The 135,308-nt window shown below is 41.5% G+C and overlaps 1 protein-coding gene and 1 pseudogene across 2 annotated transcripts; one reads left to right on the top strand and one right to left on the bottom strand.

The window, feature by feature from the left end:
- Positions 1-32,652: 32,652 nt before the first annotated feature.
- Positions 32,653-123,776, top strand: ILRUN (inflammation and lipid regulator with UBA-like and NBR1-like domains). 2 transcript variants are annotated; one of them, XM_087817345.1, is made up of 5 exons: positions 32,653-32,873; positions 68,632-68,786; positions 75,335-75,532; positions 103,726-103,829; positions 120,606-123,776. In XM_087817345.1, exons 1-5 carry the CDS (start codon positions 32,716-32,718, stop codon positions 120,639-120,641), a joined length of 651 nt encoding a protein of 216 aa, XP_087673471.1. In that variant the 5' UTR covers positions 32,653-32,715; the 3' UTR covers positions 120,642-123,776. The 2 variants fall into 2 exon arrangements, with proteins under 2 accessions (XP_087673471.1, XP_016079204.1); XM_016223718.2 differs by having other exon boundaries at positions 32,665-32,873; positions 103,726-104,054.
- Positions 123,777-134,169: 10,393 nt separating this feature from the next.
- LOC148093029 (ras-related C3 botulinum toxin substrate 1 pseudogene) lies at positions 134,170-134,709 on the bottom strand (annotated as a pseudogene).
- Positions 134,710-135,308: the final 599 nt, after the last annotated feature.

The raw sequence follows: 135,308 nt of genomic DNA, 5'->3' as shown, positions 1-135,308 counted from the left end.
TGTGAGAGAGACACATCACTTGGCTGCCTCCCACTCTTGTGCCAACCAGGGCTGGGGCTGCAACCAAGCTATGTGCCCTTGTCCACAATCGAACCCAGGACCCTTCAGTCCATGGGTGGACATGCTGACCACCAAGCCAAACTGGCTAGGGCTTAAAACATATTTTATATAAATATAAACAAATAGTTATTCTCATAACTTTTAATGGTTACATAGTAGCCCGTCATATGTCAGGAGTGTCTTTTTTTTTTTTTTCTTTAATATGTCTTTACTGATTTCAGAGAGATGAAGGGAGAGGGGGAGAGAGATAGAAACATGAATGACGAGAGTCATTGATCGACTGCCTCCTGCACACCCCCTGCTGGGGATCGAGCCCACAACCCAGGTATGTGCCCTGACCGGGAATCGAACAGTGATCTTCTGGATCATAGGCTGATGATTAACTGCTGAGCCACGCCGGCTGGCCAAGAGTGTCTTTTTTTAACTAGTAAAGTTCACATAGTAATATGTAAACAAACAATATCAGAAACAGTAAATGGAACTCTTTGGATTGAGAATCCCTTGAGAAATCTACCAAAGCAAGATATATGGTGTCAGAATCTTAGGCTCAGGTCTGTTGCTAGCTCCACGACCATGGGAAAGTCATTCAATGTCTCTCCATCTGGGATTCTCCATGTTAGAAAGGAGGTCAGAAGAAATCACCTATAAGGTTTGCTCCAACTCTGAGTGTCTGAGGATTCACCCGTAACAAGGCCGTTGCTATGCGTCTTTTACTTCTCTAGTGTTTGGCTGACTCACTTGTGATCCAAATGATATTAGGTCAGAGTAAACAGACGCCCTTGGGGAACTGTGTGGCAAGGTGATCCTGTCCTTGGAACAGAATGCGTGTAGGGGTTCTACATAACAGCTTTCCTTAAAATCAGCTGTGGTGTGTGACCCAAAGGGACTTCCCTGGAGAGGAGTTGAGAAATGAAACTTTGCTTTTTATCAGAAGAAAGGTGGTTTAGACAGTTAAGAACTTTTAGGGGGAAAATCACTGTTTTAATATTCTCTCAAAAACTGAGGAGAAAGAACTCCAAATTTAAAAGACACCATAAAAGGCAAATGCATAAAACATTGCAAAGGCCTTTTACAAAGAGCTGAGAAGAGGAAGTGCGGTACTACTATTAGATGTGTTCCATGCAGAAATATCTCCTTGAATCTCTGGGATGACAGTTAAGGGTCTGATATAGAAAGAAATCTAAATTTTGGTTGGTGCTTATTTGTTCACCACATCACTATGGACCAGTCACCTCTCTGAGCCTGTGCCCCCATCTGTAAAATAAGGAAATGATAATATAAGTTTGTCCAGATGATCAGATAAGTGGCTTGAAGCAAATAAAGCCCTTAGCCAGCTAAGTACTCAATTTTTTCCTTTTGCTATTTAAAAAAAAATTCAAGATAAAATTCACATTCCATAAAGTTCATCATTTTAAAGTGTACAATTCAGTGGCTTTTCATATATTCACAATGTTGTACAACCATCACCCCTATCTGATTCCAGAACTTTCCCATCACCCCAAAAAGAAACCCTATGCCCATTCACAATCACTCTTTTTTAAAAATTGATTTTGAGAGAGAGAGGAAGGGAAACAGAGAGAGAGAGAAACATCAATGTGAGAGTGAAAAATCAATTGGCTGCCTCCTGCACGCCCCCTATCAGGGACTGAGCCTGCAACCTGGGCATGTGCCCTGACCTGGAATCAAACTGGTGACCTTTTGGTGCATGGGACCACACCCAACCACCTGAGCCACACCAACCAGGGCACGGCAATCACTCTTTTTTTTCTTTCTTTTAATGCTCATCTGAGGATATTTTTTCCATTGCTTTTCAGGGAGAGTGGAAGGGGAGAGATAGAGAGATAAAAGGAGAGGTAGAGAGATAGAGAAACACTGATGTGAGAGAGACACATCAATTGGTTGCCTCCTACACGTGCCCCAACCGGGGCCAGGGGTCAGGCCTGCAACCGAGGTACGTGCCCTGGACCAGAACTGAACGTGAGACCTTTCGGTCCATGGGCCAACGCTCTAACCACTGAGCCAAACCAGCCAGGGCCACAATAACTCTTTCTTTTTATTTATTTATTATTTTTATTATATTATATTATATTTATTTATTTATTTATTTTAAAATTTATCTTTATTGTTGAGAATATTACAGGTGTCCCATTTTTCCCCCCAATTGACCCCCTCCACTTCGCTCCCACCCCTTTCCCAGGCCTTCACACCGTTATTGACTGTGTCCATGGGTTATGCATATATGCATATAACTTCTTTGGTTAATCTCTTCCCACCCTCCACTCCCCTTTCCCCTTTCCTCTGAAATATGATTGTCTGTTGCCTGCGGCAATGTCTCTGGATCTATTTAGTTTGTCAGATTATTTTGTTCATTAGCTTCTTCTTAAAGAAGACCCTTCAACTTTTCCTGTAGTGCTGGTCTGGTGGTCATGAACTCCTTTAGCTTTTTCTTATCTGTGAAGCTCTTTATCTGACCTTCAGTTCTAAATGATAGCTTTGCTGGGTAGAGCAATCTTGGTTGTAGTTCCATGTTTTTCACCGCTTTGAATATTTCTTGCCACTCCCTTCTGGCCTGCAAACTTTCTTTTGAGAAATCAGCTGACAGTGGTATGGGTGCTCCCTTGTCGGTAACTAACTGCTTTTCTCTTGCTGCTTTTAAGATTCTCTCTTTGTCTTTAAGCTTTGGCATTTTAATTATGATGTGTCTTGCTGTGGGCCTCTTTGGGATCCTGTGCTTCCTGGACTTGTAAGTTGATTTCTTTCCCCAGGCAGGGGAAGTTTTCTGTAATTATTTTTTCAAATAGGTTTTCAATTCCTTGTTCTCTTTCTTCCTCTTCTGGCACCCCAATAATATGAATGTTGGGCCTCTTGAAGTTGTCCCAGAGGCTCCTTATACTATTTTCATATTTCTGGATTCTTTTTTCTTTTTGCTTTTCTGGTTGGGTGTTTTTTGTTTCCTCATGTTCCAAATTGCTGATTTGATTCTCAGCATCCTCTGTTCTACTGTTGATTCCCTGTAAATTATTCTTCATTTCAGTTCCTGTAGCCTTCATTTCAAATTGTTACTTTATTATGTTATCGATTTTCTCAGTTATTTCCCTAATAGGCTGCTTAAACATCCTTATAAACAAAATTCTGAACTCTGTATCTGTTAGCTTGCTTGGATCTATTTCATTTAGTTCCTCTTCTAGAGATTTCTTCTGTTCTTCCCTTTGTGACATGTTTCTTTGCCTCCACATTTTGGCTGCTTGCTGGTATTTGTTTCTATGTATTGGGAAGAGCTGCTACATCTCCTGGAATTTGTAGAGTGGCTTTGTATAGTAGGTGTCCTGTATGGTTCCATGGCTCAGCCTCCTCAGTCACCTAAGCTGGGTCTTCTAGGTGCTCCCCTGTGTGGGCTGTGTGCACTGTCCTGTTGTAGTTGAGCCTTGGTTGCTGTTGGCGTCACTGGGAGGGACTGACCCAGTCAGTTGTGAGGACCTGCTACAACTACAGCCAGAGAGCTGCTGTGCTGGAGACACCCCTATGGAGCAGGATTTACTTCAGTGGAGCTTTGGTGTTCACCAAGTGCACCCCTTGACTGTGTCATGCATGGATGTGGTAGGGTTGTAATCCAGTGTGGTCGATTCTGACCACCAGGTGCACTGTCTCTGGGGCCTCCCAGGAGGTGCAAAGTCAGCCTCTGCCAGTGCCTTGCCCAGGGCCACCCAGCATGAGCTACACAGCAAACGGTAGTTGGCTGCTACTTGTGCTGGGCTTGGCGTTGTCCAGGACAGGCCAAGCTATGAGCCAATGCAGGCTGCCGCTAGTGCCAGGCCTGGGGCCACTTATCAAGCCGTATGGGGCAGCTGCTGCTTGTTTGAGAGATTTTAGGAAAGTCCTAAGCATGAGCCTCGAGAGGCCACTGGCACAGAAAAGCCACTGGAAATGGCCTGGATGAGTCTGCAGGTGGGGGGGGGGGGGCTCTGGGAATCACAGGGCGGGGCCAAGGTGTGAGTCAGGTGCTGGTGACTCAAATATGGTGCCTGCCTCTCGGCTGTGTGGGGGAGGACTCACCACAGGAGCAATGGCCTCTGCCAGCCCTTCTGCCTGGGAGGAAGCCACCCCTCCAGCTCTCACCCAATTTCAGGCAGGTTAGCTCCTCCCCAAGTGTCCCAGGTCCTCTCAGGCTGCTGCCCAGCACTGGGCTCAGAGGGAGCACATCCAAGTGAGTCCGTGCGCTGGCCCTTTAGGGGGAGCTGCTGGGACTCCCGCAGCCTCCACCACCCTCAGCAACAGTCCCCGCTGGTTTCACAGCCGAAGTTGTGGGGACTCCTCTTCCTGGCCCTGAAACCCTGGGCTGGGGGCCTGATGTGGGCTGGGACCCTGCACTCCTCTGGGAAACCCCCACCACCAAGATTCCCTCCCAGGTTTCAACCGTGGCACCGGGTGTGGGCTGGCAGCGAGTCTCTGATCCAGGCCCGATTCAGCCCGGGTCTCCGCCCGTCTTACCAGTCTCGGTGCTTCTTCAGCTCCTTGATTGTAGGGCTTCTGTTCAGCCAGATTTCAGGAGGTTCTGAGTGCTGGTGGTTCTGTATTTTAGTTGTAATTTGATGTGGTTGTGGGAGGCGGCGGGTGCAGCTGTTACCTACGCCACCAGCTTGTTTCTCTCCTCTTTTTTTTTTTTAAATATATCTTTATTGATTTCAGAGAGAGGAAAGGAGAGGGAGAGAGAGAGAGACAGAAGCATCAATGATGAGAGAGTCATTGATCGAGCCCGCAACCCGGGCATGTGCCCTGACAGGGAATCGAACCCCGATCACCTGGATCCTAGGTCAACACTCAACCGCTGAGCCACGCCCGGTTGGGATCTTTTTTTTTTTTTAAATTTATCTTTATTATTGAAAGTATTGCAAATGTCTCCCTTCCCCCCCATTGATCCCCTCCACCTTGTACCTTTCCCCACAGGCCTTCACCCCTCTATTGCTTGTGTCCATGGATTAAGCATATATGCATATAAATTCTTACGTTAATCTCTCCCCACCCACGGCTTCCCTCTGAGATTCTTCAATCTGTTCCATGCTTCTGTGTCACTGGATCTATTTCATTCATCAGTTTATTTCGTTCATTAGATTCCACATCACGTGACACTTGTCTTTCTCTGACTGGCTTATTTTGCTTAGCATAATACTCTCCAGGTTCCACCATGCTGTCTCAAAGGGTAAGGGATCCTTTGTTTTCACAGCTGCATGGTTGTGTAAATGTCTGAGAAGATGCTTGATATGATTTCAATCTCCTTGAACTTGTAGAGACTTGTTTTGTGTCCTAACATGTGGTCTATCTTTGAGAATGTCCCATGTGCACTTGAGGAGAATGCCTACTCTGCAGTTTTGGAGTGGAATGTTCTGTAAATGTCAACTAAATCCATCTAATTTAGTGTGTTATTTAGAGACCCTGTTTCCTTGTTAATTTTTGTCTGGAAGATCTATCCAGTAAAGTCAGTTGGGTGTTCAAGTCCCCTACTATGACTGTACTGCTGTTGATCTATCCTTTAAAGTCCTCCAGAAGTTTTTCTTTTTTTTCTCCAGCTTGTGTGAGTCTTTTGTTCTGAGGTGGGTCTCTTGTAGACAGCATATATTTGGGTCTTGTTTTCTTATCCATTCAGCTACCCCACTTCTTTTGATTGGGATATTTAATCCAATTGCAGCAGTCCCTTTAACATTTCTTGCAATGCTGGTTTGGTGGTGATAAACTCCATTGGCCTTTTTTTTTTTTTTGGTCTGGAAAGGTCTTTATTTCACTATCTATTTTGAATGATAGCCTTGCTGGATAGAGTAGTCTTGGTTTCAGATCCTTGCTTTTCATTACCTTGAATACTTCATGCCATTCCCTTCTGGCCTGTAGAGTTTCTAATGAGAAATCAGCTGACATCCTTATGGGAGCTCCTTTGTAGATAACTGATTGCTTTTCTCTTGCTGCCTTCAAGATCCTCTCTTTGTCTTGCATTTTTGGCATTTTAATTATGATGTGTCTGGGTGCGGGCCTTTTTGGGTTCTTCTTGGTTGGGACTCTCTGTGCCTCCTGAGCTTGTGTGAATTTTTCCTTCACCAGGTTAAGGAAGTTTTCTGCCATTATTTCTTCAAACAGGTTCTCTAACCCTTGCTTACTTTGGACCTCTTCTGGCACTCCTATGATGCGAATATTATTAAGTTTCATGTTGTCCCACAGCTCCCTTAGATTTTCCTCCTGTTTTTTAATTGTTTTTCTTTTTGGATCTCTGATCGAGTGACTTTCTCTCCCCTGTCTTCTCATTCACTGATCCTATCCTCAGCTTCCATTAATCTGCTGCTTAATCCTTTCAGTGTTTTATTTTTTATTTCTTCTGTGTCATTCTTAATTTCTTTCATAGTTTCTACCTTTTTTCATGCTATTGAGCATCCTTACAATCAGTATTCTGAACTCTGTATCTGATAGTTTGCTTATCTCCATTTCATTTCACTCTTTTTCTGGAGACTTCTCTTGTTCTTTCATTTGGGGCTTGTTTTTTTGTCTCCCTATTTTGGCTGCCTGTTTGGGTTTGTTTCTATGTATTAGGTAAATCTGCTAGGACTCTCAGTCTTTTTGGCGAGTCTCTGGTGCTAGCCAGTGTCAGATGCAGTTTGCCACTGGCCCTGAATACCCTAGTTTGGAGCTATTGGCTTGAGGTCTCCTCTGCTGGGGCTAGGTGCAGTCGGATAGGACCAAGATGCACACCAAAATCTGCTTCTCCAAAGCCTGGGTCCACAAGCAGATCAGGAAAAGACTCAAAGCACTCTGAGGTCTGCCTCTGTCTGCAGGCTGATTAATCTGATTCTTTTAGTGAGCCTCAGGCTATAGAAACTCCTCTGGGTAGGGGAGAGGTTTTCCAGCAGGGTGGGGCTATTTCTCCCTCCCTGCCCCAGGCAAAAGCAGTAAATTGTTCGCCTAAGAAAGATGTCCTCTGCAGTATGGGGGAATGACTTGGCACAAGAAGCCAGAGGGGTGCCTTCTGATCTCAATCTCCAGAGCCCACAACTCTAGATTCTCCTCACGCAGCTCTAGTCCACTCAGTCCTCCCTCTGCTGGAGCCCGAGGTGAGTGGCTGCACACAAAACTTTGTGAGTTGGCCTTTTAAGAGGGTGACTGCATTTCGAGCCATCTCTCCCTGGGAGACAAAAACCCTGCTGCTTTCCACAGCCAGATGTTATGTGGGTACCTTCCTCAGTTCTGGTGCCCTTGGCTGGGAAGCCCAGGCTGGGGTTTAGGTCCCAAAGTTCTCAAGCGGGAACCCCCAGAACTGAGCTATCCCTCCAGACCTTCAGCTGCTGCTTGTGGGAGCCCCGCCAGCCCTCTCAAGCCTCCACACTTCCTACCAGTCTCTAGCGGTCTCCACTTTAGGTCCTTTGTTATGAGGGTGCTCCCCAGCTAGTCTTCAGTTGCAGTTGATTGTTCAGGGTGGTTTTTCTGTATTTTAGCTGTAATTCCAGTTTGGTCCCAGGAGAGTGTCAGTGTGGCTTCCACTCAGTCCACCACCATCTTGGAATCTCCCACTATCGCTTTGTATTATCCCTTCCCCCCACCCTTGGCAAGTACTAATCCACTTTATATCTCTATGGATTTGCCTCTCCTGAACTTTTTCTATAAATGGAATCTACAATAGGTGTTCTTTTGTGACTGACTTTCATTAGCATACAACACTCAGTATTATTGTCTTGTTGTTGTTCCTATTCTCTGTGACTCAAATAGCATGAGAACAAAATGACATAATAGAACCGGAATTTCTTTGTAAAGAAGAAATTGCTCTGTAAATGCAAAGATTGATTTGCCCATTGGGAATGGAGAGATGCCCATTGGAAATTCCTAGAGGGAAAATAAAATCACAAAAGTCAGAAACATGACAGGACTGAAAATATCCTCTCTAACCTAGAAACAAATTGCCTGCTCTAGCCAGTTTGGCTCAGTGGTTAGAGCATCAGCCTGAGCAACTGAAGACTCTCGGACTCTGATTCCTAGTCAGGGGCATGTACCTGGGTTGCAGGTTTGAACCGCAGGCCCAGTCCAGGTGAGTGTGGGAGACAGGCAATGTATCTCTCTCAAATTGATGTTTCTCTCTCTCTCTCTTTCTCTCTTTCTCCCACTCCCTCCCTTCCTCCATCCCACTCTCTCTAAAAAAAATAATTATATATATCAATGGGAAAAGTATCCTTGGGTGACGATTAACAATAAAATAATAAAATAAAATAAAATAAATTGCCCATTTGAAAAATGTTCAGCTACCTTTTATCCTAAAGTGTTTTGCTTGCTTAGTTAAGTTCACTGTGAGACTTGCCACTGCTAGTCCAAGTCCTAAGTGTCCCCAAACATGTGAGCCGTGCTGTGCCTGGGTGTAGCATACGGAGGCAGAGCTGTGGAGGCACTTAGGAGGAGGCTATTAGCCGTCTCCCACGTCCACATGTCCATAACAGCCTTTGACCCACCCCCAAAGGGTTGGCAGAGGCCACCACCACCAGATCTGAAGGCAGATACTTCATTTGATTCTCTCCAGCCTTAGTTTTGCTCTTGTGTAATGCAGCGAGAAGCTTGGAATCAATTTTTATTTTTATTTCATTTGTGTGGATTATGACTCACTTGGGAATTGGCCTGTTCAATGGTCGTGCCCAAATGCAGATAGTAATTTAGCAACAATCAAAATTCTCAGGATTATTAGCTCAAACTCTAAATGAAAAACCCTCTTCACTCGTAGAACTAATTATTCTGCTTTGTATTGCCTTCCAGAGAATTTCTTAAAAACTTGAGGCCCTGAAAGAGTCTTCTCCGAGTTTACTGTTCTATCAACCCTCCTTCTCCAGGGCACAGGTAACTTGGCTTTTGCTGTGGTTTACCGCAGTGTGGTGGTGTTGGATGGTCTCTAGGTCTGGGCAGGCCTCTCTGGCTTTTATCACCTGGTCTGGTGGGAAATTGGAGCATTTCCTATCAGAAGCAAAACAAGGTTAGGAAATATTGTTGAACTGCCTTTCACTAACCTGTGTGGTGTTAGAGGATTTTACCTCCCTGCTCCTGCCTCCTTCTTACTTTTTAAAAAATTTGAAATGTTTCAAGAGGTCAGACCTTGAAGCCAGACTGCCTTCAATTCCCAGGGTCACCACGTACCAAATATATGACATTGGGCAGATTTCTAATCTCTGTAGCTCAGTTTTCTCATCTGTAAATGGGGGAAATCATAATAACTTCTTTACAGGGTTGAAATGACTAAATTAGTTAATACAGGTAAGGAATCTAACAGTACCTACGACATAGTATTTTCTTCTTAAATGCATATGTACATATAAAGAATAATATAACTAACACCCAAGTCCTTAAGTACAGACCCTAACATTACACCATGTCCACTTTAGATATTGTTAAATAAGATATTACTGAAATCATTAACACACAGCTGTCCCTATTACACTCCATTCTTTTTCTTTCTTGAGATAACCATTCTCCTGAATCCATTACTTATTATTTTTAAGTTGATATATGGGTCTATAAAAATTATATGCTATTGTTTCACATTAAAAATTTTTTTTTGTATCTTTTTTGATTTCAGAGAGAGGAAGGGAGAGGGAGAGGGAGAGGGAGAGATAGAAACATCAATGATGAGAGTCATTGATCGGCTGCCTCTTGCACACCCTCAATGGGGTGGAGCCCACAATCCGAGAATCTGCCCTGACCTGGAATTGAACCCCGATTGTCTGGATCCTAAGTCGATGCTCAACCGCTGAGCCATGCCGGCCTGGCTTGTTCCACATTTTTAAACTTTATAAAGATAGTATCATATTGTATGAAACCCCTGCTACTACTTTTTTTGTTCAACCTCATAGTTTTGAGATTCACTCATGTTGCTACATGAAGTTCAGTCAATCTAATTGTGTAGGTGTTTTATTTCATGACTGTATCACAATGCATGGATCCATTTTCCTGTTGCTGGACATTCAGATTGCTTCCAATATTTTGCTCTCATAAGCATTATTTCAATGAACATTCTTATGTGTGTCTCCTTGTCACACATGTGAGAATTTTCTAGGGCATGTACCTAGAAATGGACTCCCGCGCTCCAGGGAAGACTTCAGCTTTCCTAGGCATTGTCAAACTGTGGCTGTGCCAAGTTGGTTTCCCAATTTTCACTTTCACAGTAGAGAACGAGCGGTCCTCTGGCTTCACACCCTCAGCACAACTCAGTAAGCCTGGGAGTTTCTTCTTCCATCCAAGGGAAGTCGGTATCTATGGTTATGCTTCTCCAAGGTCGTCTATAAAGTGAAAAAGGGAATATCTTGTAGGATGTTACTGCCAACCGTCCACGTGTTGGGCACCAGGCTACTGCTTGATGCACTTTCTCCCGTTTGGGTCTCCTCCTGGCTGGAGGAGGTAGAACCCAAGATTCAGGGGCGATGGACTTATCCGACGTCACACGGCTGGTAGGTAACAGGGCGAGGCTCTGCACTCAGGCTTGTCAGACGTCAGGGCCCCTGTGGCTGCACTGATACTGAGCTGCGCACACAATCTTTAGAATCAGCATTAAATGAACTTTTGGTTAGCGTGAAGCTTCTGGTAGAATGCCATCTGAGAATGAACAAACGAGAGAGAGATGGCTGGACGCTGATTTTTTCAATGTTAAGTGGTATGTATTATGAATCATAGGATATTTTAATATGAATCATGGAAGGTTTTCATATAAATTGAGGGGGAAAATGTTACCCACAATCCTATGACATTGTCGCTGTTAACCATCTAGTTGTTTCTTAGTGATTGGTTTTTAAAGGAGGGTTTGTAGCCACCTTAAAGCCTGAAGTGATGACAACGCCGTGGATGAGAATTTATCCACAATGAGTCATTTCTAAATGCCAGATGTTTACATTAATGTTGTGTAAATGCAATTCGAATACCATAAAATTCACCCTTTCAAAGAGTACAAGCCTATCTCTTCACTTTTTATTTTTTTATTTTTTTTAATCCTCACTGGAGGATGTTTTTCCCATTGCTTTTTAGAGAAAATGGGAGGGAGAGAGAGAGAAACATCAATGTGAGGCACATCAATTGGTTGCCTCCTGCACACACTGTGACCGGGGCTGGGGATCGGGCCTGCAACTGAAGTATGTGCCCTTGGCAGGAATCGAACCCGGAACCCTTCAGTCCACGGGCCAGTGCTGTAACCACTGAGCCAAACTAGCTAGGGCTGAGTCTGTCTCTTTAGATGAGGAACTATGAAGTGAAATATTCTGTCGTCTACATGAAAGTTACAGCGGCTCAGTGTCAGCTTCAAGTCTGGTGCAGTGTTAATATGGGAGAGAGTGGGGGTGCGGAGCACAGGAAAACAAGACTGGCAGTTAGCTGATAATACCGAGCCAGGTGGTGTATACATGGAAATTCATTTCATTATTCTCTTTACCTTTTTATATGTTTTTAAATTTCTATAATAAAAAGTAAAGTAGTTTTTTTAAAAAAGATCTAGCATTATGCTTTAATGACTGATCTTTGCATATTTAGGTTTTGAATGAATTTGGGTCTGTGATGTGACAATCAAGACAATAATACAGCCTGGCTGGCGTTGCCCAGTGGTTGCGCATTGACCTATGAACCAGGAGGTCACGGTTCGATTCCCAGTCAGGGTACATGCCTGGGTTTTCAGGCTCCATCCCTGGGTAGGGGGCCTGAGTGCAGGAGACAGCTGGTCAATGATTCTCATCATTGATGTTTCTGTCTCTCTCTCCCTCTCCCTTCCTCTCAATAAAAACATATTTAAAAAAACACAATAATACACTAACTTTATACACTAACTCTATAAAATATCTTATAATTTACAAAACATTGCCGCATTTTACCTAAAACAACCCCCTGAGATGGACAGGGCAGATATTCCCATCCCTATTTCAGAGAAAAGAAAAGTGAGGTTCGAGGCAGTAGATCTGGGACTTTAACCCAATCTTGTGACACGACATTCAGTGGCCTGCCCCCTTTAATGTGAAATGAATACAGCCTTATTGCTTTTTCCTGATTGTAAAAGTAATATATCTTACTTCAAAATAATTTAGCCCTGGTCAGTTTGACTGCCCTGACCTGTATGGCTCAGTGGTTAGACTGAAGGGTCCCGGGTTCGATTCCGGTCAAGAGCACGTATCTCGGTTGCAGGCTCCATCTCCGGCCCTAACTGGGGCGTGTGCGGGAGGCAACCAATCAATGTGTCTCTTTCACATCAACCTTTTTTTTCTCTCTCTCTCCCTTCCACTCTCCCTGAAAAAAAAAAAATTTAGAAAAGTTACAAAGAAGAAAAATGTGTATTTCCTGTAACCCTACCCACCCAGGGATAATTACTGTTAACATTTTGTACTTTATCTTTCCAAATCTTTTGTTTTTATTTATTTTTAAAATTAACTATGATAAAATGTTTCATAATCTTCTTTTTCTCTTTAACAATGATGTATTGTAAACATGTTTCCATGCCAATAAATATCAGTCGGCATGTATTGCATGGTGCTATCACAGCTTATTTAATCCGTTGTTAAACATTTAGATGGTTTCTCTTTTTTCACTACTATGAACAATGGCAATATAAACATTCTTGTAAATACTTCTTCACTCACTCAGTAAAGTATTTCATTAAGCCTGGCCCATGTGGCTCAGCGGTTGAGCCTCGACCTAGGATCCAGGGGATCATGGCTTGATTCCTGGTCTGGGCACATGCCAGGGCTGTGGGCTCAATCACCAGCAAGGGGGGTGTGCAGGAAGCAGCCGATTATGGCTGAAATTAATAAAAATACATTTAAAAAAACAAAGTATTTTATTAAGATAAATGACTAGGAGTGGAAAATCTGGGTCAAGGCATTTAGAAGAATTTTGATACATATTGCTACCAGTCTCAGAAAGATTGTCTGGATTTACATTCCCAACCTTCCAGTTTTTTTGTTTCTTCCCCATTTCGTAGTTGCTTGTCCTGATACAGATACAATTCAAATATACCAGTGGAAATACAGAGTTTAATTTGTTCACCTATAATCAACTTGATCCATTAAACAAACCATCAATTAAACAATTTACTGTGTTTGTTTGAAGTGTGATCTTCAAGCTTTAGTGCATATAAAAATAACCTGGAGATTCCTGGGCTTCATCCTAGACAAGCTGATTTAGATTCTAGGGCCCTGCGACCCAGGAATGGGCATTTTGACAAGGGCCCCCTTTTCCCACCCCAATGGTTCTGATGTAGGGAATTACATTCAGAGAAACACTGGCTCAAGAATACACACGGTTGGTTGAGAGTCTGCTGATTATGGACCTTATTACCTCTTGGTCAGCCATGTGAGGTCTGGTAAGAATCGAATATTCACTCATTCTTGTTAAAGAACACCGATTCAACTGAGTAAATTTAAAGATCTATCTGGCTTTATTGAGCAGCTCATGAATCCCACCCAGTAAATAGAAAGGTGCTCAGAGGAGCTGTACAAAATGGCAGGTTTTTATAGGCAGAAAGAAGGTGAGACAAAGAAGATAAGAGTGGATCATTCCCTGGCCAGTTTGGCTCAGTGGTTAGAGCCTTGGCCTAAGGACTAAAGGGCCTCGGGTTTGATTCCAGTCAAGGGCACATGCCTCGGATGCAGGCTTGACCCCGCCAATGGATATGTCTCTCTAGCATCAATGTCCCTCTCTCTCTCTCCCCCTTCCACTCTCTCTGAAAAGCAATGAAAAAAATATCCTCAGCTGAGGATTAAAAATAATAAAAATAAAAATAAAAACTTATTTAAAAAAAAAGTGGATCATTTCAGACAGGGTTACCTTCCCCTTAGGAGAAGACAAGGGGTCTTATCAGGCAGATTACCTCACTAGTGCTGAGCAAGAAATTCCAGAGGATTTGTTTAAAATTCCACTAGTGGGAGAGGCTGCAACTGTAATCAGGCTTGGTATTAAGTGTATTAAGTGGTGGTGGGCTTTAGCAAAAGTGACTCCACTTGGGCCTGTTGTTTCTTTCTTTTTTTAATATGTTTTTTTATTGATTTCAAAGAGAGGAAGGGAAAGGGAGAGAGAAATAGAAACATCAAAGATGAGAGTCATTGATCGGCTGCCCCCTGCATGCCCGCTACTGGGCATTGAGCCCACAACCCGGGCATGTGCCCTGACTGGGAACTGAGTCATGAGCTCCTGGTTCATAGGTCGATGCTCAGCCACTGAGCATCACCAGCCGGGCCTTTTTTTTTTAATTGATTTTTAGAGGGAGAGAGAGAGATAAACATCGATTTGTTGTTCCACTTTTTTATGCATTCATTGTTCGATTCTTGTATGTGCCCTGACCTGGGCTCAAACCTACAACCTTAGAGCATCAAAATGATGCTGTAACCAACTGAGCTGCCTGGCCAGGGTGAGTTGTTTCTTTTTAACACTTTCTCTTGTCTTGGCCTCATTTATATCGTTATCTTTGTCTCTCTGTCTCTCTGTCTCTCTCTCTCTGTCTCTCTCGCACGCACACACACACGAACACCATACTTTTGAGGAGAAAACAAACATTTTGCTTTTGAAGATGCCTTTATTGCAGCTGCTATGATCAGTTACAGGTAAATATTTGATTTATAGAGATTCTTCTTCAGGGTTTTCAGGTTTGCCTGTATGATCTCTTTACCAAGCAAACACCTCTGACATTCCTAGCCAACCGAGCACCTAAAAGTCACTTAATTTCCCCTTTTCTGTAGAAAGCTAGATAGTTTTTAAAGTGGTCTCAGAGGTTCTATGGTGGGAGGAGATAGACTGAAGGACAAATTCTACAGGGCCTCTGAGGAAATGGGGCCTTAAGCTATTATCACCCCTTACCACGGTCCTTTGAAATGCAAACTAGCTTTGCAGACATTCACCTTTCCAGGAATTGCTCCCCATCGCCCAGCTTCCAGAAACAGCTTTTATTTTTCTCCTTGGATTTCTTTTTTTTTTTTTAATCCTGACCTGAGGATATTTTTTCCATTGCTTTTTCAGAGAGAGCAGAAGGGGGAGAGAGAGAGAAACATAGATGTGAGAGAGACGCATCCATTGGTTGCCCCCTGCACGAGCCCCTACTGGGGCCAGGGATCGAGCCTGCAACCCTGCTATGTGCGCGTGGCCAGAATCAAACCCAGGACCCTTCAGTTCCGCAGGCTGATGCTCCAACCACTGAGCCAAACCAGTTAGGGCTTCAATATCTATTTTTAATGCAAAGACTTTTTTCTCATGGACCCCTTCAGCTTTTACATGTGTGGTGGCCTGGCGAGGGCTTCAGGCGTGGCCTTCACAGGTAGATCTGCCTTGAGACATGTGTGCCGAGAGGAGGGCTGTATCCCTGAGGCCTTGCTCCTACCCAAATGCCTGCCTGGGGCCCACTGGTGTGGGCGCCACTACCTAGGGCCCAGCCAGCTGTGCCTGGGCACCCATTTTGGGCCTGTTGTTTCTTTTTTTTAAATTGATTTTTACATTGATCCTAGGACTGACCTCAGGATCAAGTCCCTGAAGACAACTTATTTACCTGATAAGTAAATCCCTGCTGGTGGGGAAGGACCAGGCAAGTGCTTTCAGTACTTTTCTTTTAAACAGAAAATATAGCCCTTCACTCACCTATAGACATTTGTTATTTATGCCCAATGTTTCTCTCCACCGCATGCCGCACACTGCCATGGAAACACCACCAAAGGGTCAGTTTAAAAAAAAAATCTTTACTGAGATATAATTTACATACAGTAACATGGACTCATTTAAAGTATACATTTAAAAAAAATATATATATATATATATATATATGTTTATTGAGTTCAGAGAGAGGAAGGGAGAGGGAGAGAGAGAGAGAGAGAAACATCAATGATGAGAGCCATTGATCGGCTGCCTCCTGCATGCCCCCTGACTGGGGATCGAACCCGCAACCCGGGCATGTGCCCTGACCGGGAATTGAACGCCGATGGCCTGGATCCCAGGTCGATGCTGAACCGCTGAGCCACGCCCAGCTGGGCTAAAGTATACAATTTGATGAGTTTTGAAAAGTATATACACCCATCCAACATTAACATAATTAAAATATAGAACAATTCCATCAACCCAACCCAAAAGGTCCCTTTATGCACTTTCCCAGTCAGTCCCTCACCATCCCCCCAGGTGTCCTGCAACCCTGGGTTTTACTGGTCACTTTCCAGCGTTATACCTTAGATTTGCCTATTGAATTTTGTATACGTGGAATATGCAGTTTGTATTCCTTTTTGCTTGGCTTCTATTGCTCATTATAATATTATCCAGAGTCATCCACGTTGTTGTGTTTTGTATATATTGATATTTCATTCCTTTTGATTGTTGAGTAGTATTTCATTGTATAGATATATCACAATTTGTTTATCTATTTACCTGTTGACAAATATTTAGGTTGCTTAGATTATTTGAGTACTACAAAGAAAGCTACTATAAACATTTATGTACAAGTATTTGTATGGACATGTGCCTTCATGTATTTTGGGTATATACATAAGAGTGGGCTTGTTTGTTTGTTTGTTTCAATTTATCTTTATTGTTGAGAGTATTATAGGTGTCCCATTTTTTCCCCTCAATTGACCCCCTCCACCCCGCTCCCACCCCCACCCCAGGCCTTCACACCGTTATTGACGGTGTCCACGGGTTATGCATATATGCCTATAACTTCTTTGGTTAATGTCTTCCCACCCTCCTTCCCTCTTCCCTCTGAAATATCGTCTGTTGCCTGCGTCAATGTCTCTAGATCTATTTAGTATATTGCTTAATTTTACTTACAACAAACATGTATGAGTCTTTGCAAAATAATGAAGCCATTAAAAAAATAAGCCCTGGCTGGTTGGAGAGTCGTTCCATACACCAAAAGGTTGCAGGTTGGATTCCCGGTCAGGGAACAAAACTTGGTTGCGGGTTTGATCCCCAGTCAGGGCGCCTATGGGAGTCAACAGATTGATGTTTTTCTCTCACATCTCTCTCTCTCTCTCTCTCTCTCTTTCTCTCTCCCTCCCACTCCCCTCCAAAGTATCAACAAACATACCCTCAGGTGAGGATTTTAGAAAATAATAAAAATTAAAAATAAACAAATACAACCTGTTTTTCCCGAAAATCAGATGATGAGATGAGAGAATAAATATGTTGAAAATCTGTAAGGTGTTATTACATAAATTTAAGATATTAGTATTAATATTAGTATTTGTTACTCCCATCTCCTCTGGCGGGATCCTGGAAATTATCAAAGGAACAAAATAATGGTTCCACAATAGTGTTGGAAGTAATAACAGCTCCGTAGAAACATAATCAGGCTGAACATGGTGGGCAGGTAAGCTCCCTAGAACTGGAAGAAATGTGGAGTAAAGAGATTCTTTCTAAGCCTTGGGCTTAAATCCTGGCTTTCTCAACATCTCTGTCTCTTTGGACATATCATTTAAACTCTCACTCTCCATTTCTTTATCCGCAAAATGGAAATAATAATAATATTGATCTCATTTTGTTATGAGGGTTAAATGACTCAAATTACTTAAAGTGATGGACATTTGGCACAGTGTAGGGGGGTCATGTATTCCTCTTTCCCTCGACTCTTCTTGCCTCTGCCTAGGATTAGACAGCAAGGTGCTTTACACATTGTGACCCCCTGGAGAAAGGGGAATCCTAGTACAAGGAGAGGGGTCGTGGGTTGTTGTTGTTTTTTTAACACAAGGGAGACTTAAGGAGTTGGTGTTTATCTGTAAGATGTTTGGCTCTGGTAGGATAAAAGGGCCAAGAAGAGAAGAAAAAAAGAAAAAGAATGGACTACTTCAGGACGTATCTAGGTCGAGGGACCAAGGGACATGAGATAAAGACAATTGGGTTTTCTTTTGCATTGTCCCACTTACCACAGTAGGAAAAGAGACCCAGGGCATCCGATGCTCTGTTCAGAAGAAAAGATAGTACAATAGGTTGGTGCCTCCTGGTTTTGAATCTCTTGAGTAGGGTAATGGGGTGGAGGCTCTGGAAAAACCCCAAATGCAGGGCTTCCAGTGCCTTCCCGTGGTTCTCTGGGTGGATGCTGAGGGCGCCAGTGCTGCTCGGAGGCCGCTCTTCATCCTGACCCAATCCCTTCCCAGAGAACATGTCCCCTCAAGTACACCTTAGATTTTATTTCCTTTCCCTGGAATCACTTCTGGATAGGTTTCTGGATTCAGAACAGAAAATGGGAGGCAGTAAAGAGGATCGTGGGTCTTGTAGCAGTTAAAAACTTCCAAGTGCATGCAAAAGAATGAAGTGGAACCTTATTTTACACCATACACAAAAATTAACTCAAAACGGATTAAAGACCTAAACATAAAACCCAAACTATAAAACTCCTAAAAGAAAATATAGGGGGAAAACTTCATGCCATTGGACTTGACAATGATTTCTTGGATCTAACACTAGTAAAAGCACAGGAAGCAAAAGAAAAATTAGACAAATGGGACTACATCAAACTTAAAACTTTTGTGTATCAAAGGACATAACACAGTGAAAGGCAACCATGGAATGGGAGAAAATATTTGCAAATAATATATCTGCTAAGGGGTTAATATCTAGAATATATAAGGAACTCCTACAACTCAACAACAAAAAAAATCAAACCACCTTATTAAAAATAGGCAAAGGACTTAAATAGACATTACTCCAAAGATGATTTACATATGACCAACAAGAATAGGAAAAGATGCTCAACATCACTAATCATCACAGAAATGCAAATCAAAACCACAATGAAATAACGCCTCACATCTATTAGAATGGCTACTGTCAAAAAACAAAATACCCAGTGTTAGCAAGGATGTATAGAAATTGGAACCCATGTGCACTGTTGGTTGGATTGTAAAATGGTGCAACCACTATGAAGAACAGTTTGGAGGGTTCTTTAAAAATAGAACTACTACATGATCCAGAAACCCCACTTCTGGGTACATATCCAGAATAACTGAGAGCAGGGTCCTGAAGAGATACTTGTATATTCATGTTCATAGCAGCAGTATTCACAGCGGCCAAGAGGTGGAAGCAACTTGAACGTCCATCAACAGATGAATGGATAAACAAAATGTGGTTCCTACGTACAACGAGATATTATTCAGCCTTAAAAAGGAAGGGCATTTTGACATAAGCAATATCATGGATGAGCCTTGGGGACACTGTGTAAGGCGAAATGAGTCAGTATAAAATGAAAAGACAAATACTGTATGATTGCACTTGTATGAGATATCTAAAGCAGTCAAATTCATAGAAACAGAGAGTAGAATGATGGTTGCCAGGGGCTGGGAGGCAGGGAAAGGGGAGTTGTTTAATGGGTATAGAGTTTCAGTGTTGCAAGATGACACTGTTCTGGAAATAGGTCGCAAAAACATGTGAATATGCTTAACAATACTGAATTGTACACTTAAAAATGGTTAAGATGGTAAATTTTATGTGTTTTCCCTTTTTTTAAAAAAAATATCTTTATTGATTTCAGAGAGAAGAAGGGAGAGGGAGAAAGAGGGATAGAAACATCAGTGATGAGAGAGTCATTGATCAGCTGCCCCCTGCACCCCCCCCCCACTGGGGATGGAGCCCGCAACTAGGACATGGGCCCTGACTGGGAATCGAACCTTGACCTCCTGGATCCTAGGTCGACGCTCAACTGCTGAGTCACGCCTGGCTGGGCTATGTATTTTCTCTTAACTGCAATTTAAACAACAAACAAATGCCAAAATGATTTTGTCATACATAATTTGTCCCCTCACTAGCCTGTTCCTCAAACATTATGGAGAATCACTCAGGGCCTGTAAGGTCTCTTTACCCAAGGTAAGGAGAAACACCCAAGGTAAGGTCTCCTTGAAGACCTCTCTGGGCATCCCAGTTCCCCTTGGCTCTTCTGTTCTCCCAAGTCCTATGGCCTCTTTGTCTACTGCTCGTTTGGCTCTTGACCGTATGTTTTGCACTGTTGACTGCCTTTATATAGTTATTTATAGAAATGTATGTCCTTGTCTCTCCCATTGTCACGTAATACCTTAATATTTAACATTCACAAACACTCATGCCCACTTCATTTAAACTTCCAATCCTGGGAAATAAGCGCAGGATGGAAGTTTTGGCTTGTGGTTAAGCTTACGTATGCAAATATTTATAGCGATAGATGAAATTTCAAATATTTTTTCTTTTATTTAATTTATTCTTTTGCTCCACTTCAGTGATCTTTTTGCAGCATTCCCTATGTAAAGGTGAGGGAACTGAGATCTAGAGAAACTAAGTAATTTGTCCACAGTCACATAGCACAAGGAGTAAGGCTCTCTTTCTAGGCCACTGTCCCTAACTCAGCCTTAATTATAGTAAGCTAGCAGGCATTTGCTTGCTCCACTGAATAGCTCATCTGACAGCTGCTTCCTAGGTTTTGCAGATTACAAGCTTTAAGGCAGTTGACATGGTAAGGAGAATGTAAAGAACTGAAATGAACCCATGTTTGACAAGCCCCCAGGCTACCCAATGTTCTTTTCTTCAAAATGAAATGTGTCTTAATGTTTTATTACGTGATCACTTTATTAAAAATCTGAAAATACTGATAAAAAATGTAAAAATATTCATGATTCCCCACATTCTACCATGGAGTATATCCTTCCAGACGTCTCTTGCACTTATTTGTGCATCTCTCTTATTGGGATCACAGGTAACAGTATTTTGTCATATCTTCTATCATTTAAGAAAACACATATTATAGCCTGGCTGGTGTGGCTTGGTTAGTTGAGAGTCGTCCCGTGCACCAGGAGGTTGCCGGTTCCATTCCTAGTCAGGGCACATGCCAGGGTTGCGGGGTTGATCCCCAGTTGGGGGTGTGATATTTCTCTCTCTCTCACTCTCCCATCTTCTCTCTGAAAGAAATAAAAACATATATATTTTTTAAAAAAGAATATATTGTAAACATCTTTCTGTATTAATAAAGATAATAGAAAAGTTCAGAGATCAAAGAGAATAAAGTTTAGCCCTGGCTAGTGTGTCTCAGTTGGTTGAGTGTCGTACCATGCACCAAAAGATCGCCAGTTCAATTTCGGGTCAGGGCACATGCCCAGGTTGTGGGTTTGGTCCCCAGTCAGAGTACATGTGAGAGGCAACAGATTGATGTTTCTCTCTCACATGGATGCTTCTCTCTCCCTCTCCCTCTCCTTTCTTCTTTCTCTAAAATTAATAAAAACATACTTAAAAAAAAAAAGAAAATAAAGTTGATTGACTTATTTCTTTAAATATAGAAAAGTATAAAAAGAATTAAAATTATTAATAATAATTATTAGTATTTCCAACCTTTTGTTATATAGTTAGGTACATACGGTACACTAATTTTACATCCTACTTTTTTTTTCAATGATCTCTGAATTTTTTATTTGCCTCCTGCCCCTCCAAGGGATGCCCCACTTCTGTTGTCTAGTAATGCCTCAGAACTTTGGTGTTGTTAACCTCAGATACTACTCTGCCATCCACAGTCCTGTGGGTGGTGGTCTTTTGGATGGGTTGTATGGGGTGGCTATTGTCCAGGGCATCACCAAGATTGAAGTCCTCCTCTTCTTTCAGCAGGCGGCGGTAGGTGTCGATCTCAGGCTCCAGCTTGACCTTGATGTTCAGCAGGGCCTTATTCTCCTGGGCTTGGCGCTGCCACTCTGCCCGGGTCTACACCAGCTTTGACTCCAGGTGTAGCAGGATCCTGCTGTGCTATTCCATCTGCATGGTATAGCGCATCTCCACCTCCTTCAGATTTCTCATTAAATCCAGGTTGATCTCCAAGGACTGAACCATACATCTCAGCTCCGTGAGTGTCATCTCGGCAGCTCCTATCTCAGTGGTCTACGAGGTGACCACTGTGGTGCTCTCCTCACTCTGGTGGGACCATTACTTGTCTAGCTCCTCTCGATTCTTCTGAGCCAGCTCATCGTACTGGGCTCGAATGTCCACCATGGTCCTGCTGAGGATTTGGGGACATCCAACTCCATGGTTAACCAAGAGGAAGTATAATTAAGGAAATAATAAAGAGCAGAAATAAATGACATAGAGACTAAAAAACAATGCAATTAATCAATGAAACCAAGCACTGGTTCTTTGAAAAGAGAAATAAGATTGATGAGCCTGTTGCCAGACTTAGCGAGAAACAGAGAGTGCCCAAATAAATAAAATCAGAAATTAAAGAGGCGATATAACAACTGACACCACAGAAATACAAAGAATTGTAAGAAAATACTGTGAACAAACTGGACAACCTGGGCAAAATGGACAAATTCCTGGAAACATACTACCTTCCAAAACTCAATCAGGAAGAATCAGAAAACCTGAATAGGCCAGTAACAACTAATGAAATTGAAGTAGTAATTTAAAAGCTCCCAGCAAAATACCTCAGCTTTTTTCTCCACTCATCTATTGATGGGCACATGGGCTGATTCCAGATCTTTGATATTACAAATAACGCTGTTATGAATATAGGAGTGCATATATTCTTTCTGACTGGTGTTGGGGATTCTTAGGATACATACCCAGAAGTAGAATCCCTGGGTCAAAAGGCAGTTTCATTTTTAATTTTTTGAGGAACCTCCATACTGTTTTCCATAGTGGTTGCAGCAGTCTGCATTCCCAACAAGAGTGCACTAGGGTTCCCTTTTCTCCACACCCTCACCAGCACTTGTTTGATTTATTGATAGTAGCCAGTTTGACAGGTGTGATGTGCTATCTCATTGTCATATTTGTTGTTGTTAATCTTCACACCAAGATATTTTTTCCATTGCTTTTTAGCAAGAGTGTAAGGGAGGGAAAGGAGGGGAGAGGGAGAGAGAGAGAAACACCAATGTGAGAGTGACACATCGATTGGTTGTCTCCTGCACATGCCTGGATTGGGGCCAGGGATCAAGCCTGCAACTGAGGTACATGCCCTTGACCGGTAGTTGAACCTGAGACCCCTCAGTGTGTGGGCTGACGCTCTAACCACGGGCCATGGCCTCATTGTCCTTTTAATTTGCATCTCCCTGATGATTAGTAGTCTTGAGCATTTTTTTCGTATGTCTCTTGGCCATCTGTATGTCCTCTTTGGAGAAGTGTCTATTCAAGTCCTTTGCTCATATTTTAATTGGGTTGTCTTCCTAGTGTTGAATTGTATAAATTCTCTACATATTTTGGAGATTAGCCCCTTATCAGATGAATCATTGGAGAATATGTTCTCCCATATAGTGAGTTACCTTTTCATTTTGTTGATGGTTTCTTTTGCTGTGCAGAAGCTTTTTAGTTTGATGTAGTCCCAGATGTTTATTTTTTTCTGTGCTTCCCTTGCCCTTGGAAATATATTGGCAAAAATATTGCTCTGAGAAATGTCTGAGATTTTACTGCCTATGTTTTTTTCTAGGATTTTTACGGTTTTGCGACTTACATTTAAGTGTTTTACCCACTTTGAGTTTATTCTAGTGTATGGTGTAAGTCGGTGACATATGCTTTCTAAACAAACACTCAAAAGATCATAGTGTATATACTGCTTAACAGCTTGCTTTTTTTCTAAGTCAGTCTTTTATACCTTTTCATGTTAGTTCATATGTACTTATGTCATTTTTTAAGTGGTTGTGTAGTATTCCAGAGCAGTGATTTTCAACCCTTTTCACCTCATGGCACACATAAACTAATTACTGACATTCTGCAGCGCACCAAAATATATATTTTTTTGCCAATCTCACAAAAAATATAATTTTCATTCATTCACAATGGATGGCTATTATTACATTGGTTGTTGTCATTTTTTATCTGATAATTTAAGGGAAAAGAGTTCAGTGCCCCTGACTAGTCTGGTATTGCATGTTTTAAAAATTCTTATGGCAAACCGGTTAAAAATTGCTGTTCTAGGGTATAAAAGTAGTATAATCTAGTCAAAGCCTTATTGATAGCCATTTAAATTGTTTCTAATTTTCCAGCACTGCAAATAAATCTTCAGTGATTTTCTTTCTATATACATCTTTGGGAATCTTTTTTATTTCATCGGTATGATATCTAAAATACAGGGTGGCCCGACCGGGCATGGCTCAGCGGTTGAGTGTCAACCTGGGATCCAGGCTATCAGGGTTTGATTTCCGGTCAGGGCACATGCCCGGTTGTGGGCTTGATCAATGACTCTCTCATCATTGATGTTTCTGTCTCTCTCTCTCTCCCTCTCCTTTCCTCTTTCCGAAATCAATAAAAATGTATATATATATATATAAAATACAGGGTGCACACTAAAAATTTTGATAGACACTGCCAAAATGCCCTTACAAAAAGGTTTTTTACCAATTTGTAATCCTATCACTACTGCATGAAATTGCCACTCATACCATGTAGAACACTGACTACAATCTTTGTCCAACTCATAGATAAAAATACTACACTTTTGTTCCAATTTGAATTTCTTGATTATTCATGGCATTTGAAATATTTTCATACATTTACAGGCCATTTATATTTTTCTTCTGTTAACTGTCCATTCATCTCCATTGCCAATTTTTTCTTTAGATTGTTTTTTTCTGATTGATCCTAATACATTTTTATTTATAAAATGAAGATATTAGTAATGTGTCCTATGTGTTACAAATAGTGTTATCAAAATAGCTTCTTTCTTTGACTTTGCTTATGGTGTTTTTACATTTTGTTTTTTTAAATTTGCAGCAAAAGAGGATTCCAAGATGGTGGGGGATTGAGTGAAAGCTATACTGACACTCTCCCAGGACCAAACTGGAATTACGACTGAAATACAGAAAAACCACCCTGAATAATCAACTGTAACTGAGGACCAACTGGGGAGCACCCTCATAACCAAGGACCTAAAGCAGAGGCCACATAGAGACTGGCAGGAAATGTGGAGGCACCAGAGGGCTGGCTGGGCTCCCACAAGCAGCAGCTAAAGGTCCCAGGGGATATCTAAGTTGTAGGGGGTTCCCACTGAGGACTCTAGGGCCTAAACACCAGGCTGGGCTTCCTAGCCTAGAGCACCAGAACTGAGAAAGGTGCCCACATAACATCTGGCTGTGAAAAACTGCAGGGTTTCTCTCAGCCAGGGGGAAGTGGCTGGAAATGCAGGCATCCTATTAAAGGGCCAACACACAAAATTTTGTGTGCAGCTACTTACCTTGGGCTCTGGCAGAGGGAGGGCAGAGTGGACTGGAGCTATATGAGGAGAATCCAAGGCAGCCATCTGGATTCCTGTGCTGAGTCATTCCCCCATGCTGCAGAGGACATCTTTCTCAGGAAGACATTTACTATCCAATCACCTTTTGCCTAGGAGGGTGGGGGGAAGCAATTGCCCCACCCTGTTGGAAAATCTCTCACTCTACCCTGTGGAGTTTCTATGGCCTGAGACCCATTAAGAGACCGAATAACAATTAGCCTCTGGGTGCTTTAAGTCTTTGCCTGATTTAGAAAAGCAGACCTTGGTGGGCATCTTGGTCCTGTCCAAACACACCCAACCATCAGCAGAGAAAACCACAAGCTGTGGAGTGAGGAAAACTTCAAAGAGGGCCATTCACAAACAGTGTCTGACATTGGCCTGCACCAGATACGATCCAAAAGACTGGGAGTCCTAGCAGATCCACCTAATACATAGAAATAAATCCAAACAGACAGCCAAAATGGGGAGACAAAAAAACAAACCCCAAATGAAAGAACAAAAGAATTCTCCAGAAGAGCGAAATGAAATGGAGATAAGCAAACTATCAGATATAGAGGTCAGAATATTGATCATAAGGATGCTCAGCAGCATGAGAAAAGAAATGGAAATGATAAAGGAAATTAAGAATAACATAGAAAAAATAAAACATTGAAAGGGTTAAGTAGCAGATTAGAGGAAGCTGAGGATTGGATCAGCGAATTAGAAGACAGGGTAGAAAAAAATCACTTAATCAGAGATCCAAAAAGAAAAAAACAATTAAAAAACAGGAGGACAGTCTAAGGGAGCTGTGGCACAACATGAAACATAACAATATTCACATCACAGGAGTGCCAGAAGAGGTCGAAAGTAAGCAAGAGATAATGTTTGAAGAAATAATGGCCGAAAACTTCCCTAACCTCATCAAGGAAAAAGTCACACAAGTTCAGGAGACACAGAGAGTCCCAACCAAGAAGAACCCAAAGAGGCCCACAACCAGACGCATCATAATTAAAATACCAAAAATGCAAGACAAAGAGAGGATCTTGAAGGAAGCACGAGAAAAGCAATCTGTTACCCACAAAGGAGCTCCCATAAGGCTGTCAGCTGAATTCTCATTAGAAACTCTACAGGCCAGAAGGGAATGGCACGAAGTATTCAAGGTAATGAAAAGCAAGGATCTGAAACCAAGACTACTCTATCTAGCAAGGCTATCATTCAAAATAGATAGTGAAATAAAGAGCTTTCCAGACCAAAAAAAGGCTAAAGTTGTTTATCACCACCAAACCAGCATTGTAAGAAATGTTAAAGGAACTGCTGTAATAAGAAGTTGAAATAGAATGAGAAACACAGGCATAAAGAAATAAAATGGCACTAGATAAGTACCTTTCAATAATAACCTTAAATATAAATGTATTAAATGCTCCAATCGAAGGACATAAGGTAGCCGATTGGATAAGAAAACAAGACCCAAAAATACACTGTCTACAAGAGACCCACCTCAGAACAAAAGACTCACAAAGGCTGAAAAAAAAAACACACAAACTTCTGGAGGACTTTAAAGGAGGGATTGACAGCAATACAGTCATAGTAGGGGACTTTAACACCTCACTGACTTTATGGATAGATCTTCCAGACAAAAAATTAACAAGGAAACAGTGACTCTAAATGACACACTAGATCCAATGGATTTAATTGACATTTACAGAACATTGCACCCAAAGCTGCAGAATATACATTCTCTTCACGTGTACATGGGACAGTTTCAAAGATAGACCACAAAACAAGTGGACACAAAACAATTATCTCCAAGTTCAAGAAGACTGAAATCATATGAAGTATCTTCTCACACATTTACACCATGGAATACTATGCAGCTGGAAAAAAAGAAGGATCCCCTACCCTATGAAACAGCATGGTGGGACCCGGAGAGTATAACGCTAAGCAAAGTAAGCCAGTCAGAGAAAGACAAGTATCACATGATCTTACTCATATGTGGAATCTAATGAACAAAATAAATTGGAAGAACAAAATAGATCCAGAAATATAGAAGCATGGAACAGACTGACAAATCTCAGAAGGAGGCAGGTGTGGGTGGGTGGGTGGAGAGAGATTAACCTAAGAACTTATATGCATATATGCATAACCCATGGACACAGACAATAGTGTGATGAAGGCCTGGGAGCACAAATACAGGGTGGAGGGGATCAATGGGGTCGAAAAGGGGACATTTGTAATATTTCCAACAATAAAGATACATTTAAAAAAAACTGCAGCAAAGAATTTTAAATTTTTTAATGTAGGTAAACTATCAGTCTGATTTTGTGATTGGAGAGCTTTTCTCCTTTCTAACACTATTAAAATATTCATTCAGGTTTCTTTCTAGTTACTTACCTTTTTGTCATAGATTTGTTTAAGATTATATTGGTGAGCCCGGCCGGGCGTGGCTCAGCGGTTGAGCGTTGACCTGAGATCCAGGCGATTGGGGTTCGATTCCCGGTCGGGGCACATGCCCGGGGTTGTGGGCTCGATCAATGACTCTCTCATCATTGATGTCTCTCTCTCTCCCTCTCCTTTCCTCTCTCTGAAATCAATAAAGATATATTAAAAAAACAAAAAAAAAAGATTATATTGGTGAAAAGAACAAAGGAAGCATTTTGTCCATCCCTGCCCACTCTTTTTTTTTTTTGGCAACAGTTTCCCTATCGATGAACATTTGGGTTAACCCCAACTTTTCAACTTTCTACTATTATATTTTATGTATTATAATACTTCTATGAAATGCTTATTTATAAACCTAAGATTTGGGGCCCACAGTATATGAATATTTTTAAGGTTTTTCATACTAATTAATCTAAATTATCATCTACTCACCTTTGGAAAAATTTTATCAACTTACATTCCCAGAAGCAGTGGTGTTTGAGAGTACTTGTTTCCCCACAATCTTGCCAAGAAAAGCTATTATAAATCTTTTTAAAGCTTTGCGTAACTGATTAGGCAAATGTGATACTTTGTTGTTGTTTTAATCTATTTCTTTAACTATAAGTGATGTAATTCATATCTTAATCTGTATATTGGCCATTTGTACTTCTTCTTTTGTGAATTGCCTATTTTTGCCCTCATTTTTTTTCCTACAGGCGTTTCCATTATTTTTGAGAACATGATGTCCACCCCCTACCTACAAATCAAATATTCACTTTCTTTTACTTAAAATTTTGTTTTGTTTTATGAGTTGATTCATTGACTTCATCCAGGAGATAATGTATTTTGAATGCCACCTGGAGAATCCCATGGAATCTAAGGGAAGCTGACCAACTAGGACTGAGGATGGCAGAACCTCTCTCGCCCATGCCTTCAGGTCTCACATCTCTGCTTTTCTCTTCTTCATGGCTTTCTTTTTATGGACAGGCAATATCTCCTTTTCAGGGGTGCCCCACAAAGGCAGCCTCTTTTCTATCAATCACTTTCAAGTAAACATCCTAGGCCTATTCCACTCACTCATTGAGTTCCAATTCCAAATTCTTGAGAAAGAGAATCTGATTGGTTGATTTTAGGCCAGGCATCTCCCTCTTGTTCAGTCAATAGGAGCTTAAAGACAGGGTTATGTGGGGGCAGATATTGCCTCTGGGGGCTACTCAGAGGGTTGTTAATGGTTCACAGAGAAAGGAGGTCATCACAGTTTGAATGTACACCCTAAAAGTTTCAGTATAAATTACTATCATCATATAATGTACCTTAACATCTATTTGGGCTCTTCTCTGTGCTCTGAATGAGTTATACTGTTGCATCATCTTAGTACTGGCTTTGGCAATTCTGAATCCTACGGACTTGGAGATCTGGAGGCAATCTAGGCTGTCCTGGTGAGATGAATCACTTTTATTTAATTTATTTTTTAAAAATATATCTTAATTGATTTCAGAGAGAGGAAGGGAGAGGAAGAGAGAGAGAGAGAGAAACATCAGTGATGAGAGAGTCATTGATCAGCTGCCTTCTGCATGCTCCCTGCTGGGGATCAAGCCCGAAACTAGGGCATGTGCCCTGACCAGGAATCGAACCTTGATCTCTTGGATCCTAGGTCGATGCTCAACTGCTGAGCCACGCCCAGCCGGGCGAATTACTTTTCTTTTATACATTCAACTTCTGAATGATAGACTGGTTTAACTCTCTTAAGAAACCCTGAAACTGACCTGGTCTTGGGACCTGGAATTAGTTTAAATTTCTAACACAAGATCACCAGCTTAAGACACTCAGAAAGAAACTGGCTGGTCTTGGGCATAAACCAGGCAGTGACATATCCAAGCATAGCCCCTGACATAGGTCTGAGATGGTTCCTAGAAGTCCTTTTGACATACTGCTGTCCAATTTCCTTCCTTAGAGTGGTGTTCAGCAATTTGCCCCTTGGCCAGTCCTTCTCCAGGCCCTCTTCCTAACAAAACAAAACAAAACAAAACAAAGCCAAAACAAAACAAAACAAAACAAAACAAAACAAAACAAAACAAAACAAAACAAAACAAAACAAAAGCTTTCAGGGTAGAACAGTAGGTGTTAGTATCTCCTCAGACTCAAGTGGAAATTCACATTTCTGGTAGTCTCCTGATTAGGTAACACCTCATTTCCTTCACTTCATACCCCATCCCCATAAGAGAACCATTCCATGGGGATGGAGGTGGTGATAGTTCTTCCTTCTTATCGAATGTGCCAGCCATCCTGGTCATTGTTTCTGCACAGTGGTTAGGGATGGGACAGTTCTTTATTGTGCACGACTGTCCCAAGAACTGCAAATGTTTAGCATCCCTGGTCCTCAGGGAATTAACAGCCACAGTACCATACCAATATCATGAGAACCAAAAATGTTCCCACAAAGTTTGAACTCACTTGAGGAGTAGTTGCACTCCTTTGAGATAACGCATATCATGAACTGTAGTTCTGAGCCATTTGGGTCTCTTATTTGCAAGGATCTCTTCGCATTATGTGGGCTGTTTAGGTGTGAGTTAAGACCCTAATATTTGGTCAAGAGTTTTTAGTTTTTCTTAGGTCAGCATTCTAATGGAGTTCTCAGGTTCCAATAACATTTTCTTTTTCTTTTTTCCAAATATATCTTTATTGATTTCAGAGAGAGGAAAGGAGAGGGAGAGAGACAGAAACATCAATGATGAGATTCATTGATCCCCTGCCTCCTGCACGCCCCCCGACTGGGGATCGAGCCCGCAACCTGGGCATGTGCCCTGACCGGGAATCGAACCCGATCGCCTGGATCCTAGGTCTACCCTCAACTACTGAGCCACGCCTGGCCGGGCAACATTTTCTTCTTTTGGATCCTAAGTCAATCAACCTTTAATTCATGGATGTTCCAAGTTAAAACACTTTCTAGAAATCAAATCAGTTCTTGGGTAAAAATTTCTGATTATTTTGTATGTAAGGCCAAGTTGAACTCAAAGTATAAAGGGAATTGTAGCAGGGCATAGTGGGTGGAGAGCTAGACTGGAAGTTTGGAGACCCCTTACTAGCTGTGGGAGCTTGGGTAAATCAGTACCTTTCTCTTGGTTTCAGTTTCATTTGCAAAATGGGGAGGTTGGACTAGACAGTATCAGTTCCTTACAGCTATAATATTGTGATTTTTAAATGTCCCCATTCCATCATACATAAGACTGGGACAATATGTGTTCACCTCTGAGAGAGACTGAACTTTCCTTAATGTTAGTGAAATATCCCAACATTGTGGTCACCCCAAAATTAGGCCCTGGCAATGATCTAACCTTCCACACAGATCTCAAAGGCCCAAGAACAGTTTCTTATAGAATGTTTATAACTACTGTATGGTATGAGTTTGTAAGTATCATTACTGTATGGCCTGTTTCCGTTAAGATTAGAGGGGAAAAACCACTGTAGAAAGGGCAGTCTTTTTAGGAAAAGAGAAAGGACACATACTTCATACTCTAATAGAGGACCAAAAGTAAAAGAGAGGGCAAGGGAAGAATTCCTGCCTACTTGTATCAGTGTCTAACCACCCAGCAATTCTCTCAGGTTTATTGCCACAGTTACCATTTCTTGAGTGCTTCTTATGGAGCAGGCACAGTACTAAGCTCAGACATTCTTACCTCATTTAATCCTCATATAATCCTACCTGTGCAAGTACTATGTTTACCAATAATTGGTAAAATGAGAATTTGAATCTCAAATGTGTGACCCCCCTGAACCCAGACTTTTAGAGCCACTGTGGTTTACTAACTCCTATTTGGCAGTGGCGCAGGAGGTAGAACCCTTTCCCTTTCCAAAACCTCCTAGCACCCTAGACGCTACCAGTCACCTATTCTAGTTGTCTGCTGTTGAGAACATAGTCCATTAGAAATCTGAAAACTGGGTTCTAGTTTTGCTGCTCTGTATTTTTGGACAAGGCATATAAGCTTTCTGGGTCTCACTTTCCTTATTTATAAAAGAGAGCTACCTGAATGCAGAAGACTATTTTCTACTCACCTTTCCCCCTCTGAAATGTAGCAGACTGGGGCAAATGGTGTTTAAAAACACTTCCTGAATGAAGGAATGTAAGGGGTAGACAAGACGGTCCCTATGCTTCTCATTCTTTGATCTTGACCCGGGGCCTTGACCAGTATTTCAAATTCTCGTGACTTGACCTTTATTTTGAGAGGGTTGGTCTTGACCGATTATGTGTGGTGTTTGTTTGGACCTGTGACTGACGTTTACTTGAAGGCCTCCTTCACTTCCCCAGCCTAGCTACTACCGTTGCATAACAAACAGCACCGGTACACTGTTGTCACTGCCACCGAGGGGGGCCGGGGAACCACGGATTTACAGCAGAATCCCTCTGGAAAGCAGCTCTGTAAACTTATGCAAACAACTCCTCCCAGAGCGAAGGGCAAACCCCTGGCTACGAGGACTGGGTCCCGGGCTGCACTTCGGTACTTGACCTTGCCTTGGTCTCTGCTCTTCACGGGACTTTTTGCTGGAGTTTCCTCACCTCCAAAATGGTGGAGTCGTCCTGGACTAAGATCCGGAAGCTTCTCCCCAAACCACCGGCTTTAACCCCGCCCCTTGAGGAAGGGGGCGGGGCGAGACGGAGGTCAGGCCGGGAGTCGCCCTCCCACCCAACCCCAGCCGCTGGGCGGTGCCTTTCCCCTCTTCCCGCCCGCTCGCTTCACCGCGGTGAGGTCACGCGGGGGACGTCACGGGGTTGTGACGTCACTGAGGGCTGGGCTTCCGGGAGAGGAAGGGGCGGGGCCTAGGAGGGCGACGCTTGCGCAGTGGGCGCGGCGCGGGTGGAGGCGGAGGCGGTGGAGAAGCGAGAGGCAGCGGCGGCGGAGGCGGCGGCTTGGGGGGGGTGGGAGGGGGGGTAGCGCGCGCGAGAGTGGCTGAGTGAGTTTACCCGTATGAGGCGGTGAGAGGCCCGGGGCCTACCTCACAGGAGCGGGGTCGCGGCGCCAGCTAGCAGCGGGCCCCCTCCTGGTCCCCGGGCCCGGCGGCGCGGCGGCGGCTCAGTTGTGAGGAGGCGGGGAAGCGGGTGTCCGGCCCCAGACATGGAGGGCATGGACGTGGACCTGGACCCCGAGCTGATGCAGAAGTTCAGCTGTCTGGGCACCACAGACAAGGACGTGCTCATCTCCGAGTTCCAGCGGCTGCTGGGCTTCCAGCTCAACCCGGCCGGCTGCGCCTTCTTCCTGGACATGACCAACTGGTGAGCCGGCCCCGCCGCGCCAGCGCTGGCAGCGGCCTCGGGGCCCCGAGGGGAAGGGAAGGGACACCCGAGCCCCGCGGCAGGGCGGGCCAGGCCAGCTCTGAGGGGCACCCCCTTCCCGGGGCGGGGAAGGCGTGTGGGGGAGCCCCAGGGGCATGGAATAAATTTGGGGGCTGAGCAGACTCGAGAGGAGGTACACGGAGTGTTGGGGGCCACCGAGGGCAGGAGGGGCAGAAGAGAGATTGGGGGAGGGTCCTTGAGGTTCTGTGGAATATTAGGGGCCGTGGAACGTGGGAAGAGGAGGGAAGACTGGAGCCTCGAGCATAGGGGTAGACTTGGGACCAAGAGGGCTGTGGTGTTGGCTAAGAGTAGAATACACAGGAAATCTGAATTTGGGGAGTGGAAAAAAGCTTCGGGTGTGGAGTTAGGCGCTGAGGAAGACCCGGATGAGGGGCAACTCCGGGAGAATGTTGGATGCTTTGGAGGAACCCGGGCGCGGGAAAGACTTGGGAATTAGGAGCCGAGAAGAACAGGTGTGTGCGTGTGTGTGTCCGTCCGTCCGTCAGTCAGTCCGTCCATGCGAGGACCGATAGGGAAAAAGGAAGAATATTACGAGGGAGGACTAGGGAGGACGGTAAGAAAGACTTTACGAAGAGTTGTGCCATGGAGCGGTGGGATCTACTAGTATATCGGCTAATGGAGGACTGAGAGTGTTAGACCTGGAGCAGTGCCTGGGAAAAACCTTAGGAAAAGTGAAGAAAAGGACTTTATCTCGGGGAAGGGAACTTTCTGAGGAGACTGGGGCCCTCTCTCCAGAATGCTGGAATGGAGAGCTCTGGGCTTATCCGAAAGAAAGCTGGGTTCGTAGATGTTGGGGAAAACAGAGAACTTGACTTAGGCTGGGAACCAAGTGTTTTTAGCTTGGATTCTCCTTGTAGAAGACTGAAATTGGGGCAGAAGACCATGGCATTAGACTAAAGGAGTGTTTCTTGGCTTTTGACGTAGTACTTGCTGTGTTTGATAAGGAAGGCTTCCTCTTGTTCTCTGAGGAGGGATTGTTGAGTTCACTCAGGGTGAGTGAGAAAGTGGAGACCATTAGACTTCCTTTGAAAAGATTTGAGGTAAAGCCACTCATCTTTCTTTGGTCAAAAAGCCAGGGGATGAATGCCCTTTGCTCTCTGTGTTGGGCAGTCCTCTGACATGTGGAATCTTGTTTCTTTTGGCATCACTTGTACAACTAGCCTCCCCTCTATTCAGTGCCCACTGAATGCCTTTTGCACTGCCAGGAAAAAGAGGCTGTAAGCCTAGTCTTTCTTGCATTCCTCATCTAGTCCTATCCCCAAAGATGCTCATTTTACGAATGGGAACCTTGTAGCTGTGACTGCACCAGAGGTGATGTGTGAATTTTTTTTTTCTGTGCAGCATCATTGCTTGGTCCTATTATTTTATCTTTAAAGTTGATTGTTACAGTGAGGGTGGGATTGAATTTCTAGATGTTTAGAAAACTCTGAGGCATTGAATGCAGGATATCTTCTTTAGAATTAAAGAAGCATTTGTCAGCACCACTTGTATCTTTTATGTCCAGGGTGATCTCAGGCAGGGACTATAACCTACAATACTTTTCTAAACTCCAACCTATGGTGTTTAAATAGAGTGACAGGGATTACTGAAAACATTGAGAAGAGGTGTTACACTGGTGAAATCTAGAAATAAAGCTGTCTTGAGGAGGGTTGTTCTCTTGTCTGCCTTCTTTCCCACCCCAGCTCTTTTTCTTCCGTGTTTACACTAGTTTAGCATAGGAAACTTGGCATAGTGTTGCTGCCAGTTTGGTAGCGGAGGATCATTATTTCTTCCCACCCCCTTGTGAGTCCACGATTTAAACCCTGCCCTAATAAGTTTTTAGTTCTTTAGAGTCAGTATTTATGAGTAGAATTATTATGGCTACCAAACCAGTGTAATGAGTTTTATATGCTTGAGGTTTGTGTGTGTTTAACAACTACGATTGTTTTTAGGTGTTGTGAAAGATGAGGCCCAGTGTGGATGAGAAAAAAGTAACTTAAAAATTGTAGTTGCATGATAAAATTTTACTTGAATTTTTTATAAAAGTTATGAAGCTCAAAGACACAGAGTAGCATATATTCTGATTAGATGTTATCTCTGTATAAAACAAGGTATGATACTTTTCTGAACAAAGGAGTGAGCCATTAAAAAATGTATTCTGGTTTTAAAGCATTTAGAAGTCAATAGCGTTTTGGGAATCCAGGCAATTAAGTGATCACTCAGCTTTAAGCCATATTATTTTTTGGTTGTAGAAGTCATGTTTTTTATTTTCTTTGATTATAAAATGAAAACTCATTTGTGAACTGAAAGCAGTAAGACTTGTTATTCTTTTCTAATTAAAACAGTTAGTTCCATAATCCAATATTGTGTTTTGATTCCTGTTAACTTGGCTAAATCTGCCTTGTTAGACTTTATTTTAAACAAATACCCATCATAATTAGTAAAATCTAGTTAAAAAAAGACATGCATGGATGCACATGTGGTCAAAATACTTGTGTTTTTTAAGTAAATCTCTAGAATCTAGGAATGTATTGTTTTTAAGTGTCATTTAAAGTCTAACTTTGGGACCTGTTGAGATGGCCTAATGCATGTTGGCAAAATAGCTCTCAAACTGCTGTGGTTAATCTGTTGAATTTAAGATAATTAACCATACTTTGACTTTATAAGTGCCTGCTTCTGGTTGTAATAAATAACCACTATTCAACTGCCTGATGATGACTGTTAAAAAATATTGTGGTAAATTAAAAATTATTTTAAGCCCTGGCTGGATGGCTCAGTTGGTTGGAGAGTTGTCCCAGGGTTCGATCCCCAGTTGGGGATGTTTCTCCCTCCCTCCCTTCCTGTCTCTAAAAAGTCAGTAGATAAACATATTCTCGGGTGAGTATTAAAATATATATATATTTTAAAATGAAGGCCATGAGTCTTCTAAAATGAGTTGGGAAGACTATGTTTTTGTTTTGCAAAGTAAGAATTTTGTTGTTGTTGGTAACAGCTTTTTAAGAAGCTGTTGAAAAACTGACTTAAATTGAATGTTTTGGTCTTGTAAATTTTCTACCCTGTAAACACGGATTTTTTTTTCTTAGTCTTAGGTTGGGTGTGCATTATGTTAGATATTTTTGTTTATTTAATTTAGAAGCAAGTATCGTTTCAGTTAAGCATTTTTGTAGTGTTTATACTTGAGCTAGCAGCCACACTGCTGGAAATGGGTGGAACTGCTTCTAACAGAAGTAGTCCATTTTCAGTACCCAGTTTATGAGTGCATAAAATGAATAAATGCTATATGAAAAATACTCAATATCTGAAGTCATACTAAAATGACTTGTAGATTAGTATATCTTTCTATGGCTGGGATATCTTTTTTTATTGAATCTATTGGGGTGACATTGATTAATAAAATTATATAGGTTTCAAGTGTACAGTTCTATAATACATCATGTGTATATTGTATTGTGTGTTCACCACCCTAAGTCAGATCTCCTTCCATCACCATTTATCCCCCACCCTCTTCTACCTCCCCTCACTCTGTAGGTGGAATATCTTGCAGAGACACTATTGGGCTGTGAATATAGAACTTGGAATTCTTAAACTGGATGTTGGTTTAACGGATTCTGTAGTTCATGCCAGTTTTTCCTGCAGAATTGCATATAACCCTTCCAAGATAGCTTATTCTTGCATCCTTGAGGGCAGAGATTTGCATGATACCTTATTAGTACTTGATTACTTTTCTAGTTAGAATTATGTCAAAACTAAGTCTCTCCTACTATGATTTAAATTTTTTTTTTTGTCTGCTTATGTCCACTCTAGAGATGGAGAATATCTAATGAACACTACCCTTAAGGGGCCAGAAAGCTTCTATTCAAATCACTAAAACTTTCCAACCATTTATAATTTAAATACATTCAATTTAATGGCTTCTCACCCTTTAATGTAGTCTAATACATTTATATATTTTTTTCAGGGAAAACTAACAGGAGTCAGAGGAGAGTTTACATATGATTTTTAAAAGCTTGTAAAATGTACATAACAAAATATTATTTTAACCAATTTTAAGTGTACAGTTCATTGTTAAGTGAGATTTTAAATTTACTTCTGGCCTTTAAAATCATTTGTGTCTTTTTTATTATTAATTGTTTAATGATTTGAGAGAAAGAGGAAAGAGAGCGAGAAAGAAAAACATTGATTTGTTGTGCCATTCATTGGTTGCTTCTTGTATGTACCCTGACTGGAGATTGAACCCGAAACCTTGGCATATTGGGAATGAGTTACCCGGCCAGGGCTCTGTTATGTTTTTAAAGTGCGTTGTACTTTAGCATTTATGACAAGAGACAAATAAATACAGGTAATACTTCTAGATTTTTAGAGGACATTAACTTAGGAGTTAGTACTGGTTATTTCTCAATATAGGTATAAGTAAAATATCTTTCACTAGCATATAGTCAATATTGACTATTTCTCTCCCTCCTATTCATTAGGCTAGGGCTTTGCAGTTTTGGTGTTGCAACATCTTAGGTTGCCTCCAGGTATCTTCAGGAAGCAGTGTATATTTTTTGGAATACTATATATTGGTGCCCATCATGGATGGAACAGATATTTTCTAGAAAAGTAACTTGGGAAAACATTTTTGTAAAACAGTGTCCTGTTGACTATCTCAGCGTTGTCAGAGGCAATTAAATAAAGTTATAACCACTACACAATGAAGTTAAATCAGAATCTAGATGTGAAAATCTGGTGTACCTCTTATCTGATCTCTCAGTGCCTCCCCTTCCTGGGCATAATCTATTTCTCAGTCACCTGCGTGCTAAATTAGTTTCTGATTCACTCTCTGGTTTACATGGATGAATCTAGGATAAGTCCCTTTATGATAGATAAAACTTGATATTAACACTAGTTTTCTTAAAAAATGTGTGCTAAGCAGTTTTAGGAAGAGAGTAGAGAAGGATTGTATAACATCCAATGATAGAGTGTTCTGCACTCTATTGCATTTTTAAGAAGGTTGGGAGTTCTTGCTTTGGACACTTCTTTTACACTTTCTTTTTGGGTCTTTTTCTAATGGCCCACACAAGTTGGGACTCTGGGTATAATATAAATTAGTTTACGAATAGAACACACAGATTAATTTTAGTTTTAAAGGAACACAGTAAAAAAGTACATTGTTGTCCTACAGGAAGTCTTTTTACTGTCCTATTGCAGTGGGACTTGGATTTCTGGTCATATATCAAGCCACAACCAATCTCCACTATAGCTAGGGCTGGTGAAGGTGGTTTCTTTACCACCTCTCATCTTCCCACGCCTCTCCTGCCCCCCAGGTGTATCTAGTATATAACAACAAAAACTATCAACCAGACAATATTTAAACAAATGTATTTTCGATAGAGCCCTAGCAGATAGTGCAATAGAAAGCAGAACACAGCCTCTATCTTAATTTGTTTTGATAGGAAAAGAACATGCCTGAAATTATCAGAGAAAAGTTTCGGGATAATAAGAAGGAAACATTCATGTTAATACTGAAGTAAATGAGTAAAATATACCCTGGCTGGTGTTGCTCAGTTGGTTGAGCATCGCTGCTTGCACTGAAGGGCTGCTGGTTCGATTCCCAGTCAGGGCACATGCCCAGGTTGCGGGCTCGATCCTGGGTGGGTGGCGGGGAGGGTGTGCGGAGGCAGCTGATTGATGTTTGGCTCTCACATCGATGTTTCTCTTTCTCTCTCCCCTCCCTTCCCCTCTCTTTTAAAAAAGTATTAGAATAGCCCAGCTGGTGTATCGCAGTGGTTGAGCAATGACCTGTGATCCAGGAGATCTCGATTTGATTCCTTATCAGGCCACATGCACAGGTTGTGGGCTGAATCCCCAGTAGGGGGCATGCAAGAGGCAGTTGATCAATGACTCATCTTTGATGTTTCTATTTCTCTCCCTCCCTCCCTCTCTCTGAAATCAATAAAGATATATATATATATACATATATATATTTATTTATTTTTTAAATGTTAGAATAGTTAAGAATGGACCGAATCCATGGAACCAGTGATTCACAAAGATTGAGTGCCTGCTATGGGCAAGTTCCCTTCTTAGAAGTGAAGCTTTGAAATGGTTGGGGGTTTTGAATTGATGGAAAAGCAGTGTGTTATAGGTAGAGGGTATTTCCTGTGTGGAACTAGGAAGGAAGGAAGGAGCCATCTAGAAGACTGGCTTGGCTAGAATGTGGTTAATAGGATCGGTAGTGACAAGGCATGGAGCTTATTTTTATTTTTGGATTGGGATATTATTGATGTTTATTTTTATTTATTTACTTTAAAATTTTATTTTTTTCTTTTTAAAAAAATTTTTTTTAAAAAAATATATCTTTATTGATTTCAGAGAGAGGGCAGCAGAGGGAGAGAGAGATAGAAACACCAGTCATTGGGGATTGAGCCTGCAACCCGGGCATGTGCCCTGACCGGGAATGGAACCTCGATCTCCTGGATCCTAGGTTGATGCTCAACTGCTGAGCCACGCCCGGCGGGGCCTTATTTTTTTCAATTAGAGTTTACATTCAATATTATTTTGTGTTTCAGGTGTACAGCATAGTGGTTAGACAATCATATACTCTTCAAAGTGTCCCCTCACTCTCATATTTCCGTTATCCACCTGGTGCCATACATATTCCATATACTGTTCTATACATCCACATGACCGTGCTGTAATGACCAGCTTGTACCTCTTAATTCCTTCACTTTTTTCATCAGTCACTCCCTAACCTGCCTCTCCTCTGGCAACCGTCAGTCTGTTCTCTATATCTATGAGCTTGTTTCTGTTTTGTTTGTTCATTTATATTGTTCTTTAGATTCCACTTATAAGTGAAACATGGTATTTGTCTTTTTCGGACTTACCTCACTTAGCATATACCCTCTAGGTCCATCCATGTTGTTGCAAATGGCAAAATTTCATTCATTCTTTTTTTTATACTCCTCACCTGAGGATATGAGTTTTTTTTAAATTAATTTTTAGAGGGAGAGAGAGAGAAGCATCGATGTGAGAGAAACGTAGATTGGTTGCTTCCTGTAGGTACCTGATCAGGGATTGAACCGGCAACGTAGGTATGTGCCCTGACTGGGAATTGAACCTACAGCCTTTCAGTGTAGGGGATGAAGCACCAACCAACTGAGCAACCTAGCCAGATCGGTTTCATTCTTTTTTATGGCTGTGTAATATTCCATTATTTACATGTTGCACGGCTTCTTTATCCACTCGGGTATATTGTTGATTTTTTTAAAAATTGAGGTGAAATTGACATTAAAAAATTAAACCATGGTAAAGTGGCATTTTGTGTATTCACGGTGTTGTGTAACTGCCATGTCTGTCTATCCAAAACGTTTTTCATCACCCCAAAAGCAAATCTGGCACTCATTAAGCAGTTGCTACCCTATCAACCACCAATCTGAATGCTTTTTCTATGGGTGTACCTATTCTGGATATTTTATATAAATGGAATAAATGGAACCATACGATATTTGTCCATTTGTGTTTGGCTTCTTTCAAGGTTCATCCATGTTGTATAGCATGTATCAGTACTTCATTCCTTTTTATTGGTGAACACTATTCCAGTGTATGGTTATACCACAATTTGTCCATTCATTTGTTGGTGAACATTTAAGCCTTTTGGCTGTTGTGTATAGTGCTGCTGTGAGCATGTGTGTACATGTATTTCTTTGAGTACCTATTTTCAGTTCTTTTGGATATAAACCTAACAGTTGAGTTGTTGGGTCTTACAGTATAGATTTAACTTTTGAGGAACTACCAAATTTTTCCACAGTGGCTAAATCATTTTACATTCCCCCTAACAGTGAGTGAAGGTCTGTCCCAGTTTTTCCATACCCTTATCAACACTTATTTTCCTTTTTTTAATTACAGCCATTCTAGTGGGTATGAAATGGTACCTTATGGTGAATTTGATTTGCATTTCTCTTATTACCAATGGTATTGATGTCTTTTTGTATGTTTATTGGCCATTTGTATATCTTTTTTTGCAAAATGTCCGTTTAAGTCCTTTGCCTGTTTTTTAATTGGATTGTCTTTTTGTTGTTCAGTTGTAAGATTTTTTTATGTATTTTGGATACTAGATTCTTTTATGCGATTTGCAGATATTTTCTCCCATTTGGTGTCTTTCATTTTCTTGATGATGTCCTTTGATACACAAATGTTTTTAATTTTGATGAGGTCCAATTTATCTAATTTTTGTTGTTGCTTTTACTTTTGGTCTTATATCTAATAATCCATTGCCAATCCAAGGTTATGAAGATTTACCTATGTTTTCTTCTAAGAGTTTAAAGGTTTTTGTTCTTATATTTAGGTGATTGATCCATTTTGACTTAATTTTTGTATATGGTGTGTGGTAGGAGTCCAGTTTCATTTTATGGAGTTTAATTTTGCTCTGGAACTGGCTTCTCATTAACTCTGCATTAAATATATTCTTACTTGTATTAAATGTATATTTTACTCTTTTTGGCTATTACTAAAAATTGGGCCAGAAAAGAGTACAGATTTTCTGATGGGGGAAAAAACTTAGTGATGGTCTATTGGCACCCAAAACTAAATGTGTTTAAAAGGTGAATTTATCCTCTTCCCCATTTCCAACCAGCTTTTCTTGCTGACTTTTACCTGTTCTAATAGGTCCAATGTTCCCCCAAACATTAGGCTTGAACTGAGTTATTTCCAGCGCCCTCTCTTTCCTGGACATCCCAGATCATTTACCAAACCGAGTTCATTTCCACTCTGCAGTGCACCTCCCAACTGTTTCTTTTTTCCATTCCACCTGCCACCACTTTAGTTTGTAGATTGTGTTACCACACAAACAAGGTAACTTAGGAATAGTTTCAAATTGATTTTCTACACCTGGCTTTCTTCCTTCTAGTCCATTTTGTGGACATATCACTACCAGATCAATCTTTCTCAGTCATAGCTTTGATCTGGGTCTTTCTTTTCTCAGAAACCTTTAATAGTATGTATACTAGATAGAGAACAGAGAGTTGTTAGCTTGACATTCAGGGTCCTCCAAAGATTGATTCCAGCTTGTCTGCCTCTACCTTTTTGTCATATCTTTGTGCTGGACTCCTATTTTCCTTTGCCCCATTCAAACTGTCCGCTGTCTCACACATACTTTTACTTTCCCAATTTTAAACTTTTTTCTTCTATTTAGAATGCTGCTCTTTCTTCTCTTTTATGTCTCATGGAATCCTATTGCTTTTTGTAACATCATATATGATATACACTCCTTAAGGGACTTTTCCCTAAGCATCTGATGCAATGGTTTGTATATAGTAGATGCTCAGCAGATATTTGTTGAGGTCATGAATGAAGAGATGGGAGTAAAGGCTTCATTTTAATGGAAATGTTGAGGTCTAGTGCAGTTAAAAGAAACAAAGTCTACAAATTAAGCTCTTTTTCAGGCTTTTTTGTTTGTAGGTTTAATTTGAACATGAGATTTAAATGTTGCTAACAGTTTCTACATGACTTGAAAGGAAATTAAAATTTAAGTAACAATAAGAATATTGTTTCTGGAAGCAGTCTGAGCCCTCTAAAAATTGGCCCCACCTTATATACCTACCTTCCCAGGCATATTTTTTTGTACTGAATATTCTTTGTAATTCAGTTTATGAGAAAATTTATTCAGAAAAATTAGGTTTTCGTTACTTAGATATGATTGGAGAATAATATTTTGTAACCTCTCTAAAGTTTTTTTTGTTTTTTTTTTTAGCATATCTTTATTGATTTCAGAGAGAGGAAGGGAGAGAGAGAGTTGAAACATTGATGATGAGAGAGCCATCATTGATCAGCTGCCTCCTGGCATGCCCCCAACCTGGGCATGTGCTCTGACCGGGAATTGAACTTCGATCTCCTGGATCCTAGGTCAATGTTCAACTGCTGAGCCACACCCAGCCAGGCTAAAGTTCTTTTTGATCTTTGCCCAGTGTGTTTCATTGAGGAAAAACTTTAAAAAGTAATATAAGCACATAATAAGTTCAAATAGTTTAGAAGGTTCTAAACAGGGGTTGCAAACTAAAATGTCTGTATTTGCCAGTTGGGGAACATGAACAATTGAAGTGTATGTGAGCTGAAAGCACTTGCCTTTTACAAAGAGGATGCCTGATTCTTGCCTTAAGTCAAATGTTGCCATGCTGGAATGGGGGCCCAGTGTTCTTAAGACCCCTCCCTCCCCAGAAGAGCCAGAAATTCAGATTTTTATGGGAAATTTCCTGATTTTCAGATTTTGACAACTAATTTAAATATTTTAAAAACACTGTGGGCCAGAATAAAGCACATCTGTAGGTAGGTTGTGGCCCTGGGGCCACTAATTTGCAACCTTTGGACTAAAAGTGAAAAGTAAAAATCCCTCTCCTTTCTAGATATAGCCACTACTATTTCTTCTGTACCTTTTAGAGAATTCCCACGCCTATAGAATTCTACATATACATGTACACACACTTATACACATATACATAGAGAATTTTCTATGCATATGTATAGGTATATATAAAATTACATATATATACACACACACATATATAACACATATATATATATAACTTTTAACAATAATGGCATTACAATTTGAGTAATTGTTTTTCCTATTTAGAGTACTGAATACCATGGTCCTTGTACTTCCTTTGCTTCATGGGGAAGGGAAATTAGTTGTCAAGATACTTGGATGTGCTGATCAAATAGATGTGTTTTTAATTAACAATGCAGAGGTGGACTTTGGTCTCTTCAACTACAGAAGAATTCCTTCACTGTATTATACAACAGGCTGTCATCCAGTAATTACATATAATTATTAAAACCTTGTTTTGCTCTGTTAAGAGCAAAGCGTGTTAAGTAAACCTATCTAGTAATGAGCTCATCTGAATTTACTTATGCGAAATATTGTCAGGTAAGTTGAACTTTTTACAGACCCAAAATGCAACAAGACTGAAATTCACTGAAGAGGTTTAACTCTTATTAAATCACTTTTGCAGATGACACTAATACATTTTTCACTTGTTGGAAGGGTAATTAATTTTGTACCTAGCTTTTCTAATGATTTGCCAAAGTTAATATGTCTTGGGAGGGGGAACAGTTTATTCCAAATATGGAATACAGCCCCACTGAATTTCCTAAAAGACTCATTTTTAAAAATGAACAGTTGTATTTTCTTACACTGTTTGAGCCCTAGGTCTATAAGCTGTTACTGAGGGTTCACACTTGAATTATTATACTTGAGGTCAGTGATTCACAGTCTATTATGGAGCAACAGCCTACTAATGATTAAGTGATACACGATGTCCTTCTAAAGTGCTTTGTCATCAGCATTTATTTTGTAAAGTAAATGTTGCTTTTTAATTTTTTTCAATACTTTGATAACAGGCTTCGAAAGAGTGGAAATAACTGGCTGAGGGGTAGGGTTTGCATGTAACTATAACAGGGAATGACTGCCTTTTAAAATTTTTTCAAATTTAAAAATTATATCTACAATAAGATTTGTCATGATAAAACTGTCATAATAAAATAGTTAAGTTAAAAAGTACCGATAAGCAAAAAGAAAACAAAAATAAACCATACTCACAGGACCGAGAGAGAAACAATTTTAACCTTTTGACCTATATCTTTTTTGTTGTTGATGGTATTTTTTTGGTTAATCTTCACCTGAGTATATTTTTCCATTGATTTTAGATAGAGTGGGAGGGAGAGAAACTGTGTGTGTGTGTGTGTGTGTGTGTGTGTATGTGAGAGAGAGAGAGAGAGAGAGAGAGAGAGAGAGAAAGGGGGGTAGTGAGGGAGGGAGAGAAAGCGCACTCTGGTGGGGGTGGAGCACACGAGGACAACATGACTTCAATGTGGGAGAGAGACATTGATTGGTGCCTCCCTCATATGCCCACACTGGGGCGGGATGCAACCTGCAACCCAGGTACGTGCCCTTCACCTGACCTTTAGTACATGGTCAACACTCCAGTGAACCACAGCGGCTAGGGCTGATCTATATCTTAATACTATTGTGTGTGTGTATTTAAATGCCTGTGCTTACTTTACAAAAGTGGAATATTTACTATATTCCAGTTACTGTTTTGTTTTTTTAAAAATATGTTTTTATTGATTTCAAAAAGGGAGAGGGGGAGAGAGATAGAAGCATCAATGATGATGAGAGAGTCATTGATCAGCTGCCTCCTTCATGCCTCCTACTGGGGATCAAGCCCAAAACCCAGGCATGTGCCCTGATTAGAAATTGAACCATGCGTGACCTTCTAGTTCATAGGTCGATGCTCAACCACTGAGTCATGCTGTCCAGGTACATTTCATATGTAATTTAATGCTCACAATAATTCTAGGAAATAAATACTGTTATCCTCATTTTATAGAAAAAGGAAAAGAGGCTCAACAAGACTAAATAACTTATCTAAAGTTACATGGATAATAAGTGGTAGAAATAGGATTCAAATGTAAGCAGCCTGGAACCAGAGTCTGTGCTCCTGATTGCTGTGTTTTACACTCTGGTTTCTAGGGCCGCTATAACAAATACCAACAGATTGGGTGGCTTGAAACAGAAGTTTATTCTCCTACAGTTCTGGAGGCGAGAAATTTGAGATTAGGCATCAGCAGGGCATGTTTCCTCTGAAGGTCGTAGGGAAGAAACCTTCCTTACTTCCTAGCTTCTATGGCTCCTGGCATTTCTTGGTGTCCCATGGCTTGTAATTTAATAATCCCTTTTTGTTGGTCTAGGTTGGTTTTAGAGTTTTATTAATATAAACTCAGTATTGAACATCATTGTAGCTAAATCTTTGCTTGCATCATTAATTATTTCTTTAGGATTTATTCCTAGAATTAGATTGCTGGGCTAAATATAAACATGACTTTTGATACTTTTAATACTAAATTGCCAAATTGTCTCCTCCATAAAGGTGGACTGATTTGTATTACTGTCACTACTATATGAGTGACTATTTCTTTAATACCTCATCAGTGCATCATATTATAATTAAAAAAATTTCAGTTTCTAGGTAAAAAAATGTGATTTTGTTTTAATTTATATTTTGTTATTCTAATGAGTACTTTTATGTGCTAAATGTCCATTGTATTTTATGAATTAACTGAACATTTCCTTTATCCACTTTTCCATAGGGAGGTTTGCCTTTTTTGGGAAATGGAAATATCTTTTTTTCCCTTTCACTGTAAAAGTAATAATACTGAATATAAAAAACCAGCAGGTTCAGAAATGTCAAAGGAAGGCAATAAAGCCAACATAGCTAATCACTGCTGTCAGTTTGTGTTCATTTATGTATGTATATAGACACTTTTATGCATACTATATATTTTAAGTTAAAAAATAATCATATAATACTTATTGCTTTATAGGCTGCTTTTTACTAAACATATTATAGCTATCTTCCCATGTCTGTTTTTCATGGTTGCTAATAATTCCATTACTTGAGTGTATTCTGTAACTTATTTAAGCAGTCATTTATTGATTTCCCCCCCACTATTTTATATATATATATATATATATATGCTCATTTGCCTAATTATTTTCTTCTCTCAATTTTTTTTTTTTAAATGTGACATATAGCCCATGTTTTTACTTAGGACAGATTCTTAGACGTGGAACTGCCAGGTCGGGTCAAAGGTATGTCTTTTGGAAGGTTCTCGATAAACACTGCCAGGTTGCCTTGAAGGAGGCAGCCAATTAATAATCTTTTTTTTTTTTTAAATATATCTTTATTGATTTCAGAGAGAGAACAGGAGAGGGAGCGAGAGAGACAGAAATATCAGTGATGAGAGAGTCACTGATCGAGCCCGCAACCCGGGCATGTGTCCTGACTGGGAATCGAACCCCGATCGCCTGGATCCTAGGTCGACGCTCAACCGCTGAGCCACGCCCGGCCGGACCCAATTAATAATCTTAACAGTTAGGCACAAAAGCCTGCTTTATGGAAATTATAATTTTTAATTTTTGTTGGATACGTTTATCTGACAGATAAAATGTGTTACTTGTTTTAGTTTGCATTTCCTTGATGACTGGTGAAGTCTTATGTTTTGTGGGTGTGTGTGTTGACTGTTTTTTATAGAAATATTTTTATTTTGTAAAAGAAAACTATAATGAACCCTATGTCCCCATCACCTTGGTCTCACTTTCATTAATATTTTGGCTTTTTTCCCCACCAGAAGAGAACAGTATTTTAACCCAAATTCCAGTTACGTGGTTACTACTTGTTTTGTCTTTTAAAATGTAACAACTTTATTGAGGTATAATTTACATATCATAAAATTCACCTATTTTAAGGTTTTTGTAAATTTATAGATTTGTACAACCATCATCACAATCCAGTTTTAGAACATTTCTATCACACTAGCAAGATCCTTATGCCAGTTTGTGGTCAGTCCCAACACTCACCTCCAACCCCAGACAATCACCATTCTGTTTTCTGTCTCTTTGGATTTGCTTTTTCTGGGCATTTCATATAAATGTAAACACACAGTATGTGGCCTTTATGACTGGGTCCCTTTCCTTAGCATAATATTTTCAAGGTTGATCCATGTTGTAGCATTCTACATACATTTTAAAAATAGTCATTATCATTAAAAAATAATTGTTCAAACAGTACTAGAGATTTTTCCATGAAAAATAAATAAGTCTTTATTCTAGACTCTGTTTCTTACCAGAGGCAGTAACCACTCAGTTTCCTGTGTACCTTTCTGGATGTTAGTCTATGTAGTAGTTTTAATATCTGTAAATTCCTTGTTTTTTTGGCATCTTTGTCATTTTAAAAAATTGATATTTATAAGTTATATTTTGTACATTTTTCCAGTTTCTTGTGTTTTAATTTCTTAAAATGTTATTTGAATATATAATCATAAAAATAATACATGTTTTTTTGTGAAAAGTTTAGATAGTACTTAAATCCCTGTGTTTCCCTCCCTCATTCCATTCTCCTGAAGTGGTCATGATTCTATTCTTTCAGAGAGATTCTGTACCTTTGTAGGCATGTATATGATCAGAGTGGTCAGAGTCCTTGTGTGTGCTAATCAGAAGTTATCACTACACTATTTTCCTCATTCTTCAGGCAGATTTAAATCCCTTCTACAGTTTTTCTGAAAAAGAACTGTCTTCTATATAGATCAGGGGTGGGGAATGTCCGGCTCAGGGGCTGTCATTTGGTCTAGCCCTGCCAAGGCAACTGCAGGTGGAACTTGAAATTCAATAAATCTAGGAGCTTTTTTCATAGCTAATTTTTAAGTTGATAATTTTGTATGGCCCACGAATGATGTTATAAATATCCAAATGATCCTTGGCAGAAAAAAGGTTCCCCACCCCTGATATAGATAGTTAAAAGTCATGAGAGCAGTCTCTGATACATGTCCTTGGGCCTTCAGTGTTAGGCCTTGTGGAGGAGTCACAATGCTTTAAAAACAAACTTTGGTATGTTTTTACGTATGGACTTCAGGTAACGCTACAGATCCATCATTCCTTCAGTTGTCAAGATTTTTCTAACTGGGAGGGCATGATCTGTCTGTGTAGGTGAACCATCTTGTGTATAGAGGTCTTAATCCCATTCCCCATACTTTAAAACACACATACACACACATAAATTCTTTCTGATTGGTGTTTTGGGAGTCTTAGGATATATTCCTAGAAGTGGGATCACTGGGTCAAATGGCAGTTCTGTTTTTAATTTTTTGAGGAAACTCCATACTGTTTTCCACAGAGGCTGCACCAGTCTCCATTCCCACCAGCAGTGTAGTAGGGTTCCCTTTTTGCCACACCCTTGCCAGCATTTGTCATTTGTTGATTTGCTGATGGTAGTCATTCTGGCAGGTGTGAGGTGATACCTCATTGTCGTTTTAATTTGCATCTCCCTGACTTTGAGCATTTTTTCATATGTCTCTTGGCTATCTGTATGTTCTCTTTGGGGAATTGTCTATTTAGGTCCTTTGCCCATTTTTCAATTGGATTGTTTGTCTTTTATCTTGTTGAGTTGTATGAGTTCTTTGTTGTGTATTTTGGAAATTAACCCCTTATCAGATGTATCTTTGGCAAGTATGTTCTCCCATACAGCAGGATCCCTTTTCATTTTGTTGGTTGCTTCTTTTGATGTGTAGAAGGTTTTTAGTTTGATTAGTCCCATTTGTTTATTTTTTTGTTATTTTCCCTTGCCCTAGGGCTTAGGAAATGTGTCTGCAAACGTGTTGCTATGAGAGATGTCTGAGGTTTTGCTGCCTATGGGTTTTTTTAGGAATTTTATGGTTTCACAACCATTTTGTGTATAGAGGTCTTAATCCCATCTCATACTTTAAAACACACATACACACACAAAGGGAATCATACTATACATACTGATCTCAGGTTAGCTTTTCTAACCTCACAATATGGATATGGTGTGGACATCATCTTTTTTTTTTTTTAATGGATGCATGGTATTCCATTCTGCTGACCATATTTATTTAACCACTTCCCTATTGATGTACAGTTTTCAGGTATTTGCTTTTATGAAGCTGTTCTGGTATAAGTGTCTTTGTACACTTCGTGATACAGTCCTAGAAGTGGAATTGCTGGGGGTGGGTATATGAGCAATTTAAATTTTGATTGGTAATATCAAACCCCAAAAGTATTGTACCAATTGTTGTTGTTTTTTATCAGTGTATAAGAATGTTTCTTTTGTTGCACTCTTAACCCTCCCCCTCAAATCAATTTAGTAAAAAAGAAAAAGAAGAACACATTCATTATAAAAAACAAATTATTCCTGGCCGGTGTTGCTCAGTAGTTAGAGCGTTGGCCCACCCACTGGTCTCGGGTTCAATTCCCGGTCAGGAGCACTTACGTGGATTGTGGTTCAGTCCCTGGCCCCGGTGGGGTGCATGCAGTAGGGTGTGTGTGAGAGGTAACCAATAGATGTGTCTCTCTAACATTGATGTTTCTTGCTAGCTCTCTCGCTCACGTGCTCTCCTCCCCTTCCACTCTCTCTAAAGATCATTGGAAAATATCCTCGGATGAGGATTAACAACAACAAAAAAGGACAAATGAAAGAATATATTATAAACGCTAAAAAATATATATTCATATTACTTCGTATTACTTTAATTATAAATGAGGTTGGATTTCTTTCCATATCTTTGTTTGTATTTTCCCCCCCAGCTTTATTGAGGCCATTGTATTTTTCTGTGACTTGTGTGTTTCCTCTCTACTTCTATTGTATTATTCTTTTTCTCATTGGTTTCTACAGGCTGTTTGCATATTAAGGAAATTAGCTTCTTATTAAATGCTTGCCTTTCTGCCAGTTTGTCTTTTCACTTGGTTTATAATGTTTTTAACTGGGGGCATTTTTTTCGTGAATTATTATGAAATTGAATCCAGCAATCTTTCGCTTTTTGATTTCTGCGTTTGGTTTCATGAGTAGAATTTCTTCCCCACCTAATTGTTATATATTCACCTCAGTTATCTTTTTGATTGCATAATTTACATATAAATCTTTTATGTAACAAATGTGATTGGCATTGTGGTTGGAGGTCAACATCTAACATGTTTTCCAGATGATTCGTCAGTTTTCCATCGTTTATTGAGAAATTTGCATTTCCCAATGATTTGATATTACTGTCTTTATCATGTATCAAATGCATATATAAAGATTTAGAGCTGCCTAGCACATGGTAATTGTTAGTTTCATTCACCATCTCTCATTTTAATTATTTGTAACTTGGTTAAGTTAGCTTTCAGTGTTTTTTTTGTTTTAACTATTTAAATGTTTATTGACCCTTGAGCCATTAGTGTACTTGGATTCATTTTCCTTTTCTGCACAACCTTTAGCTGCCCCAAGGGAAATAATTGTTTTGATTTTTGGTTTGCTATGTGTGTACACACATGTACACACACATGTATACACACACATTTTGACTTGTTTTTGCACTTTTTCCTCTGTTGTATTGATATGTATGTTTTAATATTTACTGAAAAAATGATTTTAAAGTGAAGTACATTTTCTTATGATTTAATTTTTCATTTTATCCAAGTTATAAATGCACATAGTTTAAAGAGTCAAGCAGTACTACAGGCTTATTAAAAGGAACAGGGATTCTAGACCCCCTTTTTCCTTATCTCATTCTCCAGAGGCAGTCTGTTTCAGTTCTTTCAACGGATTTTTGAGTTTTTACCTCTCTATTGATTTTTTTTTAGTTTTAATTATCTGTTGACTTCCCACAGGGTGGTGAGGATTTTGTTCTGGGTGAGCCAATGTGGTGGTGAAAGAGCAAAGTTCAGAGCTTCTGTTATTACTATTTGTGTGACCTTTGGCAAGTTATTTACCCTCTCTATGCTTTGGTTTCCTCATATATAAGGACAATAGCAGTGTTTATCTGAGGATTAGAATAAATTAATATATGTAAAGATTTACAGCGTGCCTGGCACATGGTAACTGTTACTTTTACTCACCCATCTCCCATTTTCCCATTTTAATTATTTGTAATTTGGTTAAGCCAATTTTCAGTGTTTATATTGTTTTAACTATTTAAATGTTTAAAAACACTTGAGCCATTAGTGTACTTGGATTCATTTTCTTTTTCTGCACAATCTTTTGCTGCCCCAGTGTAATAATTATCTTGATTTTTGGTTTGCTTAATCTCTTACATATTTTTTACTAAATTGTCATCAAACTCCTTACCAGTTGTGAATCTCTTAATAGGGTACAGATACTTTAGGTGTCCTGTAAGTTTTATCTTTGTGAAGAAGTCTTTTCTAGAGCATATGACCTACTCTGATCTGGACTGGTTGTGCTGTAGGTCTGTGGGCACACCGGGGATTTTTTCACACTCTCCCCGCTTTGTTGGAACCTCTGTTTCTTGGACCCCGCCTTTAAAAATTCCCTGACAGTACAGAGGAGATAAAATTTAAGACTTTTGTATTCTGAAACTATATTTTATTCTAATGCTTAGTTGATGTCCAAGTTTAGTTAGGTAGCAGTTTCAAGGTTGGAAATAACTTTTTTCAGGATTTTGAAGGCCCTGATACCTTTGTCTTTTTTCACCCCCTAGTGGAAATGTTGAAATGTGGAAATGTGGTGCTGTTCTGAGTCTTTGTTCTTTGAATAAATCCTGTTTTTCCCCTTTCTGGAAGCTTTCATTAACTTTACTGTGTTCCCAGAGTCCTTAAATACAATGCTGGTGCATTTAAGCATGTATTTTCAACATTGTGCTCAGCTTTGGGGAGCCCTTTCAGTCTGGAAACTGCCTTCCTGTTCTTGAAAAATTTCTCGAATTAATCTTTTGGTTTCCTCCCCTTCATTTTCTCTGTTCTCTTTTCTTAGATCTTCCATTTTTCAGATATTGGACCTTCTGGTATGGTCTTCTTTCTTTTCTCTTTTCACCATTTGACAATTTTTTGCTCAGTTTTCAGGGAGATCTTTTTATGTTTTTACTGATTTTAGAGAGAGAGAAGGGGAGAGGAGAGAGAGAAACATCAATGCGAGAGAAACATCAATGCGAGAGAAACATCAACATTGATCAACTTCCTCCTGCATAGCTGCTGCTGGTGATCGAGTCTGAAACCTGGGCATGTGCCCTGACTGGGAATTGAACCTGCAACCTCCTGGTGCATGGGTTGACACTCAACCACTGAGCCACATTGGCCAGATAGGAGATCTCTTCAGTGTTCTTTTCTTCAGGTTGCATTTTTGTTTGTTCGATTTGACCTGTTTCTTTCATAATAGATGCTTTACCTTAAATATATGGTGGTTCTTTGCTACCTACCCCTATTGTAAGAGAAGTACATAAAAAGTGGATTGGAAGCTGTGAGTCTGACTAGGGTTTGTTAACTGAGGGTTTAACGGCCCCACCCATTTCCTCCATGGTGGGCAGTCACCAGGCCCTGCAGTGTTTAGACTATATTAGGGGATCTGAGGTCTAACTGTTGGGTTTAGGCAAATGCATAACCTCTCCTATTTTTATCCATAGTTTCACCTTCACTTGAAGGGTAACCTGGTAGTGTTAATCCTGAACCTTTTGGAGATTCTCATTAAAATTGGGTTATTTCTCTACCTTTTCCCACAGCTGGCTGAGTAGGATTCAGCTTGTTAAGGTTGGCTAAGTTACTTATCATTTGTCTACTTTCCAGAGCCCCAGATGTTGCTTCCTCATTTGTTCACTTTGTCCTTGTGAATTTATTAATTAAAAATTTTTTATTTTAGTTCATTTGGGCTGCTGTAACAAAAGTACCACAGACTGTGTGGCTTATAAACAGAAGAAATTATTTTTCACAAATCTGGGACTAGGAAGTCCAAAATCAAGGTGCTAGCAAATTTGGTGTCTGGTGAGGGCTCAATTTCTGATTAATAGATGTCCTACTTCTGCTTGTAACCCCACATGGTGGAAGGGTTGAGGGAGCTCTCTGGGGTATCCTTTATAAGGACATTAATCCCATTCATGAAGGTTCCACTCTCATGACTTAATCACCCCCAAAGGCCCTACCTCTTAATGCCGTCACATTGGGGCTTAGGATTTCGACGAATTTTAAACACAAACATTTATTCAGCGAATAACACTGTTTTACGAGGGTTTTGGGAGAAAAATAAGACCAATGATGCAATTTTTAATTGGAAACTGAAAGCATTGGATTTGCATCTAAAATTTTTTGTTCTGCCTTTGTATTCTTATTATGACTTGTGTGATTGTTTGGATATGATACAAAAGTTCGGTATGCCAATTGAATAATTTTTTTTATTTTTATCTTTTTTAGAGAGAGAGGAATAAAGAAAGAGAGAGGGAAACATTAATTTGTTGTTCCACTTATTTATGCATTCATTGGTTGCCTCTTGTATGTGCCCTGACTAGGGATCAAACCCACAACCTTGGCATATGGGGATGACACTCTAACCAACTGAGCTACCTGGCCAGCAGCCAGTTGAATAATTGATCAAGTTATGATAAAAGTTATATACAGATAGCTTTCCTTCACCAAAGGATCTGGATCTGCTTTTACCTGAATGATAAAGAACAAATTTAAATGGCTATCTCTGGCTGATATTTACTCTTGGTTTTTATTTTCTTTTTTATACTTTAGTTCTTTCTTTTTCACTTTAATTCTTAAATTTTCTACAATGAATATGAATTACTTGGTAATTAGAAAAAATAATACAAAAATAGAGAAAAAATTGTTAATCATATCCTTGGATAAAAATTGGCCCTAGGTGCTCTTTTATCTTATCCTAAATCTGTCACAGTTGTGCTCTGTCCTTTACCTTTTTTAGGTAATCCACAACTGGGAACACTAATATTGGAATGTGTGTGTTTTGCAGAGTTCATTCTGATCTATCCCGAACTTTTTTCTTTAAATATGTTTTTATTGATTTCAGAGAGAGAGAGGGAGAGGGAGAGAGAGAGAGAGAAACATCCATGAGAGAGATCGATCAGCTGCTTCCTACACTCCCTCTATTGGGGATCTAGCCTGCAACCCAGAAATGTGCCCTCACCAGGAATCTAATAGGCGACCTCCTGGTGCATGAGACGATGCTCAACCAACTGAGCCACACCGACCGGGATATCCCCCAACTTTTTATTTTGAAGAATTTCAAAACTATAGAAGAGTTGAAAGACTCGTCTTGAATACCTATATGAATACCTATATAAGTGACATTTTACCACATTTGTTTTATTTTTAAAGTTCCTTTATTGAATTATAATTTACATATCATAAATTAACCCATTTTAAATGGATAATTGGATGATTTTTTAGTTTACAGAGCTGAGCAACCATCACTACATTCCAGTTATATATTTTCATCACTCTAATAAGATTTCTTCTCCCTGTTGACGGTTAATCCTCATTCTCACCCCCACTAATCTATTTTCTATCTCTGAATAGTTGCCTTTTCTCCAATTTTTATATCAGTGGAATCATATAATATCTGGCCTCTTGTATCTGGCTTCTGTCATTTAGCATAATGTTTGAGGCTCATCCATGTTTTAGCATCTATCAGTATTTTGTTCATTTTCATTGCTGACTAGTATTCCATTGTATACTACATTAAAAAAATATATATATATCTTTATTGATTTCAGAGAGAGAAAGGGAGAGGGAGAGAGAGAGAGAAGCATCCATGAGAAACATCGATTGACTGCTTCCTGCACTCCCTCTATTGGGGATCTAGCCTGCAACCCAGAAATGTGCCCTCACTGGGAATCTTATAGGCGACCTCCTGGTGCATGAGATGATGCTCAACCAACTGAGCCACACTGGCCGGGAGAGAGAGAGAGAGAGAGAGAGAGAGAGACATCAATGATGAGTCATTGGTTGGCTGCCTCCTGCACGCTCCCCTACTGCCCGAAACCCGGGCATGTGCCCTGACCACAGATCGAACTGGGATCCCCTGGATAATAAGTCAATGCTCAACCACTGAGCCACGCTGGCCAGGCTCTTCCATCTTTTTAAAATATCCATTAACCATCCTTTCTTAAGTCATTTATTGCATAAGTGGTTGCAAAACGTTAGTTTTCTAATTCCGTTGTTTCTTCTTTCTTTATTAGTTGGCAGTTGCCTGTAAACATACTGCTAATTTTTTAAATGGAACTTATCAAATTAGAGTCATAAAGGATTTTATGGTGAAAAAGCAAAATTTTGGTTATTTTTCAGTCTATTTTTATACTGTGAACTTAAGTGTATTTGCCTTACCCTCTGAAGAGAGAGATCTTAAATTTGTGAGGCTTGAAGTACAGAAACTCCTTTGCTGTGTTTCCATTATTTGGGATGTTTGCGGCTTTTCTGTCTTTAAGAGACTACTCTTTTTCAGGTAGAACCTGAAAAGTCTAAAGATATGTGTGTGTTTTTTCCTCCTCAATTTTTATTAGTTTTTCTTCGTAAATCAAATTGGATAGTTCCCCCCACCTTCCCATGTTTCTTTGGATGGTTTTGTGATTGATTTTATTTATTTTTTGTAGTAATTTAACTGGTGGTAATTGTGCAGTGTCCTGCAAAACAGCTATTTTTAAAAATCCTTTTCTTCTGTAATGTGTAAGAAATGTCATAGTTGGATGAAGTGTCTAAACCTGACTTCTTGTCATCTGTATAGCTGATTGTCCAGAACATGAAAAACATTAACAGAATATGTGAGATTGTCTGCAAGTATCACAGGACTTTTAGATGAAATCTTTAAATACTGTCTGTCTTGTTTTCTCAATGATTATTTGCTACTAAAAATTGCAGCAGCCTCTGAAGTATTTATACTGTCATTTTATTAGCTTTTAAAGGAAAAAGTGATCTGGCCCTCTCAGGTTTGTGAACTACCATAAAGTCTGACTTTATCATATTGTTTCTCCAAGTTAAATCTAATTTGATTTAGTCCCCTAGTTCTAAGTATGTAGCTTTTAAAGGTACCTATCTCACATGTCCCAGAGAGCAGCCAAATATAGCCACAGAGTATTTGGAGATGGGTTGGCTGCAAAGTGAGTAAGAGTTGGCATTAATGGCATGTGGTATTATTTGATAGTGATGCTAACATTGTTTTAGTTTTGTTCATCATATTAAGTAGAACTTGGACAAGGTTTATTTATCTTTTTGTTCTCAGAGTAGAGAATATGATTGATCACATAGGGCCTTAGATTTTTTCAGATATGTACCCTAGTATGCAGTTTTGGAGGTGAAGTGTGCTTAGGTGTACTTGTGTATTATCTCCAAAGATGGTATTGTCAGCGTTGTTCCTCAGGGTGGATGAAACTGAAGAGGCTTTGAAGCTGGCCCCTGTAGCACACCATCAATACACCTCAAAGGCAAGACATATTAGACAGGTGTGGAGCATTTTAATCGAAGGCATATGTAAAAGGTGCATGGTATTTCTTTTCAAAGCCCATGCTTTTTTCTCTGTATATATAAACAGCAACTAGATTTATGAATGGAGTGTTGCTCTATAGCTTAGCTTTTTGGCACTTTTAATCTTTTTAAAAAAATCAAAAGCTAAAGTTCCTTTTTGTAAGAAAACAGCTTTCTGACTAGTCTGTTGGATAAGATCCATTTGACCACTGCTGGCTTTTTGTAAGTTCTGTGTTAGGTAAGTACAGTTTTGTGAACCATATTTAATTTATAAATTTACCAGATCATTTCAAAACTGCTACTTTAAATTATGTCCCAAAGAAAGTATTTCATGACCCTGGCCAAGTAGCTCAGTTGATTAGAGCGTCATCCTGATATGCCAAGGTTGCGGGTTCCCTCCCTGATCAGGGCACATACAAGAAGCAACCCGTGAGTGTGTGAATAGGTGGAACAACAAATCAATGTTTCTTTTTCTCTCCTTTCTCTCTCTCAAATCAATTTTAAAAAAGAATTAAATAAGAAAGTAAGTTTCATGAACAACAGAAAACCACAGCTTTTTTTGTTTACGAAGATAGCTTTGTCTGAATCACATTAGTTCTTTTTGTTATTCTGGGACTTTTTGGGTTATCATACATTTTCCCGTCTCCTCTAGGCCAGTGTTGTTCTAGTATCTTTGAAAATTTCAGTTAGCACTAGACCTAGTGATTTTCAGGAATTATTCATGGCAGTTAAATTTGGGGGTACAGTGGGGAAGCAAGAAAAATGGGAGTTATTTCTAAACATGAGTCTTAATGGATATTTGAGTTCTTGAAAGCAGAATTATGATGAAGGAAATGACTCAGCATAAAACAGCACCTTTAAAATTGTAATCTTTCTTTAATCTGCCTTCATATTCATAGGTGTTTTTCTTTTATGATGTACATTTTTAAATATACAGTAAAATAGAAAGAATACTACAATGAATAGCCATTGTATTAGTTTTTTGCTACTGTAATAAATTACCACAAACTCAGTGGTTTAAAAAATCACCATATTCTTACTTTACAGTTATGGAAGTCAGAAGTCCAAAATGTGTCTCACTGGGCTAAAATCAAGGTGTTCTCTATCACATCTGTGTTCTTGCTGGAGAATCCATTTCCTTGCCTTTTCCTGCTTCCAGGGGCCACAACCATTTCTGGGTTTATGGTGGTTTATGGCCTCATTTCTCATCCTTCAAAGCCAGCAGGCTGTGCAAGTCCTTATTGCTGTGCCTCTGGTTCTGTCTTCCAGGTCTCTCTTATACTCCTAAGGAAATGATCACATAGAGTTTACTGGGATAGTCTAGGATAATTCCCCTTTTCCATGTAGCATAACATGTTTACACATTATGGGGATTAGGGCATTATTGGGATGATGATGATGTTTTAAAACATGGTGATGGTTTTAGTTTTTTTGCTAAAATCATTGAATTGTACAACTGAAGTGGGTGAATTTTATGCTGTGTAAATTTACTTTAGTGAAGTTGTGTGTGGGTTTTTTGTTTTTTTTTAAATGTGATTGAAAAGGGTGTTAATTTTTTTAAATATTTTTTTATTGATTTCACAGAGGGGAAGGGGAGAGGGAGAGAGAGATAGAAACATCAATATTGAGAATCATTGATTGGCTGCATCATGCATACCCCCTACTAGGGATTGAGCCTGAAATCCAGGCCTATGCCCTGACCAGGAATCGAACCATGACTTCCTGGTTCATAGGTCAGTGCTGAGCCACACCTGATGGGGCTGTTTGTTTTTTGAAACCTTTAGATGTTATCCTTTGCTTTTAGGAGTAAGTCCAAATTCCTTAATGAAGCCAACAAGTACATGAAAAGATGTTTAAGATCATTGGTAAATGCAAATCAAAACCACAAATAGCACTTTACATTCACGAGGATGGTTATAATGAAAAATAAAAGAAATTAAGTGTTGGTGAGGGCGTGGAGAAATAGGAACACTCATACATTGTTGGTGGAAATGTAAATAAAATGGTTCAGCTACTGTGGAAAACAGTGTGGCAGTTCTTCAAAAAATTAAGCATAGAATTACCATATGACCCAGCAGTTCTACTCCTAGGTATATATCCAGAGAAATAAACACATATATATGCCCACACAGACATATGTATATGAATGTTTATAGCAGCATTACTCGTAAAAGTCAGAAGGTAGGAACACCCAAATGCTCATCAACAGATGAATGGATAGGCAAAATACGGTATGTACACACAATGGAATATTATTCAGCCATAAAAAGGAATGAAATATTGATACATGCTTCCATTTGCAATGAATCTTGAAAACATTTTGTTGAGTGAAAGAAGCCAGACACAGAAGGTCGCATATTGATTGTATGATTCTTTTTATGAATTACCCAAGATAGGCAAATTTATAGAGACAGAAAGCACAAGAGTGGTTGCCAGGGGATGAGGGGGAGGAAAAATGAGGAATGAATACTTAATGGGTATGGGGTGTTCTTAATAGATATGAAGTGATGAAAAAGTTTTTTAACTGGAGAGAGGTGGTTGTTGCACAGCATTGTGAATGCTAAATGCCACTGAATTATATACTTCTAAAGTAATTGTAATGAGTGTTTTACCCCAGTTTTTTTTAAAGGAAAAATAGTTTGATCCTGACTTACTAGCCAAAAGCACTTAGAAAGTAAACTCCTATAATGCCAGTGTTGAATTTGTGTACTCAGAACCTGCTTTTTAAAAATAAGCAAAACCAAAAAAAACAAGCCAATTGTATTATCTCAGATGACAAGAATACCCAATGTAAGATGGCCCCAAGGTTGCCTAATTTAGTGGTTCAACTATAGCATCAAGGACACAGCAATTATTTCCCTCTTTCTGATCTATCATCCTTAGTATATCAGCCTCATCATTAGGTCCTGAGGTTCCCAATCGATCCCTTCATGTTCCCAAGATGGTTGTAGTAATTCAGTGCACTGAGTTTTCTTTATATCCTCTAGTGACAGGAAAATGGGTATCTTTTTATTATAAACTTTTCAAACCTATAGGAAAAATGTAAAGAATCATAATGTGTATACCCTTATATTTACCACCTAGATTCAACATGGTTAACATTTGGGGCATAATTTTTATTCTATAAAGAAAATTTTTTGAGTCATTTGAAGGTTGTAAACATCATGACTCTTCACCCTTAAATATTTCAGCATGCTTCCCCCGCCCCCCCAAATCTTTATTGTTGAAAGTATTACAGATGTCCCACTTTTTTCTCTTGACCCCTTCTACCCTGTACTGGCCCTAGGTCTTCACACTATTGTCTGTGTCCATGGGTTATGCATATAAGTTCTTTGGTTGATCTCTTCCCTCCCACCCACCCACCCCTGTCTTTCCTCTGAGATTCATCAGTCTGTTTCATGCTTTTATGTCTCTGGATCTGTTTTGTTCATCAGTTTGTTTTGTTCGTTAGATTCCACAAATGAGTGAGATCATTAAAACTGAATTAGGAAGAATCAGAAAACCTGAATAGGCCAATAACAACTAATGAAATCGAAGCAGGAATGAAAAAACTCCCAGCAAACAAAAGCCCTGGTCCAGATGGCCTCACAGGGGAGTCCCACCAAGCATTCTACTTCTTACTACAACAGTCCCTTTCACATTTCTTCCAATGGTGGTTTGGTGGTGATAAACTCCTTTAGCTTTTTTAGGTCCTGAGGTTCAGGTGATAGGACTCCTTTATCCTATTTAATAAGGATATCTATTTTGAATGATATCCTTATTAAATAGAGTAGTCTTGGTTTTAGATCCTTGCTTTTCATTTCCTTGAATACTTCATGCCATTTCCTTCTGGCTTGTAGGGTTTCTGATGAGAAATCACCTGACAGCCTTTTGGGAGCTCCTTTGCAGATAACAAATTATTTTTTGCTTGCTGCCATTAAGATTCTCTCATTGTCTTGCATTTTTGGCTTTTTAATTATGTTTCTAGGCTTGGGCCTCTTTGGGTTCTTCTTGCTTGGGAATCTCTGTGCCTTCTGAACTTGTGTGTTTTTTTCCTTCACCAAGTTAGGGAAGTTTTCTGCCATTATTTTTTCAAACAGGTTTTCTATTCCTTGCTCACTCGCTTCACCTTCTGGTACTTGTATGATGTGTATATTGTTAACATTTCATGTTGTTCCATGGCTACCTTAAGCTATCCTCCTGTTTTTTTAATTGTTTTTCCTTTTTGGATCTCTGATTGAGTGATTTTTTTCTACCATGTCTTCTAATTCGCTGATTTGATTCTCGGCATCTACTAATCGGCTGTTTATCCCTTCCAATGTATTCTTTATTTCTGCTGTGTCATTCTTAATTTTCTTCTTAGTTTCCATATCTTTTCTTGTGCTGTTGAGCATCTTTATGATCAGTATTCTGAACTCTATATCTGATAGATTGCTTATGTCCATTTCATGTAGCTCTTCTGGAGAATTCTTTTGTTCTTTTATTTGGGGCTTGTTTTTTGTCTCCCCATTTTGGCTGCCTGTTTGGGTTGTTCCTATGTATTAAGTAGGCCTGTTATGACTCCTAGTCTTTTTGGAGTGTCTCTGGTGCAAGACAATGTCAGAGACTGCTTGTGACTGGCCTTGAGTACCTGTTTGGAACTTTAAGCAATTCATTATTTGTGGTTCCCTCTGCTGGGGCTGGGTGCTTTTGGAAAGGAAGAAGATGTGCACCAGTGTCTGCTTTTCCTAGCCCTGGGTCCAGAAGTAGATCAGGCAAAGACTCAAAGCATCCAGAGATCCACCTTTGCCTGCAGGCTTATTGTTATTCTCAGCCTCTTAATGAGCCTCAGGCTGTAGACCACAGCAAAGCATAAATTCCACAGGGTGGGACTAGATATTTTCCAATAGGGTGGAACAAAAGCTGCCTTGATGGTAAAGGTCTGCCTGAGAAAGACGTCCTCTGCCATTTGGGGGAATGACTCAGCACAGGAATCCAAGCTGTATTCCCAAAGCCCCCATCCTGGATTCTTCTCACATAGCTCCAGTCCACTCTGTGCTCCCTCTGCCAGAGTCCAAGGTGAGTGGCTACACACGAAGTTTTGTGTGTTGGCACTGTAAGAGGGTGCCTGTATTTCCAGCCATCTTTCCCTGACAGACAGAAACCCTGCTGCTTTTCACAACCAGATGTTGTATGGGCATCTTTCTCAGTTCTGGTGCTCTGGGCTGGGGAGCCCAGCTTGGGGTTTAGACCCCAGAGTTCTCAGTGGGAATCCCCCACAGCTGAGATATCCCTTCAGACCTTTACCTGGTGTCTTTGGGAGCCAGGCCAGCCTTCTCATGCCTCCGCACTTCCTATCAGTCTCTATGGGGTTTCCACTTTTTTTCCTTGGTTATGAGGGTGCTCCCCAGCTAGTCTTTAGTTGATTATTCAGGATGGTTTTTCTATATTTTAGTTGTAATTCCATTTTGGTCCTCGGAGAGTGTCAGTGTAGCTTCCACTTAATCCGCTGCCATCTTGGAATCTCCAGAGCCCAGTTTTTGTAGAGAATTAACTGTTCTCTTATAGCATAGTAAGAAGCTTGAAAAATTCCAGGGCAAGTCAGCATGCTTATTCTAAAATAAGTATCATCTTCTTACATAACCATATACTAAGATACTGAGGTACTGTACAAAAATTCTTACTAATAAAAAATATCCAGTTCATATTTAAATTTACAAGTGCCCCCAAATGTATATTTTATAACCTTTTTTTTTTTTTTAAATCAGAATCCAATCAAGGACTTCAAGGAAAAATAGTTTGATCCTGACATATTATCCAAAGGCACTTAGAAACTAGGCTCCTACAATGCCAGTGTTGAATTTCTGTGTCCTATATTGCATTTGGTTGTTATGTCTCTTTAAATCTAGAACAGTGTCACCACCTTGCATTTTCATGGTGGAATGCTTGTTTTTTTTACCTTCTCTTTGGAAAAGGTATAATTGCTGTGATAGAAGTACCAGTTCTAAAAAGTAATAAGATTAGTGGATCAATAAATAGCCAGGAAAAGAAAAGAAGTAATCTTGGATTCTCTAGGTCTCTAAGAAGTAGATAAATGCTGGTGTGGTCCTGGCTGGATAGCTCAGTTGTTTAGAGCTTCTTCCTGATAGGCCAAGGTTCCAGGTTAGATCCCTGGTCAGGGCACATACATGAGGCAACCAATGAATGCTTAAGTAAATGGAATAACTAATTGATGTTTCTCTCTCTCTTTCTCTCCCCTCCCCCACACACCTTCTTTCTCCATCTTCTCTCTCTAAAATCAGCCCTAGCCAGTTTGGCTCAGTGGTTAGAATATTGGCCCGCAGGCTGAAGGGTCTCGAGTTCAGTTCCAGTCAAGGGCACATACCTTCATTACAGTCTCAATCTCCATCCCCAGTTGGGTCATGTGCAAGAGGCAACCATTCAATGTGTCTCTCTCACATCGATCTTTCTCTTTCTCTCTCTTTCTCCCCCCTCCCCCTCCTCCACATCCCACTCCCACCTTCCACGCTGAAAAGTAATGGAAAAAATATCCTCGAGTGAGGATTAAAAAATATAATAATAAAATAAATTTTAAAATAGTTTGATCCTGACATTTGGCAGTTAGAGTTACCCTTCTTTGAGTGTCCCTGATTTGCTACAGTCTGCTAGACCAAAAGCTTTTCATAGATGCAGGGACTTTCCCTGTCTTGATGTCTGTTCTGTTGCTGGTCCCAGGTCGAGTACCTAGAACCTGAATAAATGCTCATTAATTAAATATTTGTTGAATGAATGAATGAATGAATGACAACCTAGTATATTTACACACATTACCTGATGCTGTCTTCACAGCCAACCTTATAATGCCAACCTTGTAATATAAAATATAAGCCAACCTTGTAATACAAAGAACTCAGTTTTGGGAATGAAAAATACCAGCATAGATGCTTAGCTGCTTCTTCAAACCTCCATAGCCAGAGGTAGGAGCTGCCTCTTAAACAATGCCATTTAAAAATTTTTTACCATTTTACCCATTTTAAAAAATATGTTTTTGTTGATTTTAGAGAGGGAGGAAGGGAAGAAAAGAGAGAGAGCAAAACATCGATGTGAGAGAGAAACATTGATCAGTTGCTTCCTTCACTCGGTGTGTGTGAAACACTGATCTGGAACTGAACCCGAAACTTGGGGATGTGCCCTGACTGGGAATCAAAGTGGTGACCTTTGGGTACATGGGACAACACTCGACCAACTGAGTCACACTGGCCAGGGCCATTTTAACCATTTTAAAGTGTATAGTTCTGTGGCATTAAGTGTATTCACAGTGTTGTGCAACCATCACCATCGTTCATTTTATTTTTATTTTTATTTTCATTTTTTTTAATATATCTTTATTGATTTCAGAGAGAGGAAAGGAGAGGGAGAGAGGGAGATAGAAACATCAATGATTTGAGAGTCATTGATCGGCTGCAGCCCACAACCTGGGCATGTGCCCTGACCGGGAATCGAACCCCGATCGCCTGGATCCTAGGTCGACGCTCAACCGCTGAGCCACGCCCGGCTGGGCACCATCGTTCATTTTAGCCTATGCCTTTTTCCTCCACTGTTACACTGCCTCCCTTTGTTCTTCAGGGTGCTTTTAACCATCTGCAAAAAGATTTTAAAACTTTTCATTTTTTTTTTTTAGCAAAAACACTGAAGGAACCTGGAAGTTTAAACTTTCAGGCTGGCTGAATACTGAGTCACTGTTTTCCCTTTCTCATCTCCCCACCCAGCTCTGTTTCATGTAGAATTCCTTGTTGGCTAATAATAGCTGAGTATGTTGTTTTGAGCGGGAATACATGCTATCATGTCTCCTTTTTCTTACACTGAATTGGAGCTGTTTGGTCTGTTCCTGCTATTTCTTGGGCCAGTGAGTCCGTGATTGAAATGGTCCAAGGGCAGAGGAGCCATGCACCCACATTTTGAGCTGTGTACCTGCCTAATGGGTGAGAGCACCACTGGGCTAAGGTCCATTCTCTGCCTGGTCCTTGGGAAAATGAATTTGCTTTGTCATCCTCTACTCTTGCTTTCTGCCAGGAGTCCAGCTCACTACTTTCAGTTTCACTTTGGGCTTTAAAAATCTTTATCTTATACTGGCTGAATTACCTATATAATATAGGTACAAATAAGCAGTTTCGTTGTCTTGGCTGTGAGATGAGTTGGGATATGTGCAAGATTTGAGGAGGGAAATGAATCTGCCTAAATAGGGTAGCTGGACTTTTCAACTCATGTTTCTACAGCAGTGGTCTCCAAGTCCTAATACCAGGCAGAGCCAAGAGGTGAAATATGACACAGACTGGGGATGAGAATTGGCAGTTGGTCCTGAGTGCACAGTTTCTTCCCTCCCAAGTGTATTTTACAGCCAAGTGAACAGAAAACAAGTCAGCAGGCTACTTGCCGGAGACTTGAAGCAGAAAAGTGATCTTTTTTTTAATCCTCACACAAGGACATGCTCAGAGAGAGGAGGGGACTGCAGGGAGGGAGGGAGGGAGGGAGAGAGGGAGGAAGGGAGGGAAGGGAGGGAGGGAAGGGAGGAAGGAAGGAAGGAAGGAAGGAAGGAAGGAAGGAAGGAAGGAAGGAAGGAAGGAAATAAATATTGATGTGAGAGAGAAACATTAATCGATGGCCTTCCATACACTTCCTGATGGGATCAAACCCACAACGTAGGTGTGTGCCCTGACCCAGAATGAACCAGTAACCTTTGCGTGCACGGGAGGACACTCAACCAACTGAGCCTCTGGCTGGGCAGGAAAATGATCTTTATAAAAAGTTGGACAGATAGCTTTTATAAAAATTTTTCGGAAGAACAAAATGCAAATGGTTTATTTTTATCCCTGATCCCTAAGTGTAAGGTAGATTCTAGGTGTATTCCTAAGCCTATTTGTGGGAGGGAGGGGCTAGGCTTCCCCAAGTTTGACCAGTCATATATTCTTCACTTTGGATCACAGTCCGCTGGATCAGAACGTTGCTGGGAAGTCTAAATACAAGCCTTCCCATTGAATGATCAAGCAAATGGGCACAGTTTGGCCCCTGGCCCAGCTCTGCTCCATGTAAATTTTATCTAGCACACAAAGGACTGGCTCGCAGCTGGTGGTGTTGTAATTCCAGTCATTACTGACTAATATACCAGGCCACCATTGCATGAGGCTTGACCTGAAGTAGCTGCTCTGAATATAGCCAGCCTTTCTGGCAGATGCAAACACCTGGAGGAGCAGGCAGGCCCCCAGCAGAAAAAGTATTTACTGTTACTAGCATGTCTGTTGAACAGTTGTGCACTGTCAGAGTTTATTTCATGCTATGTTTATACATAATTAAGAACAACTCACTGGATCCATTGGCTTATAGTTGGGTTATGTTTAGAAAAAATGCCGTTTATGTTGTTGCCTACTGCGGGGGCTGCAGATGATGTCACTAGTTTGAGTAAGACCATGAGAGAAGCAGTTAATGTAATTACTGACAATTTCTTTGATCTCTCTAATGAACACAGCTTACTTAAACCCCTTAGTGGCCTTTGGTTTCTGGCACTGATATACCAAACTGTCAGTCATGTAATTTTGCTCAATTAGAGACTCTGGTTTGTGTGCTTGGTAGTTCCTTCTGACATAAGGGGGTTTATGAGTAATTAAAAAGAACACCAGCATTTACAAAATGGTGCTTCTAAAAAAGAAACTATAAATGTCTCATAAATATGTAAAAGATACTTACCCTCTCTCACAAAAAGAGGAAACCATTTTAAGATCTCATTGAGATCTTATTTTTTACCTATGAGATTGACAAAAATCCAAAACATTGGAGAAACACTGTTGATGAGCAAGTAGGGAAATAGACACTCATACATTCTTGGTGGGAGCATTCATTAAGTGTACAACTTTTTTTTTTTTTAATTTGTCTTTATTGATTTTAGAGAGAGGAAGGGAGAGGGAGAGAGACAGATAAAAACATGAATGATGAGAGAGTCATTGATTGGCTGCCTCCTGCACGCCCCCTATTGGGGATCAAGCCTGCAACCCTGGGCATGTGCCCTGACTGGGAATCAAACTGTGGTCTCCTGGATCATAGGTCAGTGCTCAATCGCTGAGCCACGTTGGCTGGGTAAGTGTACAACTTTTATTAAGGAAAGTTTAGATATATATTAAAACCATAAATATATACCCTTTGATCCAGCAGTATTACTTATAGGAATTTATCTTATAGATGCATTTGATGTGGGCTTAAGCTTATTTATGGAAGAATTAAAGCTTGGAAAAAAACTCAAAAGTGAACTGGTTACATAAATAATGATTTATCCATATACTGGGTACAGATATAAAAAAGCAAGGATACTCATATACTGACATAGAGATGTCTTCGTGATACAGTGTTGAGGGAATACAGCAAAGTACCACTTGTGTAAAAAGGGGCAAAATAAGAATACATATTATTTGTTTATATGTGCATAAGGAAGTTCTATAAAGATATTTAAGAAGCATATGGCCCGTCCGGGCGTGGCTCAGCGGTTGAGCGTCGACCTAGGATCCAGGTGATCGGGGTTCGATTCCCAATCAGGGCACATGCCCGGGTTGTGGGCTTGATCCCCAGTCAGGGTCATGCAGGAGGCTGCCGATCAGTGACTCTCATTATTGATGTTTCTCTCTCTCTCTCTCCCTCTCCTTTCCTCTCTCTGTAATCAATAAAGATATATTTTTTTAAAAAAGCATATGAATGATTGTGTGTAGGAAAGGAGATAAGTTGGGTATTTTTCACTGTATGAAACTTCTTAAACCATGTGCATATGTTGCTTTTTCAAAAAAAAATTAGAATGTTTTTAAAAAATGGAGCTGCTTTGAATTTCAGTCATAGTTGCAGAGGAATTCGTCTTTTATTTTTTTATATTTTTATTGATTTCAGAGAGAGGAAGAGGGAGAGAGAGATGCAAACATCAATGATGGGAGAGAGTCATTGATCAGCTGCCTCTTGCACACCCCTGCTGGGGATCTAGCCCACAAACCAGGCATGTGTCCTGACCGGGGAATCGAAACGTGCTCTCCTGGATCATAGGTTGATGCTCAACTGCTGAGCCACACCAGCTGGGCGAGGAGCTTTCTTTTAATTGACTTGCTATACCCATATGTGCTATCCTTGTGGGTAAGAGGGAATTCTCCTCGTATTGTAGTCAATGGTGATAATCTTTGTTGCCTTTAAATTTTAAAAATTTTATTGGACCCAGCCGGGTGTGGCTCAGTGGTTGAGCATCCACCTGGGATCCAGGAGATTGAAGTTCGATTCCCAGGGCACATGCCTGGGTTGTGGGCTTGATCCCGAGTTGGGGGCGTGTAGGAGGCAGCCAATCAATGATGACTCATCATTGATTTTCTCTCTCTCTCTCCCTCTCTCCCTCCCTCTCTCTCTCCCTCTCTCTCCCTCTCTCTCCCTCTCTCTCCCTCTCTCTGAAATCAATAAATATATATTTAAAAAAAAAAAAATTTATTGGTTTTTTAGAGAGTGGAACAGGGAGAGAAAGAGACAAAACAGACAGACATTGATGTGAGAGAGAAACATCGATCAGTTGCCTCCTGCAGGGCCCTGACCAGAGATGGAACCCGCAACCCCAGCCCAGGTATGCGCCCTGACTAGGAATCCAATGGCTACCTCTTAGTGTATGGGACTTTACTCCAACCAACCGAGCCACACTGGCCAGGGTGATGTTTGTTGTTTTTTATGTGGGTACCTTGGGAAGAAAGTGGTGCATGAGTTTGCTGGTCCTGGGGTTTTTCCTGTTGTTCCTCAGCCAGAATCAGTGGCTCTGAAGATTTATATACCAGAAGCGTTACGTTCTACTACAAACCCTGAGAAACTGGCTTTTTCCTTTTGTTTGACAGTTAGGATGATATGCTCTAGACAGGACTGAAGTCTCTTACCTTTTCTTTTTATTTGTAGGAACCTACAAGCAGCAATTGGCGCCTATTATGACTTCGAGAGCCCGAACATCAGTATGCCCTCTATGTCTTTTGTTGAAGATGTCACCATAGGAGAAGGGGAATCAATACCTCCTGATACTCAGTTTATAAAAACATGGCGGATCCAAAATTCTGGTAAATGTATAATGGGCACTTCTCTTTGTCCAGTTTTCAATTTCTTAGTAGTTAAAAGAAATAAAGAAATGTGATTGTATAACTGAGATTTTTTTATACATGATACAGCATTTCTTGTACTGGTATTATGCCCAAACATCAATGAAATATCCCCTGCCCTAGATTAGGAGGAACAATGTAGGTCTTGATGGCATCTAAACACAACCCAATATTCATTTGACACCCGGAACTAGGCCTGTGTGCGGTGGTTCTACTCCATCACTTTAATTCTGCTCTGGTTAATCTTCCAGTTATTTCCAGCAGGCTAGAGGAGGAACAGCCATGAATAGAACAAGGTAGCTAGAAAGAGCTGTGAGCATTTGTTCTTTTGAAAATCATTTCTTTACAACCACAGGATGATTATGTCTGAAATTTCATTGAGATATCTATCTGAGACATTAATACCACTTTGAAAAGTAGGGTAAGAAGTGTGCAGATGTGCTCATTTGGGAAAGCTGGAAAGATTGAGAAATTATTTTTTTAAAGCATTGTTGAAAGATTAAAATTAAGCTAATCATAGTTCTTTGAAAATAGTATCTGAGTATGTATCTGGTAACTGTTAATTATTACCCTTTAATTGTTAAATTATTTTCAAATGACTTTAAATTTGATTGGGTTTAGTTAGTATTCCTTGTCCCATCCAATAATAATTTATGCTGACTGGGTGAGGATTTTTTAACATCCTTATTATTAATGAAACAGAGAAATTCTGAGAGAGAGAAAAATAGGCAAAAGGGTATTTAGCTAAAAATTTGTGGCTGTTGGAGAACCCTAGCTAGCAAGGTAATCTGATATGAGATGATGTAAAGTTCTGGGGGCTCAAACCCTATAAAAATGACTTTTTATTGACTTTACTTTTCAGTTCTTTATTTTATGATAGGGAAAGATTAGCTAAGCTAGACTTTTATATAATAACTAATGTACCAAGTTGTTGTTCTTAGTTTTTCTGGCTTATTTAAAAGTAACTCTCCCAGCCTAGCCGGGCTTGGCTCAGCGGTTGAGCATCGACCTAGGATCCAGGCAATCGGGGTTCGATTCCCGGTTAGGGCACATGCCCGGGTTGTGGGCTGCAGCTGATCAATGACTCTCTCATCATTGATGTTTCTATCTCTCTCTCTCCCTCTCCTTTCCTCTATCTGAAATAAATAAAGATATATTTAAAAAAATAAATAAAAATAAAATAAAATAAAATAAAAGTAACTCTCCCTTGGATGCAGGTTCACTGTGTCACGGTGCTAACACACATAATTTGGATTAACCTAATGTAGACAACTGGGGACATCTGTGACTATGTAAAATTTTCATTAGCCTCTTTTCCCTTTTGGTTATAACAGTGTGGTGTATTGTTAGTTTGAGAAGTACATGGTAATATAGGAAGGTAGTCATATTTTCTATTTTCTTGAATTCTTGTTTGATGTTTGATTATCTTTCCTTTGCCTGATTTCTTTCTTACCTTTCTTAATATTGCATGCTTTTAAAAATATGAAAACAATGTCTTTAGTTTAGCTTCTATTCATCATCTTTCTCCTTTGAAGTGTTACTAAAATCTGTTACTGATGGAAAATGCTTTGAAACTTATACATGAAAGTTTTAAATGAATGACATTTGTTTAGAAAGTATGAGATATTCAAAAGTTTTAATTTAAAAAATTTAATCTAAGACCTTGTTTACTTACATTAAAAATGGTCTGGCCTTCCATGAGTTCATTATAGTGCCTTTAAATATTGAAAGTTGTTAGAGTACTGTTGAAATATTTTAAATACTACCTTGTTGCAGGATAACCATTTTATATTTCAGAAAACCTCTTGATATATCTGCTCACTCACTAGACAGTCACTTGGGTTAGTTGGAGGGTTTGGGGGAATTGACATAAAATGGCTACAATATAAAATCAGAACCCCAGAGAGCCTGCCCTTCACTTTGATTTGGAGAAAGTCTGTATCGGCATTCCTGGCCACCTTTTTTTACATAGTAACTCCAGTTCAAAATGGCCTCTGGGTCTGCAGTCTTTTTCCTGTAAATGGCATTTTTATTCCTGAACACCTCTTGAAAAGTTGGGCAACAATTGCTAGAGATTTTACCCTTCAAGGTACTTTGAACAAATAGCTTTTATATTCTTCTGGAATTTGTTCATCCAGTTGTAAAATAGTTTTCTATCTATAAGCTAAATGCTTTCCATTTGATTAAGGAGAACTTGGCCTCCTGTAACTGACAGGTATGTTATTAAAGAGAGAGAGGGAAAGTGTGCAGGTGCGTTGGTTCTTTGGCAGTCATCCTAATCTGGCCTGAGTTCTTTCTGGAACTAGAGTAGTAACACAGAGGGTAGGGTAGGCCTTTGCTGTTTCTCCCCTGTCTCTTTTGTTCTCATTCATAATCTTCCCTTAGAGATAGTGCTCACTGAAAGAGTTTCATAAATAATTTTTATGATTCCCCTCTGCTGTCAATTTTTAGGCATGCCAAGTATTCAAATATGCAACAGAAGAGATTAATAGGAACTGCACATAGCTGTCCTAGCAGCTTCCCCAAAAAAGATAAATGTTACACGTTTAAAATTAAACTCATAATACTGTTTAAATCCTTAGATTTAGACCACAGAAAAACAGAAGTGAGACTTTTAATGACGTAGATGCAGAATCCCATGATCCAAACTTTTGTCACTATTTAAGTGTTAGAAGCTTGGGAAATTTGAGTAGGAAACTTTACATTGGAGTTTAAAGTGAAAATTTGGAACTGTCCCTCTAAAGATGAAAGTAGACAGTAGTTTTTACCAACATTTACAGCTAGCTTCTCAGTTGTTACAGCCATGCTCTGTTGTCCAAGGGTAGTGAATGTTAAGCTGAGTATGTAATGATTATTCTGGTGTTTTTCTTGCTTTGGTGAAGTACATATGATTTTCATATTGTCATGAGAGTGCCTTTAGAGGCATCTTTGTTTTTTGAACTACAGAGAAGTTAATATAAAACAAGTTGGGAGAAGAACTTGAGAAAGAATAACTATTCCTTCATTTTTCTTTTGGCTCCTTAAAACAAGTTTTCTGCCTTTCTCTTCAGTATGATTATAGAGAAGATCATTCTGCTTCATTCATTCATTCAACAGATTGTATTATGTTCTAGTCATTTTATGAGGTACAGGGAGAAAATGCTGACAAAATAAATGAAGGTTCCTGTTTTTATGTCACTTACTTTGAAATGCAGTCTCTAAACTTATAGGGGTTAACAGAGTAGGGGATCTTCACTGAGATTTGTTGACTTCTGCATTGCTCTTTGAATGTTCTTTACTGGCTCCAAACTATTTATAATCACATACCTAGTAAGTCCCAGGCTTTCTGGAACTGATGGACTTTTATTTCATTTTTGCCATGCTTTCTGTCATCTCAAAATCACAACATAACAGGATTTTGTTGTTGTTGTTGTTACTTTTTATTTTTTAAAATAAAATTATATTCCATGATAACTGAAAATCACAGCCTTAATCATAAGCATGCTTGTGACACTTGTCTTGGAAAGTCATAAAACACAGATTAGTCTTTTTTACAGGTATATTCATCCCCCATTAAGCTAGTTTGTAACAGACTTAATTTGAAACCTGTTGTATTATACTTTTCCAATCCTGGTTTCAGGTATACTTAGACAGGTGGCCCAGATGGCTGAACCTTCCTTCTGTATAAAGAATCTGTATCTTTGATTTTTTCAGAGTCACGTGACCTAACGGTTGGAGCTGTAAGAACTGTATGTCATAGTTAATTATTGGTAACTCTCAGAAAGTTCATCAGTTTATAGTAAATTAACACTTTAGAGTTGATGGTAGATGCTATGCTCTTCCAAGTTTTTTCAAAAGGCTCTCTGAGTGCCACATCAATAGGGTACCTACCGTACTAAAAAGATCAAGACTGTAGCTGCATTATTTAACATTAATCACTTAACAGTTTACTAACAGTCTCCCTGGAATATAGCAGCACTCCCTCTTTTGCATAGCCAAGAGACCTGACCATCTCCGCTGCTAGTGGTCATCTGCTCTGGATAGCCAAGTATTTCCCATACCCAGACAGCCTTGGTTTTCTTTATTTTCTTAGAGGTTCAAAAACAGACACATTCTTGGGATTTCATATAAATAGACATTGTCTTGTTTGTGTGTGTGTGTGTGTGTGTGTGTGTGTGTGTGTGTGTGTGTGAAAGAATAATTGTGAATACAGCCCTGTAACAGAAGTTCAGTTTTCCTCTTGGATCTTGGTCTTTAAAGGGACCAGCATTTTCCAAGATGCTTCAACTCAGCTGCTACAACTCTTAGTATAAAACAGATATGCTTTTGCCAGGCCATAGGCCCCAGAAATGAAAAACAGAATTTGCATGTGTTACCGGTGTATCACCCACAACCTTTACACCAGCCACAGTTGCTCTCGGTAGTGTTAACTTAAGAGGACACTGCTGGCAAGTTGTTGTTTTTTTAAGAGGTTGTCACAAAACATACTTGGCCACTGCTTCATCTGTTATTCCTTCAGATCTAAGAGCCACAGAGGGTGCTGTTCGTTTTGGGCTGAGATCTCAACAGTAGAACTCTGGTTGCTTTTTTCTCTTGTTCTCTCTTCAATAGCAAACCATCATGTATATCAAAAACAGCCTGGCAATTCTAGAACAAGGTAGTGAGGATCCTAGAATACTGTTAGGAGGTAAATTTCAAGCATGTTGTGTCCTGAGAGTCCTGCTGTAGTGATTTATTTGTGTAATGAATGTATATATCCCTGCCATAGAGTCTACCTTTTTATAGTGATTTATTTGTATAATGAATGTATATATCCCTCGAAAAAGATATATAGGGATTTCTATTACAGTAAAAAGGAGTGTATTAGAGAGACTTCCCAATAAAAATTACTTCTAGTCACTGTGTGGCTATCTCAGAGCAAGTCAATGTGTACATTTCTCATTTTGCATTAGTTTACATGAAAATAGTTAAACAGGAGTTGGTACCAAATAAGATCTTTGCCACTTCCAAAGGAGGAAAGACATTACTGCCAAAGCCATTTTTTTGTATTGACATTCCTGTCCTTTCTGCAAGCACCTCTGGCTGGTGTCATCGCACACAGTTCATTGTGGTGTTATCAGAGGAGTTCACCGCACTGTTCATATTTTCCCCACTGTTTGAACATGCACATGAAACTTTCACTTGACACCTCTGTCTTTGTTTTTCTTTTCTTTTTAATTTTTATTTTTTGAAAAATATATCTTTATTGATTTCAGAGAGAGGAAGGGAGAGGGAGAGATAGAAACATCAATAATGAGAGAGTCATTGATCGGCTGCCTAGCCGGCAACCCGGGCGTGTGCCCTGACCGGGGATCGAACCCTGATCGCCTGGATCCTAGGTCGACGCTCAACTGCTGAGCCACACCCGGCTGGGCTTCTTTTCTTTTTAAATCTTCACCCTAGGATATATTTTTCATTGATTCTAGAGAGAGAGGAGAGAAAGAGAGAAACATCTGTTGGTTGCCCCCTGTGGTTGCCTCCTGTATGAGCCCCAACCAGGGATCAAACCTGCAACCTTTTGGTGCATAGGACAACACTCAACCACTTGAGCCACTCTGGTGAGCGAAAAAACACTTTTAAAATGGAAACAATATCATAGACATTATTCCTTATGTGTTTCATCCTCTTGCCTGGATGTAAAAATGGAGGAGAGTCAGACATATTTTTACTATGAATTTCAGCTTAAAAAGTTAGAGTGAAAATAGCCATGTGTTACATGTTAATAGAGAATGCAGTCCTCCAGAGATGTGGCCCTGTGCTCGCTTTCACAGTTCTTCATTCTTTTATTTTTTGGTAATCTTCACCTGAGGATATTTTTTCCATTGATATTTAGACAGTGGGAGGGAGGGGGGAGAGAAAGAGAGAAACATTGTTGTGAGAGAGACACATTGATTGGTTGCCTACCGCACACTCCCTGACTGGGGCCAGGGATCAAACCTTCAACCCAGGTATGTGCCCTTGACCAGGAATCAAACCCGTGACCCTCAGTGCTCGGGCCAACATTCTTAACCACTGAGCCACACCAGCCAGTGCACACATATTCTTAGATTCTACAGATTTAGTGTGATGTGTGGCCTTCTCTGGGGTCACCTGAAACACATCTTTAGGAACTGTCCTATAACAGTAGTTTAGGGCAGTTCCTGAATTCAGCCCTAGAACAGCAGGTTAATTTTCCTCTTGAATCTTGGTCTTTAAAGAGACCAACATTTTCCAAGATGCTTCAGGTCAGCTGCTACTACTCTTGACATAAAACAGATATGCTTTTGCCAGGCCATAGGTCCCAGAAATGAAAAACAGAATTTGCTGAATTCTGTTTGGTTTTGCTGTATGTGCCTTCTCTTAGGGGTAAACTGTTGGTCAGAGGTTGTTTTCTCTGGTAATTCCCTCTGATTAGTCATGTGAGATGTTCTATAGTTTGGGGATATGTAGGTAGGATTACATGTCTGTCTAAGATTGATTGCCTAACATTTTTTTCTTTTGCTTGAACTCAGGGGCAGAGGCCTGGCCTCCAGGGGTTTGTCTTAAATATGTCGGGGGAGACCAATTTGGACATGTGAACATGGTGATGGTGAGATCGCTAGAGCCCCAAGAGATTGCAGATGTCAGTGTCCAGATGTGCAGCCCCAGCAGAGCAGGAATGTATCAGGGACAGTGGCGGATGTGCACTGCTACAGGACTCTACTATGGAGGTGAGTATGTCCTTTTGCGGCCCAGGGTGAAGGAATTAATGTAGTATCTTAATGCGTCCCCATTGTTGCTCATAGAGCCTGTAAATTACCTAACAGGGCATGGCTCCTTTTAAAGTCACTCCATGCAGGTGAATGACTTGAATTTAATGACTGTCTGGTTGGTTCAGTCTAGTGCTCTCCCTTTTACACTGGGACTTTAGTTAAAACTTAGTGAATTGTATGAGATATATCTTGCATTCTAAACAGTGATTTAGTAATGTTGCTGTTTTTATTATATAACCTAGTAGGTACTGTAAGATCACTGAAGGCAGTCTTTGTTTACAGAATCTCTAGACACAAGTCATAAAAAAAGATAATGCAGCCCAGCTGACGCGGCTCAGTGGATTGAGCGTCATCCTATGGACCATGAGGTCCCTGGTTTGATTCCCAGTCAGAGCACATGCTTGGGTTTCGGGCTCTATCTCTCGTGGGAGACGTGCAGGAGGCAGCCAATTGATGAAAAATTGATGTTTCTATCTGCCTCTCCCTCTGCCTTCTCTATCTAAAAAATCAATAAAAACATATTTTAAAAAGAAGGCAATGCACAAAATGTGCATACTTCCTTCAACCTGATGACCTGTCAAGCTACTAATGCCTCTCACACTTTCTCTTTATTGCCAAACTTTCTGAACAAAGTGAGCTATACTCATCATCTCATCTTCCTCTTTTTCATTTTTTCTCCCACCCAATCTGTTATTTTTATTTTTTAAGGGAACTTTAAAGATGTTTTTATTGATTTTTAGAGAGAGGGAGGAAGGGAGAGAGAGAGAGAGAAACATTGATGTGATAGTGCAACATCAACCAGCTGCCTCCTGCAGGCCCCTACTGGGGATCGAGCCTGCAGCCACAGGTATGTTCCCTGACCATAAATTGAACCAGCAACATTTCCATGCACCAGATGGTGCCCAACCAGCTGGGCCACACCAGCCAGGACTCAACCCAATCTATTCTTTACCCACTCCAATGAAATGCTTATCAGTGACTACCCAGTTACTAGATCTAACTAACGGTCTTCATACTAACTGACCCTCTTATCATTTGGTACCATACTCCAGATGTTTATTTTATTTTATTTTTTAATTTTATTTTATTTTATTATTTTATTTATTTTATTTTATTATTTTATTTTATTTTATTATTTTTATTTTATTATTTTATTTTATTTATTTTATTTTATTTTATTTTATTATTTTATTTTATTTTAAAATATATCTTTATTGATTTCAGAGAGAGGAAAGAAGAGGGAGAGAGAGAGATAGAAACATCAGTGATGAGAGAGTCATTGATCAGCTGCCTAGCCTGCAACCCGGGCATGTACCCTGACTGGGTATCGAACCCCGATCGCCTGGATCCTAGGTCAACGCTCAACTGCTGAGCCACCCCCGGCCAGGCTGTGAACTATTTTTTGAATAACAAGTGAACATGTAATCAGGTATCAGAATGCAGAGAGATTTGTCTCTTCCCTCTGGACACTGTTTTCAGGCCACCTCTCTTAAGACTCTTTTTACCCTGAGTTAAAAGTAGTTTCTCCCACTGCTGAGCTCCCTCTCTCTCCTTTGCCTCTCTTTGGTACTTTATCTCTTGCTAACCAGTTAATCTGGTGAATATTTCATATCACCTTTAAAACTTCAGGTGATACATGGCCCTGGCCAGTGTGGTTCAGTGGTTAGAGCATCGGTTGTAGCATCAAAGGGTTGTGGGTTTGATTCCTAGTCAAGGGCACATACCTAGATTGCAGGTTCTATCCCCGACTCTGGTCAGGGTGAATGTGGTAGATAACCAATTGATATGTGTCTCTCTCACATCAGTGTTTCACCCTCCACCTCCCTCTCCTCCCTTCCACTCTCTAAAAATCAAGAGAAAAAACATCCTCAGGTGAGAATTAACAAAAACCAAACAAACAAAAAACTTAAGGTGATACATGTGTTATTTATCTTTGTAACTCTTCAAAAAGCTACTGCCCAGTGCAAAGCAGAGAGTGACTTCTCAATAGATTTTTTTTTTTTTAATTGATTTGAGAGAGAGAGAGAAACATCAGTTTGTTGTTCCACTTACTTATGCATTTATCGGTTGTTTCTTGTATGTGCCCTGACCTGGGGTCGAAACCGCAACCTTGGCATATTGGGATAACTCTCTAACCAAGTGAGCTACCTGGCCAGGGCCACTCAGTAGATTTTTAAAATGAATGTTAGCATTTTTAAGGGAGGGGGAAGATAACATACATGAGTTTTTTAAAAATCCCTTTGATGCAAAGGTACTGCTTCTTAGTGTTCTTCAGTGTTTGAGAATGCTAGTCCTATTTTGTGTTTTTAGTGTTAAATTAAAAATAACTATCAGTATGTGGGACATTAAATTTGTACTTGTAACGTCCCTTACAAATTCTAGAAGTAGATAGAGTGTAAATATACTAGCTTTGGAGGCAGTAAAGTATTTAAAGCCTTTCTAGGTCATGTAGTCTATGAGCTGATTATCAGACTTTATGAAATCTAAAAGCTTTAAGGGATCCTAATAATTTACCTGATTCCATGATTTTCAAGCTTTTTTCTTAATTATTGGAACCCTTTCCTTGATAGTAGCATATATGAATTCCCCTTCTGAATAAGGGGAAAAGATAAAAATGAAACTGGTTTTGCCCGGCCAGTGTTGCTCAGTGGTTGAGTGTCCACCCATGAACCAAGAGGTTGCTGGTTCAAGTCCCAGTCAGGGCACATGCCTGGGTTGTGGGCTTGATCCCCAGGAGGGGGAGTGCAGGAGGCAGCTGATCGATGTTGCTTTCTCATTGATGTTGCTATCCCTCTATCCCTCTCCTTTCCTTTCTAAAATCAATAAAAACATATTTTTAAAAAAAGAGAGAAACTGGTTTTGTTGAATTGAAAGCCTCCTTGGCCTGAGTTTCCCTGCTCCCTATCTGAGATGACCTCCAGGGCCCTGTGGTATAGTTTGCAAACCCTTTTATCTGTTGTAGTAAAGAATTTAATTTCATTATACAAACTTACTATATTTCATTGAATTTAGATTACTATTGGTTATAAAACACATCCTGATAACAGAGACGTTAAGTGACTGGCAGAAGGTGCATATAATATACATAAGACCACAGCTATGAACACATGAAAAAAAGAACACCTGCCATGTCACCCATGATTGGCTCTTGCCAGTTTTTCTTGCTCGTCCTTCTTAGCTTGTTAGCTCACTGAGTGTAATGTGGTGGTAAGAACCTGGAATGTAGGACTAGGTTGCCTGGGTGTAAACTTGGACAATAAACTTGATCACACTGCACCTCATCTTTCTATTTTAACAAAGCTTGCATTTTTTGTTTGTTTTGTTTCTGGTGGGGTGATCTCTATAGTTTAAACAGTGTTCTCTTGACAGAATCCGTTCTTATGTTTATAATAACAGTTATGGTGTTTCAGCTCATTTCTCTTCCTCAAAAGGAATTTTTGCTATATTTAATAATTTACAAAGGGGTTACCTACCCCCATTTTATTTATTTATTATTTATTTATTTTTGTTTAAAATATTACACATGTCCCTTTTTCTCCCCAGTGACCCATTCCACCCCATCCCATCCCCCTCCCCAGTCCCTCTCCCCACCATTGTCCATGTCCTTGGGTTGTGCATGTACGCATATAAGTTCTTTGGTTAATCTCTCCCTGTCCACCCACCCACCCTCCTCCATCCCTCTGACATTCATCAGTCTTATCTATGCTTCCATGTCATTGAATCTATTCTGTTCATCAATTTATTAAGTTCTTTAGAGTCCACATATAAGTGAGATCATGTGATGTTTATCTTTCTTTGCCTGGCTTATTTCACTTAGCATAATACTCTCCAGGTCCATCCATACTGTCCCAAAGGGTACTAGATCCTTCTTTTCTTTTTTTAAAATTTATCTTTATTGTTGAAAGTATTACAGGTGTCCCATTTTTCCCCCCAATTGACCCCCTCCACCTCACCTCCACCCCCTCCCCAGGCCTTCACCCCGTTATTAACTGCATATAACTTCTTTGGTTAATCTCTTCCCACCCTCCACCCCTCTTCCCTCTTTCCTCTGAAATATGATCGTCTGTTACATGCATCAATGTCTCTAGATCTATTTAGTTCATCAGATTCTTTTGTTCACTAGCTTCTTCTTAAAGATGACCCTTCAACTTTTCCTGTAGTGCTGGTCTGGTGGTGATGAACACCTTTAGCTTTTTCTTATCTGTGAAGCTCTTTATCTGACCTTCAGTTCTAAATGATAGCTTTGCTGGGTAGAGCAATCTTGGTTGTAGTTCCATGTTTTTCACCACTTTGAATATTTCTTGCCACTCCCTTCTGGCCTGCAAAGTTTCTGTTGAGAAATCAGCTGACAGTCGTATGGGTGCTCCCTTGTAGGTAACTGCTTTCTCTTGCTGCTTTTAAGATTGTCTCTTTGTCTTTAACCTTTGGCAGTTTAATTATGATGTGTCTTGGTGTGGGTCTCTTTGTGTTCCTCTTGTTTGGGACCCTCTGTGCTTCCTGGACTTGTAAGTCTATTTCTTTCCCCAGGTAGGGGAAATTTTCCGTAATTATTTTTTCAAATAAGTTTTCAATTTCTTGCTCTTTTTCTTCTCCTTCTGGCATTCCAATAGTACAAATGTTGGGCCTCTTGAAGTTGTCCCAGAGGCTCCTTGTACTATTTTCATATTTCTGGATTCTTTTTTCTTTTTGCTCTTCTGGTTGGGTGTTTTTTGTTTCCTCATGTTCCAAATTGCTGATTTGATTTTCAGTGTCCTCTACTCTACTGTTGATTTCCTGCAAATTATTCTTCATTTCAGTTCGTGTAGCCTTCATTTCAAATTGGTACTTTATTATGTCATCAGTGGTCTCGTTTGTTTTCTTAATAGTCTTACTAAGATCCTTGAGCATCGTTATAACCATTGTTTTGAACTCTGTATTTGTTAGCTTACTTGGATCTATTTCATTTAGTTCCTTTTCTAGAGACTTCTTCTGTTCTTTCCTTTGTGACATGTTTCTTTGACTCCTCATTTTGGTTGCTTCCTGGTGTTTGTTTTTGTGTATTAGGTAGAGCTGCTATGTCTCCTGGAATTTGTAGAGTGGTTTTGTGTAGTAGGTGTCCTGTAGGGTTCAGTGGCTCAGCCTCCCCAGTCACCTGAGCTGGGCCTTCTAGGTGCTCCCCTGTGTGGGCTATGTGCTCTGACCTGTTGTAGTTGAGCCTTGGTTGCTGTTGCTTTCACTGGGAGGAATTGACCCCCAAGCCAATTGGCTGTGAGGACCAGCTGCAACTACAGCCAGAGAGCTACTGTGCTGGAGACACCCTTATGGAGCAGGATTTTCTTTAGTGGAGCTTTGGTGTTCACCAAGCGTGCCCCTTGAGTGTGTCACTCGTGGATGTAGAAGGGTTGTAATCCAGCATGGTCGAGTCTGACCACCAGCTGCACTGTCTCTGGGGCCTCCCAGGAGGTGCCAAGTCAGCCTGTGTCAGTGCCTTGCCCAGGGCCACTCAGTATGACCCACACAGCTGCTACTTGTGCTGGGCTTGGCGTTGTCCAGGAGAGGCCAAGCTATGAGCCAATGCAGGCTGAGACTAGTGCCAGGCCTGGGGCCACTTATCAAGCCATATGGGGCCCGCTGCTGCTTGTTTGAGAGATTTTAGGAAAGTCCTAAGCATAAGGCTCAGGAGGCCACTTGCACAGAAAAGCCCCTGGAAGTGTCTTGTATGAGCTTGCAGGTGGGGAGGGGCAGGGCCAAAGGTGTGAGTCTGGTGCTGGAGATTCAAATATGGTGCCTGCCTGCTGACTGTGTGGGGGGAGGACTTGCCAAAGGAGCAATGGCCTCTGCCAGCTCTTTTGCCTGGGAGGAAGCCGCCCCTCCACCTCTTGCCCTGATTCCAGGCAGGTTAGTTCCTCCCCGAGTGTCCCAGGTCCTTTCCAGCTGCTGCCCGGCCCTGGGCTCAGAGGGAGTGCATCTGAGTGAGTCCGTGCGAGAGCCCTTTAAAAGGATCTGCCTGGGGCTCCCGAACCCTCTGCGACCCTCAGTGACAGTCCTGCTGGTTTTCACAACTGGAATTTGTGGGGACTTCTCTTCCCGGCCCTAGAGCCCTGGGCTGGGGGCCTGCTCTGGGGCTGGGACCCCTTGCTCCTCCAGGAAGCCTCCACCACCGAGATTCCCTCCCGGGTTTAAACCGCGGCACCAGGTGTGGGCCCCGCCGCCAATTCTCCACGATCCAGCCCTTATCCACCCGCGTCTCTGCCCCTCCTACCGGTGTTAATGCTCCTTCAGTTCCCTGGTTGTAGGGCTTCTGTTCAACTAGATTTCAGGAGGTTCTGAGTGATGATGGTTCTGTATTTTAGTTGTGATTTTGATGTGGTTGCGGGAGGTGGCGGATACAGATGTTATCTACACCACCATCTTGTTTCCTCTCCTCCATCCCCATTTTAAATTGGTTGTGCTCTCAGAGTTTCTCAACTGGTGCTGTTGGCATGTTGTGTGGATAGTTCTTCATGATGTGGGTGTATTCATAACACCCTTGGCCCTCTCGCACTAAATACCTGTAACTTCCCATTCTTCTTTACAGCTACCCCCCCACACACACATACCTAACTCCCTTGGTTGAGTAGCACTAAGTATCTGATTCCTAACAGATTCATTCTCAAGCCCAAACATTTTGTTTTACCTTCTTTTTATGAACCTTTGCTTCTTAAATAAAAGCAATGTTATCTAATACCTACTGTATGTCAGGCATTGTACTGGGTTTTTTGCATATAAATGACCTTGTTAAGGAAGTACTAGTTACACTTTATGGATGAGGAAACAAGACCTGAAATAATTAATGATTTGTCTACGGTTCAGTAAAAGTTATAAATTAGCAAAAGTTGTTTTATGATCTTTCATTAATTTGGCTCTTACTACTCTATGGGGTTTACAAGGAGACGTTGACTCCAGGTTGTTGATGCTTGTTAGAGTTTAGGGAGGGAGATCTATCTCCATTTCCACAGTGAGTGGGACTGAAGGTAGGTTTGAGTTTGGCAGGATGTGTCTTAGGTAGTTGGGTAAATATCAGAGTTCTCCCAAGGAATTCCTGCCTGCTAGGAGATGCATAGTTCCTTTAGGACACTGGCTCTTGGGAAGAAGTAAGAGCATGAGTGGTAATCCCCAGTTTAGCCTTGCTACCGGCAGTAACGTTCCTGCCCTCTTCCTAGTACAGTCCCCTCTTCCAAAATTCTGTAGGAGAGATTTACTCCTGCACTGTGATAATTTCTTACCAATAGAGGAGTCCTAGTTGTGAAGTAAGTTAAGGTCAAGTGATACTCTTGTTATCATGTGCTGATGAGGGCTTCTCCCGCTTGAAGTAGCTCTTCTTGTTAACTTCACATGGGTTCTAGGGACATTTCACTTATACATTATTCATTTAGTTTCCCAGGGGTTAGAAGTGGAACGTCCCTTATTAAGCTCCCAAACTGTAATATGTCCCACATATTAGGAGAGTTATTGGGTGCTCTATGTGAACCAGCTGTTTATTTCCTAAAACCTTACTTAAGTTCTTATTCTAGCTTCTCCAATTTATAGAATGTCCTCCTTATCCAGTAATTTTAGGACTGCCCCATCTCATTCTTCTGTATTTTAATTGATCATGTTATAAAAGCAGCTCTGGTTTCATACAGACTTTCTCTAGATTCTACATATGTATTCTATTTTGATGCTGTTCTATTTGACATTTCTGCCAGTTCTTTACCTATTGACTCCAACTTTAGCGTGTCTCTCTTTTATGTTGAATTGAAAAAGGCTCTCATTTACTTGTAGAAGATCCTCAATAAGATGCTCTCTTTTTCGATCCTGAACTCTAGAATTCTCTAATATCAGAACTATGAATAGCCCTTGAAAACAACGGATTTCTTTTTTGACACAAGGAATGCTAACCTAAGTTGAATGTGTCTTTTATGGGAAATGTTTTTAGAAGAGACATTTCAAAATGTAAATGAGATCTGAAATCCTTAATTATTTTTATGTTACGAGTTCTATATTAAATTTATAAGGTGACAGGCTATTTCATCTTCAGAGAAGGAAGCCTGCCTTTGGTTGTACTGCCACCAGGGGATGGTAATTGATTGGTGGTCATATCCAGGTAGTCTGCATGAGTCAGAGGCAATGTGAAGTGGGTGTACTATTCAGATTGACCCCTAAAATACAGATATGTGGGTCCTTAACCTCTGTGGAGCATAGAAAATCAAGAAAACAGACAAAATAATGATCCATCTATAAAGCATAGTAAAGAAATATTTGCATATCCAGGTATGAAGTATCAAATATTTTAACTATTTGAAATACAATTGTGAGTCGTTTTAATGTGTGCTGATAGTGCTAGCACTGTTTGCTTTATCAGTAGTTTTATTATTTTATTATTTTTATATAAGGATTTGGTAGAAGGGCATATTTTGAAATAATACTATTTGAAAGCAGATTTTTTTCTTATGGTAGCTATACTCTTAATGTTAACAGAAACTTCTTTTATCTAGAGCGTTAGGTTCCAAGAAAACTGAATTTTGGAATGGACAGTTCCTTTAAATTTTTTGAAATAAAATGTAATTCTTTATTAAAATATTAATAAGCTTCCTTGGCTGGGTAGCTCAGTTGGTTTAGAGCATCATCCCGATACACCAGGGTTGTGGGTTTGATTCCCAGGTCAGGACACATACAAGAATCAGCCAATGATGCATAAATAAGTGGAACAACAAACCCATGTCTGTCTGTCTGTCTGTCTCCCTCCTCCCCATTCCTCTCTCTCTAAAAATAAATAAGTAAAAATTAAAAAATTAATATGCTAATAGTTAAGAAAATAGTTATAAAACCACCAACCATTTTAAAGATTATGCATAATTTGCTTTAAAATATACGTATTATCAATAAATGCACAAGCCATAAGTATTTGCGAGGATGTGTAGAAAAGGGAACCCTCATGCACTGTTGGTGGGACTGCAGATTGGTGCAGCCACTATGGAAAGCAGTATGGAAGCTCCTCAAAAAATTAAAAATGGAACTGCCTTATGACCTAGCAATTCCACTTTTAAATGTATATTCTAAAAAACCCAAAACACTAATTTGAAAGAATATACGTATCCATATGTTCATTATTTACAGTTGCCAAGATATGGAAGTAACCCACATGCCCATCAATAGACAAGTGGATAAAAAAGCCGTGGTACATATATACAATGGAATATTACTTGGCCATAAAAAAGAACGAAATCTTATTTGTGACAGCATGGACGGACCTAGAGGGTATTATGCTAAGTGAAATAAGTCAGAGAAACACAAATACCTTTAAAGAACAAAATAAATGAACAAACAAAATAGAAATAGACTCAGATACGAGAACAGACTGATGCTTGCCAGAGGGGAGTGGGACTGAGGGGCTGGGTGAAAAGGTGAAGGGATTAAGAATCACAAATTGGTAGTTACAGAATAGTCACGGGATGTAAAGTATAGCATAGGGGATATAATCAGTAATATTGGAATAACTGTGTGGTGCCAGTTGGATACTGGGAATATCAGGGGAACATTTTGCAAAATATATGATTGTCTAAACACTGTGTTGTATACCTGAAACTAATACAAAATAATATTGACTGTAAACTGTAATTGAAAAAAATATATGTATGTAATCCTTAACTTTTTTGTATGTTTGCATTGGTAAGAGTTATAGCTGAGGCTGGATCTAGTTTAAAATTGTTCAGTTACTTAGATAGGATAGCCTTATTGAGATAGTATAGCCCTGCTGTAGTAGTAAAGCATTGACACATAAAACTTCCTGCATTTTTAAAAAAATATATATCTTTATTGATTTCAGAGAGGGGAAAGGAGAAGGAGAGAGAGAGGTAGAAACATCAGTGATGAGAGAATCACTGATCGGCTGCCTCCTGCACGCCCACGACTGGGGATTGAGCCTGCAACCCAGGCATTGTGCTTTGACCGAGTATCGAACCCCGATCGCCTGGATCCTAGGTCAATGCTCAACCGCTGAGCCACACCCGGCTGGGCTCTTCTTAAAATTTTTAAGAGTTTTGCTTGTAGTTTATTTTGAGATGGTCTTGAAAACAATAGAATTCTGGAATGGGTTAGGCTTTGACTTAGTAGCTACTTCAAAGTAATTTTTCCTAATTTCCCTAATGTTTTCTAATTTCCCTTAGGGCTGTTAACAGTTTTACAGTTTCTCGTGTATGTTTAGAAATTAGAATTGATTAAAGAAAGCAGCTTTTATTTCTGACCTAAGTCTTATTTGAGGACTTAAACATTGTAATGATATGTTTTATTTAACTCAGTATAGCCAAAATATTATTATTTCAACATGTGACTCTAGCCACATTTCAAGTATTCAATAGCTACATGTGGCTAGTGTCCTGCCCTATTGGGCAGTGTAGCTTTATAAACTCTAGCATGTTGTATTAATTTAAAAAAAAAAAAATGTCTTTATTGATTTCAGAGAGAGGAAGGTAGAGGGGGGAGGGAGAGAGAGGGAGAGAGAAACATCAATGATGAGAGAGTCATTGATCAGCTGCCTTCTGGGGATTGAGCATGTGCCTTGACCGGGAATCGAACAACTGCTGAACAACACCAGCCGCACTGTTGCATCAATTTTTAATTGGTGGTGTTCTAAAGAATTTGCCAGTGAAACCTTTTGGCCTTGGATGGAAGGTTCTTTTTGGAAGGTGTTTAATTACTAATCAATTTGTTTTTATAGTTATAGGTCTGCTCAGGGTTATGTATTCATCTTGGGTGACTGGGCAATTTCAAGGAATTGGTCCTTTTCATTAATTTGTTGAATTTATGTGCATAGAGTAGTTGTTTATTGTATCCTGTGTTGTCATTTTCAATGCCTTCTATGTAGCGGTAATACTCTCATTCTTGATATTTTGTATCTCCTCTGTTTTTCCTTAATATTGATAAATTTATTGTATTGGCCTTTTCAGAGAATCAGCTTTTTGTTTCATTGCTTTTTTCTGTTTTTCTGCTTTCAATTATATGGATTCCTGCTCTTAATTTTATTATATCCTTCCTTCTGCTTGGTTTGTTTATTATTTTTCTGGTTTCTTAAGATGGAAGCTGAGGTTAGTGATCTGACACCTTTCTTCTTTTATAATGTAGGTGTTTAATACTATTTTCTTAGTCTGTTAGGGCTGCTTTAGCAAACTGCTATAGATTAGGTGGCTTGTAAACAACAGAAATTTATTTCTCACAATCCTGGAGGTTGGGAAGTCTAAGATTAAGATGCTGGCAGGGTTGGTTTCTGGTGGGGCCTGCTTCCTAGTTCATACAGGACTGACTTCTGTGTTCCTCCCCTGGTGAAATGGGCTGGGGAGTACTCTGGATCTTTTTAAAATAAGGGTACTAATCCCATTCATGAGAGCTCTACCCTTGTGACCTAATCACCTTGCAAAGGCCCCACTTCCAAATACAATTGAGGATTAGGTTTCAGCATAAGAACTGGGAGGGGACACAATTTAGTCAGTAGCAACTATAAATTTTCCTCTAAGCACTGCTTTTAGCTACATACCACAATTTTGAAATACTGTATTTTCGTTTTTATTAAGTTCACAATCTTTTCTAACTTCCCTCAAGATTCCCTGTTTGACTCATGGGTTATATAGTAGTGTGTTGTTAAATTTCCAAATGTTTGGTGATTTTTCTGTTAATCTTGTTCAATCAGTCATTTCTAGTTTAATTTCATTACAGTCAGAGACATACTTTGTATAATTTAGGTTCTTTCAAATTTGTTAAAGTGTTTATGACCCAGGAGATATTGTCTAGGTGAATATCTCATGTGTACCTCCAAAGAATGTGTATTTTGCTAATGTTGGGTTCTTTTTAAGATTTTGTATTGATTTTTAGAGAGAGGGGAAGGGAGAGGGGGAGAGAGAGAAACATCAGTGTAGGAGTGCAACATTGATCAGCTGTCTCCTGCCCCCCCCCCCCCCCCCCAGGGAACAAGCCTGAAACCCAGACAGGTGCCCTGACCAGGAGTTGAACCGGTAACCCCCAGGTACACAGGGATGATGCCCAGCCAACTGAGCCACACAGGCCAAGGGAGGTGGAGTGTTCTTTAAATGTCATTAGATCCAGTTGGTTGGTGCTGTTGTTCAGTTTCTCTGTATCTTTATAGATTTTTTATGGGGGTGGGTCAGCTAGTTTTGTCTATTACTGAGAAAGGAATGTTGAAGTCTGTAACTTCAGTTTTGGATTTGTGTTTCTCCTTTTAGTCCATCAGTTTTTGGTTCACGTATTTTGAAGCTCTGTTGTTAGGTACGTACACATTCAAGAGTTGATCCATTTATTAGTGTTGTAATGGCTCATCTTTTCCCTAGCAGTTTTCTTCACTCTGAAGTCTACTTTGTCTGGTATTAATATAGCCACTCCAACTTTCTTAGATTGGGGTTTGCATGATATTATCTTTTCCTAGCCTTTTACTCTCAACCTACCTAAATCACTGTATTTTTAGTTTCTTGTAGACAGCATCTAGTTGGGCCATTTTTCCCCCCATTCGGACAATTTCTTCTAATTCATGTGTTTAGACTACTCACATTTAAGTATTGACATATTTGAAGTAAATTGACCATATTATTTGTTTGTTCTCTTATTTGGACTTTTAAATCAGTTACATCGCTAAACTAGATATTTGTGATTAAATTATTTGAAAAAATATATTTATTCTGATCGTAAAAGAAATATATGACATAGAAAATATAAAGAAAAAGCATTTGTTTTGGATACAGATATAGACACTGTTAATGTATGTATCTAAATATTAAAAGCAAAAAAATTTGTGTTTCAAATTTGGCATTGTGCTACATTTTAGTTGTATAACTTAACTCTTTTCCTACTCACTAATATTTTAGAACCTTTTCCCCTTGTCATTACTTTAGAAAAACACAATTTTTAGTAGTTGTATACCATTCCATTGAATTACTATTAACCAGAATATTATAGATCATTCTTTTTAAAAATTGAGATAAAATTCATATAATAAGTTAACCATTTTAAAGTGTACAATTCCATGGCATTTAATACACTTACAGTATTATGCAGCCATCACCTATTTAGTTCCAACACATTTTTATCACCCCAAAAGGAAACCCCATACCCCATTAAGCAGTCATTTCCCACTTCTCTAGCCCCTGCCAACCACTCATGTGTTTTCTGTCTTTATGGGTCAGTGATTCTTTTTGCTATGTTGGGGCAAAGTATATATATAAATAGTGATCAAAAAATAAAATGTATTAGACAGCTCAAATACAGAATCTGGACTGCTTGCTAAGAAGGAACAAACCATAACCTATTTGACTTATTTATAGTTAAATTTTTCAGTATTCTTTTTTATTAAAGGAGGACAGTAGTGCAGCAGCGTGAGCTCTGACGTATCACCTGGGTTTGACTTCTAGTTCAGCAGTGTAAATGCAGTCAGTGTGACCGTTAAGAAATTACATTCTCCTTCAATGATTTGTGTTTTTACCTATAAAATAAAGAAAACAGTACTTACCTCATAGGGTTTTGAGGGAATTAGAGTTAATGCATGCAGAAGCTTTTAGAACACCTGGCATGATAAACACTGAATAAGTGTTAGACGCTTACTACTGTTAACATTTTTACTGTTATTATTAAAAGATCTTACCATATTGTGAATCCTTGTGCAGTAATCCCTTCTCAACTGTTAACTAGTCTTGTATGAACTTTTCTTAGTAAAGGTTCATTGAAGTTTCTTTGTCTCAGATATACCAATGATCTGTTTGTTTGGAGTCCGGGTGGGATCTTACAGATGGAGTCAAAGATTCCAGATCATAAAACCAGAAAGGTACTTAATGCTTGTGTGGAGTACCCCAAGGCAGAAGAATAAACAGCTTAATGTGCACTGAAAATTACACGGAGAATCACAATTTACTGGAGCAGAAACCTCTGTAGGAACCAGTAGTGGGATAGAAAAACCAGAACTGTAATTGACAGATTGCTGGAAGCTTAGTGTGGACAAGTCTGAGAGATAAAACTCTTGGGGTGTCCCCACACCTTCTGTGGGTTTTATGTCAAGGATTATCTGCACCAGGTTCTCACAGTGGATAATATTGGACAAAAATCCCCAAATTCTTCTGGCTGTGAGAGGGGAAAAGTAACTGTTTTGAAATTACCCAGAACAATCTGTTCTTAAGAAGGCCTGCCCTCAGGAGAATTATTTTACCAGAACCTAACCTGCTGTGGTTTTATAAGAACCTAACTGACCTGGGAGAAAGGAAATAGCAAACTCCAGCTGGCTCTAGCCTTCCACATGGGGGACAGGACATACCCAGCTGCAGCCCCCTTAGCCATGCTGTCCCCTTAAAGGGGAAAGAAACCCGAGAAACACTGGTTGAAGTTCACAGTCCTGGGGTTCAGGCTTACCAAAATACTGGGACCTAATCATAGGACTATAGAATGCTTCCCTTCCCCCCCTGTGTTACCACTACATTACTAAAAGATTCTTTTCTGCAGTTCCTTTTATACAGTATATCATGTATATCTTTCAACAAAAAATGACAAGGTATGCTAAAAGGCAAAAAAGTTTTAAGAGGCTGAATAAGCATCAGAATCAGTCAAGACATGGCAGGAGTGCTTTAAGCATCAAACCAAGAATTTTAAAAATCTATGATAAATATTCCTAGGGCTTTAAAGTAAAAAGAAGTCAACTTATAAGAATAGATAGGTAACATAAGCAAAGAGATAAAATTCTAAATAAGTTTAAACCCGGCTGGTGTGGCCCAGTTGGTTGAGCATCATCCAATGTACCAAGACATCACTGGCTCGATTCCCGGTCAGGGCGCATGCCCAGGTTGTGGGCTCAGACTCTAGTCGGTGTGTACGGAAGGCAACTGATTGATATTTCTCTCTCCTACTCCCTTCTTCTTTCTCTAAAAATCAGTAAAAACATGTTTAATAAAAGAAAGAAATTGAACCAATAATAACTGTACAAGCACCAGGCTCAGGTGAGTTCACTGCTGAACTCTACCAAACATTTAAGGCAGAAATTATACTTCTTTAGAATCTCTTCCAGAAGATAGAAGCAGAAGGAATACTTCCTGACTCATTCTGAGGCTAGCATTATCGTAACACTAAAACCTGGCATAGACATTATAAGAAAAAAACACACAGACCATTATCTCTCATGAACATAGATATAAAAATCCTCAACAAAATATTAGCAGGTTAAACCTAACAATGTATAAAAAAATTATACAGGGATGGGCAAAAGTAGGTTAATAATAATAATAGTAAATAATACAAGAATAAACTTTCACGTACTCACAACTGTAAACCTACTTTTGCACACCACTGTGTATACCGTGACCAAGTGCAATTTATCGCAGATGTGCAAAGCTGGGTCAACATTCAAAAATCAGTTAATGTAATCCATCACATCAAATGAGAAGTTTCTTACTAAGATCAGAAATAAGCCAAGGGAAGGCCCCTTGGCTTATAATGTTGGCTTTTCAACATCATACTGGAAATATTGGCTAATGCAATAAGACAAAGGAAATAAAAGTTATACAGATTGGGAAGGAAGAAATAACACTGTCATTTCTTTTTTTTCTTTTTGCAGATGACATAATTTATCTATGTAGAAAATCTGAAAGAACCAACAAAAAAACCTCTTGAAACTAATAAACAATTCTAAATTTTATATGGAGGGGCATATAACTTCAAGACTTATTATAAAACTATAGTAATCAAGACAGTACGGTATTGGTGAAAGAATAAATAAGTAGATCAGTGGAACAGAATAGAAAGCCCAGAAATGGACTAACACAAATACAATCAACTGATCTTTGACAAAGGTGCAAAAACAATACATTGGAAAAAAGATAGTCTTTTCAACAAATGGTAGTTAGACCTCTACATGCAAAAACATGAAATTACATGCAGATCTTACAGTTCCTCACAAAAAGTAACTCAAAATGGATCATAAACCTAATTGTAAACTGCAGAACTATAAAACTCCTAGCATAAAACACAGGAGAAAATCTAGATGACTGGGCATGGCAATGACTTTTTAATGAAACACCAAAGGCACAGTCTGTGAAAGAAAGAATTGATATTCTAGACTTAATTAAAATTAGAAACTTCTGATCTCTAAAGGGCAGTGTCAAGAGAATGAGAAGACAAGCCACAAACTGGGAGAAAATTTGCAAAAGAACCTGATAAAGGGCCTGGTCAGCGTGGCTCAGTGGTTAAGCATTGACCATTGACCCATGAACCAGGAGGCCATGGTTTGATTCCTGGTCAGGGCAAATGCCTGGGTTGCGGGCCAATCCGCAGTGTGGGGTGAGCAGGAGGCAGCTGAGGGATGACTCTCTTGTTTATGTTTCTATCTTTCTCTCTCTCTCTTCTTTCCTCTCTCTGAAATCCATAAAAACATTTTTAAAAAAGAATCTGGTAAAAAACTTATCCAAAATATACAAAAAGTTCTTAAAACTCAATAAGAAAACAAACAACTCAAAAGGGCAAAAGAGTTGGAGGGATACTTTACCAAAGAAGATACCCAGATGGCAAATAAGCATCTATGAAAAGATGCTGAACATCATGTCTTAAAAAACTACAATATTCTTACCATGTTTATAGTCTTTTTATTAATAACTGCCAAAACTTGGAAGCAGCTAAGATATTCATCAGCGGTGAATGAATAAATAAACTACAGTATATCCAGACAATGGAGTACTTAGCAGCACTAAAAAGAAATGAGCTCCCAATCCATGAAAAGACGGAGAAAACTTAAATATATATTACTGACAGAGAAGCCAGCCTGAAAAGAGTACATACTGTTTGATTCCAACTATATGACATTATGGAAAATGCAAAACTGTGGAGACAGTGAAAAGATAAGTGGTTGCCAGGGGCTGGGAGAGGGAGAGTTAAATAGGCAGAGCCCAGAGGATTTGTAGGCAGTAACATTTTGTATGGTACTGTAGTGGTGGATACATGTCTTTATACATTTACTCAAACCACAGAATGTATAACACCAAAAATGAATCCTGGGCGATAATGAAATGTCTGTGTAGGTTAATCAGTTGTAACAAATACATCACTATGGTGTGGGATGTTGATAGTGGAGATTGTACATTTATGGAAGCAGAGGGTTTATGTATCTTCTCAGTTTTGCTGTGAACCATTAACTACTATGAAAATGAAGTCTTGCCCTGGCTGGTGTGGCTCAGTTGTTTGAGTGTTGTTCCTTGCACTGGAAGGTCTCCGGTTCGATCCCCCATCAAGGCACATGCCCAGGTTGTGGGTTCGATACCTGGCTGGGGTGCATACGGAAGGCAACTAGTCGATGTTTCTCTCTCTCTCCCTCTCCCTTCCTCTCTCTCTTTCTCAAAAAAGTTTAAAAAAAATTAAATAAATAAATGAAGTGTTAAAAGTAATAAAGTATTAAAATGCATCTCTTCAATAAGAAAAATAAACATTAGGAAACAATTTTCTAGCTCTCAAATGGTCTTAGAAGGACTTTTGCAAATATGCAACATTTTAACTAAGTAGACTCAGATTGGTGGAGAAGGTTCCACATTTTCAGATTGCAATAAATAAGCATAAACTCTGGTTGAGCATGACTGGTGCAGTTTAGCATGATTTCGGGGTTCTGTACGTGAAAGACTGGGAGATAGATTTGAAGTGATAGTACTCTGAGGAATATTTACACCCACAGGCCATCTGGAAGAAGGATGAGCAGCAGACTGTCATGTATCATGGCCCAGACTAAGAGGTCAAAGAGGGCATCATACAGATGTGAGAGGGTGGTGAGGTTGACTTCCTTCTGTAGGATTGGGAAGTAGATGGCCATGAGTGAGCCCTAAGGTGCCCTGTGTGTGGATGTTGCTAGACCTGCTTCAGTCTAGGGATGAATAATCATTTCCCCAAAACTCTTTGCTCAGATTCAAGCCTGGGAAATATTTTGGCCTTTTAAGGGCCTACAGTAGAAATGAAGAGGAATGGGTGCTTGGGAAAGTTGTGTCAGACCAAAGAAATGAAGAAGAAAGTAAAAAAACGAGGGTGGCAAGGTGGGGAGAAGATGAAGAAACATTCAGGAAGTACGCTTTATCCCTGTCTTTGAGACTTGTTAGTGAATGTGATGCCTGTGGTGTGTGCTCCTTAGAGAGAATGTTGAGAGGGAGGGGTTACTTTTTTGTTTTGGTGATTCTTGCATTGGTCCAGCATTTGTCCAGTTAGGATAATGATGTTGAATGGGAGCAGTTTCCCTGAAGCCAGAAACAAAGCTGGTCCTTTTGGGGGGCGGGGCAGAGTTAATACAGGGTACATGGTCTGAAACCTCTAGGCCAGAAAGCTTTCACCAGTGCTGACTCTCATCAGTAATTCTGTTGCACACTTTTGCCCTACTTGTGTTAGAGTTAGGGTTTGAGTTTCTGAAGAAAGACAGATGGGGCTTATGTCTTATGATGCTGTTAAGTACTCAAAAAATACATAGTAATTCTGTGGAAAGGTGTCAGAGTCCTAAGTTAAACCTCACCTTAGAAGCATGTGTACCAAGAGGAGTGATTTTTCTTTTTAATCCTTAGGATATGTTTTTTATTGATTTTTATTTTTATTTTTTTAAAATATATCTTTATTGATTTCAGAGAGAGGAAAGGAAAGGGAGAGAGAGAGAGAAACATCAATGATGAGAGAATCAGTGATCGGCTGCCTCCTGCACACCCCCCGACTGGGGATCAAGCCTGCAACCCGGGCCTGTGCCCTGACCAGGAATCGAACCCTAATGACCTGGATCCTAGGTTGATCCTCAACCACTGAGCCACGCCCAGCTGGGCTATTGATTTTTAGAGAGAGAGAAAGAGAAACATAGATGTGAGAGAGAAACATCAATTAGTTGGTTGCCTCCTGTTTGCACCCTGACTGGGGATTGAACCTGCATCCTAGGTATGTGTCCTGACTGGGAATTGAATCTGAAACCTTTTAGTATACAGGGTGGTGCTCCAACCAACTCAGCCAGGGCAGGAGTGGCCTCTTTCTTTTTTAAAAAATATATTTAAGGTTGAATTAAGTAAATCAGTTGTTAGTCTAAAATTTGACTTTATGGTTGTTGAACTAAATATTTACTTGTAATGCTTCTGTTTGAATGTTTCTATATTTAATTACCCTTTGATGAAAGTACTACAGATATCAAGAAGCACCAGCCCTTGCTGGTTTTGCTAAGTGGTTAGAGCGTCGGACCACAGACTGAAGGGTCCTGGGTTCAGTTCCTACCAAAGGCACATATCTTGGTTATAGGCTCGATCTCCGCCCGGGTCAGGAGAGGCATGTGGGAGGCAACCAATTGATGTCACATCGATGTTTCTCTCCTCGTCTTCCCCCTTCCACTCTCTCTGAAAAGCAGTGGAAAAAATATTCTCTGGTGAGGATTTAAAAAATAAATGAATAGAGAGAGGGAGGGAGGGGAAGAGAGAGAGAGAGAAGGGGAGGGAGCGAGAGAGAGGCACCAGTGTGTCCCAGTCAAACTGGTTGAGAAATTCATCAGAAGTAGTGAAGGAATAACAATACTAGCCATTTTTCCACCTATTTGCATATAAAGGGTACAGTATTTAAATGTTAATCCATTTTTATCCACTGCCACATTTAAGTGCTTTTCAACGTTAATGCCAAAATGATTGTTAAAATGCCATTTTTAATCTATATTTTATGCCAGTTGCATATAGTTTGGCTCTTAATGTCCTGTAGCTATAGTTTTCATTTCCTACATTATTCTTAAACATAATCGTACTTTGAAATTTAAAGTAGTAATTTAAGTTGCTTAAATGTACTTTCATGCTATATTAATTTTCTGCACTTATACTATCACCCACTCAGATTATGCTCTATTAGTAGGCTACAGAAGTTTAAATTATTAGGATGTTAGTATTTCCATCTTTTCCTACAGGAAGAGTATTATCTATTTCCTGATTGACTGAACTCTCAAAATTGATTAGGGGATGGGGAAGGAGTGCTGCAGGGTATTGTAGATAAGCACTAGACCAGGGTTCAAAAGAATTGACATCTGGTTTTGATTCTGCCACATAATATAGTAGTGGTTAACCTTAAGCAACTAACATAAAGATTGTGTGTTTTTAAATTAATTGTGGTGAAATACACAGAACAAAATTTACCATCTTAGCCATTTTATAAAGTATACATCAGTGACATTAAATGCATTCACATTGTTATGCAACTGTCACCACCATCTGTCTACAGAACTCTTTTTCATCTTACAAAACTGAAACTGTACCCATTAAAAAATAACTCCTCATTTTCCTCTGACAACCACCATTTTGCTTTCTGTCTTATGAATTTGATTACTTCAGATATGTCATAAGTGGTATTATATATAGTATTTGTCCTTTTGTGACTGGCTTATTTCACTTAGCAGACGTCTTAAAGGTTCATCCAAATTGTATTAGGACTCAGAATTTCCTCCCTTCTGTTAAAAAACATTTTTAATATATTTTTATTGATTTCAGAGAGAGGAGGGGACAGATAGAAACATCAGTGATGAGAGAGAATCATTGATTGGCTGCCTCTTGCATACCCTTACTGGGGATCGAGCCAGCAACCTGGGCATGTGCCCTGACGGGGAATCGAACCATGACCTCCTGGTTCATGGGTTGATAGTCAACCACTGAGCCGTACTTAGTCACTGAGCCAGGCAGAATTTCCTTCCTTTCTAAGGCTTAATTATTTCATTGTATGTAGAGACCATACTTTTTTAATTCATTCATCCATCAGCATATACTTTGAGTGTTTCTTTTGGTATTATGAATAATGCTACTGTGAAAAGAGATATACAAATATCTGTTCAATATCCTGCTTTTAGTTTTTTGGGGTGTATACCTGGAAGTGGAATATATGCTAGACCATATGGCAATTCTATTTTTAATTTTATGAGGAGCTGCCATACTGTTTTCTATAGCAGCTGTCCCATTTTACTCTCTCACCAGCAGTGCACAAGGGTTCCAGTTTCTCCACATCCTCACCAAGACTTATCTTCTGATTTTTGATAGTAGACATCCTAGTGAGTGTGATGTTTTGATTTGCATTTCCCTAATAATGAGTGAGGTTGAGTATTTTTTCATATGCTTGTTGATCATTCAATTTGTCCATTCAGTTCCTTTGCCCATTTTTAAATCAAGTTGTTTTATTTTGTAAGAGTTCTCTTATGTACTCTGTATGTTAGCCCCTTATCAGATAGATGATTTGCAGATATTTTCTCCATCTCATGGTTTGCTTTTTCATCTGTCGATCGGTCCTTTGATGTACAAACGTTTGAATTTTGATGTATTCCAATTTATCTTTTTACTTTGGTTACCTGTGATTTTGGTGTCATACCTAAAAATTTCCAAATCCAGTGCAATAAAGCTTTCCTGTTGTGTTTTCTTCTAGGAGTTTTACAATTTTAGCTCTTAGTAGTTAGGTTTTTGATCCAGTTTTAGTTAATTTTTGTATATGGTATAAGGCAGGGGTGGGGAACATTTTTCTGCCAAGGGCCATTTGGATATTTATAGCATCACTCGTGGGTCATACAGAATTATCAACTTAAAAATTAGCTATGAAAAAAGCTCCTAGATTTATTGAATTTCGAGTCCTGTCTGCGGTTGCTTTGGCAGGACTAATCCAAATGATTTCATGGGCTGTATGTGGCCCATGGGCGGGATGTTCCCTACCCCTCGTGTAAGGTGAGTCCAGCTTCATTGTTTTGCATATGGATATCCAGTTTTCCCAGTACCATTTGTTGAAAAAGACTGTCCTTCCCCTTTGAATGGTCTTGGCACTCTTGTGCCATTTGACCATAAATATGAGAATATGAGGGTTTATTTCTTAGATCTCCATTCTGTTCCGTGGTATATATGTCTGTCTTTCTGCCAGTACTACACTATTTTGTAGTTTTGTAATAAGTTTTGAAATCAGGAGCTGTGAGACCTCTAACTTTATTATTTTTCAAAATTATTTTGTTCTTAGTAATGCTAAGATCAATCAAAGGGTTCAAGTGGTGACAACCTGATCCCTCCATTGCAGTAAGAGGAAGGAGGAAGAGGCTTTTTTAAGATTGAGGTTTCTGCTGAAGAGACTCTCAGGCATGTGGGGATCAATTTTGGGTTGACTGCTATTTCTGAGGCAGGATTAGAAGGGAGGATTAATTAGGGTTTGGGTACTGTCATGAGGCAAGGGCAGTTTAGTAATTGGGTATCCTCAGTAACAAAGCAGGTCTGGAGGCATCATTGGTAAGAAAGCAGTAGCCACTCAGAGAAGGCTGTTACAGCATTATTCCAGCTGCTGTATGACCTTGGGAGAAATAATGTTTTCTGTTAACTTTGATCCTGCCTTTATCTGTGTCTGTTCCTCCAGCCCAGTTAATGGCAGGGTTATTTTTTTCCTTTTCATTTTGAGCTGATTTTTATCTTTTGTGTCTTTTGTGACATGTTTTTACTCTTAATGGATTTGGGAAGTAGGGAACCATTGAATCTTAAGGCTTGAAGCCAATAACCAATTAAATGATTGCTATACTTACCACCCTCCCCCATTTAAGGTAAAAGCTCATGATTATTAAATAGTGCATGATTTGGAAAAATTGTGAAATAGGAATAGTTTATTTGTTATTGCCATTTCCACTTTGCTTTCTGAGCCCCTCTTTCTCTGATGGGCACCTGGGGCCCTTCACTGTCTCATCTCACCTGGGCTTCCAGTATTGTTTCTTAGGCTTCTCTTTCTTCTCCCCTATTTGAACTTGTGCCCATGGGTTGACCTGATAATGAAGTTAAGGTAGCTTAATGTTCCTTTGAGGGATATTTGCATTTTAAAAGGAAATTCCTGAGAATAATACCAAAACTAAGGAACAAGGTTCTAATGCACATTTCTGGCAAGGTGAGGTGGGGAGTGAGGATGGGCAGGGAAGCAGTGTTTGATTAGAGGTCAGGCCTTCAGCAGTCACATGCTGTGAATGGGGCCTAAGCCCCAGAAATCAGGAGTTGTCCTCTGAGAAGCTGATGACTAGTGGTGCCTGCCTCTCCCTTTTCCCTTAGATGCTGAAGCAGACGTAGTAAAAGCATCTGAGTGCCTGCCTGGGCATGTGTGATGGGAGCAAGGCTACTGTGTTGAGTAAATAATGTGGAAATGCAGGCTGGAAGTTGAGACTAGGCAGACCAGTGCAAGGACAGTTGGAAGTGCCTTCTTAAAGTGGTATACACACTGTTACCTTAGTAGTTCCAAGAGACAGACAAAAAGATGTGGAGACCTGCTCATAGTATTGACCTATGCACTGTTGGGACTTGTTTCAGTCCACGAGACGACCAGTGCTCAGACTTTCTCCTTTCAAGCCTTTTTTACTCAAGCTAGGCAATACATACCCAGCTTTCCCCCAGAGAAGAAATGTAAGCCCATAGCTTGTGGCCCAGCAACTGACTGGTACCTGTTTACCTCTCCAGACCCAAGTTGTTTCTTAATCCTCAGGGGAAATGTGAGGTTCCTGTTGTGCTTTGAAGGTGTGTTGAGTTTTAGGAAGGATTTGAATCCCCAACCCCCAAATCTACAAGTGACCTCCATGGTAATCTTCCATGTATATGCCAACTAAGCCAGTCTCTGTCTTACTGGTATTCTTGTCTCTCAGCTCCTGGGGACAAGCCCAGGGTGGTTGCTCTAGACATCAGAAGCCTGCAAGATTTTAGTCCTAGCCACAGTTTGAACTACTTTGAAGTTTCCTGTAAACTGGATTTTTGAAAGTGGTGCTTTCTTAAGTCCCCTGGCTTTCCCCTCTGGAAGCCCAGACGAAGTGGAACCTATTGGTGCCACAGTTATTGCTTGCTTTAAGTGGCTTCTGATGGCCTCTTGTGCAGGCCAGAGGTAGGCTTTAGATTTAGGCAGCCTCAGCCCAATATCCACATCAAGGCAATGGTTCTTTTATACTGTTGCCCCTGTTTGAAGAATGTTAACTGGCCCTTAATGCTCTTCTGAGGAGTTGCACTGGAAAAGAGCAGTCTCCCTGGAGATAGGAGTGACTCGTGCACAGTTGACAAGGTGGGCTTTTTAAGGCCTCTGAAGAACTTGAGTATGTGATGGACCCCACTTCCCTGCCCTGCTACGACCTGTTCTGCCCATTACTGGATGAAAGCCCTCTCCTTTGTAGTCAGTTCACTACAGAGAGAATGGTTTGTGTTGGCTCTGTTGCAACTTTACCTCTTAATGCCTAAAAAGACAATTTTTAGTGCTATACTAATTTCTTTTAGTAGATTTTACTCTGAACCGATTTGGCTTATAGTGGTGTTTCAAAATATGATACAGAGTTTCCATATACCCAGTTTCCCCCATTGTTAACATCTTACATAACCATCACACACTTGTTAGAATGAAGACACCAACATTGAAACATTACTATTAACTAAACTCCAGACTTTATTTAGATTTTATCAGTTTTTCCACTCACTACCTCTTTCTCTTCAAGCATCCAGTCTAGGTACCGCATTACATTTATTTGTGTCTTCCCATCTCTGGTCTATGACAGTTCCTCAATCTTTCCATGTTTTTCATGACCTCTGGTAGTTTTGAGGAAAACCATCAAGTGTCCTTTATAATGCTCCCAATCTGAGTTTGTCTCATATTTTCCTCATGATTAGACTGATGTTATGGGTTTGGGGAAGAATACTACAGAGGGGAAATGCCTTACCAGGTACTTGAAATTTGTATAACTTCACTGAAGATGTTAACCATGATCGCTTGGTCAAGTAGTTTTGTCATTTTCTCCAGGATAAAGTTATTGTGTTTTCTACTCTTGTTTGGAAGCAAATCACTAAGTCTAGCTCACCCTCAAGGTGGGTTGGTGATGTATAGAATTAAGCCCCACCTCTTGGAAGGGGGAGCATCTGTATATATTATTTGGAATTTGGAATTCTTCTGTAAGGAAGTTTGTCTCTTCTACCCCATTTAGTCATTTATATAACTATGGACTCATGTATATTTATTTTATACTTTGAGATGTAATCCAATACTTTGGTACTTGGTTTGTTTACCAAATTGTCCCAACTCTGTACTTAATTATTAAAGGTTTTATCATATGTAAAAGGGATGAGTTGAATGAAATAACATTACAGTACCTTCTAGCTCTAAAGGATCAGGAGCTTTTTAAAAATCACCTTAAAGTGAGATATTCTAAAATCAGTTTCTCCATTTGCTTACTAATTCCTGATTATGTAGGCCTAGCCCTTGGTTCTACTTCCTTAACTAATTTTCTAGGACATTCTGTTTGCTCATTTATTTGATATTGGCACCAAAGAACATATGTCTGTTGGTAAAGCTACTATGTCCTAGGAAGTAGAACTGACTTAACTATAGCTTTAGTTCCCTGGATATGCTTTCCAAGTTGCTGTTGGGAAGAAACAGTGTGAGTTTAAAAAGTTGTACTGAGAGCTGGGAGTTCTTGGGCCCATCTCTTCTACCTCCAGACCTCAGATCCTTTACATTGAAATTGAAACAGTTCCATTAGATGACCCCTAAGATTCTTCACAGCTGTGATTTTATCCTCAGAGATACAGTAAAATATCTGGCTGGTAGTTCTCATCTCAGTAATCAAGGCAAGAATTGGGAATGGCCAACCTCTCTGAAGCTAGTCTGTTGGGTCCATCTTTATCACCCTTTTTGTTTATTTGATTAAACACACGCGTGCGCACGCACATACAATACATGGGATGAGCACATTTAGAAATGTGAGGTCTAGAGGTAGTGCCAAGATGGCTCATTGTATAGTGTAGAAGGCATGTTTTGCTCTTCATTAATGACCCATCATGGTAATAACTTTGGAGGATCAGAATTGGAGTGTTTATTGTTGGTATTTATAAATCAGTGGCTTCTTAAATGATAACTCCTTTTACAGCTGCTAGGTAGAGTGTGTGAGCAGTACAGCAAAGTAGCCAAGGTGAATAAGAGTGCAGTGTGTTAAGTAAGTATGGTAAGGCCCAGTGAGTTATATTAAAGAAGCTTTAGCCCTGGCCAGTTTTGCTCAGTGGTTAGAGCGTCAGCCCACAGACTGAAGGGGCCCAGGTTTGATTCTGGTTAAGGGCACGTACCTCTGTTGCAGGCTTAATCCCCAGCCCCGATAGGGGCGCTTGCGGGAGGCAACCAGTCAATGTGTGTCTCACTTTGGTGTTTCTCCCTCGCTCTTTCTCCCTTCCACTCTCTCTGAAAAGCAATGGAAAATATCCTCGAGTGAGGATAAAAAGAAGCCTTAGTTCTCAGAGTGGTGGTGGGGGGATGTTATTAGTCTCATATACTGACTGATAACAGCCTTCAGAAGACTGTCCTTTCTCATAAGCATTTAGTTTCCTTAGCTAAGAAAGTGAAGCATGTGACCTGTAGCTAAGTATGTTACACGTATCATGTACTTACAAAAAGATTTGGAAAATGGGTGGAAGACAACAAGTAGGAATTAATGTACTGTGAAATGACATATTCATTTGGGAAAAATGAACAGTAGAGTAAAGGAATGTTGCTTTTGGTTAGAAAGCTTGGACAGAAGAGCGTGGAATAGCTCTCCCTCTGGCTGCCTGCACTGAGTTGTTCTTTAAGGCCCACATCATATTGGTTTATGAAATTCACTTATAGCCCTGAGTGAAAGTCCCCTGACCCACCATACCTGGCACTGTCCCAGATTTCTGAGTGAAGTGGCACACTGCATATCCTGGCTTACAGTGTTAAATCAACACATAGAACTTTATGGTACTAGTTTCCACGAGGATTCACATTTGCTTTAATGACAAGTGTGTCTTAAGATGCCCATTCCTGTGAGTCCTGCTAATGCTGCTAGTCTAGGCTTTAGCTTCCTATTCTCGAGGTGAAACGAGTTGCTATTTCTAGAAGTGAACAGCAGATGTCACTGCATCTCCACTTACTAGGTTTCTGGCTCATAGTCATTTGAACAGAACCCAGTTCTTAATACAGCTCTCAAACCACTAACCTCAAATTGAGTATTTATGGCTCTCTGACACCCAAAGATCCCCTCTTCAGATAGAGAACCCAAATTGAAAATTGAGAATAAAGACAGCCCAAGAGGTTTTCTTCAATTCCTTCACTATCCTCTTTACTTATCTGTATTTTCATGTAGCTAACGGATGAGGTTTATTTGCCTTTTCCTATCAACCTTACAGCAGTTATTTAGGAGTCTGGACAATTTTTTATATTTGTCTTCAGCAGGGTTCACACTTAAATGCTTCTTGGCCTTTCTGTAGCTTGTGTTTCGAAAATCTTCCAACAGGAAAGTAGATGCCACTGTTCTCTGAATTGAGGTGCTGAACAGAGAAGAAACTGTCTCTTTATTCTCCTTTTGAACCCTTAGCTTGAGTAGTTGAGGAAATAAAGAACTGAATTAGGATGAAAGTTCTGTGGTGCATCTTTTGAAAACAAATCTCTTACGGTTTCAGTGTAGATAGTAGGGTTTCCCTCTCTGACAGAAAGGTAACGTTTGTGTTAAATTAGATTATTTTAGAAAATCTGAGACATACTAAATTTTTGCTCACATAGATTGTGGAATAGCCAGGGTGATATCTGTCCTAATATGTCAGGATTAATGCTGGTTTACTTGTGTCCTGGTGCAATTACTAATAGCTCCCTCTTTCACTCTCAGTTGACCTAGTTTGAACAGTATGGTTACTCTAAATTGCCCAGGCAGTAGGGGCAATCTATAAGTTCCAATTTTAGTAATTGTAAGTATTTTTTGACTCAAGAATTATGCCTGCCCTGAGTTTTCTGAGTTAAACACATGTTAAATAAAGTAAAAACCACCAAGAACTTATAATTCTGGGAAAATAGCTTTTAGGTTTCTGTTGATGATTATTCTTTGGAGTAATGGTCTCCAAATATGGCTGTGCATCAGAATCGACCAGTAACCTTTTTACAAATAGCTTCATGGTTCTTAACTGCAGACCTCTACTGAATTTGTACCAGAGTTTGAACTTGACATTACCAAAAATGTAGAACTTTATGCAGTATAAATATACTGTACAACTTTATCAGCAAGCTTCTAAACTAGTGTATAGAACACCTTCTGTGGTTTGAGTGGTGGTTGAGGTTCTCAGAGGTAGCTGCTTTGGGCCTTGTGGGTATATCTGTCATTGACATGAGTTGTCTTTTTGTTTCAGATGTCATCTGGGTGATTCTCAGTGTGGAGGTGGGTGGACTTTTAGGAGTAACGCAGCAGCTGTCATCTTTCGAAACGGAGTTCAACACACAGCCACATCGCAAGGTAGAAGGAAACTTCAACCCGTTTGCCTCTCCCCAAAAGAACCGACAATCAGATGAAAACAACTTAAAAGACCCTGGGGGTTCCGAGTTCGACTCGATCAGCAAAAACACATGGGCTCCTGCTCCTGACCAAACCGAGCAAGATGAGAATAGACTCTCACAGAACTCTGTAAATCTGTCCCCCAGCAGTCACGCAAACAACTTATCAGTAGTGACTTACAGTAAGGTAGGTGCCCTTGGAGAAGAGGAGAAGGGGTAGGTGGTGGGCCTTGGGATCTGTGATACCCCTTCATGGCAAACCTCGAATCCTAGAATGTTCTTTAAGACTGCTTAGCTCTCCTGCCAACAGCAACAACTCAAAACCTACCCCTTCTCCCCTCCCCCCCCCATCTTTATGTCCTGTGGATATTACTTCATCCACATTTATAATTTACTACTGTCTCTCTGCTCTGGTTTGGGTGGTGAAAGAACAAAGTTCTTTACCTTTACATTTTAAGAAAAGAAAGTCAAAATATCGCCAGCCATGCTTCCATTTTAAATGTATACTGAGCTTAGAGCAACAACAACATGCCTTTGGAATTGGTTTCTACTTTGAATTTTTGGTTTTGGGTGGGATTTTTGTTTTTGTTTGTTTATTTTCTGAGGAGAAAGGCAAGCTCAATTATCCTAATTATGGTTGGGCTTTCACTTTATTTACCTGTATGCATGTCTTCCTGTTGATGTCACCTACAACCCAGAGTGGCCCAAGTGATATTTTGACTTTTCACGTGCGGGAAATAAGAGAATTGTTTGTTGAGTTAACCATGATTTTAAATTTATGATTGTTCTGAGACACTCTTCTAGGTGTTTGATTCCTTGATCTGTTTCTCCTTATGCCAGTTGATTAAGAGTGTTTTCCACACACTGCTGAGGTGATGTTGGTTTCTGGATGTTGGTTTTTGGTTGGTTGAATAAATTCCTGGTGCTAAGAGTTCACTGTTGTAGGCGGTTCATATGGTGGGGACCTGTGAGCATTCTTGTGCATTCTGCTCTGATTAATAATGCTGTGTGTTAGGCCCAGCATCCCACCTATATAATTATATAACTGTTAAGTCTGTCCTAGCTTCATGTTGGCATTCGCCCTCAAAATTTAAAAAATAAAATTGATGTTTATTTGAGGGACAAGTTGCTTTGTTTTGTAAGAATGGTATTTTTCTGACCAATGCTTTATATATGATCTAGAACAAGAGGCAGTTTAAGAAAACAAACCTGGTGATGTGAATCTTCTTTTGTCACATGGTCTAGTAAGAGGGACTTCATTTAGCAGTAGTGTAGCATAGGGTTGATTTATTGGTCGGTTGAATAGTCGTAAAGGATTATGAGGAGTCATGTTAGTTCTCCAGGAAATCGGAGAAGGAAATTGATAAGCCAGTAAGTTGCCTGTATTTGAGGAAAGACTTCACATCTTCACACTTAATCAAAGATTTTCTCTAAGTCCTTACTGCTCCAGATTTATCTTTCTTATTTTTAATCCTTCAGAGTATGACTGTTCTGGGTGGTACCAGCTCTAGAATGCCTTGTTAGAACGGGAACTTGAGGCAGTTAAGTTTCATGGGAAGATGAAAGTTGGAGGAGGCAAAACCAGTTAGTTGCTCCATTGCTTTCTATAATGGAAGCCCTTTACCCAACTGCGAACTACCTGGCTCAGCCATCATTGTAGTCTTAGGATAGAGGGCTGGCATTCCTGGCCAGGGCATTGCACTCTTCTTCCTGGGTTGTGAACCTGTTAGTTGTTTTCTTTTCATTTAGGGCTTTAGGGATTGATGCCTTTTAATCAGCTCTGTTTGCCCTGGCCCTGGTGTGTTTGTGGGGGTGCACTGTCAGAATGGATCATCTATCAGTCTCAATTGAGTTCCTCAGCATACTGCTTTTGTGGAAGGACTGAGGCTATCGAGATATTTCTTAAGATTGTTGAATTCATGGGATGTTACCTACTTTTTTTTTTTCATGAATGCTGTGGGATCATTTAGAAGTAGCACTTGCAAGAACCATAGAGTAAGGTTCTCATTGGAGTTGATATTCAAGGAGACTATTGGCTATAATGCATTGAGAATGTGGCACTTGGATCCCAAAGAGAAATTGGAGCTTCCCTTTTTTTCTTACTTTAAGTGGAATCTTACTCATAAAGCACTTATGTGAACGTCCAGCAAAGTTCTCTGGAAGCATTTCTGACTAAAGTTGAGTCAGTTCCACCTCTTTGGCTCCTAAGGAATGGGGTCAGGTGTAAACAGTCATCAGTAAGTATTTATTAACAGATTTGCGCACCGTGGAACAGCATACATTGTTCAGTAGGAGACTTGAAGAATAAAAGAAGTGACCCCTGCTAGCCAGCAGCTTACAGCACAGCAGAAGTGATGAAACAGGCATACAGTTCAGTCAAGACAACTATGAGTTTGGTCAGTAGAGAACAACAGTCAAATGTATAATTTTTGTGTATGCCTGGAGGTTAGAGTTACAAAAGGCAGAGGTGGAGTTGATGGAAAGGGCTTTTCAAAGAATGGGCAGGTGGAAAGACAAGAGTAAAGGTGTAGAGAACAGTTTAAGTGCTGAGGGCAGGACAAGGAAGGGTTGTGAGGTCAGAAGGTGCATAATAGACGATGGGAGATAGAGTCTGCTGGTTTTACTGTGTTCCTTTGAGGGACAGTGGATGAAATAATAACGCCTTTGAAAAAAAGTGGGTCTATACTTAATAGATACCTTAAATGAGGGATAACTTATAATTCTTAACATCTGTGTTTGGCTTCAGATATAGATTTATTTTTAAAAGTGGGCATGCTTGAGGTTCTTTTTTTAGAAAACTGCTTTGTTGGAATTTTGTATTTGAAAAATTTCAAATGTACAGAAAAGTGGAGAGAATAGTATAATAAGCATTTGTATACTCATTACTTAGGTTTAAGAATTGTTAATTTGCCATCCTTTGTTTTCTAAAATATTTTAAATATTTAAAAGGAAATTATATATATCTCATGACATTTTGCCACTTGAATATGCATCTTTACGAAATAAGGACTTTTAAAAATACTATTAACTTACCTAATGATTAATAATAATTTCCCAATATTTTTTAGTATCAGTTCACATTCAGATTTCTTTGCCTCTAAATGTCTCTTAGAGTTCATCTGTTCAGACCAGGATTCAATCAAGACCATGTGTCATGCTTGGTTGGTGTATAAGAAAAGCCTTAAATGTTGAGGTTCTGAATGGTATACTTGACAAAGTGATGAGATCAGGTATAGATTAGAGGTATTTTTAACTGTTCTGTGTTCCCAGATTTGCTGCCACGTACATTACAAGCCTCATCTCATTTTTTGATAAGAAAAGCTCCAAGGGGCTAAGTAAATTGCCCAGTATCATACAGCTAGTGAGAGACAGAGCTGGGATTCAAGTCCAGGTGCCACATCACTAAAATGTGTTGAGCGAAAGCATTAACTGAGTACCAGTTATCATCAAGGCATGAAGGAAGCAGAGTCGAAATAAGCAGAGTTGATAAGTGGCTCTAATATTTAAACTGAGGATTGCCTTTGGCATCTTCTTTTTGAAGAGTTCTCGTGTTTGCTGAGTCTTTTAAGTAGTAACTTTTTTTCCCATTTGATAAAAATAAAAACTATTTTTATAACTCTTGGGGTATATAAACTATGTGGTTTTTATAAATTGCACCCTTTTATTTATGAATGAGTAGAAAGGATGCAAGAGAGCCCTGGGGCTCTAGAGAAGGGGCAAGTGTTTTCAGTTCTCCCCAGGTGCCATCTTTATTGGCTGGGTAGAAGGAGTACCTGATGCCCTGGTGTCAGGGATCAGTGAGTTGGCAATAGATTTGAGGTACTCTAAAGAATTCCCTGCCTGCCATTAAGTTTAGGAAAGAACATGATGCTCTTGGAAGCCCATGACCACAGTTTTAGTAGGCAGATAGTTTCCTGCTACCTCCATAGTTACAGTTTAACTTGCTAAGGTTGGTAGGATGAAATGAAAAGATTGCTTCATGCACCTGCTCTATGAGGGCTGGGTGGATGTGTCAACATAATGGCACATCTGTCAGTGCCAGGAACTGGACACCCGTGGAGCCCTTCCCTAGATGCCCTTGAATAACCATTAGCTTTCTGGACTCAGTGCTTCATTCCTTGGGGGGGAAGCTCTGGGTGGGAACACCAGCCCTAGCTCCATCCCACAACCCAGAGGGCCTGGCCCCTCCCCTGTGTGAGAGCTGTCAGAGGGAGTCAGAAAAGTAAGTATATGTGGACCTGCTCCAACGACTCATAAATTGGCTGGCCTCATTGTCAGCTCAATTGTGGCTGACCTGTCTCAGGTGAACAGTCAGATCAAGTATTGGTGATGGTCAGGTGCTGTTTTAAGGAAACCATTTTTATGTGATTAGCTCAAGAATCTCAGAGGACAAACAGTCACAGTAGGATAGGTGCTCACTCTGTTGATTCAAGGCTAGCTTTGTCATGAATTCTAGCTCTCTGACTCATTCTGGAGGCCCAGATAGCTTCTGCTTAGACAATGTGAAAGTATTGAAAAAATAACTTCTGGAGGTGTGGAAGGAAAAAATAAGTCCTGTTAAAATTAGATACCCCTTTTCCTTACTTGCCAGTAATTCTTTTAATCTCTAAATGTTTTCTAAGAAGGCCTTTCAGAAGAATAAGACACCAACCAAATGATCTGATTCGGACAGCTGGGGGTAAGAGTGCAGCTGGCAGGAACCAAGGGGCTGGCCCTAGCTGGTTTGGCTCAGTGGTTAGAGGGTCTGCGGGTGATTTCAGCCACATACCTAGGGCACATACCTAGGCTTCAGTTTCAGCCCTCAGCCCTGGTTGGAGTGCATTCAGGAGGCAACCAGTCAGTGTGGCTCTCTCACATCAATGTTCCCCTCTCTCTCCCTTCCACTCTTTCTTAAAGGCAATGGAAAAAATATCCTCGGTGAGGATTAAAACAACAACAAAAACACCAAGAAAGGGGCTGTTCTTCAGGACAGCCAAATGCTTCATTTTCTCTAAGAGTAATGATTTAACACTGGGGAGCCGAAAAGAATCCCAAATTTATTTATTTTGTTACTTGGACTATAGCCCTTATTTTGTGTTTGTTCTTACTTTTAAAAAATGTTCAGAGCTTATATATGTCATATACTCTTCCTTTAAAACTGGATTACAGCCTGAGCCACTGTTATTACTTCCACCAAGTGCTGATTCAGAAGGAGAAACTTGTTATCTTTGTGGGGAGGTTCAAGCTCCTCCAGCGTCCGCTACTGCCAGGTGCCATCTGCCCTGCCTGCCCGCATTCCCACCTGCTCTTCCCCTCTCTCTGACAGCCACTCTAGTACCTTTTGCATCGGAAGCTAGAGAAGTCAGTCTGCTTCTATTACATCAGAAATCAGCTGACTTCTAACCTGCTGCTTATCTGTGTTGACTAAAGCATAGAAGAGTTATTTTCCCTCTGTGTAGGTGAGAGTTTTAAAATTGTAGTAGAGGCTACTAGAGGGGAAGGTTTGGAAAAAGCAAGTCTTTTGTTGTATGGGCCTGAGGATGTAATTAATGGCTTGTGAATCTTACTTACTTTGAAGTAGCCAGTCAGTTTAACATAATAATAAGGAATAGTTTTAAGGTGACAGTGGAATTGGGCTCATTATTTGCCCAATTCAGAGGGCATTGAATTTGACCAGAGGGCAGGTGGTTGGTGTCCTTATCTGGGTTAATAGTTATGTGAGGTGATAGAGGGCAGTGTAACTAACCGTCCACCGCCATGAAACTTGAGTCTGTTCTCAGATACAGACCCTTTCCACGAAAGATTTAAAGATGGCTGAAGGAGAAGCTGGAAGGAAAACTTGTGTCACTTGATATTTTATCCAGCTTGTGTTCTCCTCTGACAAGGGACAGGTAGCAAAAGCCAGCTACTCCCAGGCAGACGCCACTGAAAGTACAATAATCAGAGCTGTAAAACTACCATTTATTGAACACTTACTATGTGGTAGGCACTGTGCTGAGGACTTTTAAATTTAATTTTTATTGTTGTTAAAATTATCAATGTACATAATTTAAGTAGCCAAGTAGTTCTACGAAGCTTATTACAAAATATATCAGTCACCTCCCTGCCTCCCAACCCCCCAGTATTTGTTCCCCAGAGGCAGCAGGCTCAGTGTTTGTTGTACACTGCTTCATTTTGTCCACACAGTGGTACCATGACACAGGTACTGTTATTATCCGTACTTAACAGTTGCTGAGACTTGGGGTATACAGATTCCATTACTTGCCAAGATGATGTAGCTAGGAACTGGTGAGACCAGGATATGAACAAAACAGTTACTCTCGATGCTGCTCTCCTAACAGTGAACTCCATTGCCTCCCAGTTATAACTAGTGTTCAAGCACACATTTTTAGCAGCTGAGCTAACAGTTGTGGGCTAGGGAGAGCATGCTTTCTGTAGTATACTGCTGCATTTCAAATGAAGAGCAAGCCAATTATTGACAAGATAATATGTGACTTCTCTACTACTAACCCCCCTTTCCCCACAAGTACAGTGGAAGCTACAGAAATCAGCCTTTATCTCTCTCCTCCAGGAAGGGAAAATATTTCCTAGAATCTCCCTAATCACTTGGGTTTAGATTTTTGTTGACATTGAAATTTCTATTAACTCACCCTTGTGATAGTAGCACCTATACCTCTTGCAGTCACAAACCTGTCTGTATTCCTTGATTGTTGCCAAAAGATAGTCTCTGGAATTATATTTTTTTGGAACAAGTGTAAAATCTCCCTTGAACATACTTACCATTTTAGAATTAGAACATACTGAAGGCCTAGGGCTAGCTTACTCCCTCTAAAGTCAGATTTTGTTTCTGGAGGTTCTCTGGAGAAAAAATATTTTGGACAAAGGGACAGCCAGTACAAGCCCTGAAGTGGAAATTTACCCGTTCAAGGAACAGAATGAGTGAGGAGGAGAGTCAAGGGAGATGAAGTTGGAGGACGGAAACCAGGTCATGGAAGGCTTTGTGGGCCCTTGCAAAGTTTTGGGCTTTTGTTCTGAGGGACAGAGGAACATGAAAGGGTTTTGAGCAGAGGGGTGATGTGGTCCCAGTGTTGTAAAAGGATCACTCTGGCTCTCGTTGAAAATACAGGGCAAGCATAGAACCAAAGGACAATAGAGAAGTTAGCACAGTGATTCAGGGGAAGAGGAGTGGTTTCAAGTGATGGCAGTGGAGTAGGAGAAGGTCCGAGTCTAGATCCAATTTGTAGCTAATGCCAACAGGATTTGCTAGTAGGTCGAAGGGGATGGACGTAAGAGAGAGTAAAGGATGAAACGAAGGTTTTTGTTCTGAGCAACTAAAATTTAGGATGGAATTGCCATCAGTGGAGAAGGGAAAGGTTGGAGTAGAGGTGGAGAGTGATCAGGAGTTCCATTTTGGGCACATGGATAGTTTCTCTAAACATCCAGATGGAGGTGTCAAGTGGACTGTTGTATATTCAAGTTGGGTATATTTAAGAGAGAGGTGTGGGTGGAGATGTAAATTTGGGAGTCATGTTTTATGGTTGGTATCTAATGCTTCGGGTCCACTGAGTGGCGAGTGTAGAGCAGGGTTTCTCAGCCAGTGGACTAACACTACTGGCATTTTAGGCCAGAACAGTCTTGGGGTGGGGGTTCTTATGCATTTAAGATGTTTAGCAACATCCTTGGCTGGTGCTACCTCCCTAACTTCATGTTTAAGTGTTCAGGCATTGCCCAATGTCCCTTGGGTGTGGGCAAGGGTGGGGGGAGTGAGGGGAATTGCCCTACCAGGGAACCACTGGTATAGAGAAGTGGTCCAAGGACTGACATAATAATGCTATGCCTAATGTGTAAACAAACCACTTTATGTTATCCAAAGCACCTTTACGCATTTATTCTTACTCTTAATTCACAACACTCTTGTGAGTTTTGTAGTTATACTCTTCATTTGACAAACTAATCAGGAAGCTGTAAGTAATTTGCTCATATTCACACAGCAAATTGAGGGTGGGCCATGGGCTGGAACCCAGGGACCCAGTTTGAGTCTAATGTTCTTCTAGACCACACTGTGATGAGGTTTGCTGGCAGAAGCAAAGTCTGTTGGCTGTTCTTTAAACGTAGTTTATATACTTAGTGTCAGAGTTGTAGAGATCTCCTTGTTCATCTTCAGGAGCTACAAAAGACTTTGTGGCCAAGGGGGAAGCAATGCAGAGCAACTGAGGAACCTGCATTACTGCCCCCCCCCCCCCTTCAGCTTTGCTGGTAGACTGTTGCACATTCTGTACCAGAAGGGGTTTGCCAGGAGTCTCTGGTTTAATGATATTATGATGAATCTCTTTTGAAAACCCAGAGGAACCAGTAAAGCCCTGCCAGCCTTGCCAGTATTTGAACTGGCATGGGTCATGTGTGCATTTAAAAATAAATTAAGCAAACACGGTGAGCCTTAGAAAATGTCTTTTGTTGTTTGTAACATTACTATCTGACTGAGAATAAAAATTATCTCCAGGAACTCTCCCTTTTGTATCTCAACAGTTTCAAAGCTGCTTAGCCCCCTTTTATTTGTTTTGGGGCTCTGAGCATTGTTTTAGACTGATATGATGCTGCACGGTCTTAGAGCTGAAACAGAGCTAGTGTTCCCAGGGCTGCCAGAATATTTTATTTTGGTTGTAAGAATACATTCTCTTCCCTATACACTGAATTTAGCACTTTAATTTCTGATGAAAGTTCTCAAAGTAGGACTAGTGAAATTACAGGTTCAAAGAGAGAAGTGTAATTCACAAGTGTACAGTTTGTCTCCTGGTCTAGATGCTCAGGTTTCAAATGACTTGTCCTCAGCTAAGTCTGCTATAAATGCATTCTGGCAGAACCAGGTGCAGAATGGAAGGTTACAAGTGTTGTACCTTGGGGAAAATGTGGGCTTCCCAAGAACTCAGCTGAAAGTGAGACCTTTCCAAAGCTGTAGATATTCACCTGCAGAGGAAGAGGGTCCTGGGTGTTTTGTTGTGAAACTGTTTGCTTTACACAGGGGTAGCTTCGATATTATTAGTCAATTAGTGAGGCCTCCTAGATGCTCAGGTCATGCTAATCCTTTTCTTCAAAGAATTTACTTTCTGGCTATAAAGACGAACTTAGCTCATAGGAAAGAATGAGAGCCAGTAAATATAGAGTATATTGAGTCCCAGTTGACTTCTAAGTGCTCATAGGAGTTTGGAAGAAGGAGACAGCGATGAGGTTTGGAGTAGCCAGAAAAATGATACCTTCATGGATGATAGATTCAAGCTGAATTGGAAGGAAGTGGAACCACATACAGGAAGACCCAGAAGTAACCACAGGCAGGCAGGGTGTGTTCACGGGACACTGGCCAGCCTGACGTGGTGAGTGAGATGTGCTTAAAGAGGGTGGGGCAAATTTTGGAGGAAGATCTTTGAAAGCCAAGCAAAGGAGAGTTTACTTTTAATGTGAAAGGAAGCAGTGCCAACATCACTGTTGAGCAGGGGAGTGGCAAGATTAAACCAAATATGGCTGAAAGGGACAAAGGAAAGACAATTTATTCTCAATCAGACAGCCACTTGGGATGTTGGGGGGTGATACTGTGAATTCGTTGTAAGAGAGATGGGGAAGACAATGGTGTGTGAGGAAAGGGTAGTTGACAGAAGGTTCCAGGAGCCCAAATGGAAATTCCAAGAGGAGATGGGACCAGCAGCCTCACCCTGTGCCTCAGCAGGACTCCCACAGTGCAGCACCAGTGGCCACATGGGTAGGAAACTTGGATAAATTTCTCTCCCTTTGAGTATTCTCCTCAGTGAGACTCTTGCCAGTTCTTTTTCCTTTTTAGGAATCCCCTCTACTGCAGGACATGGCCATGAGAGAGCTCTGTCTGCCAGCTTTCCACCTGAGCTGGAATTACAAATAACAAATAGCTTTTTCTGAAGCCTTTACTGAAAAGGGAAGTCAGACTCAGCCAGTGTCCTCCTCCTCCCTTTAGAACTTTAAATAACATGTTTTCATTTACAGTTATTTTTGAGTTTTACTCTTCATGGTAACTCTCTTTGCCAGGGGCTAGGTGAAGGCTCTAGGAGCTGCCTTTGGCCAGGGGGAGCTGTGAATGGGTGGGAAGATGGAGAAGGAAGGGAGGAAGAATGAGAGCTGCAAGGTGAAGGGTGGGGGTGGATGGACAGAGGGAGGATGGATGGATGGATGGATGGATGGATGGATGGATGGATGGATGGATGGATGGATGGATGGGAAGGTCCCCAACAGGGCAGTAGAAGCTAGTTAAGAGCAACAGTAAAACTGTGTTACAGAAGTATTAAAAGTGATTTTACAGGGCTTTTAAAAATTCAATTCAGCACTCTTATAACTGAATCTAGCTTTTTTTTCTTTTTCAATCCTCACCTAAGGATATTTTTCCAGTTGCTTTTCAGAGAGAGTGGAAGGGAGAGAGAGAGAGAGAGAAACATTGATATGAGAGAGACACATCGATTGGTTGCCTCCTGCACATGCCCCGACCCGGGCTGGGGATTGAGCCTGCAACCGAGGTATGTGGTCTTGGCCAGAATCGAGCCCAGGATCCTTCAGTCCGTGGCTCAATGCTCTAACCACTGAGCCAAACAAGCTAGGGCTGAATCTAGCTTTTTAAGCAGTTTTGGCACAACCAGAAGGTGGTTAACTGAGCTGCCAACCATTAGCCCTCATGCATAAAAGTAGCTTTAATTTCTTTTCTTTGGCTTGTTCTCACACTCATCCTCATGGAAGTTGCTTGAACACCAGGGTTCCCATCATGCCTACGTGGCGCCACTGTTCCACTGGAAGCCTCTTCAGGCTGTTGGGAGCAATCAAGGGAAGAGCCCTAGTTTGAGTATTTCTGAGAGAGTCCTCATTGCCCTGCCCATTACTCCCATTAAGACTTTATTTTATTTCTAATTAATGAGAGACTAATGAGTTGATCAAGGCTTAGTCTCTGGCCCTTGCCAACCGAGCCTCCCCCCCTTAAGGAGGGCCTCATCACACCATGTTTGCAGTACAGGATCAGGCTAGAACTGAGTACCAAACCCTGTATTCTTCTGTGTTTGTATTCCGTGCACATAAGTGATAGAAAAGGAGCAATAGGTGGGTGGGACTGGCCCAGGAAATGAGGAGGAGAACCCTCCCCGTGTTATCTGATGCTGCCCTCAGTGTACATCTCAGAGCATGTTATTTCAAAGCTATGTGGCAAAGGTTCCTGTCTTTTGTTAACCTGTGTGAACCTTTTTATTTATTTAAATCAAATCACAAATAACAGCAAAATAAAGACAGGTATGTGAAAGTTTTGTGTTTTGTTGCTTTCTCTAAACAATCAGCTTTCATAGAGAAAAAGAGCAACCCAGAAAGCCCTTGTGAGACACCCTAATTTCCGTAGGAATTTCAGCCTATTTTTTTCCCCCTGGAAGGTTAAAAACAGAGAGATGGCTCACTAGTGCAAAGCATTTTATAGTTCATTTATTTTACTTATATTTGAGTCTTACAAATAGTTGACAGAAACAGGTTCCACCCTCATAAAAGGCAGCTTGCTCTTCAATAACACTATACTACCTACTGTTGAAACTTGATGAGTAAACCTTTAAAAAAAACTAGCTGATATAGAGCTAGTTTCCAGTTTTTTAGTACTTTAATAATATACAGTTACTGTTTTACCTCTCTAACAATTTTTTGGCACTCCTTTTTGAAAAGTTATTTTGATTCTGCAAAATTTTAGGAAGAACTTTAAGATACTGCAGGTGCAGCCCTAGCCAGTTTGGTTCAGTGGCTAGAGCGCTGGCCGGAGGACTGGAGGGTACCGGGTTCAATTCCAGATAAGGGCACGTATCTCAGTTGTAGGCTTGATCCCCTGGCCCAGTGGGGAGGCAACCTGTCTATGTGTCTCTCTCACATCGATGTTTCCTCTCTCTCCCACCCCCCTCTCTGAAAAGCAATGGAAAAAATATCCTCCAGTGAGTAATAAAAAAAAAGATACTGCAGGTGTACACTCATGTAAGGTCAGTGATAACCAAATCACTGCTGGGAGTGACCCTGCTCTTCCCTGGGGGCAGCTGTAAACTACTGTGAAACACATCAGAGTTGTTTTTTAGGTTTGCTTTTGAGAACAGGATTGTAGGTACTGGATCTTAAATTGTCCTTTCAGGAGATCGTGATGAACAAGGCTGAGTTTTTCTTCTATGTCTGTAAATGTTCTCTCTCTCTCTCTCTCTCTCTCTCTCTCTCTCTCTCTCTCTCTTTTGTTTTGAGAGAGAGAGGAAGGGAGGGAGAGAGAGAAATATCGATGTGAGAGAGAAACATTGATCTGTTGCCTCTTATATGGGCCCCAACCGGAGATCGAACCCACAACCTAGGTATGTGCCCTAACTGGGAATCGATCTCACGTCCCCTTGGTTAATGGGACGACACTCCAGCCAACTGAGCCACACCAGCCAGAGCTATATAAATGTTCTCAAAAATGTTTTAGAAAATTAGCCAAGTATACCTAGCAGTAGTTATTCCATGGTGGAAGTGCAGTTCAGGACTTGGCCCAACTACTGTAATCTTTCACCTGCTCGAGGCCAAGGTCTCCTTCCAGGCACCAAGGAGCAGGGAGGCCCCTGTGTCTTAGCTGGCGAGGATGGAGCTTCTGTGCTTTAAGAGGGCTCACTTGCCCTGAAGCCAAGTAAGTTAGGTCCCAGGACTCACAGCTACAATGGCTGTTCATGGAAAGCTGAAGGAAGGTTGAGACAAAGACAAACAGGCAACACCTCAATTTCAATGGACATAAAGGCTGTCTCTCCTTCACCAGGAATACTTTCTTGTCCCCTAACAGATGTAAGGCTGCTCCAAGAAAGGTAGCTTTAGAAAGCCCATTTCTACGGGAGTTGGGTAGGTGCTAGGGAATTGGCTTTCAGACCTAGAGTCAGATAAAGGGATTCTTCTCTGGGTCTGATTATTCATTCCCTATTGGCATTGACCAGTCCAGCATTGCTGCTAGTGCTACGTCTGTGGTAAGAAGTGGTTCCTCAGAGAAGAGGCTGGCCTTCTGTCTCATACTCACTGAGTTTTGTAATCATGCTGATGGCCTCAGTTTGTGCTTGAGTCAGTTTAATTCAGGGCCCTGTAGTACCATCTGATGTGTCTATCCCTTGATCTGTTTTACTTCTTAGTAGTGCAATTGTTACAGGAGAAAGGTCAGTTATGCCAGGTTAGTTAAAATATTTGGCATTTGCTTTTCCTACAGATAAAAGTAGAATTGCTAGGCCCCAGAAGAGAGGGAACATTATCTATATTGCCAAACACTGCTTTTAGGCTCAGGTTGGAGACATTAGCCACCAGAACCTGTTATACCAGGTCTTGGAACTTCAGTGGAACCTGAAATGTGGATGGGCCTCCTGTTTCGAACAAACCTCCATCCCACTCTTAGGAAAGGCACTTCCCACTTGGCCTCCCGCCATCGGACACTCTGAACAAGCTGTTCTTGGAATGTCCGCCAGGCTTTTCCTTTACAACTGGTGTTACATTACCTGTGCTCTGTGATGCACTTGTTACATCTATAATCCTGCATGTGGGGAGTCTTGAATGATAAAGTGGTTTTGAAATAGAATTGGCTTTCTCTCCCTTTCTTGAAGTGATGGTAGTTAATTTGGAGGGAAGGAAAATAGAGCTTTTTCTCAAGCCACCTTTCTGTACCAATTAAACATCAACAGCTCCAGTATGCCATTCTCTGGGTGAAAGGGAATTAGCATTTTTCCCCCCAAAAGGCATGGAACCTCAGTCAGTAAATAGAGGACCAACGATAACTCCAGAATCTAAGCTAGGTAAATACCACACTGGATGGTCTAAGGGTTGGGGCACTCCAGTAGAAATCTGAAAATGCCCATGTCTTTATTTCTCTCTCTGCCAATAGCATAGGACCTATTTTATTTATCTGTAAAATAGGAATGTACAACAGCTCTTTGGCATAAATTCTCTTCTCCAAGCATTTCAGACAAGTTTGAAGGCTACCAGTTACTTTATAAAGGCCCATGTGAAGTGTGTGGAGTGTTGGTCTGGAAAGCAGTTAAATTTAGGGTAAAGGGGGGAAATATTTCATGGAAATCAAATGCTGTTTGTTTTGGGGTTTTCTTTGCTCTGTGCATTTTTTTTTCCTGTACAGAGACCTTTGAGCATTGTATTGGTTTTTTAAATCTCACAGAATCTAAGCCTTTATTGCTTTCCTTGGATTGTTCCGGATAAGTGAATGTTGTTGGGAAGTACTGAGACAGCTTGTTTTAAGCTTCTTTACTTGCCACCTGTGGTGTCTGTGACCCTCTGACCAGCCCCATAAAGTGGAGTCTGAGAGCCCTTTGCTACCCCAACCCACCCCTACTTGGTTGAGTGGGTAGGTGCAATGGCTACTGAGATGGTTGCAGGCTTAGCTTGCCTGCCGGAGGCTTGACTGGCTTAGAGGCTGGCAAGACATGTGGCATTTTGGCATTTTAAAAACCACTGCTTTACATACCAGCTCTGTTCCCTTGACCAGGTTACCACACCTTTCTTAGGTTGGAGATCACACTTGTCTCAATGAATCTTTGTAAGAATTAAAGAGAACATGTTAAAGTGCTAGAGCAGCACCTGGCACATAGTTAATGCTCCGTCAGTGTTGGCCTGCCCATCCTCCAAAGGCACCTTAGGTTCATTTATTCGGTGATATCACCAAGCAGCTCTCTAGCTGGTCTTTTGTGGCTTTATGTCAGGGGAGAGGGAATAGAAGCAAAAGCAATTTTAATGCTTTTCACTGAAAAAAAAAAAAAAAAAATACAGAAACTTGAATCTCGTGTTTCCTATTCTTTTTTTAAAAATTATTATTTTAAACCCTTACCCAAGGATATGCTTTTACTGGTTTTTGAGAGAGAGAGAAACATCGATGTGAGAAAGAAACATTGATTGGTTGCCTCCTGTACACACCCTGACTGGGGAGCAAACCCATTACCTAGATATGTTCCCTGACCGGGAATCAAACCTGCAGCCTTTTGTTGTATGGACAGCGCTCCAGCCAACTGAGCCACCCAGCCAGTACATATTTCCTATTCTTGGCAGCTTTTGACTTCTGGCCTAAGCATGACCAAAGGGCATTTTTTCTTGATATACTGTTTTTCAGCCTCTTGGGCCCCAAGGCATTTTATGTCAACTCCTAGAACCTTAAATCTGGAAGATTTAGGGAGGAACCTGAGATCCTGTGAGGGAAGGGATCTTACTCAAAGGCAGACCCAGATCTCCTTTCCTATTTCTACATGACCTGCATCCCACTGCAGTAGGAACTGAGGCCTGTGCACAGTCAGCTAACCACCTTCAGAAAGTCTCTCCTGGGACCTGGGGGCCTGTGACCAGATGGATGGCATGACCCAGAGACTCTTGTGTCCACAGCAGCTGTTTAAAAACTTGGCTTTGGAAGGGCTAATATTTCTGTGACTTGGAGGGATCTGACACTCCAGACTGTAAGTAGTCTGAGATCTTTCAGTTATTAATTCAACAAGTACTTATTGGGTTGCCCACTAGGGGCCAGGCAACATGCTAGGGAGATGGCAGCAAACAGTCATACTGAAAAGGGATTCTAATCACTAGCAACCCTGCAACCAAGCACTTCTCTTTCTTTTCAAAGAAACGTGTCATTTTTTAAGGCAATCAAGTTTTAACTGCCCACATCCCATCAAGCTAATGGAAAATATCATTTCAGTAATTCTTGTTGCCTCCTCCCCCCAAGTTGTGCCTAGATTCAGGATTCTTAATGTAGCTGTCAAATCTGGAAGCCCCTGTCTGGTTATTTGTTGTGGTTATGGCTAAGGTGTCTGCTCTCTGCTTCCATTTGGTCCTTTTGGTTCAAGGGCTCTGCTGCCTCTGTGCCAATTTAGGGTGTGGTACACTAGTGAGACTGGTCATCAGTTACCTTTGCCCTCTTGGTCTTAGCCTTGACCAGGTCTTTCCCAGGAGCACACTCCAGGAAGGGCGTGGGAGTGGAGGGAGGCACAGGTCATCCTGCACCAAGTTCATGTGGCTGCTTTTGGTGTTAGCACATCTTAACCAAAGGAAAAGTGAGACTGTGACGCCTTCTCCGCCCAGCCAAGTGGCATAGAAAATGCCTTTGAGAATTTGGAATAAACTTTTTCATGTGGCAAGGGAGAGGCATTGTGGGGACAACAAAGATTGGACTTGAGTTTGAACCTTGGCTGTGCCTTTTCCTGTACCCATTTGAAACTTTGAACAAGTCTCTCAGTTTCTGCAACCAGATGGGTACAATAGTACTCGCCGGGCTGTGGTGATGAGGGTTAAAGACAGCACACAAAGCTCCTGGTACCGTGCCTGGTACGCAGGTGCCCAGTAGGTAATCGCTTTTCTGGTGCAGTGTTTTTATTGTTGATAGAAGTGTCATTAGCCAGCAGTAATCTCCATCATGGAAGTTAAGGGGCAGCAAGTGGACCTTTAGCTGAGAGGTTGAGACATTGTTGCCAAGAAGGAAAGAAGGCTTTGTGACCTAGGTAGAGGAAAGTTGAAAGATGAGGCGTCCCTTCCTTAGTCTCCCCTCTCTCTGGATGGTGTGATTGAGTGAGAACACTTAGCAACTTGAAATGTGCTGATGTTCGGCATGGCAAGGACAACCCTTAAGCCTTGTCTGTGCCTTGGAGCTTCCTCGTGGCTCACTGGGGACCGTAGATTCTTTTACTTGGTTTTGGTTGTCAAATTGTACCTGCTGTGTCTACCATCACTGACTGTGTTCACTCTCTTCCAGGGGCTCCACGGGCCTTACCCCTTCGGCCAGTCTTAAACGGGTGTCAGCAAGAAGAAAAATTAATAAAAGACAGAAGGTCTGACTTTGGTGGGGGGCGGGCAAGGGGTTCCTCTGGATTGCAGACCACATCGCACGGACCTCTGGCTCTGACTGCCCGTCCCGGAAGAAGAGGAAGAAGCAGAACAGACTAGTTTTGAGTAAACTCAGTGTGCATGTGTGAATGCTGAATCGCTGGAGTGGTGTTGAGGCTACCAAGAAGAAATCCATGCAGCCACTTGGGTTTTGTTTATTAGGCGTCAGTCTAACAAGTCATTAGGTCACTCGGGAAGGGAAAAAAAGTTTAAATGGGGGAAAAAAGCCATCTTTTTAAACAAAAATTATTTTGCCTACAGACAGGTTGTAGTTTTGAGCACATGTTAATTTTTCCCCTTTCCACACTTTTATTTTTTTTAAATAAGGGACAACATACTCTTTATAGAATAGCTGCTTGCTCTGTGAGCGATTCAGGTTCAAAGCTGGCGTAGTGTGTTTGGGGGCTGCGTGGGCAGTGCTGCAGGAGGGCGTCTGCCCTGCCGTGAGACCCAGAAGTCCCTGAGGGCATCAGCCATTGAGCCATCGCCCCTTTCCTCTTCTTTCTATGCTTCTGTTGATTTACACCTTCGACATTGGTATTCATCAACCCTGTGACTTGTTACCATCAGAACCTCTCTGAAGACCAAACTTCCCTGTGTGGTCAGCAGAGGAAGCCTTGAGGACAGGTGTAGGATGACGTGGGAGTTTCTGAGGCCGAGAGGTGTCCTTTTGCACACTTGTAATGATTCCGGTTGCTTTTCTCCCATGCTTTTCCAGGCAGAAATGCCATCATGCTTGCTGCTTTTTGGCTTCTTCATCCACAGTGGCTCCCCATTCACTCTGGGAACAGAGCCTCTGCTGTGCATATGCGTGTGCCACATGCACACACGGGTGTGGCTGCAGTTCACCAGCGAGTGAAGTGAGGGTCCCACGCTCCTTTGTTGTCACATAACTCCCTTCCTTGTGTTTCCTCTCAGTTGTCTTTGTGGTGTTTTCACAGCCTGTTAGTGGAGGCTGAGCTGTTATGTATGAAAATACAGCCACAAATGGGGAATTTGCCATGGGGAAGGGCCAGAGTTACTATGTGATCTTGGAGACAACACTTTCACGGAAATGAGAGGACCCCCATCCTGAGCAGGATGCCTGGTTATTGGGAAGTGGTTGGCAGGGGGCCACCCAGCCAGAGCAGAGGCTGATTGGCTGGCTGCTCCCTTGGGCAGGTGGCCCCACTGGCATCCTGTGGATTCCGAGCAGGTTAAGATGTGGATATCTCCATGGGAAGCTTGAGCCAGGCTAGAACAGCTGTCTGCCAAAGATACAAGAATATGCAAAGTCTCTCTTCTCTTCTCACCCCCCTCCTTCCCTCGAGTGTTGAGTGGTGTGATAGCCGGGGATATGGATCTAGGATCTAGGGTGCGGTTGCCTGCCTGTTACCACACCCCAAGGGTGTGAGTCAAGGAAGGGAGACCAGGTGATGAGTGGCTGCAAGGGGTCATATAGCCTGGGTGTGGGTGAGGGTCTGCCTGCCTGTCTGTCTCTGTCTGGGTGTGTGAGTTTCAAAAATGTGTGTTGTTTGTTCCTCCTCATCTTCTTCTGAGACTGTTTTTTAAAAGCTTGATTGTAGGAGATGAGCTTGTATGAAATTACCCTTTTGCCTCCCCACCTCCCAAAAAATAAAAGGGGGATATATTTTAGTCCACTGGAGAAGCCCTGGGGGAGAGTGGAGCCAACCTGCTGAGTAGAGCAGTATAGCTAGGTCTGGGGCTGGACTAGGGCTCACACTGGAACACCCACCTTTTATGCACAGAAAGAATGCCCCATTCCTGGGCGGAGCAGAGGGGAGTCCCTGTCAGGTGCCCAAGCCAGGGGCTAACAATGACTTTTTGGCTGAGGGCCCTATTAGGCCCAAACTGCCACTACTGTTGGTGCCAACCTCCTGGAACACCACCACCCTGGAGCCCACCCATGTCCAGCATTCTCCTTGTTTGAAAGTCCTCAGAGCAGCACATCTCCAGCTTGCCCTGGCAGGATCATGGGGGCTTTCTATCCCCTGGTTCCCTGGCTTCCTCATCTGCTCCACACAAGGTACCCCTTCACCCTTTCCCAGGAGAGGCTGCCTGCTGTTATTCACCAGAGGTATCCTGCTCCTCTTGCTTGTAGGCAACCTGACCTGGCAAGGTAACTGTCCTGAGCATGCTGGCTTCCCTCCCAAGAACAGACCATTTCTCTACACATCCTTGCAAAGGGCCTGAGCAAGCGCAAGCCATGGAGTAGGGGCAGGGAGTCCATTGCTCCCCAGCACCAGGGGCCTAGCAGTACCATTCATTCTGCCTCCTCTCATTGGTTTGAGTGCTGAGCAATGCCTAGAGCCCCTCCTCCCCTGCTAGTGGTGTGGTAGAGGCTACCCTCTCAGCCCTAGTAGCCTCTGCTTCTCTTCAGCGGCTGCTTGTGGGCAGGACCACCAGTGTCGTACCCACGAGGTAAGACAGGCACCGTCCTTAGGGGCCTGAGTCCAGTGTGGGAGGCAGAGGGGAGCCCCAGGCTTGGGAAGAGCCTGTCTGTGTGCATGGAGTAAAGTGTGTGTGGAAGTGTGTGCACGCGTGCATGCCTTTTTTTTCTTTTTGTCATGGGGACAGTTGAATTCGGGGCATTTTTCTATAAGAAACAGACTTCTCTCCCTCCGTAAGGACTGGCTGTAAACCCGAAGCCTGTCAAAGGCACATACAACCTAGAAAGAACCTAAGCAAGACAGCTGGTGTGGCCTGAAGGTGGCCAAGGTGGGAAATGGGCGTGAGAATAAACACCTCCCCAAATTAAGCCTGAGCCCCAGCAAGAGAGGATGGTGGGGTTGCCAGGGCTCAGAAAAGCAAGCAGATCCTCCACCCTGCCTTGCCTTTCCTTTCCTTCCCTTTGTTTCCTTGGGTGAATGCTGGAGCAGCAATGGCTGCCTCCACCTGAACAGTGGTGTGTAGTAAGCAAGCTGGGTGGGTGTTTGTAGTGGGGCCTCGTGGGGCCTGGGAGGAGATGAAGATGAGGAGGTTTTTCCTTACTGTATAAATGAATATTTGTATGATTAAATTAACACACACACAAAAAAAAACAACTATTTTCACGCGTGTCAGTGGGTTTTATTGTACCTTGAAGCCCGGTATAGCGGCTTAGCCCCATGGTGGCTCTATGATGTGCACTTTTTGGTCTGTGGGTCTCTCCGTTTTGCAAGTGGGAAAACTGAGACCCTGAGGTTCATTATATATTTGGGAAATCAGTCCTGAGGTTATAATTAGATTGACTGCCCTTCCTGACTCCTAGGACCTCTGGATCCCATGTGTCTATTGAGCACTACTCTATCCCAGCTTCACTGTGGGTCTGGCACATAGCATAGGAAGAATGTAGAGCATTGTGGACATCTTTCCTACTGGGAAGGCAGATGTGGCCAGGTTGGGGGAGTCCTCAGTCCCACCTGGGCCCCAGTGCCCTAGATTTAGAAGAGAGAATGCATCTTCCCTTAACCGTTTCCCATGGTGGTGCACCAGGCTCTCCTTTTGGTATATTATGGATTAGGTGAATTTTGCAGACTGGCCTGGGATCCTGAGAGTCAGGTAGGGACCACACTTCCGGCAGTTGACAAACAAACTTGAATCCTAGTCTGCATACATATATGAGGCCTGTGACCTTGGCCAAGAGATGGGGAGGCGGGTTACATGGTTGTCAGCATGAAAGAAACTTAATTAGCAAATTTGATGGTAAATGGTGGGTTCACTGTCTGTGGCACTCTTGATTGTCCAGAACTTAGGTTTGTCCTCAGTCACATCATCACCCCTCTGCACTGACAGGAAAGTGAGGCCAGAGGAGAGGGAATTGCTTGGGCCTTACAGGCTTGGGCCCATGCCTTCAGCTCCCAGACTCTGGCACTGTTTTCACTTAAATTGCATACCCCCAAATAGAGTCCTGGATGGCAAAGCTTTGTGTTCTAAATGATGGTGGACCTGGATGTGAGCTGTACCTTAGGGGTGGGGGTTAGGGCTGGGGAGTTCCCTGGCTAATTCCCTGTAAGCAGCTCAGTGAGAGGACCTGTGGCCACAGATTGCATGAGAGAAATTGATCCATCACAAAAGAACTGGCCCCTTCCCCAAGGGCCTATATGCAGGACCCCTGTTTCTCTGTATAGCCTGATGCACAGCCCAGAGACCTCTGCCCCTGTGACTGACAGTGCACCTGCATCCTGCTTCCTTCCTGGTGCCCACGGCTGTTTATTCTCTGCAGGAGAGGGGCCCCCACCCTGTCACCTGGGTCTTCTGGCAGCTCAGACCCACTCCCAGGCCTTCCCTAACACCCTTGCCTCTGGACAGTTATTTGCTTGGCAGAATCTGTTTGTCTTTGGGGCTGTAACCTGTCAAGAAGTCACCGAGCCATTCCCACGGGGGCTGGGTGACAGGGAGGGGGCTTTCAGCTGAGCTTTCATCTGGGGGTTGAGGAGTGGGGGAGGCAGTGGCCGTGGTCTGGGCCCAGCCCTCCTGGCAAAGCAAACAGGTCCTCTCAAGCTGCCTTCCAGCCCCAGCTCAGGTTGTACCTGGGTGCCTCCCACCCTGTTCTCAAGAAGGCCCCTCCTTCAGCTTCATGCTGTGACCCGGCCACTTTCCCAGACTCGATACACCTGGTGTCCAGCCCTGTCTGGCGGCCAAGAGGACAGGCACCAAAGGCAGTCATGGCAGCCCTTTATTTCAAAATGGGAGTGGAGCAGGGAGCAGGCCAGATTGCTTTGAGACAGGGAGAATGGGAGTGAGTTCGGGGGTTTGGGGGTCAGGGTGTCCAGAGAACAAGTTCTGACAGGCTAGCGTGACTGACTGATGGGTTTCTGGTGACTCCTCTTTGAAATGGAGATATACTAGTTTAGAAACCATGACTTCTCTTAACATCACTTCTAGCTTAGTTCTGAGACGCTGTGATCTGGGAAAGTGCTTCTCAAACTTGAATGTCATCCACCATTAGATGGAATTTAGTCTCAGAACTAGATGAGACCATCAAAGGAATGTTGGTTTGACGTCATCTGCCACATACCCCCTTAAAGCCTGCTGGTTGCCCCAGCTTCAAGAAGACTCTCCTCAGACTCAGAGGGTCAGTGGCTGCAGCTGACCTCTCTCCTGGCCTTCTCTAGACCTGTGTCCCAGCCCTCCCTCAGGTCATTTCTGTAGATGGATATGGAGTGTGGACAGGGCTAGATGCTGTCCAGGCCAGGAGTGGCCCCCACCCAGGAGCCAAGGGCAAGGGCAAGGAGGAGTAAAGCCAGGGCCCCGGCACGTTGTAGCTTAGTTCCTGTCCTGTCCTCCCAAGGACTGTCAGGGCTCTGGAGCCAAGTTCTAGGAATTCCCCCTGCTGGCTGTGGGGGGAAAGAAGGCTAAGAGAAGGTGGGCTGTGTCTGGGTGGGGGCCATGCTTGCATGCACCAAACACTCATCCCTGGTCAGCAACCAAAACTTACCCAAGATCCCTGAAAGGCTGGGCTGTCACTGCTCCAAGCCTCTGAGAAGCATCCCCCCCCCCCCACGCACGCGCGCGCGCACACAACAGTGAGACAGGAAGGGATTTGGCTGAGCTGTGAGGAATGACTTCTCAGGGTATGGCTGTCCTGAGCCCCTCTGTAGGTGTGAGGGAGAATGTGTGGAAAGCCATCGTCCTGGGGGGGGTGGGGGGGGTGGGGGGGGTGGCCCTCAGATCTGATGCAGGCCATGCCCAAGGCCAGCAGAGGGCACCATGTGGCCCAGGTCTCGGGAAAGGATGGACCCTGGCCTGGCCTCCCCCGTGCAAGTGTGTTTTCCCAGCCTCACTCCTCCAGGCCATGTTGCCTCTGCACTCCACGGAATCAAGCATGGGTTTGAATCTAGGCTCTGGTGCTTGCCTCAGAACCTCAGGGTCCTAATCTGTACATGAGGACAGTTTCTTTCTCCAGAAGTATGAGAAGTAAAGCTCATCAATAAGTCTAGCATCATATACCTGGCACATGGTAATGCCCACTATGTGGTGACCATTGTTATGTTTTTGTGACCTGCCAGATGTGGGAGGCCTGGGCTCCTGAGGAGAGGGGACTGGGACACTGGGCTTTTGGGAAGCTGAGTCCAAAAAATCCATAACCTGTGCAGGAGTCTCCCTGGACCACAGCCCTTATTTCCAGCAAACTTTTTCCGTGTGGGTCTTTCTTGGTTTGGGGCAGGAGTTGAGATACAGGAAAGGACCATGCTTGGAAGAGAGGCTTTTGGGAAGCTGAGTCCAAAAAATCCATAACCTGTGCAGGAGTCTCCCTGGACCACAGCCCTTATTTCCAGCAAACTTTTGCCTTGTGGGTCTTTCTTGGTTTGGGGCAGGAGTTGAGATACAGGAAAGGACCATGCTGGAAGAGAGTCTAGGAGGTCCTACTTTCCTCTAAGGAGAGGCTCTGAGGAAGGAGGCTCCGCCCACCAACTGCATACGGGAGGCTCTCCATGCATGTTTGTTGGGTGAAGAAAGAACTAAAGTGGCGGAGAGATTGGGAGCCCCTGCCTGTGCTGGGCTGGCCTGATTTCTGGAAGTGGATACTGCCAAGCCCAGCTCAGACCCCAAATAGTGGCAGGCTCCTGGAGCGAGGGTGGTGGAGGTGTCACAGGTGTGCCCAGGGTTAAGAGTGACAGCCCAGAAACCTATACCTGGGAACTGGTTCTGCCACTGTGGCTTACCACTTCCGAGGGCGGAGCACTGGGGCTGACACGTTTGCTTCCACAAAGACCCATAACAGTAACAGGCCAGGAGTGGGGGCCAGGTCACAGGCATGATCCTCGTGGCATTTGCTGGTGTCAGATGACACCCAGATCCTCTGAGCATCTCCAGCTCTTGCTTTCATGTTTCCTTTACTCCTCTCTCCCAAACGTCCACTTCCTAAGCACAGTTTAACCAGGAACCAAGGGGGAAAGGGTTGGGGCTGGTGGTGCCCACAGAGAGCTGGTGGATTTGGGGCAGTTACCAAGATGGATCAGGAGGGCAGTTTATGTATACGATGAGACCCTGCTGGGCCCCCCCATGTGGGTCATCCAGGTCTGATGATTACACATGTCCCTGTTGGGGAAACAGAACCTCAGGGAGGTGAAAAGTGAGCACCAGTGGGGAACTGGGCAGGCTTAGGGTCTTATGAGTGGGGTCCACTCATGCTGGGGTCACAATGTGCTGTGCAGGAGCTTTTGGGAGAACCAGGCCTCTTTCCAGGGTTGGGGACAGTAACCACTCAGAGCATCCCCAAACATGAGACCAGTCCCACAGCCAGTGTGGGCCACTCCCAACCCAGGCTCTCTCCAGGACACTTGAGCCAGCAAGGAGAGCCAAGGTCCCCCTGGGCAGAGAAAGAATCAGTCATTGGGAAACAGGAATAGACTCCAACTGGCTCTGATCCCCAAGCCTGGCAGCCAGGCTGGTGGGATCCAGTGGAGTCCAATCACAGTGGCAGTGTTTGGGCCCCGAGGGGAGGCAGCCTTGGCTCTTGGGTCTCGTTTGCATGGGGTAAAGAGGAATTTGCATCTTTGAGAAGTTACAGCTGTGGGAAAGGAGCGGTTAGCTAAGGTCTTCGGTCTTCAATCTTCTGCCTCACCCAGGGTGGAGGTGGGGGAGCAGGCCATGTGCCCACCAGCCCTGACTTTACCCGGTGTGAGGAACACAGCTGAGTCCCAGTGCCATTTGCTCGGCATTCAGGCTTTGTCCTGTGTAGAGCACACAGAGGAGCCGAACCCTCTACACACCTGCACATGCACACACACTCACAAGCATGTTCAACATATATGTGCAGTTCTGTGTACCACTCACACAGGATTGTGTTCACACAACACACTTGCACCCATGTACTGACACAGGTGCCCACTCATCACCTTAGTTCATCCACAGACAGACCACCACACCTGAGGGTCACATAACCTCACACCAGCATGTGCCCACACATGCACACGTACATAATAATAGTTATTATCAGTTTTGCCTCTTAAGTCAGGCATATTTGAAATTCTTTCTATTCTCCCCTCACTACCTTTGGAAGTCAGTTGTTTCTTACTGATGTAAACTTTACACACAGTAAAGACACAAAATTTAGGGGTGCAGTTTGATGCACACCCTGTGTAATCACCCAGGGTCAAGATCTAGAACTGATTTTCAACCGGTGTACCGAAGAATTTTTAAAATATGCAATACCTGACTACATAGTTGGGCGCACTGACCTCTTTTGCCTTAGATTGTCAAAAAAAATGACAAGAGCCAACACAATAGCCATCAGGTGTAAGTGAATCAAAATTCTATCTTTTTTTTTTTGGTCAGATTGGCAAGAAATATATGTTTTGGTGTGCTATAGGATTTCAGTAATTTTCGTGTGCTATGACCTGAAAAGGTTGCAAATCACTGCTCGAGAACATGCTCAGTACCTCAGCAGGCTCCCGGGTGTGCCTGCCTCATCCTCAGCCCACACAAGAGAAGCCAGTGTTCTGTTATTCCCATTTAAGAGGTGAAACTGAGGCTCAGGTCCACAGTCACAAACTAACAAGTGGCCAGATTGGGAGCTCTCTTGACTCCAGACCACCACGTTGCATAAATAAATACCCATTATTGTGCACTGCACACCCCACCCTCACATTAGTAGAGGGCCACGATCACAGAAGGGCTGCAAGGGCCTCTTGATTTTCCGTGAGGAAAGCAGCAGAGACAATTTAAGCTTTGTTTTCAATCTGCCCTTAAGCAGATGTCTGTGATCTGGGGCTGCAGCTCCTGCCCTGGGGCATAGTGTGTCCATGGGGGTGGGGCGCTTGCGGGGCTGTTCCTGCGCTAGAAGACAGCATTCAAGCATTTACGTCATACCCTCCACCTGCAGAAGCCCTGTTGATGAAACTTGACATTCATCCATTCATTAAATCATTCATTTTCTGTTTATGAATATGTATTGAGCTCTTATGTACCACGTTCCCAGCCCTGTTCTAGGTGCTGAGGATGCAAGAGTGAAACAAAAAAAAAAAGCATCATGGAGCTGACATACAGTGAGGTGTATGGTGTCCTGGGTAATCAAAAGGGATATGGAGAAACGGGAAGAGAAAGGCAAGGGAGGGCAAAGCGGGACTTTAAATAGGAGGTCAGGGAGGTCCCACTGAGAAGGTGATGTTTGAGGCAAGATGTGGAGCAGCTAGGGGAGTTATTGTGGATACCTGGGGGAGCAAGGAGAATAGCCGAAACAAAGGAAAAAAACAAAAAAAACAGGTCTCCTTCATGTTTAGATGCCATTTGCGGATTTTGTGAAATGCAGGTTCTGGCACCTGCCCCACCCTTAGTGTTGTGTGACTTTTTTTTTTTTAATATGTCTTTATTGATTTCAGAGAGAGGAAGGGAGAGGGGGAGAGAGAGAAACATCAATGATGCGAGAGTCATTGATTGGCTGCCTCCCACACCCCCTGCTGGGGATCAAGCCCAAAACCCAGGCATGTGCCCTGACCAGGAATCGAACGTCAATCTCCTGGATCCTCGGTCGATGCTCAACCACTGAGCCACGCTGCCCAGGCTGTGCTGTGTAACTTCGATGGAGCCACTCCCCCTCTCTGGGCTCTGTCTTTTCACCTACATTAAGTAAAGCTTAGATAATGAGCTGCCCTGTCCACCTGAGCAACTCTCTGTGTCCTTGAGTGCCTGCCCTTATCAGCAGAGGAGCGTCTGTAGTCACCCCCAGGTCTGGTGACAGGGCCTGGCAGAGTTCCACAGCAATGCCTTGGGCCTGGCCACCCTTACTCCAGGGCTGGCAACAGCCTCAATTTAGGGCCTTGAAGCCTTAGATACAGTGGCCAGGGTTGGCAGTAGGGGAGACCTTGGCATAGTTCCTGGATATTAGAGCATTGTGCAGGATTGGGAGAATGGGGTGGCATCACTGGGGATTTATATAACATGTTTATCTGCAAATTTATTGTTGAGGGAACAGTGGGTGAAAGCTGAGTCTAGGGTCCCTTCAGACTTCACTGTCCCTGGACACTCCTAGACCTGGTATCTTTAGAGGACCTCATATCCCAGAGTTGGCCCTGTTTCCCTTCCCTTCATCCCCTTCTCAAAGACCTCCTTAAGGGAAATGGTTACCCAAGACCATCTAGACACAGAAGGACCTGGCAAAGGAGATATTGACAGACTCTCTCGAGTTGCTTAGAAATTGCATTCAGCTGCAAGTAACATAGTCCTGAAAGACAGTGGCTTAAACAAGACAGGGATTTCTTTTTCTGCCATTACATGTAAAGTCTGAAGATAATTTCAGTTCTGGCTTCCATCCCCAAGGCCTCTTCGTGGTCACAGTATAGCGACCACAGCTCCAGCCATCACTTCCAGTTCCAGGTAGGTAGGAGGAAAGATTGAATTAGTCACCGTTTGAAGGAACTATCCTGTAATCCCTACCCAACAACTTCATGTATATCCCTTTGGCCAGAACTTGGTTAACTGTTTCTTCTATCTAGAAGGAATACTGGCATTATTTCATCCAAGAAAATTATAATTCCATTGGTAAGAAAGAAAGAGAGAATGGATATTGGGGAGGCAACGCTCACTCTCTTCCCTATACATGCCCTGCAGTCCTCCATCTCTGTGTCTTAAAAAACTCATGCTGGCCCTAGCTGGTTTGGCTCAGTAGAGCGTCAGCCCGAGGACTGAAGGTCCCGAGTTTGATTCCAGCCAAGGGCATGTACCTCAGTTGCTGGCTCCATCCCTGGCCCTGGTCAGAGCACGTGTGGAAGGCAACCAATCAGTGTGGCTCTCTCACCTCGATGTTTCTCTGTCTCCCACTCTCTCTGTAAAAAGCAATGGAAAAAATATCCTGGGGTGAGAATAAAACAACAAACTCATGTTGTTCCTTCCGCCTGTGAGGCCCCTCTACCCTCATGCCCACCCATCTATTCTTTGGTAAGGAGTCCCCAACATATTTTCTGAATCTGTTGGGGTTGCCAGTAACAGAAACCCCCCAGGGTTGCTCAAGTGAAAGGGGGGAGTTAATTGTAAGAACACAGTACCAGCCTATGGTGTGCATCAGAGGGGAGGAACAGGGCCTCCCACTCCCCTGCTCAGCAGGGACCAGAGCTGGAATCCCAGCCAGGTCCAGAACCTGCCTACAAGGAGCTGATATTCTGATGAAGAGAGACCATCACACCGACCAAAACCTAGATCATTGCAGGCTCCTCTCAATGCCAAGATAAATCAGGGAAAGGCAGTAGATAGGATAAGACTGGTGTTAGGGAGCACCAGGTACACAGTCGGCACTGGATAAATGCATTGAACGTAGCCCTTAGGAAAGTGGGACCGAATCCAATGGCTGTAGATCCTTGAGGGACAGGTGATGGAACACAGCCCCAGATGGAAGGCCCCAGGACAGGTGTCGAGTGCTGAGGTCTTCAGCCCAGGAGCTGGCCCAAGCCTGGAGAAGGGACAAAAAAAATCACGGGTGTGTGGGTAGGGGGTCCTGTACCAGTACTCAGGCTGTTTAGGGGAACTGCTGGGTCCAGACACCCAGCAAATGCTGAAGGTCCAAGCCTGTGATCCTAGTGGGTCCCCTGAGTGGTCCTCCCTTGTGGGTTGTGTCCCAGGTTGCAAGTGAATGGTGGACCCCTGGAGTCTTCACAAAGGAGGCAGATGCTCCTGGCAGCTCACCGGGCTTGGAGGGGAGCTAGTCCTACCCCCAAACCAGCCATGTGATAAAAGTAACTTTCACCCCAAGGAGCAGAGTTGCTAAGCCCTGATTACCCTTCTCCATGGAGAAAGCTGCCTCAGGGTGCTGGGGAAGGAAGGAGACCAGGCTGGCTCCCCAAATTATCCCTTTTTGCAAATCCTGCTGCCCCACACCTGGTCTTACCGTAATATCTCTGATGAGGCTTGGGAAGCTCACTGAGCAGCTCACATAAAGACTGATGTTGCTTAAGGTGTTGGTGCTGTTGTTATTAAGTAATACCTTATGTGTGTATGTGATGCGTTTTCTTTAAAAATTTTTTAATGTATTGATTTTTTTTATGATTTTTTTTTTAAGGATTTATTAAGTCATACATGCAAAACATACAGCTAATTGCATTAGCAAAAGATCAATGTAAAAACACTCCACAGTTCTGAAACTGTGAATTTAAAAAATGTTCTAGTGGCTGAAAGGTCCAGTTTTGTATTCTTGCCAGTGGGTAAGCTGTGCAGAACTTCGTTAGCACGAGCATGGGGTTCACAGAACCTCCCACCCAAGGAGCATGGTTAAGCAGAGCAACAGGAAGCTGTCCACACGGGGTGGGTGGGTGTGTGCGGCATCATTGGTCAAGGTACAGTACTGGGGATCTGGCAAGACAGTGGTGGTAAGAAGGTTCATAGTTTAAAACTATCTAAAATGTTTAAAAATCTGTAAAGGTGCAACACAGTTTTACATCTAGTTACTAGAAAACTAAGAAAGCACTTAATTAGCTTTGAATAAGGAATGTGAAAACAGGAACACACTTTTACAAAACAACTAATGCATTATCAAGAAAGACTTTATACAAGGAGGCATATTGCTTGCTCATTGAGAAGGGGGATCTATAAGAAAAGCACTAAGCAGCTATGGGAATGACCAGTTCGAAGATGAGTGCCCAATTTTGGGAGGGATTGCAGGTTTCCGAAAAAAGGGAAATCTTAAGAAAACACTGATTAATACTGACTTTTCTTCATCATCGACTGCATTTGACAGAAACTAACCTTTTTAAAAATTTACCCATGACACCTTTATTCAGTTTGTTATGTAAATTAATCTCCACTTCATATTTTGTCAAAATACTGTCTTCATCCTTGGATCGCACCAAGTGTTGCCCACACTGCACCCCAGGGCGCCTACTTGAGAGCAGAAGACTTCGTCAGAGGAGCACATGAGGAAGAGCTCTGTTCAAAATCTCAGCAAAAGCTAATACACTAATTTTTTTAAAATCTCACTACAAAATCAAAAGGATCTGTCCAGAGTTGAGTAGTTACACTCATCCCATTTTGCTATACAGCGCAGTGTTAGGGAAGGAACATGCGTCGGTAGGTGATCAGTGCACTAAGTGGCAACACTCACCAGGAGGCTGTACTGCCCGTATGAGAAGCTAGTTAGAAAGCGTCTGCCTCCGTCACTTCAGAAGCTAGTCTTCTCGGAGACACAGTTCTTTGAACAGTTTAGTGCTTAGTGTTCTTAGCACAACAATGCAACTTAATTCACAAGGTATTTTGGCAACTCTATCTGAGCAATAGGGGCTTTTGGAAAATAAGGCTTTAAGGGTGCTTGTCATTTTAGGGCTAAATTTTAATAGAATTAAAAGTTTGAACTCTTACACTTATTTGTTCAAATAAAACCTAAAAATTACTGATTGGTTCAAAATGGTTTTATGGAAAAGCTAATTTGTAACAAAAACTTGGCATTGTGGGAAGCCTCCATGGTTCTAGAGCAGAGCACACGGAGGTTCCCAGGGGACAGGGCAGCAGGGCGGGGGCCCAGCCATCTACAGCAGCAGGACTGTCTTCCTCTTGACGGGCGGCGGGCAGAGAACCAGCGGCTCCAAGAGCTCCACCAGCCGCTGTCCTGAGGCCTCGCTGCGAGCCGAGCACTGCAGGCATTTTCCAGCACCCATCTCCCTGCCCGTGGCTAAACCCCGCGGGGGGTGACGGGTGTCACCTTCAGTTTCTCAACAGTGGTTTTGTCGTCCCTAAGATCAAGCTTAGTCCCCACCAGGGGATGGGAGTGTTGGGACGGTGGTGTCACGCTTCAGGATACTACTTTGCACGAACATTTTCAAATGATGCGGGACTCACGAGGAAAGCAAATTAAGAATACATCTGTGCGGAGAGGGGAGAGGACAGGCTGTCATCACCTTGTCCACAGTGTCCCGCAAGCCCAGGTGCGCCGGTCACGTCCACCATAACATTGGCAGAATAGTTGTCAAAGACCGTGGGGTACATTCTCCAGGAAATGCACTGGTTGTATAACTGGTCAGTAGGCAAGTTTTACCTACAGCTCCGTCTCCCACCGCCACACACGTCATGGCCGCGTCTGGGCCGCTCGGAGGGCCCCGCGGCGCCTGGGCACAGGCTAGAGGCGGCGGGCTCCGGGCAGAGGCGCAGGCAGGCGGTGCGGCTGCAGTGCCACCCGCTGTCCCCGCCGCCACGCCCCCTCCAATGGGAAGCGGAAGCCCAGCCTGATGTGTTGATTTTTAAGAGAAAGACATCAGTTTGTCCCACTTACTCATGCATTCATTGGTTGATTCTTGTATGTGCCCTGGCCAGAGATGGAACCCGCAACCTTGGTGTGTTGGGACCATGCCCCAACCAGCTGAGCTACCTGGCCGGGGCTGTGGTGCGTTTCTCATCCAGGGCTCCCTGGAGCCCCATGGGCCTCGGTAGACAATGTTATGTCCCCCACCCCCTGACACGTGAGAAGCCAGAGGGTCAGAGAGGAGATAAACTTGCTCAGACTCCCCAGAGGGCAAGGGGCTGTGTGGGGGGGAAGGGGCAGAGGTGGCCCCTGCGGTGAAGAGTCTCGGATGGCAGGCTGGGGACTCTCCAGCGGCAGCAGTGAGCCCACACGGTGAGCACGTGCACCCACCCGGGACTGCTGTCATCCCTCTGACCACAAACACCGTCC

The sequence above is a fragment of the Miniopterus natalensis genome, chromosome 5 (assembly GCF_054644295.1).
Source record: "Miniopterus natalensis isolate mMinNat1 chromosome 5, mMinNat1.hap1, whole genome shotgun sequence".
NCBI lineage: Eukaryota > Metazoa > Chordata > Mammalia > Chiroptera > Miniopteridae > Miniopterus > Miniopterus natalensis.
The sequence above is the reverse complement of the archived record's forward strand: the minus strand, read 5'-3'. Positions and strand labels throughout refer to the sequence as shown.

What these genes read in the sequence shown, in the direction of transcription:
- ILRUN (XM_016223718.2), top strand. Translation starts at nt 32,716, where the DNA reads ATGGAGGGCATGGACGTGGACCTGGACCCCGAGCTGATGCAGAAGTTC. An exon ending in TTCCTGGACATGACCAACTG is followed by an intron (nt 32,874 to 68,631) that starts GTGAGCCGGCCC and finishes TTTTATTTGTAG; the next exon opens with GAACCTACAAGCAGCAATTG. An exon ending in TACAGGACTCTACTATGGAG is followed by an intron (nt 75,533 to 103,725) that starts GTGAGTATGTCC and finishes TTTTTGTTTCAG; the next exon opens with ATGTCATCTGGGTGATTCTC.